Source organism: Anolis sagrei, chromosome 7 (assembly GCF_037176765.1).
Source record: "Anolis sagrei isolate rAnoSag1 chromosome 7, rAnoSag1.mat, whole genome shotgun sequence".
NCBI lineage: Eukaryota > Metazoa > Chordata > Lepidosauria > Squamata > Dactyloidae > Anolis > Anolis sagrei.
The window spans coordinates 42,783,030-42,923,492 of NC_090027.1; the positions used below are offsets into that span (position 1 = coordinate 42,783,030).

At 44.7% G+C, this 140,463-nt stretch overlaps 11 protein-coding genes across 11 annotated transcripts; 9 read left to right on the forward strand and 2 right to left on the reverse strand.

The window, feature by feature from the left end:
- The first annotated feature begins 943 nt into the window (after nt 1–943).
- LOC132782696 (nicotinamide N-methyltransferase-like) lies at nt 944–10,012 on the forward strand. Its single transcript, XM_060787579.2, has 3 exons — nt 944–1,177; nt 2,686–2,893; nt 9,099–10,012. Exons 1-3 carry the CDS (start codon nt 997–999, stop codon nt 9,526–9,528), a joined length of 819 nt encoding a protein of 272 aa, XP_060643562.2. The 5' UTR covers nt 944–996; the 3' UTR covers nt 9,529–10,012.
- A 6,381-nt stretch (nt 10,013–16,393) lies between these two features.
- Nucleotides 16,394–25,306, forward strand: LOC132782581 (indolethylamine N-methyltransferase-like). Its single transcript, XM_060787410.2, has 3 exons — nt 16,394–16,637; nt 19,364–19,571; nt 24,589–25,306. Exons 1-3 carry the CDS (start codon nt 16,481–16,483, stop codon nt 25,052–25,054), a joined length of 831 nt encoding a protein of 276 aa, XP_060643393.2. The 5' UTR covers nt 16,394–16,480; the 3' UTR covers nt 25,055–25,306.
- Nucleotides 25,307–28,021: 2,715 nt separating this feature from the next.
- Nucleotides 28,022–30,149, forward strand: LOC132782582 (nicotinamide N-methyltransferase-like). Its single transcript, XM_060787411.2, has 3 exons — nt 28,022–28,178; nt 28,603–28,810; nt 29,720–30,149. Exons 1-3 carry the CDS (start codon nt 28,022–28,024, stop codon nt 30,147–30,149), a joined length of 795 nt encoding a protein of 264 aa, XP_060643394.2.
- Nucleotides 30,150–33,177: 3,028 nt separating this feature from the next.
- LOC132782583 (nicotinamide N-methyltransferase-like) lies at nt 33,178–41,372 on the forward strand. Its single transcript, XM_067470610.1, has 3 exons — nt 33,178–33,322; nt 39,970–40,177; nt 40,940–41,372. The coding sequence occupies exons 1-3, from the start codon at nt 33,178–33,180 to the stop codon at nt 41,370–41,372; spliced, it is 786 nt and encodes a 261-aa protein (XP_067326711.1).
- Nucleotides 41,373–47,110: 5,738 nt separating this feature from the next.
- LOC132782743 (nicotinamide N-methyltransferase-like) lies at nt 47,111–49,791 on the forward strand. The gene is made up of 3 exons (XM_060787643.2): nt 47,111–47,234; nt 47,685–47,892; nt 49,338–49,791. Exons 1-3 carry the CDS (start codon nt 47,111–47,113, stop codon nt 49,768–49,770), a joined length of 765 nt encoding a protein of 254 aa, XP_060643626.2. The 3' UTR covers nt 49,771–49,791.
- A 5,379-nt stretch (nt 49,792–55,170) lies between these two features.
- On the forward strand, nt 55,171–57,791 carry LOC137097502 (nicotinamide N-methyltransferase-like). The gene is made up of 3 exons (XM_067470611.1): nt 55,171–55,294; nt 55,720–55,927; nt 57,359–57,791. Exons 1-3 carry the CDS (start codon nt 55,171–55,173, stop codon nt 57,789–57,791), a joined length of 765 nt encoding a protein of 254 aa, XP_067326712.1.
- A 5,402-nt stretch (nt 57,792–63,193) lies between these two features.
- On the forward strand, nt 63,194–65,878 carry LOC137097503 (nicotinamide N-methyltransferase-like). The gene is made up of 3 exons (XM_067470612.1): nt 63,194–63,317; nt 63,744–63,951; nt 65,446–65,878. The coding sequence occupies exons 1-3, from the start codon at nt 63,194–63,196 to the stop codon at nt 65,876–65,878; spliced, it is 765 nt and encodes a 254-aa protein (XP_067326713.1).
- Nucleotides 65,879–74,611: 8,733 nt separating this feature from the next.
- On the forward strand, nt 74,612–78,229 carry LOC132782584 (nicotinamide N-methyltransferase-like). The gene is made up of 3 exons (XM_067470613.1): nt 74,612–74,768; nt 77,258–77,465; nt 77,797–78,229. Exons 1-3 carry the CDS (start codon nt 74,612–74,614, stop codon nt 78,227–78,229), a joined length of 798 nt encoding a protein of 265 aa, XP_067326714.1.
- A 2,219-nt stretch (nt 78,230–80,448) lies between these two features.
- On the forward strand, nt 80,449–90,394 carry LOC132782585 (nicotinamide N-methyltransferase-like). Its single transcript, XM_067470872.1, has 4 exons — nt 80,449–80,512; nt 81,695–81,856; nt 86,189–86,396; nt 89,528–90,394. Exons 1-4 carry the CDS (start codon nt 80,449–80,451, stop codon nt 89,958–89,960), a joined length of 867 nt encoding a protein of 288 aa, XP_067326973.1. The 3' UTR covers nt 89,961–90,394.
- A 7,483-nt stretch (nt 90,395–97,877) lies between these two features.
- LOC137097520 (nicotinamide N-methyltransferase-like) lies at nt 97,878–100,958 on the reverse strand. Its single transcript, XM_067470818.1, has 3 exons — nt 100,817–100,958; nt 100,161–100,368; nt 97,878–98,704 (listed from the first exon to the last, which is right to left on the reverse strand). The coding sequence occupies exons 1-3, from the start codon at nt 100,938–100,940 to the stop codon at nt 98,272–98,274; spliced, it is 765 nt and encodes a 254-aa protein (XP_067326919.1). The 5' UTR covers nt 100,941–100,958; the 3' UTR covers nt 97,878–98,271.
- A 13,839-nt stretch (nt 100,959–114,797) lies between these two features.
- Nucleotides 114,798–122,279, reverse strand: LOC137097521 (synapse differentiation-inducing gene protein 1-like). The gene is made up of 2 exons (XM_067470819.1): nt 122,004–122,279; nt 114,798–115,171 (listed from the first exon to the last, which is right to left on the reverse strand). Exons 1-2 carry the CDS (start codon nt 122,250–122,252, stop codon nt 115,019–115,021), a joined length of 402 nt encoding a protein of 133 aa, XP_067326920.1. The 5' UTR covers nt 122,253–122,279; the 3' UTR covers nt 114,798–115,018.
- Nucleotides 122,280–140,463: the final 18,184 nt, after the last annotated feature.

The following is a 140,463-nucleotide window of genomic DNA, read 5'->3' on the forward strand; positions in this document are numbered from 1 at the left end:
GGCGTTGTCCATAGACACCTCCAAGGTCATGTGGCCAGCATGACTGCATGGAGCGCCGTTACCTTCCCACCGGAGTGGTACCTATTGATCTACTCACATTTGCATGTTTTCAAACTGCTAGATTGGCAGAAGCTAGTGCTGACAGCGGAAGCTCACGCCGCTCCCCGGAATCGAACCTGCGACCTTTCGGTCAACAAGTTCAGCAGCTCAGCGCTTTAACCCACTGCGCCACCGGGGGCACCATTCGATTAAGCAGTGTAATATAGGAACACGGAATAACGGATGATGAGATTGGATTCTGATTCTACTGATGAGACACTAATGATCTGTTATATTGATGTTTAATTGTTGATGATGCTATTGTTTTAACTGTCCCTTAATTATTTTATGATGTTTAGCATTGAATTTTGCTGTTGTTAACCGCTTTGAGTCACCTGAGGGCTGAGAAAAGTGGAATATAAATGAAGTAAATAAATAATAATAAATACATAAATAAATTATGTCACAGTAAAATATAAACCTCTACATCTGGCAACTGTAACTGTGTTCCCACAAACAAACAACATTTCAAGACATGTAAATTCCCCAAATGAAATCAAAAACACAAAGATCTTGTGGGCACAGCCTGGTCCAAAGGTGAGACATAATGTTCAAATGAGCATCCTCCGAGGTACATCTCCAAAGTAGGGTGTGCTTGTCAATGTTCTGAAGAGTCCTCCCATTGGCACATAATGTTCCCCATGACTGTTCGTCTCAACAAGAGTTTCCTTCTTCGCAAGACTGTCAGAAAAGGAAATACATTCATGGATTTCATGGCATAATTGATTAGATGTCCAGGCTCTGGGAAGGAACGTCCTTATGTAACCCTCACATGAAATAAGAAGGGTACATAAGAACACTCCTCCCAAGATATTGCCAAACAAAGTATATGGCAGCCAAAACTATAAAAGGATGAAAACATTAAAGTGGCAAACCCTATGAGCCAAAGTCCACTTGATGCTTTGCGGGCTCCAAGGCACCATGGAAGGGGATTTCACTGGGAAAGAAATGTACCATCTGAATTTCGATCCCAAAGGTTATTTCAGTATGTACAAGAACTTTGGCCTGGGAATCTCTCCAGGAAATGATGAGAGGATACGCTTCATTCTGGAGCATCTCCACAAGACATTTGCACATGGTGAGTGTGACTGGGCTTCTTCTTCCGTTGGAGTGAGATGCTCTCTGAGGTTATCTCAGTGTGGCATTTGCAATGGGGTGAGTGAGTACAAGAGGTGTTCTGGGCAGTTCAACTGGTGTAACTCAGCCTTGCCATCATCTTCACCCAGCAAAGGATGGTGCTGTGGAAGAGGAGGAGGAGAAACTTTGCATAATGTGTGAGTGAGGTTCAACAGTGGACTTGCTTCCCATCCTTATCCTTCTACAGCCTTCCATTGCACCCCAAAGAACTCCATAGGGTTTGCATCACACACATACACACCCCATGCCAGTCTATATGTATATCCCTCAGGTATAAAGAGTAGGATGTAAATAAAGCATACCCTTGGATCCTAGCTTCTATAAAGTACAGTTGGGATTGTCCTATAGAATTAATGACAACTGATCCTAGAGCCCTACTTCAGTAGAGCGTGTTTGGACATACAAGTAGGAAGCTTCTTGTTGGGTTTCATCCCTGAAACCCAACCCTCAATAAGTAGTTAGCCTAGATAGATTAGAATGAGGGATTCCTTCCCCACATTCCCTATGCATACCTATCTCAAGAAGGGACTTAGAAGGGGGGTTGTTGTACTCCTGCATGCCACTATCTCTTCTCCTTTTGAATACCTAGCAATGTGATAGGTGGTGCCAGAGCGCAGTCTGTTCAGCACCTTCCAGGTCACCCAGTCTTCTGTGTGCCCAGGGGGGAGTCTCTCATTTGGTATCAGCCATGGACTGAGGTTCTGGGTTTGAGCCTGCCACTTTTGGACTCTTGCTTGCTGGGGTGTTCCAGTGAGTGTCTCTATAGATCTTAGAAAACTATTTCTTGATTTAAGTCATTGATGAGCTGGCTGATACCCAGACAGGGGATGAGCTGGAGATGTTTCTGCATTGGTCCTTTCACTATTGGTTGCTACTTCCCGGTGGATGTCAGGTGGTGCAAGACTGGCTAAGCAGTGTAATTTCACCAGTGCTGTAGGGCGCAGACACCCCGTGATAATGCGGCATGTCTCCTTAAGAGCCACATCCACTGTTTGAGTGTGATGAGATGTGTTCCACACTGGGCATGCGTACTCAGCAGCAGAGTAGCATAGCGCAAGGGCAGATGTCTTCACTGTGTCTGGTTGTGATCCGTCTTCGTAGATGGCTGATTCTCTCACTTCAGAAGCAACCAGAAGTGACTTGAAGCATGCAAGCAAGCAAGCAAAACAACCAACGGACCTTTTCAGGACCAACAATGACAAAAAAAAAAACAGAAAGAGGGAAAATGGGGTGTTGAAAGTGAGCAGTGAATTGCTGGAGTTAGCTTCTGGGAAGAGCGCTGGCCATCATATTAAATAATCGGGGAGCTGCACATCAAAGCGATTGACTTGCTTGATTGCTCCAAAAGAGACCATCATCCAAACAGTGTGGGTCAGGGGTGGGAAAGTGGAGGAAGTGGAGAGTTAATCCAAAGACGCAGGGAATTCTCACAGTGTTTCTCAACCCCAGATGGCATCCGAGGAGACACCCTGATTGACATCGGCAGTGGTCCCTCCATCTACCAGCTCCTCTCCGCCTGTGAGTCCTTCAAGGAAATCATTGTCAGTGATTTAGTTGAGAAGAACCGGGAGGAGGTGCAGAAATGGCTGAGGAAGGATCCAAACGCATTCGACTGGACCCCCATAGTCAAATACGTCTGTCAGCTTGAGGGGAACAGGTACTGAGAGATAACTTCATTAATCAAAGGAAAAGGAAGCTTGTGGTTCTCCAGGTATTTTGGATTGCAGTTCCCAGCATGCCTCACCATTGGCAATCCTGCCTAGGATCAGCCAGATTGATGATGCCATTACCAAGGCATACCCAACCTTTCAGGCATAGGCAATCTAAGGCCTGGGCAGCAGATGCATCCCCTGGGCACTTACCTCAGGCCTTCCTAATTTTCCCTATCCACTTGGCATAAGGATACGGCACCTTCTGTGTCCTTATGCCAAAAAGACAGGGGAGGAAGGCACACCGCAGCCGAGAGCCCTCTCGGCCACCTCGTATCTCATCCTCCTCCTGGCATAAGGATGATGCGAGCGGCCCCATTGTTTTTATATATTTTAACTCTCTGGTTTTAATGTAATGTTTACCAACTGTATGTTTTTGAGGCATTGAATTGTTGTCAATATGTGAAGCCGCCCTAAGTCTCCCTCGGGGTTGAGAAGGGTGGGATACAAATGTCATAAATAAATAGCGCTGATCCAACTCTTGTAACCCAGACTGTCCACTCTGTTTTGAAAGAATAGTGACTTCTCATGTCACAACAGGACTGAACACCCAAAGCAAACTGGCTGAATGCAGAGTTATCACACTTTCTCTTTCTACAGGTATATCTTTTCCCCCTTTAGCTAAAAGATGCAAAATCTGGGATCTGTATCTGGACAAGTCTGCAATTTTTAGTTATCAGTTGGTTCACTAAAGAATGCTTCTATCTCACCTCAGGCTCTTTTAGCCAAAATGCATTTCATCTCCAATCTTTGTACAGTCTATAGGGAAAGATTTATTTATTTATTTATTTATTTATTTATTTATTTATTTATTTATTTGCAGCATTTATATTCCGCCCTTCTCACCCCACAGGGGACTCAGGGCGGATTACAATGTGAACATACATGGCAAACATTCAATGCCAATTTGACATACAAACATATACAGACAGACAGTCAGAGGCTATTTAACTTTTTCTGGCCGCCAGGGGAGCTGTCGCTTTCATCGTCCATCTGCGACGCTGATGAAGTACTTCCGCATTCCCCGCATGATTCCCCACTGGAATGCTTTGCTGGAGTCTTCTTTATGGCCTCATAAATTAGTTAATTTAGCTTCCCCACACTTTAAGGTGGAACCTAATTTTCCTACTTGACAGATGCAACTGTCTTTCGGGTTGCAAAGGTCGACAACAGGCTACACAATTGGTTGGAAGCCCGCTCCAACCCGGGCTGGCTTCGAACTCATGATCTTTTGGTCAGAGTGATCTTAATGCAGCTGACACTCAGCCAGCTGCGCCACAATCCCGAGATGCCTTGGTAGGTTTCCAACCCTTGGAGATTGTCTACCAGTTCTGCCACAGAGCCCAATGGCTCCTGTCAAAGCCCAGAGAAGTACTTCCAGGGTGGCTTCCTGGCGGAACTGTCTCAAAAATCCTAGTGTTGTCAAAAAATGTATGTATTTATTTATTTGCTACATTTATATACCGCCCCTCTCAGCCCAAGAGCGAGTTTGAGCGGTTAACAATAGGCAACAATTTGATGCTGGTGCAGTTACAATAAAATCAAAACAATCATAGATACTTTAAAATATAAACAGCAATATAAAACATAAAAATTTTACACTGCATTTAAAAACATTGTCAAAGCATCTCCATCTCAAAACATTGTCCGGTTGTGTGGTCAGTTGTCCATCATATCATATATCTATGCCATATTTGGGAAGGCCTGTTCGAAAAGCCAAGTTTTCACCATTCTTCGAAAGGACAGGAGGGAGGGGGTCAATCTTATCTCTCTAGGCAGGGCGTTCCACAGTCGAGGGGCCACCACTGAGAAGACCTGTCTCTTGTCCCCGCCAAATGCATCTGTGAGGAAGGCGGGAGTGAGAGCAGGGCCTTCCCAGAAGATCTTAGCATTCTGGATGGTTCATAAGGAGAGATATATTCGGATAGGTAAGTTGGACTGAATAATTGGCAGCAGTGGTTGGTTATTTATTTGTTGTGTCAGAGCAACCAGTCAATTATATTACATTTCTAACAGAACAAAACAAAAAAACAGACAAAATACAAAATTTGCGAGTTTGGTAGTGGATTAAATGTCCTTTGACCAGTATCTGGCCACTTGGAGTGCCTCTGGTGTTGCCGCAAGAATGTTCTCCATGGTGCATGTTGCAGGGCTCAGGTTGCATTGCAGCAGATGGTCAGTGGTTTGCTCTTCTCCACACTCACATGTCGAGGATTCCACTTTGTGGCCTCATTTCTTGAGATTGGCTCTGCATCTCGTGGTGCCAGAGCGCAGTCTGTTCAGCGCCTTCCAAGTCGCCCAGTCTTCTGCGTGCCCAGGAGGGAGTCTCTCATTGGGTATCAGCCATTGATTGAGGTTCTGGGTTTGAGCCTGCCACTTTTGGACTCTTGCTTGCTGAGGTGCTCCAGCGAGTGTCTCTGTAGATCTTAGAAAACTATTTCTTGACTTAAGTCATTGATGTGCTGGCTGATGCCCAAACAGAGGATGAGCTGGAGATGTCTCTGCCTTGGTCCTTTCACTATTGGCTGCTCCTTCCCGGCGGATGTCAGGTGGTGCAATACTGGCTAAGCAGTGTAATTTCTCCAGTGGTGTAGGGTGCAGACACCCCGTGATAATGCAGCATGTCTCATTAAGAGCCACATCTACTGTTTAGGTCAGTTGAGCACGCTTAACAAAGCTTCCCTCTATGTGATGAGGTGGACGGGGGGAGCTAGGGCAGTGCAGGGGATGGGACAACAGATTATGGAGCCAAGGTCACCGCAATCCATGGTAATACTGGATTATTCCAGTGGTGCGTGTGAAATCCCTAGTTTTAGCATGGTGAGCTGTCCTGGATCCTACATGGAGAGAGAGGAGGCATAGATATGGACTAGAATGGATAGATGCCAGAGTTGTCATATGCCTGGAATGGAATGAGATGGAATGGAATGGAATGATGCCAGAGTGGCCATATGATAGGGAAAACTACTCTAAAATATATAGCAGGGCATCCAAAAACAAACAGGATACAAAAAGCTGAGCTTCCTTGGGCCTACTATTTTCCAAGGCCTCTCTCAGCCTGACTGGTAGGGAATTCACTACACATGGATAGTGAGGACAATGTCCCTTTATTTTGATTTGCATTGTAAACTCATATTGAAGTCCACAAAAGCTTTACATCGTGGCCACTTTGTAGTTTTTGCTGCCCTGATTCAGTATTATTAAGGGCTAACCATAGGTATTTGTTAGTTGCAGGCAACATCCCTAGGATTGTAATAACCCCGTACCTTGGCCACGGTAGTCCACGCTCTAGTTACATCCCGTATAGACTACTGCAACGCTCTCTACTTGGGGTTGCCTTTGAAGACTGCCCAGAAGCTTCAACTAGTCCAACGATCGGCAGCCAGGTTGTTAACAGGAGCGGCGCTCAGGGAGCATACAACCCCCTTGTTGAACCAACTCCACTGGCTGCCAGTTTGCTACCAGGCACAATTCAAAGTGCTGGCTTTGGCCTATAAAGCCCTAAACGGTTCTGGCCCAACTTACCTGTCCAAACGTATCTCCCCTTACAAACCACTGAGGACTTTAAGATCATCTGGGGAGGCCCTGCTCTCACTCCCGCCTTCGTCACAAGCACGTCTGGCAGGGATGAGAGACAGGGTCTTCTCAGTGGTGGCCCCTTGACTATGGAATGCCCTCCCTAGGGAAATCAGATTTGCTCCCTCCCTCTTGACGTTTCAGAGGCAAGTTAAAACATGGCTATTTGAGCAAGCGTTTACAAATACAGAGTAGCTAATATAGGAAATTGAATGACCTGACAATGGAACTGGACAATGCTTGAGAATAATGAGATGCTGATGATGTTGCTTTTATTGTCTTTATGATGTCTTATACTGTTTAATGTTTTTATCTATGTTGTTGTTGTTGTTCATTCGTTCAGTCGTCTCCGACTCTTCGTGACCTCATGGACCAGCCTACGCCAGAGCTCCCTGTCGGCCGTTACCACCCCCAGCTCCCTCAAGGTCAGTCCAGTCACTTCAAGGATGCCATCCATCCATCTTGCCCTTGGTCGGCCCCTCTTCCTTTTGCCTTCCACTTTCCCCAGCATAATTGTCTTCTCTAGGCTTTCCTGTCTCCTCATGATGTGGCCAAAGTACTTCAGCTTTGTCTCTAGTATCTTTCCCTCCAGTGAGAGGTCTGGCTTTATTTCCTGGAGAATGGACTGGTTGGATCTTCTCGCAGTCCAGGGCACTCTCAGCACTTTCCTCCAACACCACAGCTCAAAAGCACCTCTCTTCCTTCGCTCAGCCTTCCCAAAGGTCCAGCTCTCACATCCGTAGGTGACTACAGGGAATACCATGGCTTTGACTAGGCGGATCTTTGTTGCCAGTCTGATGTCTCTACTCTTCACTATTTTATCGAGACTGGACATTGCTCTCCTCCCAAGAAGGAAGCGTCTTCTGATTTCCTGGCCACAGTCTGCATCTGCAGTCATCTTCTCACCTAGAAATACAAAGTCTGTCACGGCCTCCACGGTTTCTCCCTCTATTTTCCAGTTGTCAATCATTCTTGTTGCCATAATCTTGGTTTTTTTGACGTTTAGCTGCAACCCGGCTTTTGCGCTTTCTTCTTTCACCTTGATTAGAAGGCTCCTCAGCTCCTCCTCGTTTTCGGCCATCAGAGTGGTGTCATCTGCATATCTGAGGTTGTTAATGTTTCTTCCAGCCATTTTCACCCCAGCTTTGCATTCATCAAGCCCCGCACATCCTTGCATGATGTGTTCTGCATACACGTTAAAAAGGTTGGGTGAGAGGATGCAGCCTTGCCGTACGCCTTTCCCAGTCTTGAACCAGTCTCCTGTTCCGTGGTCAGTTCTGACTGTTGCTACTTGGTCCTTGTACAGATTCCTCAGGAGAGAGGGAAGGGGGCTTGGGATGCCCATCCCACCAAGAACTTGCCACAATTTATTATGATCCACACAGTCAAAGGCTTTAGAATAGTCAATGAAGCAGAAGTAGATGTTTTTCTGAAACTCCCTGCCTTTCTCCATTATCCAGCGGATATTGGCAATCTGGTCTCTCGTTCCTCTGCCTTTTCTAAACCCAGCTTGAACATCTGGCAACTCTCGCTCCATGTATTGCTGGAGTCTTCCTTGCAGGATCTTGAGCATTACCTTACTGGCATGAGAAATAAGGGCCACTGTATGGAAGTTGGAGCAGTCTTTCGCATTTCCCTCTTGCATTTATCTATATTATGTTTTATGTATACTGATTTGTTGGAAACCGCCTTGAGTCGCCGATTGGCTGAGAAAGGCGGTATACAAATACAGTAAATAAATAAATAAACAAATAAATAATGATTGCTTAAAACAGTGTTTCTCAACCTGGGGGTCGGGACCCCTGGGGGGGTCGTGAGAGGGTGTCTGAGGGGTCGCCAAAGACCATCAGAAAACACAGTAATTTCTGTTGATCATGGGAGTTCTGTGTGGGAAGTTTGGCCCAATTCTTATCATTGGTGGGGTTCAGGATGCTCTTTGATTGTATGTGAACTATAAATCCCAGCCACTACAACTCCAAAATGCCAAGATCTATTTCCCCCAAACTCCACCAGTGTTCATATTTGAGCATATTGAGTATCCGTGTCATGTTTGGTCCAGATCCATCATTATTTGAGTACACAGTGCTCTCTGGATGTGGGTGAACTACAACTCCAAAATTCAAGGTCAATGCCCACCCACGAAACCCTTCTAGTGTTTTCTGTTGGTCATGGGAGTTCTGTGTGCCAAGGTCGGTTCAACTCCATCCTTGGTGGAGTTCAGAATCCTCTTTGCTTGTAGGTGAACTTTAAATCCCAGGAATTACAACTCCAAAATGACAAAATGCACCCCCCCCCCCGAACCCACCAGTATTCAAATTTGGATGTAGCGGGTATTTGTCCAGTGAATTTGGTCCAGTGAATGAAGATACATCCTGCATATCAGATATTTACATTACAATTCATAACAGGAGCAAAATGACAGTTGTGAAGTAGCAACGAAAGTAATGTTATGGTTGGGGGTCACCACCACATGAGGAACTGGATTAAGGGGTCGTGGAATTAGGAAGGTTGAGAAACCCTGGCTTAAAACAAACTGTTTCAAGTTCTCTCCCAAATCCCCCCGTTTGTTCTTTGCAGGGAGACGTGGCTGGAAAAAGAAGAGAAGCTCAGGAGGACCATCAAGCAAGTCCTGAAATGCGACGTGACTTTGGCCAACCCTTTCGATCCTTTGGTGGTCCCTCCGGCCGATTGCGTCCTCTGCTCTTGCTGCCTGGAAGCAGCTTCCAAAGATGTTCCTGCTTATTGCTCAGCCATGAAGAATGTGACCTCCGTGGTCAAACCCGGAGGCCACTTTATCTTTGTGATACCAATTGGAGCCACCTACTACGTGGCTGGGCAAAGCAAGTTCACCAACCTTTGCGTGACTCCAGAGATGGTCAAAGTGGCTGTGAAAGAGGCCGGTTTTGAAATTGTACACTTTGAGAATCTCAGTGTGGATTTTCCAGTGGAGCTGAGTGATACCAAGAGTTTTGGTTTTCTGGTAGCCCGAAAGTGCAACAAAGCCTAGGTGGCCATTGGGAAAGTGAAGGAGTGACCCTTTGAGGAATCTTGAATGGATAAACAATGCTCTCACACTTCAAGGTGATGACAGCTAAATCTGACCCACACAATCAGAGAAAGTTTGTAAATGCCAGCTTTTGGGGAATGCCGCTCCCAGAATCCTCCCTCTCCCAAAGCTAGCATGGAAAGTTGGGATTCTGGGCCTTTATTTTGATTTGATTTACATCCCTTCTTATCCCCAAATGGGACCCAAAGCTGCTTGCAATACAAATTAAGATTTTATTTTATTGTTGTTGTTCTTGTAGCTTCTTAATATAGATCTGTGTCTTTGTGATTTCCTAATTTAAGACACATGAACACAGAGGAGGGACTGCTAAACAAGACTCAGATATATCAGGTATGGGCCAACTTAATCCCTTCAGGTGTTTTGGACTCCAACTCCCACAATTCCTAACAGCCTCAGGCCCCTTCCTTTTCCTTTTCCACTTAAGCAGCTGAGGGGGGGAAAGGAAGGGTCCTGAAGCGGTTAGGAATTGTGGGAATTGGAGTCCAAAACACCTGGATGGAGGGCCCAAGTTTGCCCATATATATTCTTTCATGTCTGCAAATACTTTTCAGCTGCCTTCCTTCAAACAAGGGATCAGGAATGTAGTCTTAGCTCCAGATACCAAGACTGGATGTTGCAATGCCTCCGAATCTGTTTTTTGTTGCAGGGTTAAAGGCTAGGTTATCTCACTTTTTAAATCTTTAAATAACCCTTTTTCATCTTTAGCTAAAAGATGCATGATCTGGGATGTTTATTTGGACAGGGCTGCAATTTCCAGTTATCGATTTGCTGGAGGATGCCTCTATCTTATCTCAAGCAGCCTTATCCCAAATGTGCTTCATCTCCAAACCGATGCAGACTCTGAAGATGTAGCACAAGCACCTGGTTGTCATGGTTTCTTTCCTAGAATTTTCTTTGTTTTTGGAGAAATGTGAATCTATCCATATTTCTTTATTCTTGATTTTTTTTTTATCATCCAATCTTTCTCTTTCGGTATCTCTTTCCTTTTCCATAATCTTGCATAGCATATCCTTGCTATGGTGGTTAGTAGAAATAATAGTTTGTCCTTATTTTGGTCTATTTTTTGTTTATGTATCCCCAGTAATAAGGTTTATGGATCTAATGGTCGCTAATATTTCCTGAATATTTTTTGTATCTTTTTCCAATATTGTTTTGCCTTGCTGCATATACACCACATGTGGAAGTATGATCCTTCTATTTCTCCACACTTCCCGCATTTCGTGTTTATGTTTTCATAACATTTCCCAAGTTTCTGTTGTGTTAAATGCCACCTGTGTGCCACCTTTATCCAATTTTCTTTCAGATTGTCAGGTTTTAATTGGTGAAACTCGAGGATGTGGACAAGATCCTTGGAGAGGCAAGGGCAACCACATGCATCTTAGACTCCTGCCCATCCTGGCTGATAAAGGAAACCAGAGTGGGTTTGGCAGAGTGGTGAAGGTAGTGGTTCATGTCTCTTTACGAGAAGGCAAGATTCCAGCAGGCCTAAAAGAGACCGTCATAAAACTGCTGATGAAATAAACATCACTTGATCCCACTCAACTGAACAACTTTGGGCCAGTTTCCAATCTCCCCTTTTGGGGCAAAGTCTTGGAACATGTGGTGACCTCACAACTTTCCTCCTTTTCCATCCACTTCTCCATACAGCAGACAAAACATTGGATTAGAACAATCATTACGAAATCCTTCTTTTCCAAAGTGTGGAAAGCATGTATCAAAACTAAGGCAGATATTAGGAGATGCAAGCATGATGGAGTAGGACAAAGGGGGAGAGCAACCTCATTCACAGCAGATTGGGTTCTCAGTTGTTCTGTTGTCTTCTATGCCTTAAGTGAGCAAGATCCCTTTGCTTTACAAAGGAAGTCGAAAGGGCCATGCAAACACACCAAAGAGCCAGCTTACTTTGAAGTAGAGAGGCTCTCTTTGGAAAGGTTCTTTTGAGGAGTCTCTAGGTCCGTGATGGTGAACCTATGGCATGCGTGTCAGCACTGACTTGCATGGCTATTTTTGATGGCACGTGGCCACATGTGGCTGCATACAGAGAAGTACACCTTATAAGAGCCAATCTAATTCCATCCTTAAATTTGTAAAAGGCTCTGCAAACTTAACATCTGCACGTTTGAGCATTGTTCACTCCATAACTCAGCATGGAATATACATTTTTCTTATTTAAACTATAAATATTGCAAAATTACGTGGTTTTTTTTTTCTTGAAGTTGACACCCCACCCAAGTTATGGCAGGTTTTTGGCAAATTTTGACACACTAAGCTCAAAAAGTTGTCCATCACTGCTCTAGGTAAAGGTAAAGGTTTCCCCTTGACATTAAGTCTGGTTGTGTCTGATTCTGGAGGTTGGTGCTCATCTCCATTTCTAAGCCAAAAAGCCAGCATTGTCCATAGACACCTCCAAGATCATGTTGCCACTAGCATGACTGCATGAAGCATTGTTACCTTCCCACCAGAGTGGTATCTATTGATCTACTCACATTTGCATGTTTTTGAACTGCCAGAGGAGTCTCTAAGTTCCATATTTAACACTCAAGCCATGGGTCTTCCACTTCCATTAGCAAGCTCAACATAATGCCTGGAGATCTTGAGGGGAATGTATGGACCTCACGTAGCCACCCAATTGGCCCCCACTCCTAGCCAAGATTAGAAGACTGGTCATAAGGATGGGTTTGGATGTCTACTATGGTCAACCCAGATGCACCCAAATACCCGGGAGTCACTCTGGACCGTGCTCTGACCTACAAGAAGCACTACAATATCAAGCAATACAATATCAAGCACTACAATATCAAGCAAAAAATGGGCACTAGAAACAATATCATATGAAATCTGACTGGCACAACCTGGGGATCACAACCAGACAGAGTGAAGACATCTGCCCTTGCGCTTTGCTACTCTGCTGCTGAGTATGCATGCCCAATGTAGAACACATCTCACCATGCTAAAACAGTGGATGTGGCTCTGAATGAGATATGCCGCATTATCATGGGCCTACACCACTGGAGAAATTACACTGTTTAGCTGGTATTGCACCACCTGACATCCGCTGGGAAGTAGCAACCAATAGTGAAAGGACCAAGGCAGAGACATATCCAGCTCATTCCCTGTCTAAGTATCAGCCAGCATGCCAACGACTTAAATCAAGAAATAGTTTTCTAAGATCTACAGAGATACTTCCTGGAACACCTCAGCAAGCAAGAGTCCAAAAGTGGCAGGCTCAAACCCAGAACCTCAACCAATGGCTGATACCAAATGTGAGGCTCCCCCCTGGGCACACAGAAAACTGGACGACTTGGAAGGTGCTGAACAGACTGCGCTCTGGCACCACGAGATGCAGAACCAACCTCAAGAAATGGGGCCACAAAGTGGAGTCCACAACAATGCTGTGATGCAACTGGAGCCCTGCCACATGCACAGTGGAGGACCTCCTTATAGCAACACCAGAGGCACTCCAAGTGGTCAGCTACTGGCCAAAGGACATCTAATCAACTGCCAAGCTTGCCAACTTTGTGGTTTGTTTGTTTGTTTGTTTGTTAAAAATGCAATACAACTGTTTGGTGTGCTCCTGACACGATAAATAAATAACCCAGATGTAGCACAACTCTGACATCCATCCATCCATCCATCCATCCATCCATCCATCCATCTATCTATCTATCTATCTATCTATCTATCTATCTATCTATCCATTCCCACCTCCCATCATTCCTATGCCACCTGTCTCTCCATCTGGGGCCATGTGGGGCCCACAATGCTAAAACTCAATCAGCCCAAAACACAAGAGCTTATTGACAACTAGTAAAGGCTGGAAACATGTCAAGGCATCAATTTGGAGAAGTATGTTTTGGACAAGAGAGATTGAAATAAGATAGAGGCGTTCTTTAGTGAACCAATGATAACCGAAAATTGCAGCCCTGTCCAAATAAATATCACATGTGTTTCATCTTCTAGCTCAAGGGGACAAGGATTTATCTAAAGAAAGACTATGTGAGATAATCCAGCATAAAGCCAGTTCTCTTTGGGCAAGTCACTACTCTTTCTCAACAGCCTGGAAAAGTCATTCTTCTGGGCTACAAGAGTCAGACCAACCAAACACAATTCCCTTTCATGTTATTAATGAATGGAAATGAAAAGTCCGCCATCTGAAGACAAAGTTTGCTTTGCGTACTTATCCCTCTCCAGCTGGCAGACATCTTCCACAATGGGTCTCTAGTCAAATGCTCCTGGAGACTTCTTCAGCCACTACTATATCTCCTCCCTCTTCTGCTCCACGAAATTCATGGCGATTACGAGTATCTCCCTGAAGGACTTGCAGGCAGAGAGGATCTGGTAGATGGAAGCTCCATTTCCAGTGTTGATGAGGGTATCTCCTCAGACGCCATCTATGTTTGAGAGACACTGTGAGATTCCCCTTTCCCCCTTCATCCTTCTTTTCTGCTTCCTTCTACTCAAACAGGAATCTCAATGCTCGTCCTGGGTGCCATCTCTTTTGAGAATTGAGGACCCCCTTTGTTTTGTATGTACTCAGCTGAGTCCATTGAAGCACTATCCTTGGTTGTCATTGCTGCAGTGACAAGTAGGACTAGTAGGATTCATTTTATAGGGCAACCCCAACTCTACTTTTAGACTTACTTACTTACTTAGGCGATCCCTCGTTGGACGAGTAAGATGGTCTTCCTTGATGACTATTTTTGTGGGTTTGTAGGTAGCTGTGGAGCCCTATTCTTGACCCGCATCTTCTCCCACAGTGAAGGCATTGATTTCCAGGTGGAAGGCGGTCCCGGTCGGGGTTGGCTTGACGCGCCTTCCTCCTGGCACGTTTCTCTCTTTCACCCTCCACTCGTGCCTCCTCGAATTCTGCAGCACTGCTGGTCACAGCTGACCTCCAGCTGGAGCGGTCAAGGGCCAGGGCTTCCCAGTTCTCAGTGTCTATGCCAGAGTTTTTAAGGTTGGCTTTGAGGCCATCTTTAAAACTCTTTTCCTGTCCACCAACATCCCGTTTTCCATTCTTAAGTTCAGAGTAAAGCAACTGCTTTGGGAGATGGTGGTCAGGCATCTGGACAACGTGGCCGGTCCAGCGGAGTTGATGGCAGAGGACCATTGCTTCAATGCTGGTGGTCTTTGCTTCTTCCAGCATGCTGATGTTTGTCCACTTGTCTTCCCAAGATATTTGCAGGATTTTCCGGAGGCAGCGCTGATGGAATTGTTCCAGGAGTTGCATGTGACGTCTGTAGACAGTCCATGTTTCACAGGCATAGAGCAGGGTTGGGAGGACAATAGCTTTATAGACAAGCACCTTAGTATCCCTACGGATGTCCCGACCCTCAAACATCCCTACGGATGTCCCAGTCCTCCTACTTTTAGAAGCCAGGATCCAAGGGTATGCTTTAGGTATGCCCTATTGTTTATGCCAGAGCCAGAGAGATGCACATCCAGGTGTGTCCTATAGTAAGAAGTGATGAAAACCCTATGGAGTTCTTTGGGGTGCCATGGAACGATGTAGAAGGATGGGAATGGGCACAAAGGTCCACTGTTGTATCTCAACCATAGCTTATGTGAAGTTCCTATAAAGCCAAGAGGGTCATCCTCCTTTAGCTGAAATACTGGGCTAAGACCAATGTAACCCCAATGACTACATGACTCAAATGGGATGTGTTAGTCAACACTCTGGCTTCAAAGGAATCTATTCAAGGATGAAGCTAAATCTGGAGTCAGCCCCACATCTTTATCCTCATCAACAGCACTAGAAGCCACAGTGGTAGTGAGTTGAACCCTTGTGTTGGCTGAACTGCTGACTTGAAGGTCGGTGGCTCAAATCCACAACACACGGTGAGCTCCTGTCTGTCAGCCCCAGCTTCTTATGCAGAGACATGAGAGAAGCCTCCCGCAGGATGATAACACATCCAGGCATCCCCTGGGCAACATCTCTGCAGATGGCCAATTATCTCACACCAGAAACAACTTGCAGTTTCTTGAGTTGCTTCTGACATGATAAAAAAATTAAAAAATTGTGTGTTGTGTTTTGGCATCGGATTGTTGCCGGTGTAAGCCGCCCTGAGTCCCCCCTCGGGGGTTGAGAAGGATGGGGTACAAATGTTTGAAATAAATGTTAAGCAGAGGCTGGCTGGCCATCTGTCAGGGGTGCTTTGAATGCAATTTTCCTGCTTCTTAGCAGAATGGGGTTGGACTGGATGGGCCACCAGGTCTCTTCCAACTCTATGAGTCTATGATTTGACTCCAAAAGTAAAGGTCTGCAAGGAAACCAAGGATTTTTGTGAAGTCTCCAAGTAGCCCAGAGTCCTGTCCAAAGCCCTTAAAGGTAAAGGTAAAGGTAGTCCCCTGACATTAAGTCCAGTCATGTCTGACTCTGGGGTGTGGTGCTCATCTCCATTTCTAAGCCGAAGAGCCAGCGTTGTCCATAGACACCTCCAAGGTCATGTGGCCGGCATGACTGCATGGAGCGCTGTCGCCAAAGCCCTTAGGTTCCACATAAAGAGTTCTGGAAGGGAATGTCCTTCTCACACAACTTGGCCTCTGCTTCCAGCTTGTGGTTCAAAACAATGCCATAAAACTCAATGGTTTTCTCCATTTGTGGTTCTCCATTTGACCTTGTTCTACATTGCAAGATTTCAGGGGAGATTTGCAACAAAAACCTGGTTCTGAGACATTGCAACATCAATTCTTGGTATCTGGGGCTATGACCACATTCGTGACCCTTTGAGTGAGGGAAGGCAGGGTTTACAAACACGAAAGAATATATACGATTCTTGTATACTGGCCCCTCCTCTCTCTTCATGTATCTTAAATTAGGCAATCGCGAAGAGGTAGGTATAAATTGAGAAGCAACCCGAGCAAAGGAACCCACCACAGACTCAGAGGCAACATGGCAGAAAAACGCTCTGGAAAAGATTATTACAGGAAGAACTTCTTTCCAAAGAATTATTTAAACATGTACCTGACTTTTGTGTCTGGTGAGTCTTCGCATTGCGGCACTGCACAAGCTCCCATCCTGGACAAGCTCCACAAGGCATTCGCAGAGGGTGAGTATTGGGGACTTTGGCATAGCCTCAACAGACCAGGTATTATTCCAGTCCAAGAGGAAGGGAAAGGTGGGGAAGAACCTTGAGGTGACTGTCAAGGGCCTAAAGGCTGGAAATGTGGAGCTGGCTTGGAAAGAGGGTCTTCCAGAGCAGGGTTCAAGGGAGGAATCCTTGAACCCTGCTACACTCCTCATAGAACAAGTCCTGGGCATGTTTAGCCTGTGGAAGAGAAGGCTGAGAGGAGACATGATAGCCATCTATATAAATTAAAATGTAATGTTCATTTGTGGGGTTAACATAACTCAAAAACCACTGGACAAATTGACACCAAATTTGGACACAATACAACTAACAACCCAATGTATGTCCTTCACTCAAAAAATTGATTTTGTCATTTGGGAGTTGTAGTTGCTGGGATTTATAGTTCACCTACAATCAAAGAGCATTCTGAACTCCACCAATGATGGAATTGAACCAATCTTGGGACACAGAACTCCCATGATCAACAGAAAACACTAGAAGAGTTTGGTGGGCATTGACCTTGAGATTGGGAGTTGTAGTTCACCATCCAGAGAGCAATTTGGACTCAAACAATGATGGATCTGGACCAAACTTGGTATGAATATTCCATACGCCCAAATATGAACACAGGTGGAGTTTGGGAGAAATAGACCTTGACATTTGAGAGTTGTAGTTACTGGGATTTATAGTTCACCTACAATCAAAGAGCATGCTGAACCCCACACAGAACTCCCATGACCAACAGAAAATACTTAAGGCCATTCAGTCCAACTCCCTTCACCAGGGCAAGAAAATCAAAGCCTTCCTGACGAAGAACCATCCACCCATAGATATAGATAGATAGATACGATTCACACACACACACAGATATAGTATCCTAGATTTGAAAAGGACCCCTAAAGAAGGACAATTATATGTTGCCTGTTCCAGAGTAGGCAAACCAGACAATCTCTACATCAACTCTGACAAAGAAACAGCAAGAAATACTGTTTACACACACACATAAAGAAATTATAAAAATTAGAAACCAACACTTTCACATTACTTTATTTTCCAGATCACCAGACTGGGCCACAGCAATGGATGGCAGGGGATGGCTAGTGTATAAATAAATATGTGAGGGGAAGTCATAGGGAGGAGGGAGCAAGCTTGTTTTCTGCTGCCCTGGAGACTAGGACTCGGAGCAATGGCTTCAAACTACAAGAGAGGAGATTCCACCTGAATGTTAGAAAGAACTTCCTGACTCTGAGAGCTGTTCAGTAGTGGAACTCTCTGCCCTGGAGTGTGGTGGAGGCTCCTTCTATGGAGGCTTTCAACCAGAGGCTGGATGGCCATCTGTTGGGGTGCTTTGAATGTGATTGTCCTGCTTCTTGGCAGAATGGGGTTGAACTGGATGGCCCACCATAGAGTCTCTTCCAACTCTATGATTCTATGAGGAGAACCCACCAATTCCATCAGAAAACATAAGATATAGCACTAGCACTGTGGCTTCTGCACAGTGTCATGGATGCTGGGACCTGTATCGGACTCTAACCTAGAAGTGGTGGGATGGGTCAGATTCAGAAGAGGGTGGTTATGTGCCTTCAAGTTGGATCTGATGCATGGTAACTCTCAGGGAGAAAATCATGGGGTTTGGGGGGCTGAGACTCTGTGACTCACCAAGGTGACCGATGGGTTTCTATGATGGTGGGAGATCCAACCCTGGTCCTTGGAGTCCTAGTCCTAAACTCAAAATATTACACCATGGTGGCTCTTAATTCCTTCACTCTGTGTAGATCAGTCATTCTCAACCTTCCTCATGCCACGACCCCTTAATGCAGTTCTTCATGTTGTGGTGACCCCCCAACCATAACATTATTTTCATTGCTACTTCATAACTATAGTTTTGCTACTATTATGAATCATAACATCAATATCTGATATGCAGGATGTGTTTTCATTCACTGGACCAAATTTGGTACAAATACCCCATATGCCCAAATTTGAATACTGGTGAGGTTGGAGCAGGATTGATGTTGTCATTTGGGAGTTGTAGTTGCTGGGATTTATAGTTCACCTACAATCAAAGTGCATTCTGAGCTCCACCAATGATGGAATTGTACCAAACTTGGCACACAAAACTCCCATGACCAACAGAAAATACTGGAAGACTTTGGTGGGCATTGACCTTTAGTTTTGGAGATGTAGTTCAGGTACATCCAGAGAGCCCTGTGGACTCAAACAATGATGGATCTGGACCACACTTGGCATGGATACTCAATTTGCCTAAATGTGAACACTGGTGGAGTTTGCGGAAAAATATACCTTGACATTTGGGAGTTGTAGTTGCAATCAAACAGCATTCTGAACCCCACCAACAATAGAATTGGGCCAAACTTACCACACAGAACCCCCTTGACCCACAGAATATACTGTGTTTTCTGATGGTCTTTGGTGATCCCTCTGACACTCACTCATGACCCCCCCCCCCCCCCCCCCCCCGCCCAGGAGTCCCAACCTCTAGGTTGAGAACCACTGGTGTAGATGGACTGAGAGGGAGAAAGGTTGATGGAGATTCAACAGGTGAAGGGAGAAGATAGGCTTAACACCCCCTGAATGATGCTCTCCTTCCAGATGGGATGGACATGCAGGAGAGAGGGAGGAGATGATGGAAGAAGGCCTCAGAGATAGGAGCCAGGAGTTTTCATGGTATCTTTGCAACACAGATGGCATCCATGGAGACACCCTGATAGACATTGGAAGCGGAGCCTCCATCCACCAGCTCCTCGCTGCCTGTGAGTCCTTCAAGGAGATCATCGTCACCGATTTCCTTGAGCAGAACCGGGAGGAGATGAAGCGGTGGCTAATGAAGGACCCAGAAGCATTTGACTGGACCCCGGTGCTGAAATACGCCTGCCAGCTGGAGGGGGACAGGTACCGTATAAGGAGAAAGGGGGGACATTTGATGGGTGCAGTTGTCATTTTAGCCACAGCCAAGAGTCTTGTGGCTCCTTAAAGACCAATGTGCCCTTTTTCATCATGAAGCTGTCATGGAGACCCAAGCTATGAATGGAGACCCAAGCTATGAATGAAGATTTCTGATAAGCCTTTCCCTTCTGAACTTGCAAATTATATAAGGAAAATACAAAATTGTGTTTCTGATTTAGCCCTTTGGTTAAGATGAGAATGGTGAGCTTTTGCTCCTCTTGTAACTCATGACAAAAACATAAATAACACAATATAAAAATTACACTTAACATTCTGAACTCCACAAAAACTTTGTGGCCTCAATATTATTTATTATTGGGAATCATAAGGTCCTTCCTGATATTTGCTTACACATTTTGGTATGTCATTATCTAAATCAGGCCTGGGCCAACTTGGGCCCTCCCTCTGCCATCAAAATGGAGTCGATCTGCCATCTCGCGGATATGGGGACCCGAGGGGTTTCCGTATCCGCGGTTTGGGGAAGCCTAGATTCGGCCTCCTCGGAACGCCAGGGAGGCATTCCGGGCAGACCTGCAGTCTCCTGTGGCCTGGAAAAGTTTAGTTTCGTGCATTTTGATAGTTTCAGGCAAGAAAGGGACACAAAGTATCAAGCTGGACAGTTCAAAGGTTGTAATTTGATTAGTCTTTATTTGGGAATTGGTTACATAGTTGGGACTAGTAAAGGAGTAAAAGGAGAGAGCACACGGCTGTAAAGAGTCCCTGGTTGAGGCTGCTGCTGGGGCACATTTCATCAGTTTGACCCAACTTGGCAATCAGGAACTGTGGAACTCCCTGCTGCTGGTCAGACCAGCTTGAAGGCAGGGGTCTGGGATGCCCTCGATGACACCTCCATGGGTTTTGGATTTCAACTCCCACAATTCCTACCAACAATTCAGGCCTTTTCCTTTTCCCCCTCAGCCTCTTCCATACCTCCAAAACAGATCCACAATTTTAATACCCATTGAGATGGCCAACACCTCAGGCACCCATTGTTTATCTGAACAGCCTGAGGCTGTTAGGAATTGTGGGAGTTGAAGTCCAAAACACCTGGAGGGCAAAGTGTGCCCATGCTTGGTCTAAACCAGTGGTTCTCAACCTGGGGTCCCCAGATGTTTTTGGCCTACAACTCCCAGAAAACCCAGCCAGTTTACCAGCTGCTAGGATTTCTGGGAGTTGAAGGCCAAAAACATCTGGGGACCCCAGGTTGAGAACCACTGGTCTAAACACTGTTTCTAAATGCCCAACAAAGATTGATTACAATTCAAGGCAGAACTGACATTTTACCTCCTTTCTTTTACCTACGCCTTTATTGCCAGTCTAAATTGGATTTTGGGGACAGCTGCCTGATACTGATAACTGTCCACATGTTTCAGGCCACCTTATCTCACTTCCTTGTTCTTTGAATAATATGATTGCTGGTTAAATGCAATCAAATCTGGGATCTTTATTTGGGTTGGTTAAGGGCTCTGGATAGTTTGCCGGCTCATCAAAAGCACATCGTGCAAACTGGCCCCTGAAGGCACCTGGTGTTCTCCCAGAAAGGGATGGCATGGTTCATTGCAGTTCTGCTGAGTCGATTGCAAAAGTCTCTCCATTTCCAACTGATGGCGATTAAAGGATGGCTACTCTACTTTGCAAGGGGCATATTTGCACCATCAGAGCTTGCTCCAAAGACTTTCAATCCAGGCAAGGCTCCACTTCCAGTAGGGAGGTGCCTCCATCTTGGGTTTCAGCCCAAACTCTAAGAAAGTAATCCAAGGTAGGGCTGGGCGGTTTCATTCGTTAATTTTGTAATTCGTCATTAATTCGTATTTAATTTAGCTTACGATCTGATATTGAACCATGCAGGAGTAATTAAAAATCGAAACGAATTTTTTCAATTTATTTCGTAATTGTTTCGAAATAGTTTCGTTATTGTTTTGTAACTATTTCCATATGTCTGGTGCAAGTTTTAGGGTTAAAAAATAAATTATCACACCAACAGTCAACAACAGAGGGAGAGGGAAGCTTCAGAAGTTCCCCCTGTCCCATTAGGAGGGTTTTTTAGCATAGTGCGCAATCGCGTCCGCCATTACGAATCGATTCGTAATTGGTTCGAATTCTATTCATAATTGGTTCGAAATCGATTCGTAATTGATTCGTAATTTTACGAAATTTCGTATATTTTGAACTTTTTTAAAGGAAAATTTCGGAATTCTTTTAAAAAACGAAACGCAAAAACCCCCTAAAAACAAATCGAGCTTAGAAACAAATTTTTCCGTGGTTGCCCAGCCCTAATCCAAGGTCCTGAACCCATAGAACAGGCCTGAGCAAACTTGAGCCCTCCAGATGTTTTGGACTTCACCTCCCACAATTCCTAACAGCCTCAGGCCCCTTCCTTTTCCCTTTCTTTTTCCACTTAAGCACTTGAGGGACCAAATTTTTCCATGGCTGCTGTAGAGGAACGCACAAAGTATTCTTTCAATATCATCCAAAATGACTGGCCTATAACTATCACAACAAAAGAAAATGGGTTCCCTTCCATAATAACCACATCCCCCCTTTTATAATAAAAGGGGGAAAGTACAACTATTATGCAATGAAATACAGTCATCATTAAGGTGACTGTGTGCATTTGTCCCATACTTGGTCACTGCACATTCAGAAGACCTACAAGCCACTCTAAATACCTTCGCAGAAGCATATGAGAAGCTCGACTTGTTATTAAACATAAAGAAAACCAAAGTGCTCTTCCAGCAGTTACTGGCCAATCCCTCTCCAATGTCAGAAATACAGTTTAATGGTGTAACATTAGAAAATGTTGACCATTTCTGCTCCCTTGGCAGCCACCTCTCCACAAAAGTCAACATTGACACTGAAATTCAACATCACCTGAGCTCTGCGAGTGCAGTATTTTTCCGAATGAAACAGAGAGTGTTTGAGGACTAGGACATCCATAGAGAGGTCAAGGGGCTTGTTTATAAAGCTATTGTCCTCCCAACCCTGCTATACACCCGTGAAACGTGGACTGTCTACAGACGTCACATGCAACTCCTGGAATGATTTCATCAGTGTTGCCTCTGAAAAATCCTGCAAATCTCTTGGGAAGACAGGCTGGAAGAAGTAAATACCACCAGCTTTGAAGCAATGGTCCTCCGCCATCAACTCCACTGGACTGGCCATGTTGTCCAGATGCCCGACCACGGCTCCCAAAGCAGTTGCTCTATTCCGAACTCAAGAATGGAAAACGGAATATTAGTGGGCAGGAAAAGATATTGAAAGATGGGCTCAAAGCCAACCTTAAAAACTCTGGCATAGACACTGAGAACTGGGAAGCCCTGGCCCTTGAGAGCTCCAGTTGGAGGTCAGCTGTGACCAGCAGTGCTGCAGAATTTGAAGAGGCACGAATGGAGGGCAAAAGAAAGAAATGTGCCAAGAGGAAGGTGCGTCAAGCCAACCCCGACCGAGACCGCCTTTCACCTGGAAACCGATGCCCTGACTGCGGGAGAACATGCAGAGCAAGAATAGGGCTCCACAGTCACCTATGGACCCACCCCCAGGATACTACACATGGAGGACCATCATCCTCGGACTACGAGGGATCGCCTAAGTAAGTAAAGTAAGTAAGTAAGGTCACTAGAAAAGTGCAGAAATGACTTTTCTGAAGGCAAGTTGGTTCTCTTGATGTTTTGTTTTACCAACGTAATGAATAACAGCAAGGGATTATCATTCACTGCTACTGCTCATCACCATATTTTAAAAAGTAACCCCTTTCAACTGCTTGCGATGCAACTCATTACTTATTCTGCCTTCTTCTGACAACAAAGAGGCATAGGAATTGAAAGTGTGTGGTGTAAAACATGGCACAGCTTGTGATGAAAAATGTTATCTGTCATACCAATGGGAAGAACTTTACTTCACTTTTGGAGCATGAATTTGTTGTTGTTTTTGTTGTGTACCTTCAAGTTACTTCTGACTTAGGGTGACCATATCACTGGGTTTTCATGGCAAGGTATCGTAAGAGACTAAGTGAGTGTAAGCTCCTGAGAGTCACCCAATTGTTTGTTAGCGCAAGCAGAAGTATTGTAAAAACTCAGAATAATGGACTCTGGAGTCACCGGTAAAAAGCAGGTTTCAGCTTTACTAGAGCAGTTCAGAAACACACCCAACAACATCAGCAAGCAGACGTGAAGTACACAGAACAAAGGAAATGGGAAACAAAAACAAAACTGCAGCTGGCTTGGGAGTTATCGGACACTCCATAATATTTCACACAGCTAGAGACTCAGGGTCACATTCTCACAGCCTTCGGAGTAAACATACATCCTGGCAATACAATCTTGTTGCAATCACATTTCTACTACATGAAATTACATTTAAACATACATCATACATGGAAATATACACTGACATTGTTTTGTATGGATTGGTGGGGATTTGAACTCTGACTTATGAGCACAATTACTAATAATAACAATAATAACCGTTTATTTGTACCCTGCTACCATCTCCCCAAGGGACTCGGTGCAGCTTACATGAGGCCAAGCCCAAATACAACAATACAAGCAATAATAACAACAATACAAGCAATTAAAATAAAACATGGACAATACAATAATGCAACATTAACAATAAGACCACATGATTAAAAACTATGGGAAGGCCAAATGTAAAATTAAAATTGAAAGTAATGCTGAATTCTTGAAAAGAATTCTCAAACCACTTCCAGAAACAGGTCGTCAAGAGGAGTGCCCGTGCCATTCTCTCAGTCTGAGACAGTGAGGCGGGTCCAGGTTTCCCCAGTGTGGCCTTCCAGGAAGATTTGAACCCTGGTCCCTCAGAGACCTTATATAACAAGACTTTTTTCCTAGGTTACAAATGTCATTTCCTAATTTGTTCTATCATAAAAACATGGGAAAAGTTTACCAAACTGCTTAAACTCCACGGTTGCTTTGTTCCCATCTCTCCTCTACATTCCCTGCAGTGAGAAGTGGAAGGAAAAGGAGGAGAAGCTCAGGAGGACCATCAAGCAAGTCCTGCCATGCGACGTGACCCTGGCCAATCCCTTGGATCCTTTGGTGCTCCCACCGGTCGACTGCGTCATCTCCACTTACTGCTTGGAATCGGCTTGTGATGATCTTCCTGCTTACGGTTCAGCTGTGAAGAACGTAGGCTCCTTGGTCAAACCTGGGGGCCACCTCATCTTTGCAGCAGTTATGGAGGAAACCTACTACATGGTTGGCCCACACAAGTTTGATTGCCTTTGGTTGACACCAGAAACGGTCAGAGATGCTGTGGAAGGGGCCGGCTTTGAAGTCCTGTGGTCTCAGAGCCTTGGGTTCACCTTTCCACTACAAATCTGCGACGCCAAAGACACAATTTTGATAGTGGCCAAGAAACCTAGTGAATCCCTAGTGAAAGAACCAAAGCCAGTTAAAGGAACACCATAAATGAAGCTCATTTTCCAGATCTTTGAGCTCCAGATTGGTAATGCACAAAAAAGTACCCATATTTACTGGAGTCTAATACACCATATTCAAAGCCCTGGAACTCAAAAAAGTATTGACATTACACAAATCTAATGTGCACCCTAATTTTGGGAAGGTAATTTGGTTAAAAAAAGGGGAGGGTGAGCTTTAGATTTGAGTAAGAATGGTATATTGCTCTAAGCCAAGATGGCTGATGGCTATTTCTGTAACTTAGTGAAGTTTTGCCTCAAGCTTAATGGAGTTGTCCCAGGTACTGAAATGGTCCCAGGACCTTGGAGAGCTCTTTTAAGACCAAACAAAACCTGGAAAAGATTCACTGCCCTCCTGACTTGGAAACCACCAGTCACTGTGTAGTAATTGCCATTTTGGAACTACAAATCCCACAACATGCCAGTGGCTGTGCATTCTTGTGCAGTCTGGATATTGGAATCTTTAGAAAAGTAACCCTGTCCCAAACACCACAAATAGATTATGACTTGGGGAAGAGCCAAAAAGAACTAATTTTTGTTTTGTATTACCAAGTACTGCTCTCCTTTTCCCCAGATGTTCTTGCTAAGCAATAAAACCTCCAGTTCTTTGAGCCCTATATTGGAAACACACAAAGAAGTGCCCATATTTGCACATATTTCAGAACCCTGAAATCCAAAAAAAGCATTTACCATATTACACAAATCTAATGTGCACCCTAATTTTGGGAAGGTAATTTGGTCAAAAAAGGTGAGCATTGGATTTGTGTATATGCCAAGATGGCTGATGGATCCTATCTCTGTAACTTAGTGAAGTTTTGCCTCAGGCTTAATGGAGTTGTCCTAGGTCTTTAAATGGCCCCAGGACCTTGGAGAGCTCTTTTAAGACCAGGCAAAACCTGGAAGGGATTCACTGCCCTCCTGACTTGGGAGCCAACAGTCACTCTGTAATAATTGCCATTTTGGAACTACAAATCCCAGAACATCCCAGTGACAGTGCATTATGGATATTGGAATCTTTAGAAAAGTAACCCTGTCCCAAACACTACAATTATGACTTGGGGAGGAGCCAACCAGAATTAACCTTTTCTTCGTATTTCCAAGTACTACTCTCCTTTTCCTCAGATGTTCCGGCTAAGCAATATAACCAGATGCGATTCTTAATTTGGGAGAAATGACCAGTAGTGCCAATTCTATAGAAACCATGATGCATCAGCTTACATTTCAGAACAAAGTTAGAGATGAGTGAAAATATAAAGGGCCATTCTTAGTGTTTGTTAAGACCTCTAGCATTCATATTCAAATGATTTTGTGTATTGTCAACTTTTTTCAATCAATGTATGGCAAGGCAGAGTGACTGCGTCATGATTGAGATGTGTAATATCTATATAGAGATGTACCTGCTTAGTTTTTTCATGCATGTGTTGTTAGAGATGTCTTCTTCATGTCTACCTTGTAATTGGTAAATTGTGGGTGGTGTTTCATGAAATGAATGAGAATGTTGGGTGCGGGATATTAAAACTGTGCCCGAAAGCATCATTTGTGGATGCAGAATTGAATGCATGCTTCCTAAACATCTCAGGAAGTGTTCAATGTTGATTAAACATACAATAGATACGTTTTGCATTGTGCTGGTCTTTCTGGTGCACGTGTCCATGTGCCTTCAATTTGCCTCTTACTATATGGAGACTCCATGTATTTTCTCAGGCGAGGGAGACTCAGAGGTTGTTTGGCCAATTCCCTCCTCTGAAAGAGAGCCTACAGAACTGTGGCCCATTGAAAAGCAGAATGCCGCTCCAGTTTGGGAAGAGACCAGAGATGATGATGATGATGATGATAATAATAATAATAATTATTATTATTATTATTTATTTATTTATTTATTTATACCCCACTCCATCTCCCCCAGGGGGACTCAGTGTGGCTTACATGAGGCCATGCCCATCAATACAGTACACACAATATAACACAATGGCATAACAAAACCAGAAAATAAAATACATAAAATGCAAAACCCTTGAAAGCAGCCCAGAAATTCCAACTGGTTCAACAAGCAGCAGCCAGGTTGTTAACTGGGGCTCCTTACAGGGAGTGGTCAACCCTCCTGTTCAAGGAGCTCCATTGGCTGCCATTCATTTACCAGACCCAATTCAAGGTGCAGGTGCTTACCTACAAAGCCTTGAACGGTTTGGGACGTGCCTACCTGCGTGACCACATCTCTGTATACAAACCCACACGATCTCTTCGATCATCTGGAGAGGCCCTGCTCACGATCCCACCTCCATCGCAAGCGCGATTGGTGGGGACGAGGGAGAGGGCCTTCTCTGTAGTGGCCCCTCGATTCTGGAACTCACTCCCCAGGGATATTAGACAAGCTCAAACTTGGCCCAGTTCTGAGTTCTTCTCTCCATGCGTGCCACCAATGGACATACACTTCTCCCATCTTTTGAAGCAACTGTAAACACCTTGCTTGTAGAAGTCAACAGGTTGCTCCAAGAACCATTCTCAGTTCTGAGTTGTAAATTGGCATGTAACCTATAGAGACTTCTATCATGACACATGTGCCGTTTCAGCATCCTGCGATAAATAGAAATGGGTCGGGGGAAATCCTTAATGAACTAAACTTTATTGAGTTTCTTCTGCACATATCCTTAACTAGTCTACAAGCTTAGGCCTACTTGTCTGGTTGAACGCAGTTACCAACATAAAATAACAGGCTATGCTTGGATTCCTGATGTTCGCTCGGATTGCAATAGATCTATGAAGATTAATCTGTGTGTCAACGGGTCATCCAACAAGTAATTCAATGGGTGTGCCCCATTAGGGAATAACCAGTACAACCGGGAGTGTTATCTCTATCTAAGGAGGTTTCCTATAAGACATTGAGCCCAGAGGCTGACAACCGTCAGGGTCGGGACTGGGAAAGAAAGACATCTAGGTGGTTTGCAAGCCTTGGACCAACATGGAGTGTGACTTCACGGGGAAAGAGGCTTACAGGCAGTATTTCAACCCCAAAGACTATCTGAACATGCACATGCAGTTTGAGTCTGAGAACATACCAGTGCACGAGGACCTCTTCTCTTTTGTCTTGGAGAATTTGCAGAAGGCGTTCCTTGTAGGTGAGTACTGCGGTCTTCTGTGGTCCACTGTGTGGTCTTCTCTGCACTTGTGATAGAGCAGATATACTGTGCATGATGCCACCAAGGGTTTTATGACCAGACTTTGCCCCATTCCACGTTCTAGGAGTATTATTCCTTCACTGAGAGTTCACTTGTGCACATCTTGGTCCACAGGTCCTATTGAAATCAAGGACTTGTAGACCAAGAGTTGCACTGGAGGACCTAGAAAATGCCTGTGGTTCCTTCCAATAGACCATTGGCATGAGCAGATGAACCCATGGCCATTGTGTGCCCAAGAGCTTTGATTCATTGCCAGGTGTAAATGAGAATGCAATTGAAATCACACCAGAAGAAAGACATTGATATGGAAGAGGGCATCACTGAAAGGAGAATGAGGACTCTCACTGGTTTCTTTGAAACACAGATGGCATCGGAGGAGACACCCTGATCGACATTGGAAGTGGTCCCTCCATCTACCAGCTCCTCTCGGCTTGCGAGGCTTTCAAAGAAATCATTGACACTGATTTCCTTGAGCAGAACCGCGAGGAGATGCAGAAATGGCTGAAGAAGGACCCAGAAGCATTTGACTGGACCTCAATGGTGAAATACGCCTGCCAATTGGAGGGGAACAGGTACGAGGAGATAGGTTTGGTATCTGGTGGATGCCTTTTACTTCCCATCTCTTAATAACTGGAATGGGAACCCATGAAACCCTCTTGATGCATTGAGACTTCAGTCCCAAGTCCTCCTTTCCATTGGGTATGGTTGCTGGAACTTCTTGGGAAGTAAGTCCCAGCGACCATACCCAATGGTGAGATATACTGAGAACGGAAATCCCAATGCATAGAGAGGGACTCATGGATTCCCATTCCATCTGAAGGGTATAATGGTTTATTTCTTTATTTATTTACATCATTTATATCCCGCCCATATCAGCCCGCAGGCAACTCAGGGTGGTCTCTACTGCCCATAAACATCAACCTGAAGTCTTGTAGGTGTTTTGAAGGCTAACAGGTTGCGGTTGAAGTCCATAAAATCCAATTGTGAAATACATCTACCAGGTGGAGGGAGAACAAGTAAGGATTAGTATGGTTGCCTTTTAATTTCTATCTCTTAGTAACTGGAATGGGAATCCATGAGACCATCTCAATGCATTCCAGTATGCCTTTCCATTCGCTACGTTGGGAGTAGAAGATATTTTGAACTTCTAAAAGCTACCAAAAATGACATTTAGCAGGTTCCTGATGCAATTAGCCTTTTGGATGGAAAGCTTGGGAGATTTCTTCTGGAAGGGCATTGCCCCCCATAATAACGATGGCTAATGATACTATGGCTCCAATTCAAGGACTTTCAGGAAGTCCCTTGAACTCCATTCCTAACCCTTAAAGAACAGGAATGTGTCTCAAGCAAGCAAATGAAGTAACTATTTCCTCTTTGTTCAGATATGAATTAGTGAGGCCTTAGGGGGAAAACATATTGCTCTTGAGCTTTGAGGGCAAAGTGACTGTTCTGTGCCATTTTTGCCCTTGTGTTCCCCTTAGGGAGAATTGGATGGAGAAGGAAGAGAAGCTCAGGAAGGCCATCAAGCGAGTCCTGAAATGTGATGTGACTTTGGCCAACCCCCTTGACCCGTTGGTGCTCAAACCGGCCGACTGCGTCCTCTCCACTTTCTGCCTGGAATCGGCCTGCAAAGACCTTCCCACGTACCGTTCCGCCATGAGGAACGTGGGTTCCTTGGTCAAACCAAGGGGCCACCTCATCTTTGCGGCGGTCACTCAGGAGACCTTCTACATGGTTGGCCCACACCGCTTCTCCTCCCTTTACCTGACACCAGAGGTGGTCAGAGATGCCGTGAAAGAGGCTGGGTTTCAAATTCTGTGGTCCAAGATGAGCAGTCTGCATTGGTCACCAGAGATCACGGATGCTCATGATGTGATCTTTATGGTCGCCCAGAAACTCAAAGGAGCATGAGTGGCTAGCAAAGGAGGAACACATGGGGAGGAGCTAAGCACATGGCCATCACCATTGTATTGAGGGATCTCAGTTGAGATAGAGAACACACTGCTTCTTGGTCATGAGAAGACAAAGGGAAAGGGCAACCAAGACACCAAAGGGCAACAAAGCTCATTTCTAGGGTCAAGCAACTTTTCAGAAACAGCCTCTCCCTTGACTCCTTTTTAATGATTACTAGAAAGTTGTTGTTCAACGGTTAAGATGCTTAAGCAATATTTAAACTAGTGAAACATTAGGGTTATCTTTTTTTGCTATAGTACTGACATTCCTCTTTCCCAGGCTTGATTTCTATTAAATATAGAACTTGGAAACAAGAGCTGGCAGCAGTCATTTCAGCTAATTCTGGAGGAATACAGAAAGAGATCAATTTGGGTTGATTTGAGTTTTCCAAGTTGTTTTCCAGGATGCTTCCTAAACATCTCCTGATATTTCACCCACATCTATGGCAGGCATCCTCAGAGGTTGCAAGATCTGTTGGAAACTAGGCAAGTGATGTCCAGGGCAGGGGAAAGAACTTTTGTCTGGATTGTTGTAGGTTTTTTCGGACTACATGGCCATGGTCTAGAGGCATTCTCTCCTGACGTTTTGCCTGCATCTATGGCAAGCATCTTCAGAGGTAGTCAGGTCTGTTGGAACTAGTTCCAACAGACCTCACTACCTCTGAGGATACTTGCTACAGATGCAGGCGAAACGTCAGGAGGGAATGCCTCTAGACCATGGCCATATAGCCTGAAAAAACCTACAACAACCCAGTGATTCTGGCCATGAAAGCCTTTGACAATACATAGCCTTTGATAATACATTGTCTGCTTGAGGGAAGTGTGAATGTTGCAACCAGATCAGAGTTCTTTCACCCTGGACATTCCACAGATATATAAACCTCACTTGCCTAGTTTTCAACAATGCTCACAACCTCTGAGGATGCCTGCCATAGATGTGGGTGAAACGTCAGGAGAGAATGCTTCTGGAACATGGACACACAGCCTGAAAAACTCACAGAAACCCAGTAATTCCAGCTATGCAAGTCTTTGTCAACACTGAGATAGATTTCTTTTAGGTGAGAGTACATTGCATTTTGGAAACTACTGGGTTACCTTGTTCTGCATCGCTTCGCATCTTCTTTTTAAAATAACAGGAACATGAACGATAACTACCTTGCATTCAGCGAATTGTGTGTAGTGTTTCGTGAAATGAACAAGAATGTTGGGTGTGGGATTTTTAAAAACATGCCCCATCGCAGTATTTGTGATTGCAGAATCGAGCACATGCTTCCTAAACATCTCAGGAAGTGTTCAATGTTGATTAAACATACAATAGCTATGTCTTGTGTCATGGTGGTTTTTCTGGTGTGTGTGTCCATGTGCCTTCAAATTGCCTCTTAACATATGGAGATTCTATGTAATTCTATAGGTTTTCTCAAGCAAGGAAGACCCATAAGTGGTTTGGCCAATTCCCTCCTCTGAAAGAGAGCCTACAGAACTATTTATTTGTCATGTCAGGGCAACCAGTCAATTATACTACATTTCTAACAGAACAAAGCAAACAAACAGACATAATGATGGGAGGTGGGAATGGATAGTAGATAGATAGATAGATAGATAGATAGATAGATAGATAGATAGATAGATAGATAAATAGATAGATAGATAGATAGGGTTGTGCTACATCTGGGTTATTTATTTATCATGTCAGGAGCACAACGAACAGTTGTATTGCATTTTTAACAAACAAACAAACAAAGCACAAAGTTTGCAAGCTTGGTAGCTGATTAAATGTCCTTTGACCAGTATCTGACCACTTGGAGTGCTTCTGGTGTTGCTGCAAAAAGGTCCTCCCTTGTGCATGTGGCAGGGCTCAGGTTGCATTGCAGCAGGTGGTCAGTGGGTGGCTCTTCTCCACACTCGCATTTCGTGGGTTCCACTTTGTAGCCCCATTCTTGAGGTTGGCTCTGCATCTCGTGGGGCCAGAGTGCAGTCTGTTCAACGCCTTCTAAGTCGCCCCTTCTTCTGTGTGCCCAGGGGAGAGTCTCTCATTTGGTATCAGCCATTGGTTGAGGTTCTGGGTTTGAGCCTGCCACTTTTGGACTCTCGCTTGCTGAGGTGTTCCAGCGAGTGTCTCTATAGATCTTAGAAAACTATTTCTAGATTTAAGTCGTTGACGTGCTGGCTGATACCCAAACAGGGCATGAGCTGGAGATGTCACTGCCTTTGTCCTTTCACTATTGCCTGCTACTTCCCGACGGATATTAGGTGGTGTGATACCGGCTAAGCAGTGTGATTTCTGCAGTGGTGTAGGGCGCAGACACCCCGTGATAATGCGGCATGTCTCATGAAGAGCCACATCCACTGTTTTAGCGTGGTGAGATGTGTTCCATACTGGGCATGCGTACTCAGCAGCAGAATAGCACAGCGCAAGGGCAGATGTCTTCACTGTGTCTGGTTGTGATCCCCAAGTTGTGCCAGTCAGCTACAGAACTGTAGCCCTTTGAAAAACAGGATGCAGCTCCAGTTTGGGAAAGAGAATGCTAAGATGGTGAGCCTGCTTTCCTGCAGAATCATCATCCTATTTGTGTGAGGTGGGTTATTATTTGAAGGAATGCAGCTAAAGAATGCTTAATGGGCCTCCCAAGTTAGCAAACCATGTCTCAGGGGGATTTAAGTGGGAAAGTCAAGGGGCCAAAGTCACTCAGGTCTCTCTACTTATTTACAAAGGTGTGAATGTGTGGTGTTGCAAGAAATAATTCCAAACGAACAAGCCAGCTTTTTTGTGGGTTGGCCAACAAAATATGGCCTTGGAGCACGGCACTGTCTTATCAGAGTGCCCAGAGGATGATTATTGGAAGGCATGCGACTGGAACAAATTTTCTACAGGATAAGGAAGAACACTTAATGGGCCTCCCAAGGTTAACAAGCCACACCTTGGGGTCTTTAAATTGGGAAGCCAAAGGAGTTGAGGTCACTTTGGTGTTTCCTTGATTGCAGGCAGCATGGAAGGGGTCTTCACTGGAAAAGAGGCATACAGGCAGCACTTTGATCCAAAGGGTTTTTTCAATTCCCACATGTCTTGTGGGTCCGTTTGCCATCCAATGTTTGCGGTCATCCAGGAAATGTTCCACAAGACCTTCTTTGTGGGTGAGTGTCTCTTTTTGTCTCAGAGCAGAGAAGCCAAGAGGCCCAGTTACTCCACACGTCAAGGAACGTGGATCCATTGCCTTTAGCAGAAGAGAACATGACGGAAACAGGAAAGGAAATGTGGAGGAGCATCAGAGGGCGCTTCCAAGCAGTGCCAAAACACGGGATTAATTTGCGAGATAGATTTATTTATTTATTTATTTATTCATGACATTTATATGCCGCCTTTCTCACCCTGAAGGGGACTCAGAGTGGCTTACAAGTAAGAAGTAAATACAATATATTATATTATTACCATTTCACAATATTAATATTATATATTAGGTAAAGGTAGTCCCCTGACATTAAGTCCAGTCATGTCTGACTCTGGGGTGTGGTGCTCATCTCCATTTCTAAGCCGAAGAGCCAGCGTTGTCCATAGACACCTCCAAGGTCATGTGGCCACTGGCATGACTGCATGGAGCGCCGTTACCTTCCCGCTGGAGCGGTACCTATTAATCTACTCACATTTGTATGTTTTCGAACTGCTAGGTTGGCAGAAGCTAGGGCTGATAGCGGAAGCTCACACCGCTCCCCGGAATCAAACCTGCGACCTTTCGATCAACAAGCTCAGCAGCTCAGTGCTTTAACCCGCTGCGCCACCGAAGGCTCCCCGGTATTATATATTACATTGTACTATATCATTGTACTGTAATATTATTAGTAATATTACATTTAATATAAAATATATAATTATAATATCATTTTATTAGTAGTAGTAATATATTACATTACATTATAATATTATCAATATTATATGTATATATATTATATTATATTATATTATTTATTTATTTATTTATTTATTTACAGTTCTTATATTCCGCCCTTCCCACCCCGCAGGAGACTCAGGGCGGATTACAGTCAACACATATATGGCAACCATTCAATGCCAGTTTGACAAACAACGTTTAACACACAAATACACCAAGGCTATTTAACTTTTTTCTGGCCGCCAGGGGAGCTGCTGCTTTTCATCATCCATCAGCGACACCGATGAAGTTCTTCCGCATTCCACATTCCCCGGAGTCTTTTTTCCTTATGGCCTCATAAATTAGTTAAATTTAGCCTCCCACACAAGGTGGTGCCTTATTTTCCTACTTGACAGATGCAACTGTCTTTCGGGTTGCAAAGGTCGACAACGGGCTACACAATGGCTGGACACCCACTCCAGCCCGGGCTGGCTTCGAACTCATGACCTTTTGGTCAGAGTGATCTTAATGCAGCTGACACTCAGCCAGCTGCGCCACAATCCCGGTGCCACATTATATTATATATAAGCACAGTGCAGGAGACAAGATGGAACTGCCTTCCTGGCCCCTCGCTTCATTCCGATCTCAGAGCAGTGGTTGGTGCTGAGGACAAACCTGGGACCTCAGGGCGCTTCCAGACAGCGCCAAAACGCGGGGTTAAAAAGAGGGGCAAATAACTGGTGCTCCTTACAGGAACGGTCAACCCTCCTGTTTAAGGAGCTCCACTGGCTGCCGTTCATTTTCCGGTCCCAATTCAAGGTGCAGGTTCTTACCTACAAAGTCCTGAGCAGTTTGGGACCCGCCTACCTGCATGACACCATTTCTGTGTATGAACCCACACGATCTCTTCAATCATCTGGAGAGGCCCTGCTCATGCTCCTGCCTCTTTCGCAGGTGCGTTTGGTGGGGACGAGGGAGAGGGCCTTCTCGTTGGTGGCCCCCCTGACTCTGGAACTCACTTTCCAGAGACATCAGACATGCCCCAACGTTGGCAGTCTTTAGGAGGAGCTTGAAAACATGATTGTTCCAGTGTGCCTTCCCAGAATAAGGAAAACTCTCAGCATTATGTCCTCAAAATGCACTTTATTACTACTTTAGGATTGACTGCATTCCCTCATTCTCTCTAAAAATCCTATCCCAATTATATCCTACCTGCTTCACATCAGCACTATTTTTTAATTTTAATCTATCACATTTGGCCCGGCCTTTGGTTTTAGATGTTTATATGTTACTGTTGATTGCTTATTGTCTATTTTGTTTATGTGATTATGATTTATATTGCTTGTTGTTGTTCATTCGTTCAGTCGTCTCTGACTCTTCGTAACCTCATGGACCATCCCACGCCAGAGCTCCCTGTCAGCCGTCACCACCCCCAGCTCCTTCAAGGTCAGTCCAGTCACTTGAAGGATGCCATCCATCCATCTTGCCCTAGGTCGGCCCCTCTTCCTTTTGCCTTCCACTTTCCCCAGCATAATTGTCTTCTCTAGGCTTTGCTGTCTCCTCATGATATGGCCAAAGTACTTCAACTTTGTCTCTAGTATCCTTCCTTCCAGTGTACTGGTCCATTTAGTTTTCTTGGCAAGGATACTGGAGTGGTTTGCCATTGCCTTCCCCAGGGATCACGCTTGGTCTGACCTCTCTGCCACGACCGTCCCGTCTTGGGTGGCCCTTCACGGTTTCGCTCATGACATCATTGAGGTGCTCAAGCTCCAGCGCCACAACAAGGCGGTGACCCTTTGCTGGAGGATTTATATTGCATTGATTGTTTATTGATGTTTTATTTTATTGATGTTTGTTTATTGACGTATGTAAGCCGCACCAAGTCCCTTGGGGAGATGGTAGCGGGGTACAAATAAAGTATTATTATCATTATTATTATTATTAAACCTGGGACCTAAGAGCCTATCCCTACATAGACTTGCCGCTCCCAGGCTTTCTTCCCTCACCATCCACACAGCCCTTCTATGTCTCGGGATAAAATGGAGGGTGGACGGGGAACATCTGCCGGAAGATGTTTATATGTGTACACGCGAATATCCTTTTTTTAAAAAAAATTGTATGTTTCTAAGTATAATACTTAGAAACATACAATCTTCAAAATTAGCAGTCAAAATACCAGTATTTTCCCCAATCCCACCACCACCACAACCCCATGCTCATCCTCCCCCCCCCCCCACCCCACCCAGGAACAGTTAACTACTTTTACTGTGGGTTGCCTCCAGAACATGGCCATATAGCCCAGAAAAACCTACAACAACCCAGTGATTCCAGCCATGAAAGCCTTCGACAATACTTTTACTGTGCTTATTACAATTGTTCAACTTTCCCTTTTGCTGATAATATAATATAATATAATATAATAATGTATTTCACAGATATATAAACCCATTTTCCTATTTCCAACCGACCTCACTACCTCTGAGGATGCTTGCCATAGATGCAGGCGAAATGTCAGGAGAGAATGCCTCTAGAACATGGCCATATAGCCCGGAAAAACCTACAACAACCCAGTGATTCCGGCCATGAAAGCCTTTGACAATACTTTTACTGTGCTTATTACAATTGTTCAACTTTCCCTTTTGCTGATATATAATATAATATAATATAATATAATGTATTCCACAGATATATAAACCCATTTTCCTACTTCCAACAGACCTCACTACCTCTGAGAATGCTTGCCATAGATGCAGGCGAAACGTCAGGGGAGAATGCCTCTAGAACATGGCCATATAGCCCCAAAAAACCTACAACAACACATTATTATTATTATTATTATTATTATTATTATTATTATTATTAAGCTAACCAGTTGACAGGCTTCATAGTAATTCTGCAAATATCCTAATACAAAATGGAGCGATTCCTAAGTGTGTATATAAGGAGCAGCCCCTAACAGAGAGATTGTTTTTAATGTCGTTGGATTTCCCTCTTTCCCCAGTTGCTTATTCATGATCTGTTTAATATTATAAAGTTTAAAATATACACTTTCAGAGAACTCTAATGGCTCTCTGCTTCTCCTCTCTTGAAAGCAGCTGGAAACTTTACATGACTGCAGGACCACACAGTTAGGGGAAAATACTCTTTTTTCTCCTGGAACTGGGATAAAACAAGACCTTTTTGTATCAGGTTTTCCTTATGTTGCTGAGATTGAGTGTGCATTTAGCACATGCGTCATTTGGCCACCCCCACCCCCCTTTTAAACCAATTCACTCCAGAATTATAGATACTGTCTGGAACAGGGGTCCTCAAACTAAGGCCCGAGGGCCAGATACAGCCCTCCAAGGTCATTTACCCGGCCCTCTCTCAGGGTCAACCTAAGTCTGAAACGACTTGAAAGCACACAGCAACAACAGCAACAATCCTATCTCATCACCCAAAAGGAGTGATGAGGAGTATTCCCACTGAAATACTATTAAGATATGTGCAGTGTGCATAGGAATTCATGTTTGTTTGTTTTTTCAAATTATAATCCAGCCCTCCAACAGTTTGACAGACTGTGACCTGGCCCTCTGTTTAAAACATTTGAGGACCCCTGGTCTGGAAGCTCCCAAAGATAGAAGAAACAGGATGTCACAGGTGGTAAAGGAGGGGGGCACACTCAAAAGGCAAGTGCCCTCCATGTCAAAGAGATGGAATGGAGAGCTTTGTGTAAAATGGGACACTCGCAAAAAAAAAAAAAAGAACACTAGCTGAAGGAAGGAGGGAGGGAGGACATGTAGAGAAAAGAAACCATCAAGGACAGCAGACTCGGGTATATTTAATGCTCCGGTCCAGCGTACCTGTCAGAACATATCTCCTTCTACGTCCCACCTCAGAGTTTAAGATCTTCTGGGGAGGCCCTGCTCTCGACCCCGCCTCTGTCATAAACATAGTTGGCGGGGACGAGGGACAGGGCCTTCTCGGTGGTGGACCCCCGCCTGTGGAATTCACTTCCCGGGGGAATTAGGTCATCATCATCCCTCCTCACCTTTTGAAAGAAGGTAAAAACGTGGATTTGGGACCAAGCCTTCGGCCAAATAGGTTAAAGGACAATTGATAATGTTTGACTATGGCTTGGAAGTGGATTTGGATAAGTTAAGCAAAGTACTCAATAGTATAGGTATAGGTTGTCCCCTGACATTAAGTCCAGTCATTAGGCCTGTTTGATCAAGAAAAAATTTGTTTCTAAAATCGATTTGTAATTGGGGTGTTTTTTTGTTTCGATATTTAAAATATTTACAAAGCTTTCCAAAAAAATGTTTTGTTATTTACGAAATTTCGTAAATATTTACAAAACATTTTAGAAACAAATTTTTTCTTGATCAAACAGGCCTAGATATATATATACACAAACAAGTCCCCCTGGCCTAGTTTCCCGGGGACCCCTCAAGCTCTGAGGAGGCCTGCCTGCCATAGTTGTGGGCGAAACGTCAGGAGAGAATGCTGCTGGGGGCGTTTCCTGGCAGCCCGGAAAACGCACAGCAACCCGTTGATATATGATTGGCGTGACTAAAGCCATAACACATATACTCTAATATATAAGCTCACATGGTAATCATAATAATGAATATTGAAGGCAGCCGGCGCCGCGAAGCCTGCCTGCGAGGCAAAGGGGGCAAAGGGGGGCCAGAGCGGCGAGGGAAGGAAGGCCCCCCAAAGGCAGGCGGGCAGGCGGGCAGGTGGGGCCCCCACCCAAACACCTGCAGCGCCCTTCCTCACCTCCACCTCCACCTTCTCTTCCTTCTCCTTCTCCTTCTCCTTCTTCCTGAAACATGGACAGGGTCTGGCTGCGGGGTCTCCGAGCTCGGCAGCAAGGGCGCGCTGACGTCACTGCGCTGGCCTGGCCCGCGGAAGAGGAGGGGGAGGGGGAGGAGGGGGAGGGGGAGGGCGCAGCAGCCGGAGCCGATTGGATGGCACGCGCGCTCCTGCGCCCTCCTCCTCCTCCTCCTCCTCCCAGCTGTGTTGCAGGAAGTGCCAGGAGGAGGAGGAGGAGGAGGAGGGCGCAGGAGCGCGCGCACCATCCGATCGGCTCCGGCTGCTGCGCCCTCCTCCTCCTCCTCCTGACACTTCCTGCAACACAGCTGGGAGGAGGAGGGCGCAGCAGCCGGAGCCGATTGGATGGTGCGCGCGCTCCTGCGCCCTCCTCCCAGCTGTGTTGCTCGCGCCGCCCCTTCGCCCCGCCCGCCCCATTTACTGCTGGGGTGCTTGGGAGCGCCGGATTGGCTCCCAGGCACCAGCAGCACAGCAGCCTCCATCCCATTAACGAGACGAGCTGAAGCTCGTAAAAAAAATGGGGCTGCTGTTTCGATATTTTTAAACCCTTCCGGGTTTGAAAATATGTTTTGAAATCGCGTCGGATATGGTAAAAATAACGATTAAATTACGAAATAACAAATTAACGAACTAAAACCGACAGGCCTACCAGTCATGTCTGACTCTGGGGTGTGGTGCTCATCTCAATTTCTAAGCCGAAGAGCCAGCGTTGTCCGTAGACACCTCCAAGGTCATGTGGCCGGCATGACTGCATGGAGCGCCATTACCTTCCCGCCAGAGCGGTACCTATTGTGTACCTACTTACATTTGCATGTTTTCAAACTGCTAGATTGGCAGAAGCTGGGGCTGACAGCGGATAGTATATGGCTAGATAAATAGCCACCAGACTGGTAATATCTCAATGGACTGTAAGCATACTGTTTTAATTTTTATGTCTTAATGCTTAGTTTTTAAGTGTTATAATTGCTATTTTGTATTTTATGATCAAATTTGGCATCAAATTGTTGCCAATTGGAAACTGCCCTGAGTCCCCCTACAGGTTGAGAAGGGCGGGATAAAAATGTTCTAAATAAATAAATAAATAAATTCTTTGAAACACAGATGGCATCCAAGGAGACACCCTGATTGACATCGGCAGCGGTCCCTCCATCTATCAACTGTTCTCTGCATGTGAGTCCTTCAAGGAGATCATTGCCACAGATTTAGTTGAGCAGAACCGGGCAGAGTTGCAGAAGTGGCTGAAGAAGGACCCAGAAGCCCTCGACTGGACAACCATGGTGAAATATACCTGCCAGCTGGAGGGGGACAGGTACAGATTTGTATCTGATGGTTGGCTATGTTTCCGTTTCCATCCATTAATAAGAAGAAAAGGGGATCCGTGAGCCCTTCGCAATGTATCGGAACTTCAGTTCGCATTGGCTATGGTTTATGGGACTTTGGGTCCAAAAACATCTGGAGGGTGCCATGGTTCCTAAACCCATAAGTATTGACAGAAAGGGTTTTGAGTGTTTTGGAGGTCAATAGAATGTGGTTGAGGTCCATAAATGTCTAACAATTTCTTAGACTGAAAGATGACACAACACTCTGCAGGCTCTGCCACCAGCTCTGAGCATTTACCCACAAATTGCTACTTTACATTTGCCTCACTAGTGAACATTCAAGCTAGTGTGCATCTGCACTTTGGTGATCCCTAAGGCTTATCTTTCACCTGGCCTTTGGATGTGTTGTTCCCAACCTTTCCCAAGGATTTTCCAATGTAGGTCCTGTGCCAATCTCACCTTTTCACGCCTGCTCTGCTTGTTCCATCACTTTTGGGGTATGGGATATTGTTATCTGTTTAGAATGGCTGTGGATAGAGAGACCCAAGCCATTGTGGGTTACCTGGTGAGAAAGAGAAGCCAGTATTCCAGAATAAATCTCTGCTTGTTCCATCGCTTTCGGGGTATGAGATATTAAGTGTGCTTACCTAATGTATTGCAAACAGCCACTTCATTTTAACTTGATGCTTCCAAAAGGAAAGAGATTCTTCGATGGTTGTTTATGGTCATTCTCCCCCTTTCGTTCCTTGTAGGGAGAAGTGGAAGGAAAAGGAGGAGAAGCTCAGGAGGACCATCAAGCAGGTCCTGCCGTGTGACGTGACCCTTGCCAATCCCTTGGATCCTTTGGTGCTCCCGCCAGTCGACTGCGTCATCTCCACTTTCTGCCTCGAAGCGGCTTGCGATGATCTTCCCACTTACTGTTCAACTATGAAGAATGTGGGTTCCTTGGTCAAACCTGGGGGCCACCTCATCTTTGCAGCAGTTATGGAGGAAACCTACTACATAGTTGGCCCACATAAGTTCAGTTCCCTTTATCTAACACCAGAAATGGTCAAAGATTCTGTGAAAGGGGCCGGCTTTGAAGTCCTGTGGTCTCAGGGCCTTGGCATGACCTCTCCCGTGCCGAAGAGTGATGCCAATGGCATGTTTTTCCTAGTAGCCAAGAAACCTAGTGAATCCCAGTGAGTGAATGGGAAAAGAACGAAAGCCAACCAAAGGAACACCATAAATGAAGCTCATTCTCCAGATCTTTGAGCTCTAGATCAGAAACGCACAAAGAAGGACTGATATTAACTTGAGTCTAATGCACAATTTTCAGAACACAAACCCCTAAAAAGGATTGAAACATTACACAAATCTAATGCGCACCCTAATTTGGGGAGGTAATTTGGTCCAAAAAGGTGAGCATTAGATTCGAGTAAATACAGTATGTCGCTCAATGCTAAGATGGCTAATGGCTCCCATCTCTGTAAATCTCTGTAAAGTAGTGAAGTTTTGCCTCAGGCTTAATGGAGTTGTCCCAGGTGCTGAAATAGTTCCAAGACCTTGGAGAGCTCTTCTAAAACCTGGAAGGGATTCGCTGCCCTTCTGACTTGGGAGCAACCAGTCACTGTGTAGTAATTGCCATTTTGGATCTACAAATCCCAGAACATGCCAGTGACCATGCATTGTGGATATTGGAATCTTTAGAAAAGTAACCCTGTCCCAAACACTACAAATAGATTATGACTTGGGGAAGAGCCAACCAGAATTATTATTATTATTATTATTATTTTGTATTACCAAATACCGCTCTCCTTTTCCCCAGATGTTCTTGCTAAGCAGTATAACCAGATGTGATACTTAATTTGGGAGAAATGACCACTGATACCGATTCTATACAAACCATGATGTATCAGCTTACATTTCAGAATGAATTTATACATGACTGAAAATGAAAAGGGCAGTTCTTAGTGTTTGTTAATACCTTTAGTATTCATATACAAATGACTGTGTGTGTGTGTGTGTGCGTGCATGTGGATTGTCAACTTTTTTCACTCAATGTATGACAAGGCAGAGTGACTGTGTTATGTTTTAGATGTGTAATATCTATATATACCTGCTTAGTTTTTGCATGCATGTGATATTAGAGATGCCTTCTTCATGTCTACCCTGTATTTGGTGGTGTTTCATGAAATGGATGAGAATGTTGGGTGCGGGATATTAAAAATGTGCCCCGAAGCATCATTTGTGGATGCAGAATTGAGTGCATGCTTCCTAAACATCTCAGGAAGTTTTCAATGTTGATTAAACATGCAATAGATACATATTGTGTCATGGTGGTCTTTCTGGTGCTCATGTCCATGTGCCTTCAAGTTGCCTCTTAACGTATGGGGACTCCATGTATTTTCTCAGGCAAGGGATCCTCTTACTTACTTACTTACTTACTTACTTAGGCGATCCCTCGTTGGATGAGTAAGATGGTCTTCCTTGATGACTATTTTTGTGGGTTTGTAGGTGGCTGTGGAGCCCTATTCTTGACCCGCATCTTCTCCCACAGTGAAGGCATTGGTTTCCAGGTGGAAGGCGGTCCTGGTCGGGGTTGGCTTGATGCGCCTTCCTCCTGGCACATTTCTCTCTTTCACCCTCCACTCATGCCTCCTCAAATTCTGCAGCACTGCTGGTCACAGCTGACCTCCAGTTCTGAGTCCTTCTCTCCATGTGTGCCACCTGGGAACACACACTTCTCCCACTTTTTTAAGCAACTGTAAACACCTCACTTGCAGAAGTTGACAAATGGCTCCAAAATCCACTTTGTGACTTTGGAAATCGGAGTCTCATCACTTGAGAAATGCTTGGCCTTCAAACCTAACTTCCTTGTTGGAAAGAGGTGGGAGTCCAATGGCACAAGGTTGAGTAAATCAGGGGGATGTGGTAGTATAGTATAGGAATGTAGTATAGGAATGATTAAGAGAAATACATTTCCAATTATTACAAGTCCCAGAATCCCTGTCTATAGAGAAAACATTGTTTGCCAAGGGCTGCTGCTGATAGAGAAAGAATAATTATTCTCTGTGTTCCTTGTTCAGTCAGACACAAGCAGATGCACTCCCACACTCCCTTACTCCCTAAAAATTCTTTCAGTCATGGATAATCAACTTGCAGAGAGATAAGCCACAGCGCATGCTGTGATGTTACAAACAGAACAACCTATCAGAAGCGGCTTATGTGTTGTTTTTACCAGTTTGATAGAAAAACTTGTTAAGTGCGCCACAAAGTGTGAATAGTTCTTTGTTCCTTGACCGGGAGAACAAGCCCTATGAGGAGCGGCTTAGGGAACTGGGTATGTTTAGCCTGAAGAAGAGAAGGCTGAGAGGAGATATGATAGCCATGTATAAATATGTGAGAGGAAGCCACAGGGAGGAGGGAGCAAGCTTGTTTTCTGCTGCCCTGGAGACTAGGACGCAATGGAACAATGGCTTCAAACTACAAGAGAGGAGATTCCATCTGAACATGAGGAAGAACTTCCTGACTGTGAGAGCCGTTCAGCAGTGGAACTCTCTGCCCTGGAGTGTGGTGGAGGCTCCTTCTTTGGAAGCTTTTAAGCAGAGGCTGGATGGCCATCTGTCAGGGGTGATTTGAATGCAATATTCCTGCTTCTTGGCAGAATGGGGTTGGACTGGATGGCCCATGAGGTCTCTTCCAACTCTTTGATTCTATGATTCTATGATTCTATGAAAAGCTATTCATCTCATGTTGATCAACTTGAAATAAAAGCCTTGTTGAAAAACCTCATCGGAATCTCATCTCCTCCCTGCCCTCTGGGCCTGTCACCCTAAATTCCCAGTCTCTAACAGTAGAATTTCAATGCCACCAGAGCATGCTTCTTTCATTTGGGCAACAGGTGAGTTGTGAAATGGTGCATTGTCTTGCAAAGGGCAGAGGACACCTTTGGTGAGCATGCCACGTTGTCTCTTGGTTTTGATGGCCTCCCGCAATTTCTGCAGCAGTGAAGCCTAGTCTGCCCCAGTGATCCTGGTTCCCTTTGCTAGGAAATCTATCAATTCTACTCCATGCTGGTCCCAAAATACTGTGAGCATGACCTTGCCTGCCAAGAGTTGGGCATGTGCCTTCTTTGGAGGCAGTGTGTCAGGATGCTTCCATTGCATTGACTGGACTTGAGTCTCAGGATCAGAGTGATGGACCCAGCTTTCACCCTGTGGGATCAGTCTGTTCAAAAAGTCCTCCTGGTTTCCATGGCACATCATTGTCAAGAGAGCCTGAGAGCATTTGACTCATTCCTGCTTCTGGAAAAGTGTGAGCAGACGAGGGGCCCAGCGAGGGGATACCTTATGCATGTGAAGATGCTCTTGGGTGCCTTTTCCCATGGACCCCACACTCATCTTGACATTTCGGGCTACATGGTAAATGGTTACATGGCGATTTTCCAAAATGGGAACCTCCACTTGCTGGATGGTGGGTCTGTCAGTAGCAAGGTGGGGTCGTCCTGGGATTTGAGCTGTTTCCACTAAAATGTGACCACATTAGAATGGGCGATGCCAGTTCTTGACTCCATCTTCCGATGGGGAATCCTCACCAGAAACATTTTATTTATACTCCACTCTATCTCCCCGAAGGGACTTCTTTCCTTTTCTCCTTCCCTCCTTCTTTCCCTCTTTCTCTCCCTCCTTCTCTCCTTCCTTCCGTCTCTACCCTTCTTTCTTTCCTTCTTTTTCTCCTTCCCTCCTTTTCCCCCTTCTTCTTTCCCTTTCTTTCTCTCTTTCTTTCCCTCCTTCTCTCCTTCCTTCCTTCTCTACCCTTCTTTCTTTCCTTCTTTCTCTCCTTCCCTCCTTCTTTCCCTTCTTCTTTCCCTCTTTCTCTCTCTCTTTCTCTCCCTCCTTCTCTCCTTCCTTCATTCCCTACCCTTCTTTCTTTCCTTCCCTCCTTCTTTCCCTTTTTCTTTCCCTCTTTCTTTCTCTCCTTCCTTCTCTACCGTTCTTTCATTCCTTCTTTCTCTCCTTCCACCTTCTTTCTTTTCCTCTTTACCTCTTTATTTCTCTCTTTCTCTCCCTCCTTCTCTCCTTCCTTCATTCTCTACCCTTCTTTTTTTCCTTCCCTCCTTCTTCCCTTCTTCTTTTTCTCTTTATTTCCCTCCTTTCTTCCTTCCTTCTCTACCTTTCTTTCTTTCCTTCTTTCTCTCCTTCTCCCTTCTTTCCCTCTTTCTTTCTCTTTCTCTCCCTCCTTCTCTCCTTCCTTCTCTACCCTTCTTTCTTTCCTTCTTTCTCTCCTTCCCTCCTTCTTTCCCTCCTTCTCTCTTTCCTTCCTTATTTCCCCCTTTCTGTGTATGTGTTTTGTGTATGTATATACATAGATGTGTGTGTTTGTGTATATATATATATATGTGGTTTTGCGCATGCATTGTAATGTATTTTTTAGGGGGAGGTTGCTTTTTAAGTCTCTTCCACAGTGTTTTTCAGTGTTTTTATGAGTGATGGTCACTCGTTGGCCTGATAAGTGTCTTGTGTCCAAATCTGGTGTCAATTCGTCCAGTGGTTTTTGAGTTATGTTAATCCCACAAATGAACATTACATTTTTATTTATATAGATTTTTCAAATTATAATCCGGCCCTCCAACAGTTTGAGAGACTGTGACCCGGTCCTCTGTTTAAAAAGTTTGAGGACCCCTGGTCTAAGGCATTGAATGTTTGCCTGTGTATGTACATTGTAATCCGCCCACAGTCCCCTGCGGGGTGAGAAGGGCGGAATATAAATACTATAAATAAATACATACCCCAGCCTCAAATAAATGAGATGAGATCACTTTATTGCAGCTGGATTTATAGAATAAACAAAAATAAAGACTCGCTATTTTGGAGTAGTTATAAAGGAGTAAACATGGGCAGTAGGCCTGGGTAACAACGGAAAATTTTGTTTCTAAAATCGATTCGTTTTTTGGGGGTTTTTGCATTTCAATATTTAAAAGAATTCCAAATTTTTTTCTTTAAAAAAGTTCGATATTTACGAAATTTCGTAAATGTAAAAAAAATTACGAAACATTAACGAAACAAATACGAAACAATAACGAATCGATTCGTTAATGGCGGACACGACCGCGCAATACGCTAAAAAACCTCCAAATGGGACAGGGAGAACTTCTGAAGCTTCCCTCTCCCTCTGTTGTTGACTGTTGGTGTGATATTATAATTTTTTTTCACTAATTAAACAAAAAACAACTATAAAACTTGCCCCCCCAGACATGCGGAAATAATAACGAAACGACCTCAAACCGATAACGAAACGAATACATAACGAATCCGAAGCATTTACGAAACGAATTTAAAAATTCGTTTCGTTTTTAAGTTGCTCCAGAATGGTTCGTTATCGCTTCGTTATCAAAAAAATAACGAATTTTTAACGAATTACGAATTAACGAAATGAAACCGCCCAGCCCTAATGGGCAGCAATGTCAGGAGAGAATGCTAAGATGGTGAGCCTGCTCTCCCGCAGATTCATCAATCCATCTGGATGCCGGCGGGTTATTATTTGAAGGAATGCAGCTGAAGAATGCTTAATGGGCCTCCCAAGTTAGCAAACCATGTCTCAGGGGGATTCAAGTGGGTAAGTCAAGAGTCCAAAGTCACTCAGGTCTCTCTACTTATTTACAAAGGTGTGAATGTGTGGTGTGGCAAGAAATAATACCAAACTTACAAGCCAGCTTTTTTGTGGGTTGGGCTACTAAATATGGCCTTGGAGCACGGCATTGTCCTATCATGGTGCCCAGAGGATGATTATTGGAAGGCATGCGGCTGGAACACGTTTTCTATAGGATAAGAAGGAACACTTAATGGGCCTCTCAAGGTTAACAAGCCACACCTTTGGGGTCTTTAAATTGGGAAGCCAAGGGAGCCAAAGTCACTTGGGTGTTTCTCTCAATCGCAGGCAGCATGGAAGGTTTCTTCACTGGAAAAGAGGCATACAGGCAACATTTTGATCCAAAGGAATATTTCAATCTCTACAAGTCATTCTGTGCGGGCATCCAGGAAATGTTCCACAAGGCCTTCTTTGTTGGTGAGTGTCTCTTCTTGTCTCAGAGCGGAGAAGCCAAGAGGCCCAGTGTCTCCACATGTCAAGGAACATGGATCCATAGCCTTGGGCAGAAGAGAAAATGACCAAAACAGGGAAGGCAATGTGGGGGAGCATCAGAGGGAGCTGCCAGACAGTGCCAAAACGTGGGATTAATATGCGAGATAAACAAACCTGGGACCTCAGGGATGCTTCCAGACAGCGCCAAAATGCGGGGTTAAAAAGAGGGACAAATAAACCTGGGACCTCAAAGCATATTCCCACATAGACTTGCCACTCCTGGGCTTTCTTCTCCTGCTGTCCTCAAAGCCCTTCTGTGTCTCTACGATAAAATGGAGGGTGGGTGGGGGCTATCTGACGGAAGATGCTTATATGTGTACATGCGAATATCCTAATAAAAATACAGGGGGATTTCATGTTTTCTTTCAAACACAGACGGCATCCGAGGAGACACCCTGATTGACATCGGCAGCGGTCCCTGCATCTATCAACTGCTCTCTGCATGTGAGTCCTTCAGGGAGATCATTGCCACTGATTTCCTTGAGCAGAACCGGGCGGAGATACAGAAGTGGCTAAAGAAGGACCCGGAAGCCCTCAACTGGACCCCTCTGGTGAAATACGTCTGCCAGCTGGAGGGGGACAGGTACAGATTGGTATCTGATGGTTGGCTATGTTTCCATTTCCATCCATTAATAAGAAGAGAAGGGGATCTGTGAGCCCTTCGCAATGTATCAGGGCTATGGTTTCTGGGACTTTCTGTCCAACAATGTCTGGAGGGTGCCATGTTTCCTAAGCCCATAAGTATTGACTGAAAGAGTTTTGATTGTTTTGAAGATCAGTAGGATGTGGTTGAAGTCCATAAATGTCTAACAATTTCTTAGACAGAAAGATGACACAAGACTTGATTTCCCTGCAGACTCTGCCTCCAGCTCTGAGCATTTACCCACAACTTGCTACTTTACATTTAACTCACTGTGTTGTTTATTCATTCAGTCACTTCCAACTCTTTGTGACCTCATGGACCAGCCCATGCCAGAGCTCCCTGTCGACCGTCACCACCCCCAGCTCCTTCAAGGTCAAGCCAGTCACTTCAAGGGTACCATTCACCCACCTTGTCCTTGGTCGGCCCCTCTTCCTTTTTCCTTCCATTTTCCCACCATCATTGTCTTCTCTAAGCTTTCTTGTCTTCTTATTATGTGGCCAAAATGTTTCATAAAGGGCCCTGTCTCTCATCCCCACCAAACGCAACTGTGGGCGCGACTCTAGTATCCTTCCCTCCAATGAGCAGTTGGGCTTTATTTCCTGAAGTATGGACTGGTTGGATCTTCTGGCAGTACAAGGCACTCTCAGAACTTTTCTCCAGCACCACAGTTCCAAAGCATCTATCTTCCTTCACTCGGCCTTCCTTATGGTCCTGCTCTCACATCCGTAGGTTACTACGGGGAATACCATTGTTTGACTATGCGGATCTTCGTTGCCAGTGTGTGGTCTCTACTCTACACTATTTTGTCGAGATGGGTCCTTGCTCTCTTCCCAAGAAGTAAGCATCTTCTGATTTCCTGGCTGCACTCTGCAGTAATCTTTGCACCTAGAAATACAAAGTCTGTCCCTGCCTCCACGTTTTCTCCCTCTATTTGTCAGGTATCAATCAGTCTGGTTGCCATGATCTTGATTTTTTTTATGTTTAACTGCAACCCAGCTTTTGCACTTTCTTCTTTCAGCTTGATTAGAAGGCTCCTCAGTTCCTCCTTGCTTTCGGCCACCAAAGTGGTATCATCTGCATATCTAAGGTTTAACTCACTAGTGAACATTTAAGCTCGTGTGCATCTGCACTCTAGCCGATCCCTAAGGCTTGTCTTTCAGCTGGGCATTTGATGTGTTCCTTCCAACCTTTCCCAAAGATTTCCCAATGTAGGTCCTGTGCCAATTTCACCTTTTCACGCCTGCTCTGCTTGTTGAGGTATGAGATATTAAGCGTGCTTACCTAATGTATTGCAAACAGCCACTTCATTTTAACTTGATGCTTCCAAGAGGAAAGAGATGCCTCCATGATTGTTTATGGTCATTCTCCCTTTTTGTTCCTTGTAGGGAGAAGTGGAAGGAAAAGGAAGAGAAGCTCAGGAGGACCATCAAGCAAGTCCTGCCGTGCGACGTGACCCTGGCCAATCCCTTGAATCCTTTGGTGCTCCAGCCAGTCGACTGCCTCATCTCTTCGTTCTGCCTGGATTCAGTTTGCAAAGATCTTCCTGCTTACTGTTCAGCTGTGAAGAATGTGGGCTCCTTGGTCAAACCTGGGGGCCACCTCATCTTTGTGGTGAATGTGGAGATAACCTACTACATGGTTGGCCCACATAAGTTCAGTTGCCTTTGCCTGACGCCAGAAATGATCAGAGATGCTGTGAAAGGGGCCGGCTTTGAAATCCTGTGGTCTCAAAGCCTTGGGTTGCTCACTCCTGTGTCGGTGTGTGATGCCAAAGATACAATTTTCCTAGTGGCCAAGAAACCTAGCGAATCCCAGTGAGTTAGTGGGGAAAGAACCAAAGCCGACCAAAGGAACACCCTAAATGAAGCTCATTCTCCAGACCTTTGAGCTCTAGATCGGAAACGCACAAAGTAGACCCCATATTTACTCAAGTCTAATGTGCCATTTTCAGAACCCTGAAACCCAAAAAAGCATTTATCATATTACACAAATCTAATGTGCACCCTAATTTGGGGAAGGTAATTTGGTCAACGAAGGTGAGCATTAGATTTGAATAAATACAGTATATTGTTCTATGCCAAGATGGCTGATAGATCATATTTCTGTAACTTAGTGAAGTTTTGCCTCAGGCTTAATGGAGTTGTCCCAGGTGCTGAAATGGCCCCAGGACCTTGGAGAGCTCTTTTAAGACCAGGCAAAACCTGGAAGGGATGCCCTGGCCTCCTGACTTGGGAACCACCAGTCACTGTGTAGTAATTGCCATTTTGGAACTACAAATCCCACAACATGCCAGTGGCTGTGCATTCTTGTGCAGTCTGGATATTGGAATCTTTAGAAAAGTAACCCTGTCCCAAGCACTACAAATAGATTTTGACTTGGCAAAGAGCCAAAAACGAACTAAGTTTTGCTTTGTATTACCAAGTACAGTTCTCCTTTTCCCAAGATGTTCTTGCTAAGCCATAAAACCAGATGTGATTCTAATAATATCAGCTTACATTTCAGAACAAAGATAATGACTGAAAATATAAAGGGCCATTTTTAGTGTTTGTCAAGACCTCTAGCATTTATATTCAAATGATTGTGTGTGTGTGTGTGTGTGTGTGTGTCTTGTCAACTTTTTTCAATTCATGTATGACAAGGCAGTGCAACTGCATCATGACTGAGATGTGTGATATCTATATAGAGATATACCTGCTTAGTTTTGTATGCATGTGATGTTAGAGATGTCTTCTTCATGTCTACCTTGTATTTGGTGAATTGTGGGTGGTGTTTCATGGAATCGATGAGAAAGTTGGGTGCTGGATATTAAAAATGTGCCCCGAAGCATCATTTGTGGATGCAGAATCAAGCACATGCTGCCTAAACATCTCGGGAAGCGTTCAATGTTGATTAAACATACAATAGATACGTCTTGTGTCGTGGTGGTCTTTCTGGTGCTCATGTCCATGTGCCTTCAAGTCATCTCTTAACATATGGAGACTCCATGCATTTCAATGAGTTTTCTCAGGCAAGGGATCCTCAGAGGTGGTTTGGCCAATTCCCTCCTCTGAAAGAGAGCTTACAGAACTGTTGCCCATTGAAAAGCATAATGCTGCTCCAGTTTGGGAAGGGACCAGAAGTCACCCAAGCCTCAAATCAATGAGCTGACATCATGTTATTGCAGCTGGATTTATAGAATAAGCTAAAAACATGAATCGATATTTCGGACTGTATTTATAAAGGGGTATACATGGGCAGCAACGTCAGGAAAGGATGTGAAGTTGGTGAGCCTGCTTTCCTGTGGGTTCATCATCCCATCCAGGAGCTGGAAGATTATTTTTGGAAGGAATGTGGCTAAAGTAAGTCTTCTATACATCAAAACAGGGGTGCTTAATGGATCTCCGAAGTTAGCTAATCATGCCTCAGGGGCCTTTAAGTGGGGAAGCAAAGGGGCCAAAGTCACTTGGATGTTTCTACTCACAAGGAGTGCTCATTAAAAATTTCCCTGACCCACTTCCTGTGTACTGGGAGCAATGAAACCTGCCCTAGTTCTGAGTACTTCTCTCCATGGGTCCCACCTGGGAACACACACTTCTCCCACCTTTTTAAGCAATTTAAACACCTCACTTGCAGAAGTCGACAGGTTGCTCCAAAATCCACTTTGTGACTTTGGAAATCATAGTCTCATCACCTGAGAAATGCTTGGCCTTCAAAGCTAACTTCCTTGTTGGAAAGAGGTGGGAGTCCAATGGCGCAAGGTTGGGTAAATCAGGGGGAATGCGGTAGAATTTCAAAGCCACCAGACATGCTTCTTCCATTTGGGCAACAGGTGAGTTGTGAAATGGTGCATTGTCTTGCAAAGGGCAGAAGACACCTTTGGTGAGCATGCCACATTGTCTCTTGGTTTTGAAGGCCTCCCACAGTTTCCACAGCAGTGCCCCAGTGATCGTGGTCCCCTTTGCTAGGGAATCTATCAATTCTACTCCGTGCTGGTCCCAAAATATTGTGAGCATGACCTTGCCTGCCGAGAGTTGGGCCTTCTTTGGAAGCGGTGAGTCAGGATGCTTCCATTACATCGACTGGACTTGAGTCTCAGGATCTCTTGGAAACTAGGCAAGTGGGGTGTATGTATCTGTGGCATGATGTCCAGGGTGGGAGAAAGAACTCTTATCTGCTTGAGGTAGGTGTGAATTTTGCAAGCTGACAAGAATTTTTTCTCCCACCCTGGACATTTCACAGATATATAAACCTCACTTGCCAAGTTTCCAACAGACCTCTCAACCTCTGAGGATGCCTGCCATGGATGCAGGTGAAACAGCAGGAGAGAATGCTTCAGGAACATGGCCAGGCAGCGTGGAAAACTCACAGCAACCCAGTGATTCCTGCCATGAAAACCTTTGACAACACAGAAATATATTTCTTGTATTGTCAAAGGCTTTCATGGCTGGAATCACTAGGTTGTTGGAGGTTTTTTTGAGCTATATGAGCATGTTCTAGATGTATTCCCTCCTGACGTTTCGCCTGCATCTATGGCAAGCATCCTCAGAACCTCTGAGACCTCACAACCTCTGAGGATGCTTGCCATAGATGCAGGCGAAACATCAGGAGAAAATGCCTCTAGAACATGGCCATAAGATCACTACTGATCAAAAGGTCATGAGTTTGAAACCAGCCCAGGTCAGAGTGAGCTTCCGACCAAATTTAGGTAGCTTGTTGTCGACCTTTGCAGCCCGAAAGACAGTTGCATCTGTCAAGTAGGATATTTAGGTACCACTTTGTGGGGAGGCTAATTTAACTAATTTATGAGGCCATAAAGATCAGTGAGCATGCAGAGAATGAGGAAGTACTTCATCAGTGTCACAGATGGACAGTGAAGCAACAGCTCTCCTGGTGGCTAGAAAAAGTTGGAATGTTAAATAGCCTCTGACTCTCTGTCTATATGTGTTGTGTGTCTAAGGCAGCAGTTGTCAACCTGGGGGTCGCGACCCTCCGGGGGGTCGTTTGGCCATTTTGGAGGGGTTGAGAGGCCGCCTCCTTAGGCCCCGCCCACAAGGCCGCAAGGCAGCCGGGGGCTCCTTTGCATGCCAAAACTCAAGGTCAATGGCCACCAAACCCTTCCAGTATTTTCTGTTGGTCAAGGGATATCTGTGTGCCAAGTTTGTTTCAATTACATCGTTGGTGGAGTTCAAAACGCTCTTTGATTCTAGGTTAACGATAAATCCCAACAACATTTACTGCTGAGCTGCTGAGCTTGTTGACTGAAAGGGCGCATGTTCAAATCCAGGAAGCGGCATGAGCTTCCACTGTCAGCCCCAGTTCTGCCAACTTAGCAGTTCAAAAACATGCAAATGTGAGTAGATCAATAGGTACTGCTCTGGTGGGAAGGTAACGGTGCTCCCTGCAGTTATGCTGGCCACATGACCTTGGAGGTGTCTATGGACAACGCTGGCTCTTCGGCTTAGACATGGAGATGAGCACTGTGAAGATCCCTTACCTTGCCAGCCAGGGTGGCAGGGCCTAGAAGAGACAGGCTAGGTAGTTTCAGCTTAGAAGGCCTGGCAGAGGGCAGCAGGAGCCATCTTAGTTTAGGGAAGACTCCAGTTCAGAGAGGGGGAGTGGCCTAGGCCTGAGCCAGCCCAGCAACAGCCAGGATTGGTTTGTTAAAGGGGGGCGGAGTTAGACTGTTGGAGGGAAAGTAAGAAGCTGTTTTTAGGGAGTTCAGTTCAGTTCTGGTTGATGTTAGAGCAAGATTATAGAAGGCTTTTAGGAGTTCCTGTTAGGAAAAGGCAGCTTGCCTGAAGTTTGCACAGCAAAATAGGCTGTGGCAGACTGGTTACAGCTATTTTTAGAGAAGAAATAGCTGGGTTTTGTATAGGAACTGTAACAAAGAATAGAACCATTCTCTCATGCAACCGTTACGCTTCTAAGAACAAGAACACTTTAATTGTAACAGCCAAGCTTATGAACCTGCATTCACTTTTATTCTGTAACCTCTATTCAATAAACGTTTCTTGTTATTTTTATAACCTTAAGCCTGAGTCTCGTGCCATTTGTGGATTTAATCCCTCTTTCTTTTTTAAATCAACCTCGCCTGTTTCCCTTCAAAGAAGCCTTTTAAAAGACAGTACTTGGTGGTGTTTTAAACAACCTTTTTAACATCTTAAATAACTAGAGGGTTCCTGGTCATTTATTCTTATGGTGGCAGCGAAGGTTTAAATAGAGAGATATCTCCTTAAGTGCTATGTTAGTGGTGTATTCTTTATTAAAGGAAGGACAGTTTGTGGGATCTGTTTGCCCCCTGTCCAGTCATATTGTTTGGCCAAAAAGCCTGCCTTTATAATTGGGGTTAGATGGTGGGATTGATCGGTTTGCCATCTGCCTAGTTATTATAATTGGTGGGGCAGTGGTGGGTTTGTTTTACCCCTTGCCCGGACGGCCATTGAAGAGAGTTATTATAAGCACCACACCCAAGTCAGACATGACTGGACATAATGTCAGGGGAAAACCTTTACCTACAACTCCCAAATGACAAAACCAATCCCCCTCAACCCCACCAGTATTCAAATTTGGGTGTATCGGATAATTGTGCCAAATTTGGTTGGGGGGTCACCACAACATGAAGAACTGCATTAAGGGGTCACGGCATTAGGAAGGTTGGGAACTACTGGTCTAAGGCATTGAATGTTTGCCTGTATATGTACATTGTAATCAGCCCAGAGTCCCCTGCGGGGTGGGAAGGGTGGAATATAAATACTATAAATAAATAAGTAAATACTATAAATAAATAAATAAATGCCCCAGCCTCAAATAAAATGAGATGGGATCACTTTATTGCAGCTGGATTTATAGAATAAACAAAAATAAAGACTCACTATGTTGGAGTAGTTAGAAATGTCTCAGGGGGATCTAAGTGGGGAAGTCAAGGGGCCAAAGTCCCTTGGGTGTCTCTCCTTCTTTACAAAAGGGTGAATGTGTGGTGTTGCAAGAAATAATACCAAACTAACAAGCCAGCTTTTTTGTGGGTTGGGCAACTAAATATGGCCTTGGAGCACGGCACTGTCTTATCAGAGTGCCCAGAGGATGATTATTGGAAGGCATGTGTCTGAAACAAGTTTTCTATAGGATAAGAAGGAACACTTAATGGGCCTCCCAAGGTTAACAAGTCACACCTTGGGATCTTTAAATTGGGAAGCCAAGGGAGCCAAAGTCACCTGGGTGTTTCTCTCAGTCGCAGGCAGCATGGAAGGGGTCTTCACTGGAAAAGAGGCATACAGGCAACATTTTGATCCAAAGGGTTTTTTCAATGTCTACCCGCCATTGTGTGCAGTCATCCAGGAAATGTTCCACAAGACCTTCTTTGTGGGTGAGTGTCTCTTCTTGTCTCAGAGGAGAGAAGCCAAGAGGCCCAGTGCCTCCCCATGTCAAGGAACCTAGATCCATTGCCTAGGGCAGAAGGAAATGTGGGGGAGCATCAGAGGGAGCTGCCAGACAGTGCCAAAACGTGGGATTAATATGTGAGATAAACAAACCCGGGACCTCAGGGACGCTTCCAGACAGCGCCAAAATGCGGGGTTAAAAAGAGTGGTAAATATACCTGGGGCGTGAGAGCCTATCCCCACATAGGCTTGCCGCTCCTGGGCTTTCTTCCCCCGGCGTCCTCAAAGCCTTCTGTATCTCAGGATAAAAGGGAGGGTGGATGGGGGCCATCTGACAGAAGATGCTTATATGCGTACATGCGAATATCCTAATACAAATACAGGGGGATTTCATGTTTTCTATGACACACAGATGGCATTCGAGGCGACACCCTGATTGACATCGGGAGCGGCCCCTCCATCTACCAACTGCTCTCTCCATGTGAGTTCTTCAGGGAGATCATTGCCACGGATTTACTTGAGCAGAACCGGGCAGAGATACAGAAGTGGCTGAAAAAGGACCCGGAAGCGCTCAACTGGACCCCCATGGTGAAATACGTCTGCCAGCTGGAGGGGGACAGGTACAGATTGGTATCTAATGGTTGGCTATGTTTCCATTTCCATCCATTAATAAGAAGAGAAGGGGATCTGTGAGCCCTTTGCAATGTATCAGAACTTCATTTTGCATTGGCTATGGTTTCTGGGACTTTCTGTCCAACAATGTCTGGAGGGTGCCATGTTTCCTAAGCTCATAAGTATTGACTGAAAGAGTTTTGATTGTTTTGAAGATCAGTAGGATGTGGTTGAAGTCCATAAATGTCTAACAATTTCTTAGACAGAAAGATGACACAAGACTTGATTTCCCTGCAGACTCTGCCTCCAGCTCTGAGCATTTACCCACAACTTGCTACTTTACATTTAACTCACTGTGTTGTTTATTCATTCAGTCACTTCCAACTCTTTGTGACCTCATGGACCAGCCCATGCCAGAGCTCCCTGTCGACCGTCACCACCCCCAGCTCCTTCAAGGTCAAGCCAGTCACTTCAAGGGTACCATTCACCCACCTTGTCCTTGGTCGGCCCCTCTTCCTTTTTCCTTCCATTTTCCCACCATCATTGTCTTCTCTAAGCTTTCTTGTCTTCTTATTATGTGGCCAAAATGTTTCATAAAGGGCCCTGTCTCTCGTCCCCACCAAACGCAACTGTGGGCGTGACTCTAGTATCCTTCCCTCCAATGAGCAGTCGGGCTTTATTTCCTGGTTGGATCTTCTGGCAGTACAAGGCACTCTCAGAACTTTTCTCCAGCACCACAGTTCCAAAGCATCCATCTTCTTTCACTCGGCCTTCCTTATGGTCCTGCTCTCACATCCGTAGGTTACTACAGGGAATACCATTGTTTGACTATGCAGATCTTCGTTGCCAGTGTGATGTCTCCACTCTTCACTATTTTGTCAAGAAGTAAGGATCTTCTGATTTCCTGGCCACAATCTGCATCTGCAGTCATCTTTGCACCTAGAAATACAAAGTCTATCACGGCCTCCACGTTTTCTCCCTCTATTTGTCAGGTATCAATCAGTCTGGTTACCATGATCTTGGCCTATTTATGTTTAACTGCAACCCAGCTTTTGCACTTTCTTCTTTCAGCTTGATTTGCAGGCTCCTCAGCTCCTCCTTGCTTTCGGCCACCAAAGTGGTATCATCTGCATATCTAAAGTTTAACTCACTAGTGAACATTTTAGCTAGTGTGCACCTGCACTCTAGCCGATCCGTAAGGCTTGTCTTTTAGTTGGGCTTTTGATGTGTTCCTTCCAGCCTTTCCCAAGGATTTCCCAATGTAGGTCCTGGGCCAATTTCGCCTTTTCATGCCTGCTCTGCTTGTTGAGGTATGGGATATTAAGTGTGCTTACCTAATGTATTGCAAACAGCCACTTCATTTTAACTTGATGCTTCCAAGAGGAAAGAGATGCCTCCATGGTTGTTTATTGTGATTCTGCCCCTTTCGTTCCTTATAGGGAGAAGTGGAAGGAAAAGGAAGAGAAGCTCAGGAGGACCATCAAGCAGGTCCTGCCGTGCGATGTGACCCTGGCCAATCCCTTGGATCCTTTGGTGCTCCAGCCAGTCGACTGCCTCATCTCTTCTTTCTGCCTGGATTCAGTTTGCAAAGATCTTCCTGCTTACTGTTCAGCTGTGAAGAATGTGGGCTCCTTGGTCAAACCTGGGGGCCACCTCATCTTTGTGGTGAATGTGGAGATAACCTACTACATGGTTGGCCCACATAAGTTCAGTTGCCTTTGCCTGACGCCAGAAATGATCAGAGATGCTGTGAAAGGGGCCGGCTTTGAAATCCTGTGGTCTCAAAGCCTTGGGTTGCTCACTCCTGTGTCGGTGTGTGATGCCAAAGACACAATTTTCCTAGTAGCCAAGAAACCTAGCGAAACCCAGTGAGTTAATGGGGAAAGAACCAGAGCCGACCAGAGGAACAGCATAAATGATGCTCATTCTCCAGACCATTGAGTTCTAGATCGGAAACGCACAAAGAAGACCCCATATTTACTCAAGTCTAATGTGCCATTTTCAGAACCCTGAAACCCAAAAAAGCATTTATCATATTACACAAATCTAATGTGCACCCTAATTTGGGGAAGGTAATTTGGTCAAAGAAGGTGAGCATTAGATTTGAATAAATACAGTATATTGTTCTATGCCAAGATGGCTGATAGATCATATTTCTGTAACTTAGTGAAGTTTTGCCTCAGACTTAATGGAGTTGTCCCAGGTGCTGAAAATGGCCCCAGGACCTTGGAGAGCTCTTTTAAGACCAGGCAAAACCTGGAAGGGATGCCCTGGCCTCCTGACTTGGGAACCTCCAGTCACTGTGTAGTAATTGCCATTGTGGAACTACAAATCCCACAACATGCCAGTGGCTGTGCATTCTGGTGCAGTCTGGATATTGGAATCTTTAGAAAAGTAACCCTGTCCCAAGCACTGCAAATAGATTTTGACTTGGCCAAGAGCCAAAAACGAACTAAGTTTTGCTTTGTATTACCAAGTACAGTTCTCCTTTTCCCAAGGTGTTCTTGGTAAGCCATAAAACCAGATGTGATTCTAATAATATCAGCTTACATTTCAGTACAAAGATAATGACTGAAAATATAAAGGGCCATTTTTAGTGTTTGTCAAGACCTCTAGCATTTATATTCAAATGATTGTGTGTGTGTGTGTGTGTGTGTGTGTCTTGTCAACTTTTTTCAATTCATGTATGACAAGGCAGTGCAACTGCATCATGATTGAGATGTGTGATATCTATATAGAGATATACCTGCTTAGTTTTGCATGCATGTGATGTTCGAGATGTCTTCTTCATGTCTACCTTGTATTCAGTAAATTGTGGGTGGTGTTTCATGAAATGAATGACAATGTTGGGTGTGGAATATTAAAAATGTGCCCCGAAGCATCATTTGTGGATGCAGAATCAAGCACATGCTGCCTAAACATCCCTGGAAGTTTTCAATGTTGATTAAACATACAATAGATACATCTTGTGTCGTGATGGTCTTTCTGGTGCTCATGTCCATGTGCCTTCAAGTCATCTCTTAACATATGGAGACTCCATGCATTTCAATGAGTTTTCCCAGGGAAGGGATCCTCAGAGGTGGTTTGGCCAATTCCCTCCTCTGAAAGAGAGCCTACAGAACTGTTGCCCATTGAAAAGCAGAATGCTGGTCCAGTTTGGGAAGGGACCAGGAGTCACCTCAGCCTCAAATCAATGAGCTGAGATCACTTTATTGCAGCTGGATTTATAGAATAAGCTAAAAACATGACTCAATATTTAGGACTGTATGTATAAAGCGGTATACATAGGCAGCAACGTCAGGAAAGGATGTGAAGTTGGTGAGCCTGCTTTCCTGTGGGTTCATCATCCCATCCAGGAGCTGGAAGATTATTTTTGGAAGGAATGTGGCTAAAGTAAGTTTTCTATACATCAAAACAGGGGTGCTTAATGGATCTCCCAAGTTAGCTAATCATGCCTCAGGGGCCTTTAAGTGGGGAAGCAAAGGGGCCAAAGTCACTTGGATGTTTCTACTCACGAGGAGTGCTCATTAAAAATTGTCCCCGACCCACTTCCTGTGTACTGGGAGTAATGAAACCTGGCCCAGTTCTGAGTCCTTCTTTCCGTGGGTGCCACCTGGGAACACACACTTCTCCCACCTTTTTAAGCAACTGTAAACACCTCACTTGCAGAAGTTGACAGGTTGCTCCAAAATCCACTTTGTGACTTTGGAAATCGGAGTCTCATCACCTATGAAATGCTTGGCCTTCAAACCTAACTTCCTTGTTGGAAAGAGGTAGGAGTCCAATGGCGCAAGGTCGGGTAAATCAGGGGGATGTGTTAGAATTTCAAAGCCACCAGAGCATGCTTCTTCCATTTGGGCAACAGGTAAGTTGTGAAATGGTGCATTGTCTTGCAAAGGGCAGAAGACACCTTTGGTGAGCATGCCACATTGTCTCTTGGTTTTGAAGGCCTCCCACAGTTTCCACAGCAGTGCCCCAGTGATCGTGGTCCCCTTTGCTAGGGAATCTATCAATTCTACTCCGTGCTGGTCCCAAAATATTGTGAGCATGACCTTGCCTGCCGAGAGTTGGGCCTTCTTTGGAAGCGGTGAGTCATGATGCTTCCATTACATCGACTGGACTTGAGTCTCAGGATCTCTTGGAAACTAGGCAAGTGGGGTGTATGTATCTGTGGCATGATGTCCAGGGTGGGAGAAAGAACTCTTATCTGCTTGAGGTAGGTGTGAATTTTGCAAGCTGACAAGAATTTTTTCTCCCACCCTGGACATTTCACAGATATATAAACCTCACTTGCCAAGTTTCCAACAGACCTCTCAACCTCTGAGGATGCCTGCCATGGATGCAGGTGAAACAGCAGGAGAGAATGCTTCAGGAACATGGCCAGGCAGCGTGGAAACCTCACAGCAACCCAGTGATTCCTGCCATGAAAACCTTTGACAACACAGAAATATATTTCTTGTATTGTCAAAGGCTTTCATGGCTGGAATCACTAGGTTGTTGGAGGGTTTTTTGAGCTATATGAGCATGTTCTAGACACATTCCCTCCCGACGTTTCGCCTGCATCTATGGCAAGCATCCTCAGAACCTCTGAGACCTCACAACCTCTGAGGATGCTTGCCATAGATGCAGGCGAAACATCAGGAGAGAATGCCTCTAGAACATGGCCATAAGACCACTACTGCTCGAAAAGTCCTGAGTTTGAAGCCAGCCCAGGTCAGAGTGAGCTTCCGACCAAATTTAGGTAGCTTGTTGTCGACATTTGCAGCCCGAAAGACAGTTGTTATCTGTCAAGTAGGATATTTAGGTACCACTTTGTGGGGGGGCTAATTTAACTAATTTATGAGGCCATAAAGATCAGTGAGCATGCAGAGAATGAGGAAGTACTTCATCAGTGTCACAGATGGACAGTGAAGCAACAGCTCTCCTGTTGGCTAGAAAAAATTGGAATGTTAAATAGCCTCTGACTGTCTGTCTAATGTGTTGTGTGTCTAAGGCAGCAGTTCTCAACCTGGGGGTCGCGACCCTCCGGGGGGTCGTTTGGCCATTTCGGAGGGGTTGCGAGGCCGCCTCCTTAGGCCCCGCCCACAAGGACGCAAGGCAGCCGGGGGCTCCTTTGCGTGCCAAAACTCAAGGTCAATGGCCACCAAACCCTTCCAGTATTTTCTGTTGGTCAAAGGATATCTGTGTGCCAAGTTTGTTCCAATTACATCGTTGGTGGAGTTCAAAACGCTCTTTGATTCTAGGTTAACGATAAATCCCAACAACATTTACTGCTGAGCTGCTGAGCTTGTTGACCAAAAGGGTGCAGGTTCAAATCCAGGAAGCGGCATGAGCTTCCACTGTCAGCCCCAGTTCTGCCAACTTAGCAGTTCAAAAACATGCAAATGTGAGTAGATCAATAGGTACTGCTCTGGTGGGAAGGTAACGGTGCTCCCTGCAGTTATGCTGGCCACATGACCTTGGAGGTGTCTATGGACAACGCTGGCTCTTCGGCTTAGACATGGAGATGAGCACTGTGAAGATCCCTTACCTTGCCAGCCAGGGTGGCAGGGCCTAGAAGAGACAGGCTAGGTAGTTTCAGCTTAGAAGGCCTGGCAGAGGGCAGCAGGAGCCATCTTAGTTTAGGGAAGACTCCAGTTCAGAGAGGGGGAGTGGCCTAGGCCTGAGCCAGCCCAGCAACAGCCAGGATTGGTTTGTTAAAGGGGGGCGGAGTTAGACTGTTGGAGGGAAAGTAAGAAGCTGTTTTTAGGGAGTTCAGTTCAGTTCTGGTTGATGTTAGAGCAAGATTATAGAAGGCTTTTAGGAGTTCCTGTTAGGAAAAGGCAGCTTGCCTGAAGTTTGCACAGCAAAATAGGCTGTGGCAGACTGGTTACAGCTATTTTTAGAGAAGAAATAGCTGGGTTTTGTATAGGAACTGTAACAAAGAATAGAACCATTCTCTCATGCAACCGTTACGCTTCTAAGAACAAGAACACTTTAATTGTAACAGCCAAGCTTATGAACCTGCATTCACTTTTATTCTGTAACCTCTATTCAATAAACGTTTCTTGTTATTTTTATAACCTTAAGCCTGAGTCTCGTGCCATTTGTGGATTTAATCCCTCTTTCTTTTTTAAATCAACCTCGCCTGTTTCCCTTCAAAGAAGCCTTTTAAAAGACAGTACTTGGTGGTGTTTTAAACAACCTTTTTAACATCTTAAATAACTAGAGGGTTCCTGGTCATTTATTCTTATGGTGGCAGCGAAGGTTTAAATAGAGAGATATCTCCTTAAGTGCTATGTTAGTGGTGTATTCTTTATTAAAGGAAGGACAGTTTGTGGGATCTGTTTGCCCCCTGTCCAGTCATATTGTTTGGCCAAAAAGCCTGCCTTTATAATTGGGGTTAGATGGTGGGATTGATCGGTTTGCCATCTGCCTAGTTATTATAATTGGTGGGGCAGTGGTGGGTTTGTTTTACCCCTTGCCCGGACGGCCATTGAAGAGAGTTATTATAAGCACCACACCCAAGTCAGACATGACTGGACATAATGTCAGGGGAAAACCTTTACCTACAACTCCCAAATGACAAAACCAATCCCCCTCAACCCCACCAGTATTCAAATTTGGGTGTATCGGATAATTGTGCCAAATTTGGTTGGGGGGTCACCACAACATGAAGAACTGCATTAAGGGGTCACGGCATTAGGAAGGTTGGGAACTACTGGTCTAAGGCATTGAATGTTTGCCTGTATATGTACATTGTAATCAGCCCAGAGTCCCCTGCGGGGTGGGAAGGGTGGAATATAAATACTATAAATAAATAAGTAAATACTATAAATAAATAAATAAATGCCCCAGCCTCAAATAAAATGAGATGGGATCACTTTATTGCAGCTGGATTTATAGAATAAACAAAAATAAAGACTCACTATGTTGGAGTAGTTAGAAATGTCTCAGGGGGATCTAAGTGGGGAAGTCAAGGGGCCAAAGTCCCTTGGGTGTCTCTCCTTCTTTACAAAAGGGTGAATGTGTGGTGTTGCAAGAAATAATACCAAACTAACAAGCCAGCTTTTTTGTGGGTTGGGCAACTAAATATGGCCTTGGAGCACGGCACTGTCTTATCAGAGTGCCCAGAGGATGATTATTGGAAGGCATGTGTCTGAAACAAGTTTTCTATAGGATAAGAAAGAACACTTAATGGGCCTCCCAAGGTAACAAGTCACACCTTGGGATCTTTAAATTGGGAAGCCAAGGGAGCCAAAGTCACCTGGGTGTTTCTCTCAATCGCAGGCAGCATGGAAGGGGTCTTCACTGGAAAAGAGGCATACAGGCAACATTTTGATCCAAAGGGTTTTTTCAATGTCTACATGCCATTGAATGCGGTCATCCAGGAAATGTTCCACAAGACCTTCTTTGTGGGTGAGTGTCTCTTCTGGTCTCAGAGCAGAGAAGCCAAGAGGCCCAGTGCCTCCCCATGGCAAGGAACCTAGATCCATTGCCTAGGGCAGAAGGAAATGTGGGGGAGCATCAGAGGGAGCTGCCAGACAGTGCCAAAACGTGGGATTAATATGTGAGATAAACAAACCCGGGACCTCAGGGACGCTTCCAGACAACGCCAAAATGCGGGGTTAAAAAGAGGGGCAAATAAACCTGGGACCTGAGAGCCTATCCCCACATAGACTTGCCGCTCCTGGGATTTCTTCCCCCGCCGTCCTCAAAGCCCTTCTGTGTCTCAGGATAAAAGGGAGGGTGGGTGGGGGCAATCTGACAGAAGATGCTTATATGTGTACATGCAAATATCCTAAGACAAATACAGGGACATTTCATGTTTTCTTTGAAACACAGATGGCATCCGAGGAGACACCCTGATTGACATGGGCAGTGGTCCCTCCATCTACCAACTGCTCTCTCCATGTGAGTTCTTCAGGGAGATCATCGTCACTGATTTACTTGAGCAGAACCGGGTGGAGATCCAGAAGTGGCTGAAGAAGGACCCAGAAGCCCTCGACTGGACCCCCATGGTGAAATACGTCTGCCAGCTAGAGGGGGACAGGTACAGATTGGTATCTAATGGTTGGCTGTGTTTCCATTTCCATCCATTAATAAGAAGAGAATGGGATCTGTGAGCCCTCTGCAATGTATCAGAACTTCATTTCGCATTGGCTATGGTTTCTGGGACTTTCTGTCCAACAATGTCTGGAGGGTGCCATGGTTCCTAAGCCCATAAGTATTGACTGAAAGAGTTTTGAGTGTTCTGAAGGTCAATAGGATGTGGTTGAAGTCCATAAATGTCTAACAATTTCTTAGACCGAAAGATGACACAAGACTTGCCGGATTTCCTTGCAGCTTCTGCCACCAGCTCTGAGCATTTACCCACAACTTGCTACTTTACATTTAACTCACTGTGTTGTTTATTCATTCAGTCACTTCCGACTCTTTGTGACCTCATTGACCAGCCCATGCCGGAGCTCCCTGTCGACCATCACCACCCCACAGCTCCTTCAAGGTCAAGCCAGTCACTTCAAGGGTACCATCCATCCACCTTGTCCTTGGTCGGCCCCTCTTCCTTTTTCCTTCCATTTTCCTCAGCATTATTATCTTCTCTAAGCTTTCTTGTCTTCTCATTATGTGGCCAAAATGCTTCAGAAAAGTCCCTGTCTCTCGTCCCCACCAAACGCAACTGTGGATGTGACTGTAATATCCTTCCCTCCAATGAGCAGTCGGGCTTTATTTCCAAGTATGGACTGGTTGGATCTTCTCGCGGTCCAAGATACTCTCAGAACTTTCCTCCAGCACCGCAGTTCCAAAGCATCTCTCTTCCTTTGCTCAGCCTTCCTTATGGTCCTGCTCTCACATCCGTTAGTGACTACGGGGAATACCATTGTTTGACTATGCAGATCTTCGTTGCTAGTGTGATGTCTCTACTCTTCACTATTTTGTTAAGATGGGTCCTTGCTCTCCTCCCAAGAAGTAAGCATCTTCTGATTTCCTGCAGTCTGCAGTCATCTTTGCATCGAGAAATACAAAGTCTGTCCCTGCCTCCACGTTTTCTCCGTCTATGGTTACCATGATCTTAATTTTTTAATGTTTAACTGCAACCCTGCTTTTCCACTTTCTTCTTTCAGCTTGATTTGCAGGCTCCTCAACTCCTCCTTGCTTTTGGCCATCAATGCGGTATCATCTGCATATCTAACATATATGCAGATGATACCATCTGCATAACTCACTAGTGAACATTTCGGCCATCTGCATAACTCACTAGTGAACATTTAAGCTCGTGTGCATCTGCACTCTAGCCGATCCCTAAGTTTTGTCTTTCAGCTGGGCTTTTGATGTGTTGCTTCCAACCTTTCCCGAGGATTTTCCAATGTAGGTCCTGTGCCTATTTCACCTTTTCACATCTGCTCTGCTTGTTGAGATATGAGATATAAAGCGTGCTTACCTAATGTATTGCAAACAGCCACTTCATTTTAACTTGATGCTTCCAAGAGGAAAGAGATGCCTCCATGATTGTTTATGGTCATTCTCCCCTGTTCGTTCCTTGTAGGGAGAAGTGGAAGGAAAAGGAAGAGAAGCTCAGGAGGACCATCAAGCAGGTTCTGCCGTGCGACGTGACCTTGGCCAATCCCTTGGATCCTTTGGTGCTAAAGCCAGTCGACTGCGTCATCTCCTCTTACTGCCTGGAATCGGCTTGCAATGATCTTCCTGCTTACTGTTCAGCTATGAAGAATGTGGGCTCCTTGGTCAAACCTGGGGGCCACCTCATCTTTGTGGTGGCTGTGGAGGGAACCTACTACGTAGTTGGCCCACATAAGTTCAGTTGCCTTTACCTGACGCCAGAAATGATCAGAGAAGCTGTGAAAGGGGCTGGTTTTGAAGTCCTGTGGTCTCAGGGTCTTGAGTTGACCTCTCGCCCGTCGATGTGTGATGCCAAAGACACACTTTTCCTAGTAGCCAAGAAACCTAGCGAATCCCAGTGAGTTAATGGGGAAAGAACCAAAGCCGACCAAAGGAACACCCTAAATGAAGCTCATTATCCAAATCATTGAGCCCTAAATTGGAAATGCACAAAGAAGTCCCCATATTTACTCGAGTCTAATGCACCATGAACCCTGAAATCCAAAAAAGCATTTACCATATTACACAAATCTAATGCGCACCCTAATTTTGGGAAGGTAATTTGGTCAAAGAAGGTGAGCATTAGATTTGAGGAAATACAGTATATATTGTTCTATGCCAAGATGGCTGTTAGATCATATTTCTGTAACTTAGTGGAGTTTTGCCTCAGGCTTAATGGAGTTGTCCCAGGTGCTGAAATGGCATCAGGACCTTGGAGAGCCCTTTTAAGACCAGGCAAAACCTGGTCTTAAAAGTCACTCTGCAGTAATTGCCATTGTGGAACTACAAATCCCAGAACTTGCCAGTGGCTGTGCATTCTTGTGCAGTCTGGATATTGAAATCTTTAGAAAAATAACCCTGTCCCAAGCACTACAAATAGATTATGACTTGGGCAAGAGCCAAAAACGAACTAATTTTTGCTTTGTATTACCAAGTACAGTTCTCCTTTTCCCAAGATGTTCTTGGTAAGCCATAAAACCAGATGTGATTCTAATATACCAGCTTACATTTCAGAACAAAGATATAGATGACTGAAAATATAAAGGGCCATTTTAGTGTTTGTCAAGACCTCTAGCATTCATATACAAATGATTGTGTGTGTGTGTGTGTTGTCAACATTTTTCAATCCTGAGAACCTCTGAGACCTCACAACCTCTGAGGATGCTTGCCATAGATGCAGGCGAAACATCAGGAGAGAATGCCTCTAGAACATGACCATAAGACCACTACTGCTCGAAAGGTCATGAGTTTGAAGCCAGCCCAGGTCAGAGTGAGCTTCCGACCAAATTTAGGTAGCTTGTTGTCGACCTTTGCAGCCCGAAAGACAGTTGCATCTGTCAAGTAGGATATTTAGGTACCAATTTGATTCATCTTTGTGGTGAATGTGGAGATAACCTACTACATGGTTGGCCCACATAAGTTCAGTTGCCTTTACCTGACGCCAGAAATGATCAGAGAAGCTGTGAAAGGGGCCGGCTTTGAAATCCTGTGGTCTCAAAGCCTTGGCTTGCTCACTCCTGTGTCGGTGTGTGATGCCAAAGACACAATTTTCCTAGTGGCCAAGAAACCTAGCGAATCCCAGTGAGTTAATGGGGAAAGAACCAGAGCTGACTAAAGGAACACCATAAATGAATCTCATTCTCCAGACCTTTGAGTTCTAGATTGGAAACACATAAAGAAGTCCCCATATTTGCTCGAGTCTAATGTGCCATTTTCAGAACCCTGAAACCCCCAAAAAAGTATTTATCATATTACACAAATCTAATGTGCACCCTAATTTTGGGAAGGTAATTTGGTCAAAGAAGGTGAGCATTAGATTTGAGTAAATACGGTATATTTCTGATATTTCTGTAACTTAGTGAAGTTCTACCTCAGGCTTAATGGAGTTGTCCCAGGTGCTGAAATGGCCCCAGGACATTGGAGAGCTCTTTTAAGACCAGGCACAACCTGGAAGGGATGACCTGGCCTCCTGACTTGGGAACCACCAGTCACTCTGCAGTAATTGCCATTGTGGAACTACAAATACCACAGCATGCCAGTGGCTGTGCATTCTTGTGAAGTCTGGATATTGGAATCTTTAGAAAAATAACCCTGTGCCAAGCACTACAAATAGATTATGACTTGGGGAAGAGCCAAAAATGAACTAAGTTTTGCTTTGTATTACCAAGTACTGCATTTCTGTCTTTGGGTGTATCCACAACCTAGAATTAAAGTTATTCAACAGCAATAACACATTGCTGTCAAAGTTCTATAAATACATTTTGGAGCTACAAATCCCAATACTTGCCAGTGGCTGTGCATTCTTGTGCAGTCTGGATATTGGAATCTTTTTTAAAACGTAATCCTGTCCCAAACATTACAAATAGATTATGACCTGGGGAAGAGCCAACCAGAATTATTATTTTTGTATTACCAAATACAGCTCTCGTTTTCTCCAGATGTTCCTACTAAGCAATATAACCAGATGACCACTGATACTGATTCTCTGCAAACCATGATATATCAGCTTACATTTCAGAACAAAGTTCGAGATGACTGGAAATATAAAGGGCCATCCTTAGTTTTGTTAAGACCTCTACCATTCATATACAAATAATTGTGTGTGTGTGTGTGTATTGTCAACTTTTTCCAATCCATGTATGACAAGGCAGAATGACTGCGTCATGTTTGAGATGTGTAATATCTATATAGAGATATACCTGCTTCATTTTGGCCTGCATGTTAGAGATGTCTTCTTCGTGTCTACCTTGTATTTGGTGAGTTGTGGGTGGTGTTTCATGAAATGAACGAGAATGCCAATGTATTGGGTGTGGGATATTTAAAATGTGCCCCATCACAGCATTTGTGGATACAAAATCAAGTGCATTCTTCTTAAACATCTCAGGAAGTGTTCAGTATTGATTAAACATACAATAGATACGTCTTGTGTTGTGTTGGTCTTTCTGGGGCACGTGTCTTTGTGCCTTCAAATTGCCTCTTACTATATGGAGACTCCATGTATTTTCTCAGGCAAGGGATCCTCAGAGGTGGTTTGGCCCATTCCCTCCTCTGAAAGAGAGCCTACAGAACTATGGCCCATTGAAAAGCAGAATGCCGCTCCAGTTTAGGAAAGATCAGAGGTCACCCCGGCTTCAAATCAATGAGTTGAGATCACTTTATTAGAGCTGGATTTATAGAATAAGCTAAAAACATGACTCAATATTTAGGACTGTATTTCTAAAGGGGTATACATGGGCAGCAACGTCAGGTGAGAATGCTGAGATTGTGAGCCTGCTTTCCTATGGGATCATCATCCCATCCAGGATCCAGAGGGTTATGATTTGAAAGAATGTGGTTAAAGTAAATTTTCTATACATCAAAACAGTAGGCCTGGGAGGTTTCGTTCGTTAATTTTGTAATTAGTTAAATATTCGTTAATTTTAGCAATTACAAAACGATTACAAAACTTATTTTTAAACCCGGAAGTGTTTTTAAATATCGAAACGGCATGCGCCAAAATTTTTTGTATTTCCGTCCATTTCGGAAATACGTAAGATGGCTTGGCTAGATGCTTGCTGGGAGCTCTCCTCTCTCTCCTCTCCTTAGCCAGTCAGAGGCAGAGCCTGAAAGAGGAGGAGGAGGAGGAGAGGGCGGGGAAGGCGCCGGCTGAGCAAGCGAGCGAGAGGGCGAGCAACCCTCAGCGGGAAGGTGGCCCGTCCCTCCTTCCTCACCTTTGCGGTGGGTGTGCTTTGTTCTCCCAATTCCTTAGTGGAGGGCTGGGCTAGATGGCCTTTGGGGAGCCCTTCTCCCAATTTCGCATTGCTTCGGAGGAGCCGGGCCCGACTCGGCGGCAGCGCTTGAGGGCCCGCCAGAGTGAGTGCCTGCCTTCCCTCCTTAATAATAATTTCTCCTCCCTATTCTACTAAATTAATAATTAAATTTAAAAAATATTGAAAAAATATTGAAAAAATATTGAAAAAATATTGAAAAAATATTGAAAAAATATTGAAAAAATATTGAAAAAATATTGAAAAAATATTGAAAAAATATTGAAAAAATATTGAAAAAATATTGAAAAAAAGGGCGCCATCTTTACAAAATGTTTTGTAAATATTAACGAAATTTCGTAAATACCGAACTTTTTTAAGGGAAAATTTTGTAATTATTTTAAATATCGAAACAAAAAAAAAACCCCAAATACAAATCGATTTTAGAAACAAATTTTTGCGTTGTTACCCAGGCCTACAAAACAGGGGTGCTTAATGGATCTCCCAAGTTAGCAAACCATGCCTCAGGCGCCCTTAAGTGTGGAAGCAAAGGGGCCAAAGTCACTTGGGTGTTTCTACTCACGAGGGGTGCTCATTAAAGATTTCCCCCGACCCACTTCCTCTGTACTGGGAGTAATGAAACATGGCCCAGTTCTGAGTCCTTCTCTCCATGGGTACCACCAAGGGACACACAATGTATCGTCGAAGGCTTCCATGGCTTTCTCCTGACATTTCGCCTGCATCTATGGCAAGCATCCTCAGAGGTAGTGAGGTCTGTTGGAACTAGGAAAAAAGGTTTATATATCTGTGGAATGACCAGGGTGGGACAAAGGACTCTTGTCTGTCTTTCCACAGATATATAAACCCTTTTTTTCCTAGTTCAAACAGACTTCACAACCTCTGAGGATGCCTGCCATAGATGCAGGTGAAACATCAGGAGAAAATGGCTCTAGAACATGGCCATATAGCCTGAAAAAACCTACAACAACCCAGAGGGACACACACTTCCCCCTTCTTTTTAAGCAACTGTAAACACCTCATTTGCAGAAATCAGCAAGTTTCTCCAAAAGCCACTTCATGATTTTGGAAACCAGAGTCTCATCGCCTGAGAAATGCTTGGCCTTCAAACCTAACTTCCTTGTTGGAAAGAGGTGGGAGTCCAATGGCACAAGGTAGGGTAAATCAGGGGGATGCGGTAGAATTTCAAAGTCACCGAAACATGCTTCTTCCATTTGGGCAACAGGTGAGTTGTGAAATGGTGCATTGTCTTGCGGAAGGCTGAAAACACCTTTGGTGAGCATGCCACATTGTCTCTTGGTTTTGAAGGCCTCCCACAATTTCCACAGCAGTGAAGCCATCCATCCATCCTACTCCGTGCTGGTCCCAAAATACTGTGAGCTTGACCTTGCCTGCTGAGAGCAGGATACGTGCCTTCTTTGGAGGTGGTGAATCATGATATCCCATTGCATTGACTGGACTCGAGTCTCAGGATCAGTGATTGACCCAGCTTTCCACCTGTGTGACCAGTCTGTTGAAAAAGTCCTCCTGGTTTCCATAGCACAACATTGTCAAGAGAGCCTGAGAGCATTCGACTCATTCTTGCTTCTGGAAAGGTGTGAGCAGTCAGGGAACCCAGTGAGAGGATACCTTATGCATGGGAAGATGGTCTTGGGTGATTTTCTCCATGGACCCCACACTCATCTTGACATTTTGGGCTCGGTGGCAAATGGTTATGTGGTGATTTTCCAAAATGGTGGCCTCCACTTGCTGGATGGTATGTTCATCAATTGCAGAGTGGGGTCACCTGGAATGGGCACTGTTTACACCTAATCCGACCACATTGGAATGGACGATGCCAGTTCTTGACTCCATCATATGATGGGGAATCCTCACCATCAACCTCTTTCACCTCATCAAACATCTCCTTTGGTGTGCAGCCTCTCAAGGAAAGGAACTTGAGACCTGCTCTAGATTCCACTGAGTCCATTCTCAAACCTCACTCCACTTCCGCACCTGTAACATCAAGACCGTTCTCAGTTCAGAGTTGTAAATTGGCACAAAACCTATAGAGACTTCTATCATTACACATAATAATAATAATAATAATAATAATAATAATAATAATAATAGTTTATTTATATCCCGCCACCATCTCCCCAAAGGGACTCGAGGCGGCTTACATGAGGTCAAGTCCAACAACACATAAAACAATAAAACAACAATCAGTAAGCAAATAAAACAATACAATTAATATAACTCACATATAGGCAATAACACACACAAAATTAAAACCTATGGCCGGGCCAGATGGAATAGATTAAAATTTTAAAATAAATACTGGGCGTGAACAGAGGTAGGATGTATCTAAGCAGGAGGGTTTTAAAGGATAGCGTAGGGAGATCAACCGAATGTGTAACGTGCTTCTGAGGACATTTTGCAGGCAATTGGTCAGAGCAGGGGATTGTTTCCTTTATTCAGGGAAGGCACACTGGAACAGCCACGGCTTCAGGCTCCTCCTAAAGACTGCCAATGTGGAGGCTTGTCTGATATCCTTAGGGAGTGAGTTCCAGAGTCAGGGGGCCACCACAGAGAAGTCCCTTGTAACCCCCAATCGTATGCGCAATTTCAGCGTCCAGTGATAAATAGAAATGGGTCAGGTTGTCATGAATGACTTTTCAATGATTTTAAAGCATAGGTTCTTTTTATTGCAATTTCCAGTGTGAGAAGGTATATAAGATTACAGAAAAACATTCAGACAAAGAATGACATTGGACATACAGACATACAGATTCTATGCAACTACATTGGATTCACAATTACATTGGTTAACAAACAAACATAGGGGAATTACATTTTCACTCAACATTCACACACATGTACACGCATTCATCCACATGCATCCAACTATTATCATATCCTTTCTCCCTCCTTGGAGAAGCACCTGTTAGGCCAGACCCTGCTTTCCTGCAGCCTGCCAATGCATAGTTCCATAACTTCCATAACACCAAAACTTCAAAACGCTGAGATGCCAAAACTTCTTTCCCTAAGCACAATGCCAAGGACCAGATCTCTGTTTTCCATACAGCAGAACCTGATTCCCTGCACAAAATCCAAGACTCCAAAAGCGCACTTCTTCCTCTTCCCTTGAGAAAGAAGCCCCAAAGTGTCCAGAATCATGCTTTCCCATAGCATATCTGACACTCTCTGAATACACCACCTCTGTCCTTCCCATGGAGCAGAGCATGGTGGGTGGAACAGACTCCTCGGTCTGCCACCATTTGAGCATTATTAGCCTGAGTCTTTTATAGGCATATTCTGTTGATGTAGTCCCAAAGTTGTAAATTAATGGTAGACGTCTTCCATCCTGGATCCATCCCAGTTTCCTGGCCAGTTTTTGATTTCTTGATTGGTGTTGATCTTCTGTTGACTTCCTTCTTAACATAAGGAATGTTGCAAACATTTCCTTTATCACTGTCCCAGTTCTTATCAGGGTTTCTCATTAGCAAGTCCAGAGAGCAGGCAGTTAGTCACTGCAGGCCTTAATATTATACTGGTGTTTCCAAAACTATTAACTCCAACCACACATCTTTCCATTCTTCCATTCATTCACACACATCATTTTAAATTCACATTTATCAAATTTGCACATTGAATTTCTTGTGACAAGGTGAAATCCTTAATGAACGCCCCTCGTATTTACAAAGGAAGGAATGTGGCTGTAATATGTGGCATAGCATGAAATAATACCACATTTAGGAGCCAGCTTTTCCGTGGGTTGGGCAATACAATGTGGCCTTGGAGCACTGTATTGTCCTATCATGGTGCCCGGAGGGTGATTATTGGAAGGAATGAGGCTGTAACAGGTTTTCGATAGGATAAGAAAGAATATTTAATGGGCTTCCCAGGGTAGCAAGCCATGCCTTGAGGCCTTTAAATTGGGAAGCCAAGAGGGCCAAAGTCATTTGGATGTTTCTCTCAGTTGGAGGCTGCATGGGAGGGGGTTTCACTGGAAAAGAGGATTACAAGTGTCATTTCAAGCCAAAGGTTTAATTCAATGTCCACATGCCTTGTGGCTCCATCATTCTCCAGATCTTTGAGCTCTAGATCAGAAACGCACAAAGAAGGACCCATATTTACTCAAGTCTTATGTGCCATTTTCAAAACCCTAAAACCCAAAAAACTATTTACCATATTACATGATGCTTAATTCACACTCTAATCTTGTTGAGGATTGCTGGGAGTTGCAGTCCAGAAATAGGAAATTGGAAATATGCAGGGATTGGGATGCTCGCGAAGAAATCCAAGGAGAAGAAACCTTGCATCTTGGAAGCAGTGCATTTGGATCCTCCTCCTCTCCTAAAGGGCCTGCTCTAGGGAATTCTGGGAGCTGTAGTCCAAAAGGGAGTGTGGATATGCTATTGTGTGTTTGTTTGCCAGGGGGAGTTGTTTTTGCTCATGTGCTGTAGCATCTTTTTGGGGGGCTTTTGGCTTTTGAAGTCCCTTTCGTTGTGTTTTCAGTGTTTTTATAAGTGAGGGTCACTCGTTGGTCTGTTAGGTGTCTTGTGTCCAAATTTTGTGTCAATTCATCCAGTGGTTTTTGAGTTATGTTACTCCCACAAACGAGCATTACATATTTTTATATGTATGTATGTATGTGTGTATATATATATATATATATATATATATATATATATACAGGGTAAGTCAAAATGAATAGGCCAATTCGGCTACAATTTCCTATTCATTTTGGCCTATTCATTTTGACTAACCCTGTATATGTGGTCAACTCTTTTCAGTCAAAGGCAGAATGAGTACATCACATTTAAGAGAGCCTACAGAACTGTAGCCCATTGAAAAACAGGATGCCCCTCCAGTTTGGGAAAGCGAATGCTAAGATGGCGAGCCTGCTTTCCTGCAGGATCATCATCCCATTTGTATGTGGTGGGTTATTATTTGAAGGAATGCTGCTAAAGAACGCTTAATGAGCCTCCCAAGTTGTCTCGGGGGGGGGGGGATTTAAGTGGGGAAGTCATGGGGTCAAAGTCCCTTGAGTGTCTCTCCTTATTTACAAAGGGGTGAACGTGTGGTGTCGCAAGAAATAATACCAAACCTACAATCCAGCTTTTTTGTGGGTTGAGCAACAAAAATTTTGCCTCAGAGCACTACATTGCCCTATCATAGTGTCCGGAGGATAATTATTGGAAGGAATGGAGCTGTAACAAGTTTATTATAGGATAAGAAAAAATACTTAATGGGCCTCCCAAGGTTAACAAGCCACACCTTGAGGCCTTTAAATTGTTAAGCCAAGAGGGCCAAAGTCACTTCGCTGTTTCCTTGATCGCAGGCAGCATGGAAGGGGGCATCACTGGAAAAGAGGCTTACAGGCAGCATTTTGATCCAAAGAGTTATTTCGATATGTACATGTCTTGTGGGTCTGTCAACTCTTCCGTTTGTGATCCAGTGTGTGCGTTCTTCCAGGAAAAGCTCCACAAGACCTTCTTTGTTGGTGAGTGTCTCTTCTTGTCTCAGAACAGAGAAGCCAAGAGGGCCAGTGTCAAGGAACATGCATTCATTGCCTTGGTCAGAAGAGAACATGTCCGAAACAGGGAAGGAAATTGGAGGAGCATCAGGGGGCGCTTCCAGGCAGTGCCAAAACATGGGATTAATATGTGGGATGAACAAACCCGGGACCTTGGGGCGCTTCCAGACAGTGCCAAAATGCGGGATTAAAAAGAGGGGCAAATAAACCTGGGACCTGAGAGCATGTCTCCGCATAGACTTGCCGCTCCTGGCCTTTCTTCCCCTGCTGTCCTAAAAGCCCTTCTGTATCTCTGGAAAAAATGGGGGATACATAGGTAGGTGCCATCTCCCAGAAGATGCTTATATGCATATATGCAAATACCCTAATACAAATATGGAGAGATTCCTATATATGTAAACAAGGATCAGCACATAACAGGGACTGTTTTTAATGGTTTCCCTCTTTCCCTAGTTGATTATTCTTTATCTATTCAATATTATGAAGTTTAAATAAACACTTTCTGCTTCTCTCTGCTTCTTCTCTCTTGAAACCAGGTGGAAACCAGATGGGAGCCCAAGCAGCTGATCAGCTGTTCCCAGCTTTTTCAAACTAGCACGGGCTGGGAATTTATTTATTTATTTATTTGGGGTTCTTGTACCCCGCCCTTCTCACCCCGGAGGGGACCCAGGGCGGCTTACAGCTGCAAGGCGCATTTAGACGCCTGCCACACAAAACAATCATCACAAAAGTACAACAATACAAATTCCCACAATTCAGCCATTATCCCAGTAAAATCAATAAAATGATAAAATGATAAAATCAATAAAACAATACAAACCTAGTTCTTCCTCCTACTCATCAGTGTACACTAACTCAAGGATCTGTTTTTGATTCCACTTCGACAATCCTGCTGATCTTACACATCTGATTGTCTTATTTAGTTGTCTAATCTAATTGCCTGGTTGCCCAAAGGCCTGGTTCCACAGCCATGTCTTCACCCTCCTCCTGAAGGAGAAGAGGGTTGGTGATGTTCTGATTTCCCCCGGGAGTGAGTTCCACAGGTGGGGGGCCACCACTGAGAAGGCCCTGCTTCTCGTCCCCACCAGCCCCACTTGTGAGAGTGGTGGGGTCGAGAGCAGGGCCTCCCCAGATGATCTCAAGCTCCGAGGTGGGACGTAAAGGGAGATACGTTTGGACAGATACACTGGACCAGAACCGTATAGGGAAGCGCTCTTTGCACTGTAAAGGGAGCAAAGAGGGAAGTCCTGAACTTTACATGCTGCAGGGCCACACAGTTATGGGAAAATACACTTTTTTTCCCCTGAGACCGGGATAAAAGAAAACCTTTTTGAATCGGGTTTTATTTATTTATTTATCTATTCACTTTACTTTACTTTACTTTACTTTACTTCTATACCGCTGTTCTCAGCCCGGAGGCGACACACAGCAGTTCACAGGACACAAGACACAGCAGAATTCAATATACCAATATAAAACAATTAATAACCAATCTAATACACAGTTAGTATACAATTACTATAATAACCATTCACTAGCGTCTCTTCACTAAAAACATGATCCAGATTCGTCATCCATTGTTCTATTCCTATGTCATTGCCAGTCATTGCAGTAATTATTCGAACGCCTGCACAAATAACCAGGTCTTTACTTTTTTGCGGAATACCATTAGAGATGGTGCTAATCTAATGTCTGTGGGAAGGGCGTTCCACAGCCGGGGAGCCACCACCGAGAATGCCCTATCTCTCGTCCCCGCCAGCTGTGCTTGTGATGCTGGTGGGACCGAGAGCAGGGCCTCCCCAGAAGATCTCAAAGTCCTGGTGGGTTCATAGGCCGAGATGCGGTCGGATAGGTAGCTTGGGCCGGAACCGTTTAGGGCTTTAAAGGTCAACACCAGCACTTTGAATTGAGCCCGGTAGCAAATCGGTAGCCAGTGGAGTTGGCGAAACAGGGGGGTTGTATGCTCCCTGCGCTCCGCTCCTGTTAGAATCATGGCTGCCAAGCGTTGGACTAGTTGAAGCTTCCGAGCTGTCTTCAAAGGCAACCCCATGTAGAGAGCATTGTAGTAATCTAGGCGGGATGTAACTAGAGCGTGGACTACTATGGCCAAGTCACACTGGGTTTTCCCTCTGTTGCTGTGATTAAGTGTGCATTTAGCACATATGTCATTTGGCCACCCACCCACCCTGTTTTAAACCCATTTCCCCCCAATTATAGATACTGTCTGGAAGCTCCCAAAGATAGAAGAAACAAGATGCCACAGGTGGTAAAGGAGGGGGACACACTCAAAGCCCAGTGCCATCCATGTCGAAGAGCTGGAATAGAGAGCTCTGTGTAAAATGGGACACATGCACACACAAAAAACAGCTGAAGGAAGGAGGGAGGTAGGACATGTAGAGAGAAGGGACCGTCAGGGACAGCAGATTGGGGTATTCCATGTTTTCTTTGAAACACAGATGGCATCCAAGGAGACACCCTGATTGACATCGGCAGCGGTCCCTCCATCCAACAATTACTCTCTGCATGTGAGTCCTTCAGGGAGATCATTGCCACCGATTTACTTGAGCAGAACCGGGTGGAGATACAGAAGTGGCTGAAGAAGGACCCGGAAGCCCTTGACTGGACCCCCATGGTGAAATACGTCTGCCAGCTGGAGGGGGACAGGTACAGACTGGTATCTGATGGTTGGCCATGTTTCCATTTCCATCCATTAATAAGAAGAGAAGGGGATCTGTGAGCCCTTCGCAATGTATCAGGACTTCAGTTCTCATTGGCTGTGGTTTCTGGGACTTTGGGTCCAAAATCATCTGGAGGGTGCCACGGTTCCTAAGCCCATAAGTATTGACTGAAAGGGTTTTCAGCATTTTGAAGGTCAATAGGATGTGGTTAACTAATGTATTGCAAATAGCCACTTCATTTTAACTTGATGCTTCCAAGAGGAAAGAGATGCCTCCATGGTTATTTATGGTCATTCTCCCCCATTCATTCCTTGTAGGGAGAAGTGGAAGGAAAAGGAAGAGAAGCTCAGGAGGACCATCAAGCAAGTCCTGCCATGCGACGTGACCCTGGCCAATCCCTTGGATCCTTTGGTGCTCCAGCCAGTCGACTGCGTCATCTCCACTTTCTGCCTGGAATCAGCTTGCGATGATCTTCCTGCTTACTGTTCAGCTGTGAAGAATGTGGCCTCCTTGGTCAAACCTGGAGGCCACCTCATCTTTGCAGCAGTTATGGAGGAAACCTACTACATGGTTGGCTCACATAAGTTCGGTTGCCTTTACCTGACGCCAGAAATGGTCAGAGATGCTGTGAAAGGGGCCAGCTTTGAAGTTCTGTGGTCTCAGGGCCTTGGGATGACCTGTCCTCCATCAATGTGTGATGCCAAAGGCATGTTTTTCCTAGTGGCCAAGAAACTTAGCAAATCCCAGTGAGTTAAGGGGGAAAGAACCAAAGCCGACCAATGGTGCACTATAAATGAAGCTCATTCCCCAGAGCCCTAGATTGGAAATGCACAAAGAAGTCCCCATATTTACTCGAGTCTAATGCACCGTTTTCAGAACCCCGAAACCGAAAAAAGCATTTAAAATATTACACAAATCTAATGCATGCCCTAATTTTGGGAAAGTAATTTGGTCCAAAAAGGTGAGCATTAGATATGAGTAAATGCCAAGATGTCTGATAGATCCTATCTCTTTAAGTTAGGGAAGATTTGCCTCAGGCTTTATGGAATTGTCCCAGGTGCTGAAATGGCCACAGGACCTTGGAAAGCTCCTTTAAGACCAGGCAAAACCTGGGATTCGCTGCCCTCCTGACTTGGGAGCCACCAGTCACTCTGTAGTAATTGCCATTTTGGATCTACAAATCCCAAAACATGCCAGTGACCATGAATTGTGGATACTGTACTCTTTAGAAAAGTAACCCTGTCCCAAACACTACAAATATATTATGACTTGGGGAAGAGTCAACCAGAATTATTTTTTTCTTTGTGTTACGGAGTACCACTCTCCTTTTCCTCAGATGTTCTTGCTAAGCAATAAAACCAGATGTGATTCTTAATTTTGGACAAATGACCACTGATACCAATTATATACAAACCCATCTTTTTAGGGCTGGGTAACAACAGAAAAAATTGTTTCTAAACTCGTTTCGTTTTTAGGGGGTCCATTGCGTTTCGTTTTTTAAAAGAATTCCGATTTTTTCTTTAAAAAAAATTCGTTATTTACGAAATTTCGTAAATTTCAAATTGATTTGTTAATGGCGGACGCGATTGCGCAATATGCTAAAAAAACACCTCCAAATGGGACAGGGGAAACTTCTGAAGCTTCCCTCTCCCTCTGTTGTTGACTGTTGGTGTGATAATTATATTTTTTTTTCACTGATAAAACAAACAACAACTATAAAACCAGACATATGGAAATAATAACGAAACAATTTCGAAACGTTTTCGAAATGATTTCGAAACAATTACAAAATAAATTGAAAAATTCGTTTCGATTTTTCGTTGCTCCTGCATGGCTCAATATCGGATCGTAAACTAATTTAAATACGAATCAATAACAAATTACGAAATTAACGAACGAAACCGCCCAGCCCTGCTATCGATATATAGGACCATTCTTAGTATTTGTCAAGACCTCTAACATTCATATACAAATTATTGTGTGTGTGTACGGTCAACTTTTTTCACTCAATGTATGACAAGGCAGAGTGACTGTGTTATGTTTGAGATGTGTAATATCTATATAGAGATATACCTGCTTAGTTATTGCATGCATGTGATGTTTGAGTTGCCTTCTTCATGTCTACCATGTATTCGGTGAATTGTGGGTGGTGTTTCATTAAAAGAATGAGAATGTTGGGTGCTGGATATTAAAAATGTGCCCCGAAGCATCATGTGTGGATGCAGAATCAAGTGCATGCTTCCTAAACATCTCAGGAAGTGTTCAATGTTGATTATACATACAATATTTATTTATTTATTTATTTATTTAGAATATTTGTACTCCACCCTTCTCAACCCCCTGGGGGGGGGGGGACTCAGGGCGGCTTCTAATCAGCAGAATTTGATGCCTCAATATATACATAATAAAAACAAACACTCAATAATTATAGTTAAGACATCAAAACAATACAATTAAAATCTACTAAGAATTACCACTCTGGTGGCCATTATTAGCCAAAAACTGTGGTTGGATGCTCCATCAAACTTATCCATAATCCATTTCCAAGCTATTGTTATTTTCATTGACTGCTTAATTACCCAAAGGCCTGGTCCCACATCCACATTTTTAACTTTTTTTCTAATGGTGAGAAGGGATGAAGATGGCCTAATTTTCCCAGGAAGTGAGTTCCACAGGCATGGGGATGCCACCAAGAAGGCCCTGTCCCTCATCCCCGCCAAGCATGTTTGAGACAGAGGCGGGGTGGAGAGCAAGTCTTCCCCAGAAGATCTTAAACTCCGAGTTGGGATGTAGAAGGAGATATGTTCGGACAGGTATGCTCGACTGGAGCCATATAGGGTTTTATAGGTCAAAATAGATATGTCTCTTCCCCAGAAGATCTTAAACTCCGAGGTGGGACGTAGAAGGAGATATGTTCGGACAGGTATGCTGGACCAGAGCCATATAGGGTTTTATAGGTCAAAATAGATATGTCTCTTCCCCAGAAGATCTTAAACTCCGAGGTGGGACGTAGAAGGAGATATGTTCGGACAGGTATGCTGGACCGGAGCCATATAGGGTTTTATAGGTCAAAATAGATATGTCTCTTCCCCAGAAGATCTTAAACTCCAAGGTGGGATGTAGAAGGAGATATGTTCGGACAGGTATGCTGGACCGGAGCCATATAGGGTTTTATAGGTCAAAATAGATATGTCTCTTCCCCAGAAGATCTTAAACTCCAAGGTGGGACGTAGAAGGAGATATGTTCGGACAGGTATGCTGGACCGGAGCCATATAGGGTTTTATAGGTCAAAATAGATATGTCTCTTCCCCAGAAGATCTTAAACTCCAAGGTGGGACGTAGAAGGAGATATGTTCGGACAGGTATGCTGGACCGGAGCCATATAGGGTTTTATAGGTCAAAATAGATATGTCTCTTCCCCAGAAGATCTTAAACTCCAAGGTGGGACGTAGAAGGAGATATGTTCGGACAGGTATGCTGGACCGGAGCCATATAGGGTTTTATAGGTCAAAATAGATATGTCTCTTCCCCAGAAGATCTTAAACTCCAAGGTGGGACGTAGAAGGAGATATGTTCGGACAGGTATGCTGGACCGGAGCCGTATACGGTTTTATAGGTCAAAATAGATACGTCTTGTGTCTTGGTGGCCTTTCTGGTGCACATGTCCAGTCGCCTGTTAATGTATGGGAACTCCATGTATATTCTCAGGCAAGGGAGACTCAGAGGTGGTTTGGCCAATTCCCTCCTCTGAAAGAGAGCCTAAGATGGTGAGCCTGCATTCCTACGGGATCATCATCCCATTTGTGTGTGGCGGGTTATTATTTGAAGGAATGCTGCTAAAGAATGCTTAATGGGTCTCCAAGTTACCAAACCATGTCTCAGGGGGATTTAAGTGGGGAAGTCAAGGGGTCAAAGTCCCTTGGGTGTCTCTCCTTATTTACAAAGGGGTAAACGTGCAGTGTTGCAAGAAATAATACCAAACTTACAAGCCAGCTTTTTTGTGGGTTGAGCAACCAAACATGGCCTCGGAGCATTACATTGCCCTATCATAGTGCCCGGAGGATAATTATTGGAAGAAATGGGGCTGTACCAGTTTTCTATAGGATAAGAAAGAACACTTAATGGGCCTCCCAAGGTTAACAAGCTACACCTTGAGACCTTTAAATTGTTAAGCCAAGAGGGCCAAAGTCACTTCGCTGTTTCCTTGATCGCAGGCAGCATGGAAGGGGTCTTCAGTGGAAAAGAGGCTTACAGGCAGCATTTTGATCCAAAGGGTTTTTTCAATGTCTACATGTTATGTGGGTCCATGAACTCTTCCGATTGTGATCCAATATATGCGTTCCTCCAGGAAATGCTCCACAAGACCTTCCTTGTTGGTGAGTGTCTCTTCTTGTCTCAGAGCAGAGAAGCCAAGAGGCCCAGTGTCAAGGAACATGGATTCATTGCCTTGGTCAGAAGAGAACATGTCCAAAACAGGGAAGGAAATTGGAGGAGCTCAGGGGGCGCTTCCAGGCAGTGCCAAAACATGGGATTAATATGTGGGATGAACAAACCCGGGACCTTTGGGCGCTTCCAGACAGTGCCAAAATGCGGGATTAAAAAGAGGGGCAAATAAACCTGGGACCTGAGAGCGTGTCCTCACATAGATTTGCTTCTCCCAGTGTCCTCATAGAATCATAGAATCAAAGAGTTGGAAGAGACCTCATGGGCCATCCAGTCCAACCCCATTCTGCTAAGAAGCAGGAATATTGCACTCAAATCATCCCTAACAGATGGCCATTCAGCCTCTGTTTAAAAGCTTCCAAAAAAGGAGCCTCCACAACACTCCTCACAGCCCTTCTGTGTCTCGGAATAAAATGGAGGGTGGATGGGGGCCATCTGAGATTCCTATGTATGTATATAAGGATCAGTGCATAACAGAGGGACTGTTTTTAAAGATTTCCCTCTTTCCCTAAATTCTTATTCAGGATCTATTTAATATTATAAAGTTTAAAATAAACAATGTATTCAGTTCTTGTGGGTTTTTTCGGGCTATAGGGCCATGTTCTAGAGGCATTTCTCCTGACGTTTCGCCTGCATCTGTGGCAAGCATCTTCAGAGGTAGTGAGGTCTGTTGGAAGGCACTGGCAAGCCATAGATGCAGGCAAGATGTCAGGAGAAATGCCTCTAGAACATGGCCAAATAGCCCCAAAAAATCCACAAGAACTGAGTGATTCCAGCCATGAAAGCCTTCGACAATACAACAAACAATGTATTGTTGAAGGCTTTCATGGCCGGAATCACTGGGTTGTTGTAGGTTTTTTCAAGCTGTATGGCCATGGTCTAGAGTCATTCTCTCCTGACGTTTCGCCTGCATCTATGGCAAGCATCCTCAGAGGTAGTGAGGTCTGTTGGAACTAAGAAAAGGGGTTTATATACCTGTGGAATGACCAGGGTGATACAAAGGACTCTTGTCTGCTGGAGCTAGGTGTGAATGTTTCAACTGACCACCTTGATTAGCATACAATGGACTGACTGTGCCTGGAGCAGTCTTTTGTTGAGAAGTGATTAGATGTCCTTGTTTGTTTCCTCTCTGTTGTTGTGCTGTTGCAATTTTAGAGTTTTTTTTAATACTGGTAGCCAGATTTAGGGTTCATTTTCATGGTTTCCTCCTTTCTGTTGAAGTTGTCCACATGCTTGTGGATTTCAATGGCTTCTCTGTGTAGTCTGACATGGTGGTTGTTGGAGTGGTCCAGCATTTCTGTGTTCTCAGATAGTATGCTGTGTCCAAGTTGGTTCATCAGGTGCTCTGCTATTGCTGATTTCTCTGGTTGAAGGAGTCTGCAGTGCCTTTCATGTTCCTTGATTCTTGTTTGGGCAACGCTGCGTTTGGTGGTCCCTATGGAGACTTGTCCACAGCTGCATGGTACACTTTCAGAGACCTCTAATAGCTCTCTGCTTCTCCTCTTTTGAAACAACCTGGAAGCCCGAGCAGCTGATCAGCAGTTCCCAGCTTTTTCAAATTAGCACCGGCCGGGAAGCTTTCTTTGCACTCCACAGGGTGCAAAGAGGGAAGTCCTGAACTTTACATGACTATAGGGCCACACAGTTATGGGAAACTACACTTTTTTCTCCTGGGACCGGGATAAAAAACGACCTTTTTCAATCAGGTTTTCCCTCCATTGCTATGATTGAGTGTGCATATAGATAGATAGATTTTATTTTGGTCCAGAGACCCTTATTACACTGTAGCGTACAAGTTGTATAGGTAATGAGATTAAGAACATCCAGTGGATCAAATTGCTTAAAATTCATGTTGGCTAAAAACAAGGATAAAAAGCTATAAGAAGTGCCGCCGTGTTTCAGCTTATTTATTATTTATTTATTATTTATTTATTTATTCAACTTGTATTGAATAAATAATACTCCCAATTTGGCTCGGAGCAGTTTACAGAAACAGATTAAAACAATACAATTAGCTTTAAAATGACCATAACAATAACAATAGGCAGCGAGAACAGGCATCGCCCAGATTGTTCACCCATCAAAAGCTTGTCGGAAGAGAAAAGTTTTACAGGCTTTCCGAAAAGCAGGTAGGTCTCGGATGGTTCGAGTTTCAACTGGCAAGGCATTCCATAAATAAGGGGCCACGATCGAGAAGGCTCTATGCCTAGTAGAGGACAAATGATAGGTCTGGATGTTAGGGACTGCAAGCAGGTTTTGGTCTTCAGACCAGAGTAATCTCTGGGGTTGGTAGGGGGATAAGCGGGCTCTCAGGTACACCGGCCCCAGACCATATAAGGCCTTTTTTAAAAAAAAAATTATTAGAAAGGTTTTCAAAATACAAAATACAGCTGTAGGGGGGTTTATTAGTTATACAAAACAGCTTAAAAACTGTGTAGGGGGGTGGGAAAAATAAGGTAAAGTAAGGGGAGGTGTTCCCTATCAGGTGTTTACCTAGGGGGCTAGATGGGATCTAGAAAGGGGAGGGACGACAAAGGGGAAGGGGGGGTGGGAGGGGTGGGGTCTTGAGGGATTGACTTCCAACTCTATCTTCTCCACGTTCACGGTTTCAATTCTTCTGTTCAGCTTTGATTTATGGCTTATCCCTTGTAGTTTTATTCTGACTCTTGTTTTTTGATCCACTCTTATTTTCCTGGAGTTGCATTTCTCTCCATGTATTCTTTTAATGGGTTCCAGTCTGTTCTTTTGAGCGGGCGTCCGTATGTGTCTTTTAATGCATAGGTTAGCATATCCATTTCTTTTATTTCTAGGACTTTCTGTAACCATTCTTCTTCCGTTGGTATTTCTTTTGTTTTCCATTTCCTCGCGTAGACTACTCTTGCTGCTGTTGTAAGATAGGTGAACAGTATATCGTCGTTTGTGCTTAAATCCCATTCTTCTTCGAATATTCCGAGTAGGTAGTATTCAGCTTTTTCTCGTATCTTATGTTTTAAGATTTTCCCGCATATTTCGTTCACTTTTTTCCAATATTTCTGAGCAGCGAGGCATGACCACCATTGATGGAAAAAAGTTCCGGTCTGGTTGTTGCATTTCCAGCATTTAGTAGAGTTGTGTTTGTACATTTGTCCCAGTTTCTGCAGCGTCATGTACCATCGGTACAGCATTTTGTACCAATTCTCTTTTAGTGCTGAGGAATATGTGTATTTGATCTTTCTAGACCATACTTGTTCCCACTCTCTGCCAATGTTCTTTGCCCATTTTGTCATACAGTCTTTAATTAATTCTGGTTCGGTTGCCCATTTTAGTATTGTGTTATATATTGTTGTTATATTTTTCTTATCTTTACATAAGATTTTTTCCAGAAGTCGTCCTTCTCCATGAAGCCCTTTTTTTGATCTTTAGTAAAGTGTTCTCTAAGTTGGAAATAGTGTAACCATGAGCCTTAAAGGCTAGTACCAGCACCTTGAAAGTGATCTGGTCCTCAATCGGTAGCCAGTGCAGCTGTTGGAGAATTGGGGTAATATGACACCTCGCCGGCACCCCGGCAAGAAGACGAGCCAGCGCATTTTGCACCAGCTTCGGTTTCCGGATCACTGACAAAGGAAGGCCAATGTAGAGGGCGTTACAGTAGTCAAGCCTCGAGATGACCGTCGCCTGGATCACCGTAGCCAGGTCATTCCTAGATAGGGTATAGCTTCAAGGTATACAGGCAATGAGAAATAAGAAGAAAGAACAACCACTTGGGCACACAGATGGGTAAAATTAACAACAGTTACAAATTGCTTAAAACACAAGTTGGCTAAATACTTGTGTCTAAAATTCAGAATTGTCTAATCCAGGGTACCTCAGAAAGAAACTTGGCAACTGCCAAGGTCACGTGGGGAGGGTTGTCACTAAGTAGAAACTTCACATAAAGTTTCACTGAACTTGCTGGTAAATTCATTAGTAGGGGGTTGAGTGTGCATTTAGCACATACGTCTGGCCACCCCACCCCCTTTTAAACCCATTTTCTCCCAAATTATAGTTACTATCTGGAAGCTCCCAAAGATAGAAGAAACAAGATGCCACAGGTGGCAAAGGAGGGGGGCACACTCCAAAGCCCAGTGCCCTCCATGTCAAAGAGATGGAATGGAGAGCTTTGTGTAAAATGGGATACATGCAAAATAAAAACACCAGCTGAAGGAAGGAGGGAGGGAGGACATGTAGAGAAAAGAGACCTTCAGGGACAGCAGACTGGGGTATTTCATGTTTTCTTTGACACACAGACGGCATCCAAGGAGACACCCTGATTGACATCGGCAGCGGTCCCTCCATCTACCAACTGCTCTCTGCATGTGAGTCCTTCAAGGAGATCATTGCCACAGATTTACTTGAGCAGAACCGGGCAGAGTTGCGGAAGTGGCTGAAGAAGGACCCGGAAGCCCTCGACTGGACCCCCATGGTGAAATATACCTGCCAGCTGGAGGGCAACAGGTATAGATTGGTATCTAATTGTTGGCTATGTTTCCATTTCCATCCATTAATAAGAAGGGAAGGGGATCTGTAAGCCCTTCGCAATGTATAAGGACTTCAGTTCACATTGGCTATGGTTTCTGGGACTTTCTGTCCAACAATGTCTGGAGGGTGCCATGGTTCCTAAGCCCATAAGTATCGACAGAAAGAGTTCTGAGTGTTTTGAAGGGCAATAGGATGTGGTTGAGGTCCATAAATGTCTAACAATTTCTTAGACCGAAAGATGACACAAGACTCTGCAGGCTCTGCCACCGGCTCTGAGCATTTACCCACAAATTGCTACTTTACATTTGACTCACTAGTGAACATTTAAGCTCGTGTGCATCTGCACTCTAGCTGATCCCAAAGGCTTGTCTTTCAGCTGTTGCTTCCAACCTTTCCCAATGATTTCCCAATGTAGGTCCTGTGCCAATCTATAATAATAATAATAATAATAATAATAATAATAATAATAATAATAACACTTTATTTGTACCCCGCTACCATCTCCCCAAGGGACTCAGTGCGGCTTACATGAGGCCGAGCCCAAATACAACAATACAAGTAATAATAACAACAATACAAGCAATTAAAATAAAAACATAGACAATAAAAAATGCAACAATTAACAATAAGACAACACACAGTTTAAAACTGTGGGTAGGCCAAATGTAAAGTTAAAATTGGAAGTAATGCCAGGGCATGGGCGAAAAGGTGAAAGTGGAGTTTGTGGAAAACATACAAGCAGACCTCATATGTAAAGTGCTTTGGAGGACAAAGTGCTATGGAAACATTATTCTGGGAAGGCACACTGGAACAACCACATCCTCAAGCTCCTCCTAAAGACTGCCAGAGTTGGGGCCTGCCTGATGTCCTTAGGGAGTGAGTTCCAGAGTCGAGGGGCCACCACCGAAAAGACCCTGTCCCTCATCCCCACCAATCGTGCCTGCGATGCAGGTGGGATCGAGAGCAGGGCCTCTCCAGATGATCAAAGAGATCATGTGGGTTCGTATACAGAGATGCGGTCACGTAGGTAGGCGGGTCCCAAAATCTCATGCCTGCTCTGCTTGTTCCATCACTTTTGGAGTATGAGATATTGTTGTGTGTGGATGAGCGACACTCCTCCCACCAGCAGAACCAGAGATGACGCTGACATGTAGGTGGAGTAAAAAATGGCCACAACTTATTTTATTGATTACAGGAACAAGGGGTTGGCTGACTGGCATGGGTCCTGGATCAAGATCGATCAGCCTGCTTCTGACCGATACCTGATGAGACCATCTGGGGGCCCACCAGCACAATACCAGGCAACGAAACACAGTACCCCTGGGAACCATCGTATGTTTTCTCCCCAGTCAGTAGGGGAGGGGAAGAAACCAGATCCAGGGCCCATGCCACATGCCAACCCTGGTAGCCTGCTACCAATAATCCTAGCCACCAGCACGCCAAGAGACAAGGTGTCTAGCCAATGCTATTGGATTCCACAGTTCTGAGTTCTGAGCCTTCAGGTCACTCAACACTCAGCTTGACTCCTGGGTGCCTTCTTGTCAACTTTGTCCTAGAGGCCCATTGCCTGGCTGGCGCCGCTCTGCTTCCTTTCGGATCTCCTTCCACTGCCTCTCTTCCTCTCACCTGAAGCAGCAGTCCTGCGGGAATGAGAAACAGGGCAGCCAGCAGTCCCAGGCCCTTCAAGGAGGAGGCCCAGCCTGCTGGAAAGGATGACGATGGCAGTAGCCTGGCAAAAAAATCCACATGCCCACTGGGCAAAAAGATACAATATTTATAGCCTTCAGATTCAAAAGTTCTCATGCCCACCCCTCTGAGCTGGCTTTGTTGTGATTGGCTGTGACATCAGCAAGCCAGCAGGAGAGCCAATGGTGGCCTGAGCCCTGCTTTGGCCTCTCAGACAATGAGGTGGACGGGAAGCAGGAAACTCGGAAAACAATGAAGAAATGTCTAATTGTCAAGATTAAGGTGACCAATGTTTGCCTAGTGATTCAGCGATAGCTTAGCTCTCAAGCCAGAACCTGAGTTATTGTTTTAATCTTTTGCATCATCATCTCTGTCTAGCCCCCAAGGAGCTAGATCCTTTGTTTCATAGTCATCTGATACGGGATTCATGGATGAAGCTGAAGTTGGTTTCTACTGGTTGGGATTGACACAATGGAAAGGCTGTGGTGAAATTCCTGTTTCCATACAGTTAGGAAGACGCCCTTTGTGTTGATCAGTTTAAATGTCCATGACTCGTGTCATCCCAGATGGTCTGGCTTTTTGCCCTCCAAAGTCTGATCTGATAAGAGCTATTATTCTTATTGTCCATGTAAGTGGGCATGGTGAAACCTTTTGTTAAGGGATTACCAGATCTGGAGTCGTGAAGGGACTTCCTGGGCCATGAGAGTTGCTGGTTTCATGAAACAGTGGCTTTTTCCTTCATATTTTCATATAAACATACATACACATAGAGCAGTGGTTCTCAACCTGGGGTCCCCAGATGTTTTTGACCTACAACTCCCAGAAATCCCAGCCAGTTTACCATCTGTTAGGATTTCCGGGAGTTGTAGGCAAAAAACATCCGGGGACCCCAAGTTGAGAACCACTGACATAGAGGATGTGGAATGGGGCAAGGGAACATACAAGGAATTCATAGGAAGAGAGGGGGAATCATGCAGGGTTTAAGGGAAAGTTACGTCAGCCCCCCCCCCCGCCCAATTTCATAAACGTTCATAAAGTTTGGCAAGAGTTTATAAAAGTTCCTATAAAGTTCATGAAATTTCACAGAAAGTCCATAAGAGGTGGGCCATAGGGCCATGGAAAAAGCCTTAGGTTCCCACATGGGGGAGAGATAGGGGATTATGGGATCATTCCAGCCTGGTGTCCTTAGCAAAACTATGAATTCCCTGATTTTGAACTATCTTTTACAGAGTCTCAATATAAAACATGATTACCTAATCTGAGTCGCCTGCGGGATGAGAAGGGCGGTATATAAATATAGCTAATTAATTAATTAATTAATTAATTAATCTGTTGCACTTCATTTTAACTTGATGCTTCCAAGCGGAAATAGATGCCTCCATGTTTGTTTATGGTCATTTTCCCCCTTTCGTTCCTTGTAGGGAGAAGTGGAAGGAAAAGGAGGAGAAGCTCAGGAGGACCATCAAGCAGGTCCTGCCATGTGACGTGACCCTGGCCAATCCCTTGGATCCTTTGGTGCTCCAGCCAGTCGACGCCGTCATCTCCACTTTCTGCCTGGAATCGGCTTGTGATGATCTTCCCACTTACTGTTCAGCTATGAAGAATGTGGGCTCCTTGGTCAAACCTGGGGGCCACCTCATCTTTGCAGCAATTATGGAGGAAAACTACTACATGGTTGGCTCACATAAGTTCGGTTGCCTTTACCTGATGCCAGAAATGGTCAGAGATGCTGTGAAAGGGGCCGGCTTTGAAATCCTGTGGTCTCAGGGCTTTGGGTTGACCTCTCTCCCATCGAATTGTGATGCCAAAGGCACGTTTTTCCTAGTGGCCAAAAAACCTAGTGAATCCCAGTGAGTTAGTGGGGAAAGAATCAAAGTCGACCAAAGGAACACCATAAATGAAGCTCATTCTCAAGATCTTTGAGCCCAAGGTTGGAAACGCACAAAGAAGTCCCCATATTTACTCGAGTCTAATGCACCATTTTCAGAACCCTGAAACCCAAAAAAGCATTTAACATGTTACATAAATCTAATGTGTACCCTAATTTTGGGAAAGTAATTTGGTCAAAAAAGGTGAGCATTAGATTTGAGTAAATACAGTATATTGTTCTATGTCAAGATGGCTGACGGATCTTGTCTCTATAACTTAGTGAAGTTTTGCCTCAGACTCAATGGAGTTGTCCCAGGTGCTGAAATAGTCCCAGGACCTCCTTTAAAAGTAGGCAAAACCAGGACAGACCTCTAATATTAGGAAGGCAAATGGTAAGAAAAGGTGAGCATTAGATTCGAGTAAATATGGTATATTGCTCTATACCAAGATGGCTGATGGATCTCATCTCTGTAACTTAGTGAAGTTTTGCCTCAGGCTTAATGGAGTTGTCCCAGGTGCTGAAATGGCCCCAGGACATCCTTTAAAAGCAGTCAAAACCAGGAATGGTTTCACTGACCTCCTGACTTGGAAGCCACCAGTCACTCTGTAGTAATTGCCATTTTGGAGCCCTAGGATAGGAAAGAATGAGAAGTAATTATACTTGGACAGATTCCTTAAGGGAGTCATAGCATTTTCATACTCCAAGGTGTTGACAGTAGAGATGGATAGGTTCATTTGGATATGGCGGAACTCATAATAAAACTGGAAATTTTAGCTTTCTGAAGGGACTTCTGGCACTTTGTTTGAAGCCAGAAGTCCCTTATAGATTTGAACCACGTTGCGTTCTTTTGCTTCGGAATGAGTTGGAAGAATGATGAAGTGTTTTTCTTCAATCAAGCCTGCTGGGAGGCGAAGCCTAAGATGTTTGCTCCCAGCCAATCAGGGGATACATTTTGGGGAGGGGAGGGGTTTCGGCAGCCATCTATATAAATAAAAATGTAATGTTCGTTTGTGGGATTAACAGAACTCAAAAACCACTGGACGAATTGACGCCAAATTTGGACACAAGACACCTAACAACCCAATGTATGTCCTTCACTCAAAAAAAAATGATTTTGTCATTTGGGAGTTGTACTTGCTGGGATTATAGTTTGCCTGCAATCAAAGAGCATTCTGAACCCCACCAATGATGGAATTGAACCAAGCTTGGCACACGGTTCTCCCATGACCAACAGAAAATACTGGAAGGGTTTGGTGGGCAGTGTTCTTTGGTTTTGGAGTTGTAGTTCACCTACATCCAGAGATCACTGTGGACTCAAACAATGATGGATCTGCACCAAACTTGGCACGAATACACATTATGCCCAAATATAAACACAGATGGAGTTTGGGGGAAATAGACCTTGACATTTGGGAGTTATAGTCCCTGGTATTTATAGTTCACCTACAGTCAAGGAGCATTCTGAACCTACGGACGGAATTGGGCCAAACTTCCCACGCAGAACCCTCATGACCAATAGAAAATACTGGGTTTTCTGATGGTCTTTGGTGACCCTTCTGACACCCCCTCGCAACCCCCCCCCCCAGGTTCCCAACCCCCAGGTTGAGAAATGCTGCCTAAAGGCCATCCAGTCCACCTCCCTTCACCAGGGCAAGAAAACATAATCAAAGCCCTCCTGACAAAGGGCCATCTAGATACAGATATAGGTAGATATATATGATTCACACACACACACACGTTTATGACAGATATAGTACCATAGATTTGAAAGGGACCCTTAAAGAAGGACAATGATATGTTGCATGTTCCAGCGTGGGCAAATCAGACAATCTCCACAACAATGGCAAAGAAACAACAAGAAATACTGTTTACCCACAAGCATAAAGAAATTACGTATATTAGAAACCAACACTTTCTCATTACTTTATTTTCCAGATCACCAGACTGGGCCACAGCAACGCCTGGCAGGGGACCGCTACTTGCTCTATATCAGTGTTTCTCAACCTGGGGGTCGGGACCCCTGGAGGGGTCGCGAGGGGGTGTCAGAGGGGTCACCAAAGACCATCAGAAAACACAGTATTTTCTATATTGTCGAAGGCTTTCATGGCCGGAATCCATGGGTTGTTGTAGGTTTTTCCGGGCTATATGGCCATTTTCTGGAGGCAATTTTTCTCCTGATCAGCTGTAACATTCACAGCTAGCCCCAACAAACAAAAGTCCTTTGTCTCACCCTGGTCATTCCACAGATATATAAACCAATTTTTCCTAGTTCCAACAGACCTCATTACCTCTGAGGATGCTTGCCATAGATGCAGGCAAAACGTCAGGAGAAAAATTGCCTCCAGAACATGGCCATATAGCCCGGAAAAACCTACAACAACCCACAGTATTTTCTGTTGGTCATGGAGGTTCTGTGTGGGAAGTTTGGCCCAATTCAATCCTTGGTAGGGTTCGAATGCTCTTTGATTGTAGGTGAACAATAAATCCCAGCAACTACAACTCCCAAATGTCAATTACAATGCCCACCAAACCCTTCCAGTATTTTCTACTTGGTCATGGGAGTTCTGTGTGCCAAGTTTGGTTTAATTCCATCATTGGTGGAGTTCTGAATGCTCTTTGAGTGTAGGTGAACTATAAATCCCAGCAACTACAACTCCCAAATGTCAAGGTCTATTTCCCCCAAACTCTACTAGTGTTTACATTTGGGTATACTGAGAATTCGTGCCAAGTTTAGTCCAGACCCATCATTGTTTGAGTCTACAGTTCTCTCTGGATGTAGGTAAACTACAATTCCCAAAACTCAAGGTCAGTGCCCACCAAACCCTTCCAGTATTTTCTGTTGGTCATGGGAATTCTGTGTGCCAAGTTTGATTCAGTTCCATCATTGGTGGAGTTCAGAATGCTCTGTGATTCTAGGTGAACTATAAATCCCAGCAATTACAACTCCCCCAGGACAAAATCAATACCCTCCCCAAATCTGTTACTATTCAGAACAGCAGCAAAATGAGTTATGAAGTAGCAATGAAACTAATTTTATGTTTGGGGGTCACCATAACATGAGGAAGCGTATTAAGGGGTCACGGCATTAGGAAGGTTGAGAACCACTGCTCTATATAAAGGGAAGCACGTGGCTGGGAGGCTCATTGCAAGCTCGGAAAGGGAGAAGGGAGGTTGTGTGTGGCGGAGCTGTTGCCTTGGCACTGTTGGGTGTGTGGGCCTGGGGAGGACGAAGGATTGCAGGGCAGAAGAAGAACAAGACGGGCTGGGAGAAGGAAAAGTTTTGGGAGAGGGGCTGTCGCGTGCCTTGCTTCTTCTTGTATGTTGTTGTTGGGGTTAGGGTGGGTTGCGTGGGTCTTGGGGTGTGTGGGTGCATTTATTTATTTATTTATTTATTTAGTACACTTGTATACCGCTAATATCTCAGCCTAAAACGGCGACTCATTGCGGTTTACAACATTTAAAAACAACAATAATTCCGATTAAAAATATAAAACACAAACATATACAATACACAGTATTGGGCCACCAATACAGACCAATGCATCTCTTAATTAAAATCATAATCCAATTTCGTTGTCTATGATTGCCAGTCCTTGATCAAAAACTTCATCGCATCGGATTAGCCGAATGCTTGCTCAAACATCCATGTTTTCAGTTTTTTCCGAAATGCCATCAGCGAGGTGGCTGATCTTATCTCTATAGGGAGGGCATTCCAAAGCCGGGGGACCACCACAGAAAAGGTCCTGTCTCTCGTTCCCGCGAGCCGCACCTGTGAAGCAGGCGGGATGGAGAGAAGGGCCTCTCCCGAAGATCTTAGGGTCCTGGTGGGCTGATAGGCCGAGATACGTTCGGATAGATATGTAGGGCCACAACCGTTTAGGGCTTTAAAGGCCAAAGCCAGCACTTTGAATTGGGCCCGGTAGCTAATCAGTAGCCAGTGGAGCTGGTACAGCAGAGGAGTTGTATGCTCCCTGCGCCCTGCTCCTGTTAATACCATGGCTGCCGCCCGTTGGACTAGTTGGAGCTTCCGAGCCATCTTCAAAGGCAACCCCACGTAGAGAGCGTTGCAGTAGTCTAAACGGGATGTAACCAGAGCGTGGACTACCGTGGCCAAGTCAGACTTCCCAAGGTACGGTCGCAGTTGGCGCACGAGTCTTAACTGTGCGAATGCTCCCCTGGTCACCGCCGAAACCTGGGGATCCAGGCTCAGCGATGAGTCCAGGATCACACCCAAACTGCGAACCTGTGTCTTCAGGGGGAGTGCGACCCCGTCTAACACAGGCTGTAACCCTATACCCTGTTCGGCCCTGCGACTGACCAGGAGGACCTCTGTCTTGTCTGGATTCAATTTCAATTTGTTCGCCCCCATCCAGACCGTCACAGCGGCCAAGCACCGGTTCAGGACCTCGACAGCCTCCTTAGTAGCAGGTGGGAAGGAGTGACAGAGTTGGACATCATCTGCGTACAGATGACACCGCACCCCGAAACTCCGGATGATCTCGCCCAGCGGTTTCATGTAGATGCATGGCATGAGTGGAAGGAGCTCGGAGGAAGGGAAGGGGAAAGGGTTGTATTGTTATTTGTTTGGCACCACGAGCCAGGGGAGAGAAATATCATGTGTGTAATTGTGTGTGTGTATATGTGTGTTGGTTTGTGTGTTTGTATTTTGCCACCAAATGACTTTGGCCCCTTTGCTTCCCCACTTAAAGGCCCCTGAGGCATGGTTTGCTAACTTGAGAGATCCATTAAGCACCCCTGTTTTGATGTATAGAAGACTTACTTTAGCCACATTCCTTCCAAAAATAATCTTCCGGCACCTGGATGGGATGATGAATCCACAGGAAACCAGGCTCACCATCTTCACATTCTCTCCTGACGTTGCTGCCCATGTATACCAAGGAGGCTGTTGAGGTCCTGAACCGGTGCTTGGCCGCTGTGACGGTCTGGATGAGGGTGAACAAATTGAAACTGAATCCAGACAAAACAGAGGTACTCCTGGTCAGTCGCAAGGCCGAACAGGGTATAGGGTTACAGCCTGTGTTGGATGGGGTCGCACTTCCCCTGAAGACGCAGGTTCGCAGCTTGGGTGTGATCCTGGACTCATCGCCAGGTTTCAGTGGTGACCAGGGGAGCATTTGCACAGTTAAAGCTTGTGCGCCAGCTGCGCCCATACCTTGGGAAGTCTGACTTGGCCACGGTAGTCCACGCTCTGGTTACATCCCATATAGACTACTGCAACGCTGTCTACGTGGGGTTGCCTTTGAAGACGGCCCGGAAGCTCCAATTAGTCCAACGCTCGGCAGCCATGATACTAACAGGAGCGGAGCGCAGGGAGCATACAACCCCCCTGTTACGCCAACTCCACTGGCTGCTGATTTGCTACCGGGCTCAATTCAAAGTGCTGGCATTGGCCTATAAAGCCCTAAACGGTTCAGGCCCAAGCTACCTATCCGAACGTATCTCTGCCTATGAACCCACCAGGACTCTAAGATCTTTTGGGGAGGCCCTGCTCTCGATCCCACCTGCATCACAGGCACGGCTGGTGGGGACGAGGGACAGGGCCTTCTCTGTGGTGGCCCCCCGGCTGTGGAACGCCCTTCCCATGGATATTAGATCAGCCCCTTCATTAATGGTGTTTCGAAGAAAACTAAAAACCTGGCTGTTTGAACAGGCGTTCGGATAAACAGTGCAATGATTACGATGAATATAGGAAAATGGAATTACGGATGACGAATTGAATCACGATTCTAGTTATGAGACGTTAATGTGTTGTTTATTGATGTGTCATTACTTTGTATATTATGCTGTTAATGGTTTTTAAAATATTGTATGTTGTTAGGATTGACTTTTTGCTCTTGTTGTGAACCGCGTTGAGTCGCCTACGGGCTGAGAAACTGCGGTATACAAGCAAAGTAAATAAATAAATAAATAAATAAAATATACCCCTTTAGAAATACAGTCCTAAATATTGAGTCATGTTTTTAGCTTAGTCTATAAATCCAACTGCAATAAAGTGATCTCAGCTCATTGATTTGAGGCTTGGGTGACCTCTGGTCCCTTCCCAAACTGGACCAGCATTCTGCTTTTCAATGGGCAACAGTTCTGTAGGCACTCTTTCAGAGGAGGGAATTGGCCAAACCACCTCTGAGTCTCCCTTGCCTGAGAAAACTCATTGAAATACATGGAGTCTCCATATGTTAAGAGGCGACTTGAAGGCACATGGACATGAGCACCAGAAAGACCACCATGACACAAGATGTATCTATTGTATGTTTAATCAACACTGAACGCTTCCCGAGATGTTTAGGCAGCATGTGCTTGATTCTGCATCCACAAATGATGCTTTGGGCACATTTTTAATATCCCGCACCCAACATTCTCATCCATTCCATGAAACACCACCCACAATTCACCATATACAAGGTAGACATGAAGAAGGCGTCTCTAACATCACATGCATACAAAACTAAACAGGTATATCTCTATATAGATATTACACATCTCAAATATAACACAGTTGCACTGCCTTGTCATACATGGATTGAAAAAAGTTGACAACACACACACACACACACAATTATTTGTATATGAATGCTAGAGGTCTTGACAAACACTAAGAATGGCCCTTTATATTTCCAGTCATCTCTAACTTTGTTCTGAGATGTAAGCTGATATATAGCTGGGGTGGTCCATGCCTTGGTCACCTCTAGATTGGATTACTGTAATGCACTCTACGTGGGGCTGCCCTTGAAAATGGCTCGGAAATTCCAACTGGTCCAACGGGCGGCGGCCAGGATGTTAACTGGCACTCCTTACAGATAGAGGTCAACCCTTCTGTTTAAGGAGCTCCATTGGCTGCCGTTTACCTACCAAACCCAATTCAAGGTGCAGATGCTTACCTACAAAGCCCTAAACGGTTTGGGACCTGCCTACCTGCGTGACCACATCTCCATGTATGAACCCACGCGATCCCTTCGTTCATCCGGAGAGGCCCTGCTTGCGATCCCACCTGCATCACAGGTGCGTTTGGTGGCGACGAGGGACAGGGCTTTCTCTGTGGTTGCCCCCCGACTCTGGAACACCCTCCCCAAAGACATTAGACTAGCACCCACGTTGGCAGTCTTCAGGAAGAATCTGAAGACCTGGCTATTCCGATGTGCCTTTCTGGAATAGGATAATCTCCAGCACTACGTCCCAGAAGCACTTTATTAGAGTTTAAGACTCTCTGCACATTGCACTTGCCCGGAAATCCAACATACCTCCTGCCACACCCAGCACTTTTTAACCTGTACCCATCACTGGCCCGGCCCTGGTTTTTATTGCATAATTGATGTATTGTTTTGTTATTGCTTATGTTTTAATTTGCTTTAAATTGTATTGTTACTGTTCTGCTGTTGTTGTGTTGAGGCCTTGGCCTTTGTAAGCCGCATCGAGTCCTGAAGGAGATGCTAGCGGGGTACAAATAAAGTTTAATAATAATAATAATAATAATAATAATAATAATAGAATCACATCTGGTTTTATTGCTTAGCAAGAACATCTTGGGAAAAGGAGAGCAGTGCTTGGTAATACAAAGCAAAACTTAGTTCGTTTTTGGCTCTTGCCCAAGTCAAAATCTATCTGTAGTGCTTGGGACAGGGTCACTTTTCTAAAGATTCCAGTATCCAGACAACACAAGAATGCACAGCCACTGGCATGCTGTGGGATTTGCCATTTAAGGAGCTCCATTGGCTGCCGTTTACCTACCGAACCCAATTCAAGGTGCAGGTGCTTACCTACAAAGCCCTAAACGGTTTGGGACCTGCCTACCTGCGTGACCGCATCTCCATGTATGAACCCCATGTATGAAAATGGCAATTACTACACAGTGACTGGTGGTTCCCAAGTCAGGAGGGCAGTGAATCCCTTCCAGGTTTTGCCTGGTCTTAAAAGAGCTCTCCAAGGTCCTGGGGCCATTTCAGCACCTGGGACAACTCCATTAAGTCTGAGGCAAAACTTCACTAAGTTACAGAAATATGATCTATCAGCCGTCTTGGCATAGAACAATATACTGTATTTACTCAAATATAATGCTCACCTTCTTTGACCAAATTACCTTCCCCAAATTAGGGTGCACATTAGATTTGTGTAATATGATAAATGCTTTTTTGGGTTTCAGGGTTCTGAAAATGGTGCATTAGACTCAAGTAAATATGGGGACTTCTTTGTGTGTTTCCAATCTAGAGCTCAAAGTTCTGGAGAATGAGCTTCATTTATGGTGTTCCTTTGGTCGGCTTTGTTTTTTTCCCCATTAACTCACTGGGATTCACTGGGTTTCTTGGCCACTAGGAAAAGCATGTCTTTGGCATCACACATTGGCATGGGATTGATCAACCCAAGGCCCTGAGACCACAGGACTTCAAAGCCGGCCCCTTTCACAGCATCTCTGACCATTTCTGGTGTCAGGTAAAGGCAACTGAACTTATGTGGGGCAACTACGTAGTAGGTTTCCTCCACAGCCACCACAAAGATGAGGTGCCCCCCAGGTTTGACCAAGGAGCCCACATTCTTCACAGCTGAACAGTAAGCGGGAAGATCACTGCAAGCAGATTCCAGGCAGAAAGAGGAGATGACGCAGTCGACTGGCTGGAGCACCAAAGGATCCAAGGGATTGGCCAGGGTCACGTCGCACGGCAGGACTTGCTTGATGGTCCTCCTGAGCTTCTCCTCCTTTTCCTTCCACTTCTCCCTACAAGGAACGAAAAGGGGAGAATGACCATAAACAATCATGGAGGCATCTCTTTCCTCTTGGAAGCATCAAGTTAAAAGGAAGTGGCTGTTTGCACTACATTAGGTAAGCACGCTTAATATCTCATACCTCAACAAGCAGAGCAGGCGTGAAAAGGTGAAATTGGCACAGGACCTACATTGGAAAATCCTTGGGAAAGGTTGGAAGCAACACATCAAAAGCCCAGCTGTAAGAAAAGCCTTAGGGATCAGCTAGAGTGCAGATGCACATGAGCTTAAATGTTCACTAGTGAGTTAAACCTTAGATATGCAGATGATACCACTTTGGTGGCCGAAAGCAAGGAGGAGCTGAGGAGCCTTCTAATCAAGCTGAAAGAAGAAAGTGCAAAAGCTGGGTGGCAGTTAAACATAAAAAACCAAGATCATGGCAACCAGACTGATTGATACTAGAGGGAGAAAACGTGGAGGCAGGGACAGACTTTGTATTTCTAGGTGCCAAGATGACTGCAGACTGCAGCCAGGAAATCAGAAGACGCTTACTTCTTGGGAGGGGAGCAAGGACCAATCTCAGTAAAATAGTGAAGACTAGAGACATCACACTGGCAACAAAGTTCTGCATAGAAAAAGCAATGGTATTCCCCATAGTAACCTACTGATGTGAGTGCTGGACCATAAGGAAGGCTGAGCGAAGGAAGAGAGATGCTTTGGAACTGTGGTGCTGGAGGAAAGTTTTGAGAGTATATTGGACCACGAGAAAATCCAACCAGTCCATACTTCAGGAAATAAGCCCGACTGCTCATTGGAGGGAAGGATATTAGAGTCGCGTCCACAGTTGTGTTTAGTGGGGATGAGAGACAGGGCCTTCTCTGAAGCATATTGGCCACATTATGAGAAGACAAGAAAGCTTAGAGAAGACAATAATGCTTGGGAAAATGAAAGGAAAAAGGAAGAGGGGCCGACCAAGGACAAGATAGGTGGATGGTACCCTTGAAGTGACTGGCTTGACCTTGAAGGAGCTGGGGGTGGTGACGGCTGACAAGGAGCTCTGGTGTGGGCTGGTCCATGAGGTCACAAAGAGTCGGAAGTGACTTAAAGGATAAACAACACAGTGAGTTAAATGTAAAGTAGCAAGTTGTGGGTAAATGCTCAGAGCTGGAGGCAGAGTCTGCGGGGAAATCCAGCAAGAGTCTTGTGTCATCTTTCGGTCTAAGAAATTGTTAGACATTTATGGACTTCAACCACATCCTATTGACTTTCAAAACACTCAAAACTCTTTCTGTCAATACTTATGGGCTTAGGAAACATGGCACCCTCCAGACATTGTTGGACAGAAAGTCCCAGAAACCATAGCCAATGCGAAATGAAGTTCTGATACATTGCAAAGGGCTCACAGATCCCCTTCTCTTATTAATGGATGGAAATGGAAACATAGCCAACCATTAGATACCAATGTGTACCTGTCCCCCTCCAGCTGGCAGACGTATTTCACCATGGTTGTCCAGTCGAGCGCTTCCGGGTCCTTCTTCAGCCACTTCTGGATCTCCGCCCGGTTCTGCTCAAGTAAATCAGTGACAATGATCTCCTTGAAGGACTCACATGGAGAGAGCAGTTGGTAGATGGAGGGACCACTGCCCATGTCAATCAGGGTGTCGCCTCGAATGCCATCTGTGTGTCATAGAAAACATGAAATCCCCCTGTATTTGTATTAGGATATTCGCATGTACGCATATAAGCATCTTCTGTCAGATGGCCCCCACCCATCCTCCCTTTTATCCTGAGACACAGAAGGCTTTGAGAACGCCGGGGGAAGAAAGCCCAGGAGCGGCAAGCCTATGTGGGAATATGCTCTCAGGCCCCAGATATATTTACCACTCTTTTTAACCCCACATTTTGGCACTGTCTGGAAGCGTCCCTGAGGTCCCGAGTTTGTTTATCTCGCATGTTAACCCCATGTTTTGGCACTGTCTGGCAGCTCCCTCTGATGCTCCCCCACATTTCCTTCCCTGTTTTGGCCTTTTTCTCTTCTGCCCTAGGCATTGGATCCATGTTCCCTGACATGGGGAGGCACTGGACCTCTTGGTTTCTCTGCTCTGAGACAAGAAGAGACACTCACCCACAAAGAAGGCCTTGTGGAGCTTTTCCTGGATGACCGCATTCAATGGCATGTAGTCATTGACAAAACCCTTTGGATCGAAATGCTGCCTGTATTCCTCTTTTCCAGTGAAGACCCCTTCCATGCTGCCTGCGATTGAGAGAAACACCCAAGTGACTTTGGCTCCCTTGGCTTCCCAATTTAAAGACCCCAAGGTGTGGCTTGTTAACCTTGAGAGGCCCATTAAGTGTTCCTTCTTATCCTATAGAAAACTTGTTCCAGCCACATGCCTTCCAATAATCATCCTCTGGGCACCATGATAGGACAATGCCGTGCTCCGAGGCCATATTTAGTTGCCCAACCCACAAAAAAGCTGGCTTGTAAGTTTGGTATTATTTCTTGCGACACCGCACGTTTACTCCTTTGTAAATAAGGAGAGACACCCAAGGGACTTTGGCCCCTTGACTTCCCCACTTAGATCCCCCTGAGACATGGTTTGCTAACTTGGGAGAGCCATTAAGCATTCTTCAGCTGCATTCCTTCAAATAATAACCTGCCGGCACCCAGATAGGATGATGATTCTGCAGGAGAGCAGGCTCACCATCTTAGCATTCTCTCCTGACATTGTTGCCCATGTATACTCCTTGATAATTACTCCGAAATAGCAAGTCTTTATTTTTGTTTATTCTATAAATCCAGCTGCAATAAAGTGGTCCCATCTCATTTATTTGAGGCTAGAGAATTTATTTATTTATAGTATTTATATTCCGCCCTTCTCACCACACAGGGGACTCTGGGCGGATTACAATGTACATACACAGGGTTCCACAGGGTTCCATACTGTCCCCCATGCTGTTTAATATCTACATGAAGCCGCTGGGTGAGATCATCCGGAGTTTCGGGGTGCGGTGTCATCTGTACGCAGATGATGTCCAACTCTGTCACTCCTTCCCACCTGCTACTAAGGAGGCTGTCGAGGTCCTGAACCGGTGCCTGGCCGCTGTAACGGTCTGGATGAGGGCGAACAAACTGAAATTAAATCCAGACAAGACAGGGGTACTCCTGGTCAGTCGCAAGGCCGAACTGGGTATAGGGTTACAGCCTGTGCTGGACGGGGTCACACTCCCCTTGAAGGCGCAGGTTCGCAGCTTGGGTGTGATCCTGGATTCATCGTTGAGCCTGGATCCCCAGGTTTCAGCGGTGACCAGGGGAGCATTTGCACAGCTTAGGCTCGTGCGCCAGCTGCGCCCGTACCTCAGGAAGTCTGACTTGGCCACGGTGGTACACGCTCTGGTCACATCCCGCCTTGACTACTGCAACACACTCTACGTGGGGCTGCCTTGAAGACGGCCCGGAAGCTCCAGCTAGTCCAGCGCGCGGCAGCCATGTTACTAACAGGAGCAGGACGCAGGGAGCATACAACGCCCTTGCTGTTCCAGCTCCACTGGCTGCCGATTTGCTACCGGGCCCAATTTAAGGTGCTGGTGTTATCCTACAAAGCCCTAAACGGTTCCGGCCCAAAATACCTTGCGGACCGCATCTCGGCCTATGAGCCCACGAGGGCCTTGAGATCGTCTGGGGAGGCCCTTCTCTCGATCCCGCTTGCTTCACAGGCACGTCTGGCGGGGACGAGAGAGAGGGCCTTCTCGGTGGTGGCCCCCCGGCTGTGGAACGCCCTCCCTGTTGACATCAGACAAGCGCCCTCCCTTATGTCTTTCCGTAAGAGCCTGAAGACATGGCTATTCGAGAAGGCATTTAACTGAGTGCTACATTAACTGGTAACGACAACTGGAACGGAATATGGTTTACGAGATTGGTTATGATTCTACGATAAGACGGAGCGGATCATTTAGTGTAATTATATTATTGTGTATTAGTGATATTGCTTTATTGTAAATTGTTTTTATATGTTGTACACCGCCGTGAGTCGCCCTAGGGCTGAGAACGGCAGTCAACAAATGCAGCAAATAAATAAATAAATAAATAAATAAATAAATAAATATACAGGCAGACATTCAATGCCTTAGACACACAACACATTTAGGCAGACAGTCAGAGGCTATTTAACATTCCAACTTTTTCTGGCCACCAGGGGAGCTGTTGCTCCACCGTCCATCTGCAACACTGATAAAGTACTTCCTCATTCTCTGCATGCTTGCTGATCTTTTTGGCTTGGAAATTAGTTAAGTTAGCCTCCCCACAATGTGGTACCTAAATTTCCTACTTGACAGATGCAACTGTCTTTCGGGCTGTAAAGGTCGACAACAAGCTACACAAATTTGGTCGGACGCTCACTCTGACCTGGGCTGGCTTCGAACTCATGACCTTTCGGTCAGTAGTGATCTTATGGCCATGTTCTAGAGGCATTCTCTCCTGATGTTTCGCCTGCATCTATGACAAGCATTCCTATGCTGTTATACATTGTTACTCACCTTACTAAACCACTTTATCCTTTAACCAGTTCACGTAGTGGTTTTCCTCCCCCCCCCCCTCCAAAATTAGTCTGTTGTTATTGTTGTTGCTATTATTGTTATGTTGTTTTACGCTGCTTTATGCTGTCTTAATTGTTATTGCTTTGTTTTTAATTGTATTCTGCCCGGGCTTGGGCCCCATGTAAGCCACCCCGAGTCCCTTTGGGGAGATGGAGGCGGGGCAGAAAAATAAACTTCTTCTTCTTCTTCTTCTTCTTCTTCTTCTTCTTCTTCTTCTTCAGTTCTGAGGATGCTTCCCATAGATGCAGGTGAAATGTCAGGAGAAAATGCCTCTAGAACATGCCCATATAGACCGAAAAAACTACAACAACCCAGTGATTCCAGCCATGAAAACCTTCAACAATACAAGAAATATATGTCTGTGTTGTCGCAGGTTTTCATGGCAGGAATCACTGGGCTGCTGTGAGTTTTCCACGCTGCCTGGCCATGTTCCTGAAGCATTCTCTCCTGATGTTTCACCTGCATCTCTGGCAGGCATCCTCAGAGGTTGAGAGGTCTGTTGGAAACTTGGCAAGTGAGGTTTATATATCTGTGAAATGTCCAGAGTGGGAGAAAAAAGTCTTGTCAGCTTGCAGCATTCACACTTACCTCAAGCAGACAAGAGTTCTTTCTCCCACCCTGGACATCATGCCACAGATACATACACCCCACTTGCCTAGTTTCCAAGAGACCTCACAACCTCTGAGGATGCCTGCCAGAGATGGAGTGAAACACCAGGAGGAAAGGCCTCTGGAAGATGTCCATACAGCTTGGAAAACTCAACTTGTTCTAAGTTTAATAGAACTCAAACACTGGAAAGAGGAATGGCAGTACTACAGAAAAAAGGTAACCCTAATGTTTCACTAGTTGAATATTGCTTAAACATCTTAACCACTGAACAGTAACTCTATAGTAATCATTAAAAAGGGGTCAATGGAAAGGCTGTTTCTGAAAAGTTGTCTGACCCTAGAAATGAGCTTGGTTGCCCTTTGAGGTCTTGGTTGCCCTTTCCCTTTGTCTTCTCATGACCAACAAGCAGCATGTTCTCTACCTCGACTGAGATCCCTCAATACAATGGCAATGGCCATGTGCTTAGCTCCTCTCCATGTGTTCCTCCATTGCTAGCCACTCATGCTCCACTGAGTTTCTGGGCAACCATAAAGATCACATCATGAGCATCTGTGATCTCCGATGACCAATGCAGACTGCTCATCTTGGACCACATGGCATCTCTGACCATTTCTGGTGTCAGGTAAAGTGAGGAGAAGTGGCATGGGCCAACCATGTAGAAGGTCATTTGAGTGACCGCCGCAAAGATGACTTTTTTTAACTTGAGGGGAGACTTGGTTTCTAATCAAAGGGACCACAGTAGCACAACAGGTTAAACCTCTAGCTGCAGAAAATCTTGCTGACCAGAAGGTTGGCAGTCAGTAGCCATGGGTTGGGGTAAGCTCCTGCTGTCAGCCCTAGCTTCTGCCAACTTAGCAGTTTGAAAACATGTAATGTGAGTAGATTAATAGGTAATGCCTCGGTGGGAAGGTAAAGGGCACCCATGCAGCCATGCTGGCAACCTGACCAGGAGGGTCTACAGACAACAGGCTCCTCAGCATGGAAAACTGGGACAAGAGCACCTCTTCATGGCTAGAGTTGAGCATCACCTCGAAGCGCTGGAGATGGAAAGGGAAACCTTTGCCTTTGTTTGTATTGTATGTCATTGTTCACTGTGTAAAAGCCATTGAATGTTTGCCTACATATGTGAATGTTGTAATCCGCTCTGAGTCCCCTCAGGGAGATAGAGTGGAATATAAATAAAATGTTTATCAACATGGATTTATCAAAAACAAGTCATGCCAGACTAATCTGATTTCTTTTCTCGATAGAGCTACAAGCTGGATAGATGCGGGGAATGATGCCGTGGATGGAGCGTACCTGGATTTCAGGAAGGCCTTCTTTGACAAGGTCCCCCATGACCTTCTGGCAAGGAAACTAGTCCAATGTGGGCTAGGCAAAACTACGGTGAGGTGGATCTGGAATTGGTGAAATGGACGAACCCAGAGGGTGATTCTCCCCAAGGCTTCCTCTTCATCCTGGAAAGAAGTGACGAGTGGAGTGCCACAAGCAGGGTTCCCCCCTGGGCCCGGTCCTGTTCAGGATCTTTATTAATGACTTAGATCAGTGTTTCTCAACCTACCTAATGCTGCGACCCCTTAATCCAGTCCCTCATGTTGTGGCGACCCCCAACCATAACATTATTTTCCTCCCTACTTCATAACTGTAATTTTGCTCCTGTTATGAACCATAATGTAAATATCAGATATCCAGGATGCATTTTCATTCACTGGACCAAATTCGGCACAAATACCCAATACGCCCAAATTGGAATACTGGTGGGGTTTCGGTAGGGGTTGATTTTGTCATTTGGGAGTTGTAGTTGCTGGGATTTATAGTTCACCTACAATCAAAGAGCACTCTGAACTCCACCAATGATGGAACTGAACCATACTTGGCACACAGAACTTGCATAACCAACAGAAATTGCTGGAAGGGTTTGGTGGGCATTGACCTTGAGTTTGGGAGTTGTAGTTCACCTACATCCAGAGAGCACTGGGGATTCAAACAATGACGATCTGGACCAAACTTGGCATGAATACTCAATATGCCCAAATGTGAATACTGGTGGAGTTTGGAGAAATAGTCTTTGACATTTCGAAGTTGTAGCTGCTGGGATTTATAGTTCACCTGCAATCAAAGAGCATTCTGAACTCCACCAATGATGGAACTGAACCATACATGGCACACAGAACTCCCACGATGAACAGAAATTACTGACAGGGTTTGGTGGGCATTGACTTTGAGTTTGGGAGTTGTAGTTCACCTACATCCAGAGAGCGCTGTGGACTAAAGCAATGATGGATCTGGACCAAACTTGGCATGAATACTCAATATGCCCAAATGTGAATACTGGTGGAGTTTGGGGAAATAGTCTTTGACATTTGAAAGTTGTAGCTGCTGGGATTTATAGTTCACCTACAATCAAAGAGCATTCTGAACCCCACTAATGATAGAATTGAGCCAAACTTCCCACACAGAACTCCCATGATCAACAGAAAATATTGTATTTTCTGATGGTCTTCGGCGACCCCTCAGACACCCCCTCGCGACCCCCACAGGGGTCCCGACCCCCAGGTTGAGAAACACTGACTTAGATGAAGGACTAGAAGGCAGGATCATCAAGTTTGCAGATGACACCAAATTGGGAGGGATAGCCAAGACTCCAGAGGACAGGAGCAGGATTCCAAACGATCTTGACAGATTAGAAAGATGATGGGCCCAAACTAACAAATGAAGTTCAACAGTGACAAATGCAAGAGACTCCACTTTGGCAGGAAAAACGAAATGCAAAGCCTAGCTCGAGAGCAGGACGTGTGAAAAAGGTCTTGGAGTCCTCGTGGACAACAAGTTAAACATGAGCCAACAATGTGATGTGGCGGCAAAAGAAGCCAATGGGATTTTGGCCTGCATCAAGAGGAGCATAGTGTCTAGATCTAGAGAAGTCCTGCTCCCCATGCTCTATTCCACTTTGGTTAGACCACACCTGGAATATTGTGTCCAATTCTGGGCACCACAATTCAAGAGAGATATTGACTCTAAGCTGGAATGTGTCCAGAGGAGGGCGACTAAAATGATCAAGGGTCTGGAGAACAAGCCCTATGAGGAGCGGCTTAAGGAGCTGGGCATGTTTAGCCTGAAGAAGAGAAGGCGGGGAGGAGATATGATAGCCATGTATAAATATGTGAGAGGAAGCCACAGGGAGGAGGAGGGAGCAAGCTTGTTTACTGCTTCCCTGGAGACTAGGACGCAATGGAACAATGGCTTCAAACTACAAGAGAGGAGATTCCATCTGAACATGAGGAAGAACTTCCTGACTGTGAGAGCCGTTCAGCAGTGGAACTCTCTGCCCCGGAATGTGGTGGAGGCTCCTTCTTTGGAAGCTTTGAAGCAGAGGCTGGATGGCCATCTGTCAGGGGTGATTTGAATGCAATATTCCTGCTTCTTGGCAGAATGGGGTTGGACTGGATGGCCCAGGAGGTCTCTTCCAACTCTTTGACTCTATGATTCTATGATGCAGAGCCAACCTTATGAAATGGGGCCACAAAGTGGAATCCTCGACATGCGAGTGCGGACAAGAGCAAACCACTGACCACTGGCTGCAATGCAACCTGAGCCCTGCCACATGCACAAGGGAGGATCTCCTTGCGGCAACACCAGAGGCACTCCAAGGGGCCAGATACTGGTCAAAGGTAGTGATAAATCCACTACCAAGCTTGCAAACTTTGTGTTTTGTCTGTCTGTCTGTTTGTTTGTTTGTTTATTTTGTTCTGTTAGAAATGTAATATAATTGTCTGGTTGCCCCTGACACGATAAATAAATAAATAAATAAATGTGTGTTTTTAATACATGTTATTTAAAAAAGAAATCCAAATAGATAGATGCAGTGGATGGGAAAGGAGGAGAAGCTCAGGAAAACCAACAAGCAAATCCTTCTGCGTGACGTGACCTTGGCCGACCCTTTGCTTCCTCTGCGGCTCCATCCAGCCGACGCTGTCCTCTCCGCTTCCTGCCGGGAAGTGGAACTGATAAGACCCTGATAAGACCCTCCCGCCTATTGTTCTGCTGTCAAGATTGTGGGCGCTTCATCCAAACCGGAGGCCACTCCATCGTATTGGGTAGTGGGGACGACATGCCTTTGTTTCAATTGAATGGGGACGATAGCCCATCTCTCTCACCAAAGTGGCTTCCAATACAGATGGAAATGAAACAGCTGCAATGGTTGGAGTTGGTTGGCCAACACAAGGTCTCCATCCTTTATCTCAGGCATGGGCAAACTTGGGCCTTTCCCTCCAGGTGTTTTGTACTCCAACTCCCACCATTCCTCACAGCCTCAGGCTCCTTCCTGTTGACTGTTTGTGGAGTGTGGTCTCTGGCCTCATGGGTCACCTGGATTGGATTTAGAGAAAGAATGGGCCAACTTGGGCCTTTCTCGCCATGTGTTTTGGACTTCAACTCCCACCATTCCTAACACCATCAGGCCCCTTCCTTGTTGACTGTTTATGGAGTGTGGTCTCTGGCCTCATGGGTCGCCTGGATTGGGTTGACAGCAGGAATGGGCAAACTTGGGCCTTTCCCTCCATGTGTTTTGGACTCCAACTCCCACCATTCCTCACAACCTCAGGCCCCTTCCTGTTGACTGTTTGTGGAGTGTGGCCACTGGCCTCATGGATCCCCTGGATTGGGTTTACACCAGGTATGGGCCAACATGGGCCTTTCCCTCCAAGTGTTTAGGACTCCAACTCCCACCATTCCTCACAGCCTCAGGCTCCTTTCTGTTGACTGTTTGTGGAGTGTGGCCACTGGCCTCATGGGTCCCCTGGATTGGGTTTACAGCAGGTATGGGCCAACTTGGGCCTTTCCCGCCAGGTGTTTTGGACTCCAACTCCCACCATTCCTCACAGCCTCAGGCCTCCTCCTATGGACTGTTTGTGAAGTGTGGCCTCTAGATTGGGTTTACAGCAGTATGGGCAAATTTGGGTCTTTCCCTCCAGGTGTTTTGCACTCCAACTCCCATCATTCCTAACAGCCTCAGGCTCCTTTCTGTTGACTGTTTGTGGAGTGTGTCCTCTGGCCTCATGGGTCCCCTGGATTGGGTTTACTCCCGGTATGGGCCAACTTGGGCCTTTCCTTCCAGGTGTTTTGGACTCCAACTCCCATCATTCCTAACAGCCTCAGGCTCCTTTCTGTTGACTGTTTGTGGAGTGTGGCCACTGGCCTCATGGGTCCCCTGGATTGGGTTTACTCCCGGTATGGGCCAACTTGGGCCTTTCCTTCCAGGTGTTTTGGACTCCAACTCCCATCATTCCTAACACCCTCAGGCCCCTTCCTGTTGACTGTTTGTGGAGTGTGGCCTCTGGCCTCATGGGTTCCCTAGATTGGTTTTACAGTAGGAACGGGCAAACTTGGGCCTTTCTCTCCATGTGTTTTGGACTTCAACTCCCACCATTCCTAACACCCTCAGGGCCCTTCCTGTAGACTGTTTGTGGAGTGTGGCCTCTGGCCTCATTGGGTTTACAGCAGGTATGGGCTAACCTGGGCCTTTCCCTCCAAGTGTTTTGGACTCTAACTCCCATCATTCTTAACATCCTCAGGCCCCTTCCTGTTAACTGTTTGTGGAGTGTGTCTTCTGGCCTCACGAGTCACCTGGATTGGGTTTACAGCAGGTATGGGCAAACTTGAGCCCTTCCCTCCAGGTGTTTTGGACTCCAACTCCCACCATTCCTCACAGCCTCAGGCTCCTTTCTGTTGACTGTTTGTGGAGTGTGTCCTCTGGCCTCGTGGGACCCTGGATTGGGTTTACAGCAGGTATGGGCCAATTTGGGCTTTTCCTTCCAGGTGTTTTGGACTCCAACTCCCATCATTCCTAACACCCTCAGGCCCCTTCCTGTTGACTGTTTGTGGAGTGTGGCCTCAGGCCTCATGGGTTCCCTAGATTGGTTTTACAGTAGGAACGGGCAAACTTGGGCCTTTCTCTCCATGTGTTTTGGACTTCAACTCCCACCATTCCTAACACCCTCAGGGCCCTTCCTGTAGACCGTTTGTGGAGTGTGGCCTCTGGCCTCATTAGGTTTACAGCAGGTATGGGCTAACCTGGGCCTTTCCCTCCAAGTGTTTTGGACTCTAACTCCCATCATTCTTAACATCCTCAGGCCCCTTCCTGTTAACTGTTTGTGGAGTGTGTCTTCTGGCCTCACGAGTCACCTGGATTGGGTTTACAGCAGGTATGGGCAAACGTGAGCCTTTCCCTCCAGGTGTTTTGGACTCCAACTCCCACCATTCCTAACAGCCTCAGTCCCTTTCCTTTTCCCCTTCAGCTGCTTAATCCAGCTGACCTGAAAGCCTAAATCCAGTGTTTTGGCTCCCAGGTGCTAGTAATTATAAATATTTACCAACAGGTTGAAAGTCCATACAAGCAAAAACTAGATGTCATTATATACATTTCACATTCCAAATTATGACTTCAACAACTCTTTGATTGTAGGTGAACTATAAATCCCAGCAAGTACAACTTCCAAATGACAAAATCAATTCTTCTGCAACTCCACCAGTATTCAAATTTGGGCATATTGGGTATATGTGCCAAATTTGGTCCAGTGAATGAAAATACATCCTGCATACAGAATATTTACATGATGATTCATAACTGTAGCATAATTACAGTGAGGAAGTAGCAAGGAAAATAACGTTATGGTTGGGGGTCACCACAACATGAGGAACTGGATTAACGGGTCACGGCATTAGCCCTTCTGGGGTGCCTCACGGGGATGGGTCTTGGAGGGACTGTTCTGCAGTGGCTCCACTCCTTCCTGGAGGGTCGCACCCAGAAGGTGTTGCCGGGGGACTCCTGCTCGGCCCCACAGCCATTGTCCTGTGGGGTCCTGCAGGGCTCAGTATTGTCCCCCATGTTGTTTAACGTCTACATGAAGCTGCTGGGTGAAATCATCCAGAGTTTTGGAGTTCGATGCCATCTGTATGCAGATTAGAGAGATGGGCCAAAACTAACAAAATGAAGTTCAACAGTGACAAATGCAAGATACTCCACTTTGGCAGAAAAAATGAAATGCAAAGATACAGAATGGGGGACGATGCCTGGCTCGAGAGCAGTACGTGTGAAAAAGATCTTGGAGTCCTCGTGGACAACAAGTTAAACATGAGCCAACAATGTGATGTGGCGGCAAAAAAAGCCAATGGGATTTTGGCCTGCATCAAGAGGAGCCTAGTGTCTAGATCTAAGGAAGTAATGCTACCCCTCTATTCTGCTTTGGTTAGACCACTTTACCTGGAATATTGTGTCCAATTCTGGGCACCACAATTCAAGAGAGATATTGACAAGCTGGAATGTGTCCAGAGGAGGGCGACTAAAATGATCAAGGGTCTGGAGAACAAGCCCTATGAGGAGCGGCTTAGGGAACTGGGCATGTTTAGCCTGAAGAAGAGAAGGCTGAGAGGAGATATGATAGCCATGTATAAATATGTGAGAGGAAGCCACAGGGAGGAGGAGGGAGCAAGCTTGTTTTCTGCTTCCTTGGAGACTAGGACGCAATGGAACAATGGCTTCAAACTACAAGAGAGGAGATTCCATCTGAACATTAGGAAGAACTTCCTGACTGTGAGAGCCGTTCAGCAGTGGAACTCTCTGCCCCGGAGTGTGGTGGAGGCTCCTTCTTTGGAAGCTTTTAAGCAGAGGCTGGATGGCCATTTGTCAGGGGTGATTTGAATGCAATATTCCTGCTTCTTGGCAGAATGGGTTTGGACTGGATGGCCCAGGAGGTCTCTTCCAACTCTTTGATTCTATGATTCTATGATTCTATCACTCATTTACACCAGATGCTAAGGAGGCTGTCCAAGTCCTGAACCGATGCCTGGCTGCGGTGATAGTCTGGATGAGAACGAACAAATTGAAGTTGAATCCAGACAAGACAGTGGTCCTCCTGGTCAGTCACAAGGCCAAACAGGGTATAGGGTCACAGCCTGTGGATGTGGATGGGGTCACACTCCCCTTGAAGGCCCAGGTTCGCAACTTGGAAGTTCTCCTGGACTCATCTCTGAGCCTGGAATCCCAGGTTACAGCAGTGGCTAGGGGAGCGTCCGCACAATTAAAACTTGTGCACCAGCTGTGCCCATACCATGGGAAGTCAGACTTGGCCACGGTGGCCCATGCTCTCCTTACATCTAGGATAGTTTGTTGAGACACTAGAGTTTTCTGGTATTCCTTGTGGGATTACTGATACTAGTATTCAATTGGATAGAGATATAGTTAAAAGTAGTGTAAAATCTTGTAACTGTATAGCGTGAAAGACAGATATAGCATTGAACCATGGAAGTTATAGTGGTGTGGAGACACCTGGAAGATGGCGGAGAGTGAAACACCCTGATAACGTCACTACGTGGGTTTCTTACTAAGAACTTCTAAAAACTAAAACTAAAGTTAAGAAACCTAAACAGACTGAAGGTCTGGCATGCTAACAAGATAATTTGCTGACAATTTATCTAAGCTAATTTAAAACCCTGAAGAACTCTTTTATCAGAAGACTCGGCGTTTCTCTTGAGTTGTTTTTCTATGGATATCTATTGCAAGGTAAAGGCTTCCCCCCCCCCCCTTCTTTACTGGATGGTCCTTTGCTTCTACATCTAGGATAGACTACTGCAATGCACTCTACATGGGGTTGCCTTTGAAGACTGCTCAGAAGCTTCAAATAGTCCAACGAGAGGCAGCCAGGTTAATATCTGGGGTGGCATACAGGGAGAATACAACTCCCATGTTACGCCAGCTCCAATGGCTGCCAGTTTGCTACCGGGCACAATTCAAAGTGCTGGCTTTGGCCTATCAAGCTCTAAACGACCCCAGCTCAATTTACCTGTCCGAACACATTTCCCCCTATGAACCGTCACAGATATTAAGATCCTCCAGGGAGGCCCTGCTTTCCGTCCCGCCATTGTCACAGGCATGTTTGGTGGGGACGAGAGACAGGGCCTTCTCAGTGATTGCTCCCCAGCTATGGAACTCCCTTCCTGGTCAGATCAGGTCAGCCCCCTCCCTCCTGTCCTTCAGAAGGATGGTCAAAACTTGGCTGTGGGACGAAGTTTTCGGGACAGGGCAATAAACTGGCAATAGGAAAGATGACCAGACTAATTAGATTTGACACGGATGACTAGGATGGTTTTAAATGGTATATTTTAATATTTTGATAAATGGTTTTTAATGTTTATGTATTGTATGTGAATTTGTGTCCCGGCATCGAATGTTTGCCGTGTATATGCTGTACTCCGCCCTGCGTCCCCTTCGGGGTGAGAAGGGCAAAATATACATGTGTTAAATGAATAAATAAACTAGAAACATATGACTCATTCACCCAACTGGGTTGATTTAGGAGAGGCATGGGCAAACTTCAGCCTTCCCTCCAGGTGTTTTGGACTTCAACTCCCACAATTCCTGCTCTCGGGCCCTTTCCTTTTCCCCTCAGCCACTTTCACGGGGTAGTTGAGCCTTCTCTGCAAGAAGAAAAGGGTAAACTACACATCCCAGGATTCCATAGCATTGAGTCATGGAACAAAAAGTGGTATCAAACTATATTAATCTATAGCGGTAATCCTCTTTATGCTGTGGTTTGATGAAGCACCAGCATCCTTTGGCTGAAGAGGCTCAAGACCTCGTTGGACTATAACTCCCAGGATCCTATGGCATTGAGCCATGGCAGTCAAAGTAGTGTCAAACTGCATTCATTCTGCCATATAGATCTTTTCTATGCTATGGATTGATGAGGCACCAGCATCCTTTGGCTGACGAGGCTCAAGACCTTGTCAAACTACAACTCCCAGGGTCCTATAGCATTGAGACATGGCAGTTGAAGTGGTGTCAAACTACATTAATTATATCGTATAGATCTTCTTTATGCTATGGATTGATGAGGCACCAGTGGCTGAGGAGGCTCAAGACCTTCTCAAACTACAACTCATGGAGTCCTATAGCATTGAACCATGGCAATTGAACTGGTGACAAAACTGCATTAATTCTACTGTAAAGATCTTGTCTATGCTATAGTTTGATGAGGCATCAGTATCCTTTGGCTGACAAGGCTCAAGAACTTATCAAACTACAACTCCCAGGGTCCAATACCACTGAGCCATGACATTTGAAGTGGTGTCAAACTACATTAATTATACCATATAGATCTTCACTATGCTATGGTTTGATGAAGCACCAGTGGCTGAGGAGGCTCAAGACCTTGTCAAACTATAACTCCCGGGGTCCAATAGCATTGAGCCATGGCATTTGAAGTGGTGTTAAACTACATTAATTATACCATATAGAGCTTCGCTATGCTATGGTTTGATGAGGCACCAGTGGCTGAGGAGGCTCAAGACCTCATCAAACTACAACTCCCAGGATCCTATAGCATTCAGCCATGGCAATTGAAGTGGTGTCAAAACTGCATTAATTATTCCATTTAGATCTTGTCTATGCTATGGTTTGATGAGGCACCAAGTGGCCAAGGAGGCTCAAGACCTCGTCAAACTACAACTCCCGGGGTCCTATAGCATTCAGCCATGGCAATTGAAGTGGTGTCAAAACTGCATTAATTCTTCCATTTAGATCTTGTCTATGCTCTGGTTTGATGAGGCACCAGTGGCTGAGGAGGCTCAAGACCTCATCGAACTACAACTCCCGGGGTCCTATAGCATTGAGCCATGGCAGGTGAAGTGGTGTCAAAACTGCATTAATTCTACCGTACAGATCTTCACTCTGCTATGCTTTGATGAGGTCCCAGAATCCTTTGGCTGAGTAGGCTCAAGACCTTGTCAAACTACAACTCCCAGGGTCCAATAGCATTGAGTCATGGCAGTGGAAGTGGCGTCAAGCTGTCTCCATGGACCTGGGGTCAACTTTGGAAAAGAAGATGCACCAAAACACATTGGAGTTTTATTACAAAGCATTTGGAGCTTTATTGGCTTACAGCTTTGAGAATTGCTCCAAAGGCATTAAAGGCAGGCAAAGCATTAAAGCACCGAGACAGGGAGAGGGAGAATACCAGGAACAAAGGCTCTTTTCCTCTGTCTTCCTTCTTCATCTCCCATTAATGGAGAGATCTTGGGTTGTTCCTCCAAGCCGGATGGATGTGGTGCCTCCCCAACAGCACTTTCAGTGTGCCTTCTTTGCCACAACCACGAAAAACACGATGCCGGCAATAATAGCGATCACTCCGAGGACGATCCCAACAATGTTGAGAGTGCGGGCCGTGCGGGACGCTTTGGCAGCCATGTTGCTGTTCCCCACGGCATTGGCATTGTTCACCTGAAGGAAGGAAGGAAGGAAGGAAGGAAGGAAGGAAGGAAGGAAGGAAGGACGTCAGAACCCAAAATCTTTCACGGAACCAACAACATCATAGAATCAACACATCCTAGATCTGGAAGAGATCCCCAAAAAACACCCAGTCCAACTCCCTTCTGCCAGCAACAAAGGCACCATCCAAGCCCTCCTTCCAGATGATCATCCAACCTCTGTGTCAGAAACTCCAGAGAAGGAAATTCCACCAGAAATGCCAAACTACAGCTCCTATGATCCTATGCCAGTTAGGGGCAAACCCAGGCCCGCGGGCCAGATATGGCCCCTTGGGCTCTTTTCTCAGGTCCTGCTCTCTCACACCATCCTATCTTTCCTTCCTTCTCTCTTTCCTTCCTCCTTCCCTCTCTCTTTCTCCTTTCCTTCCACCCTTTCATTCTTCCTTCCTTCTCTCTTTCCTTCCTCCTTCCCTTCCTTCCTTCCTTCCCCCCCTTCCACCCTTTTGTCCTTCTCCTTCCCTCCCTTATGTCTTTCTTTCTTTCCTCCTTACCTTCCTTCCTTCCCTCTCTCTTTCTCCTTCCATTCTTCCCTTCCTTCCCTCTTTCCTCCCTCTCTCCCTCTTTCTCCTTCTTTCCCTTTTGTCTTACTTTCCTTTTCTCTATCCTTTCCTTCCTTCCATCCTTCTCTTCATCCCTTTCTTCCTTCCTTCTCTTTTTCCTTCCCCCTTCCATTCGTTACTTCCATCCATCCTTCCTTTCCACTGTTTCTTCCTTCTTTCCTTCCTTCCTTCCTTCCTTCCTTCCTTCCTTCCTTCCTCTCTTCCTTCCCTTTGTTCTTCCTTCCTTCCATCCTTCCCTTCCACTGTTCCACCCTTCCTTCTTTCCCTTTCATTTGCTTTCTTTCTCTCTTTCCTTCCTCCTTCCCTTCCTTCCTTCCATCCTTCCACTGTTCCTTCCTTCCTTCTTTCTTTTCTTCCTCCTTCCCTTCCTTCATTCCTTCCTTCCCTTTTGTCCTTCCTTCCTTCTCTTTTTTCTTCCTCCTTCTCTTCCTTCCTTCCATCCTTTCCTTCCACTGTTTCTTCCTTCCTTCCTTCCCTTTTTGTCCTTCCTTCCTTCTCTTTTCTTTCTCCTTTCCTTCCTTACATCCTTCCCTTCCACTGTTCCTTCCTTCCCTTCTCTTCCACTGTTCCTTCCTTCTTTCCTTCCATCCTTCCCTTCCACTGTTCCTTCCTTCCTTCCCTTTTAGTTTTTCCTTCCTTTTCTCTTTCCTTCCTCCTTCCCTTCCTTCCATCCTTCCTTTCCACTGTTTCTTCCTTCCTTCCTTCCTTCCCTCCCTCCCTTTCATTCTTCCTTCCTTCGCTCTTTCCTTCCTCCTTCACTTCCTTCCTTCCCTTTAGGTCTTCCTTTCTTCCTTCCTTCCCTTTTGTCCTTCCTTCCTTCTCTTTCTTCCTCCTTTCTTTCCTTCCATCCTTCCCTTCCACTGTTCCTTCCCTTCCCTTCCCTTCCACTGTTCCTTCTTTCCTTCCACCCTTCCATCCTTCCCTTCCACTGTTCCTTCCATCCTTCCATCCTTCCATCTTTCCATCTTTCCCTTCCACTCTTCCTTCCTTCCCTTTAGTTTTTCCTTCCTTCTCTCTTTCCTTCCTCCTTTTCCTTCTTTCATTCCTTCCTTCCCTTTTGTCCTTCCTTCTCTCTTTTCTTCCTTCCTTCCCTCCTTCCTTTCTTTCTTCCTTCCTTCCCTTCCACTGTTCCACTATTTCTTCCTTCTTTCCTTCTTTCTTTCTTTCTTTCTTTCTTTCTTTCATTCCTTCCTTCCCTCCTTCCCTCCCTTTCATTCTTCCTTCCTCCTTCCCTTCCTTCATTCCTTCCATCGCCAGCCAGCCTGTCCTCCCAGCAGGGAGTGCTAGCACGCAACCACCAAAGAAAGGAAGTTTGCCCAGCCCTGTCCTATACCATTGTTCAAGTGTTGGGTCAAGATACGCAATAACACTATGTTACATGAATCAGGGTGGGAATTCTGTTCCTGCTTTGAAAGTGTCCTTTCCTGTTTAATTGTTTGGTCCTGGCTTTGGAAGTCGTTGTTATCCCCTAGAAACTTTGTTTTTGTGACTGCCACAAACTGGGTCGAATTGATTGAGACTGAGTGAGACACTCATTGAAAAATTATAGCAAAACGTGCTCAGTAAAAACAAAACATTTTGCAATTTAATAAACTTTTTTTTCATGTCTTTATGATAGAAACAATTAGGAAATGGCATTAATAAGCCAGGAACAAAAATTGTGTTGCATAGTGTGATTGCTTCTTTTTCTAGCTTCCAAACGGAGCATTCCAAAAGGTTGGAGTAGTGAAAAAATGCTATAGTTCTCAACAGCATTATTTATTCCCCATCCAAAGGTTTCCACTATTATTGTTATTGTCAGTAATGGTACTATATTGGGCTCGCTCTTTCTCTCTCTCTCATTCTCTGTCTCAATACTCTCATGAAAAAGAGAATTCAATAACATTTTGCAATCAAGGAAAGGCAGCATTCCAAGCTGATACGATCATGGAAACAAGAAGAGGAGGGGAGAGGAGTTCAGAAAAGATGCAAACTTGGCCAAAATAGGGTGGGAAAGAGAGAAAGTTTGCGTGCAGAGGGAGGGGCTTCACCCACAAAAACAAGGCTCTAAAATCATGGGTGCATCTACACTGTCAAGTTAACGCAGTTTGGCACCACTTTCACTGCACTGGTTTGGAGACAGAAAGAGTTGGGATGTTTGTTGAATTTGGCACATACATGCATAATACATCCCAAGAATATATGTCTCCAAATTTGTACTTTTCCTCTCTGTTAGAGAGAGAAAGAAAGAAAGAAATCTTATAGAGAGGGAAAGAACTGGGATGCTTCTTTATGTTTCCTTCTCTCCTTCCTTCTTTTCCTCTTTCTCTCCTTTCTTCCTTCTCTACCTCTTTCCTTCCTTCATTTGCTTTTTGCTTCCACCCTTCCTTCTGTCTTTCCTTCCCTCCCTCTTTCTTTCCCTTCTTCCTTCGCTCCCTCTTTCCTTCCTTCCTTCCTTTCTTTCTTTCTTTCTCTCCTTCCTTCTTTCTCTACCTCTTTCTTTCCTTTCCCCTTTTTCTTTTCCTCTTTCTCTCCTTTCTTCCTTCTCTGCCTCTTTTCTTCCTTCATTTGCTTTTTGCTTCCACCCTTCCTTCTGTCTTTCCTTCCCTCCCTCTTTCTTTCCCTTCTTCCTTCGCTCCCTCTTTCCTTCCTTCCTTTCTTTCTTTCTTTCTTTCTTTCTTTCTTTCTTTCTCTCCTTCCTTCTTTCTCTACCTCTTTCTTTCCTTTTCCCCTTTTTCTTTTCCTCTTTCTCTCCTTTCTTCCTTCTCTGCCTCTTTCCTTCCTTTGCTTTTTGCTTCCATCCTTCCTTCTGTCTTTCCTTCTTCCTTCTCTCTTTCTCTCATTTCTTCCTTCTCTACCTCTTTCCCTCCTTCAATCGCTCCCTTTCCTGCTCTCACTCTTTCCTTCTCTACCTTTCTTTCTTTCCCCCTTTCTTTTCCTCTTTCTCTCCTTTCTTCCTTCTCTGCCTCTTTCCTTCCTTCATTTGCTTTTTGCTTCCACCCTTCCTTCTGTCTTTCCTTCCCTCCCTCTTTCTTTCCCTTCTTCCTTCGCTCCCTCTTTCCTTCCTTCCTTCCTTTCTTTCTTTCTTTCTCTCCTTCCTTCTTTCTCTACCTCTTTCTTTCCTTTCCCCTTTTTCTTTTCCTCTTTCTCTCCTTTCTTCCTTCTCTGCCTCTTTTCTTCCTTCATTTGCTTTTTGCTTCCACCCTTCCTTCTGTCTTTCCTTCCCTCCCTCTTTCTTTCCCTTCTTCCTTCGCTCCCTCTTTCCTTCCTTCCTTTCTTTCTTTCTTTCTTTCTTTCTTTCTTTCTTTCTTTCTTTCTTTCTCTCCTTCCTTCTTTCTCTACCTCTTTCTTTCCTTTTCCCCTTTTTCTTTTCCTCTTTCTCTCCTTTCTTCCTTCTCTGCCTCTTTCCTTCCTTTGCTTTTTGCTTCCATCCTTCCTTCTGTCTTTCCTTCTTCCTTCTCTCTTTCTCTCATTTCTTCCTTCTCTACCTCTTTCCCTCCTTCAATCGCTCCCTTTCCTGCTCTCACTCTTTCCTTCTCTACCTTTCTTTCTTTCCCCCTTTCTTTTCCTCTTTCTCTCCTTTCTTCCTTCTCTGCCTCTTTCCTTCCTTCATTTGCTTTTTGCTTCCACCCTTCCTTCTGTCTTTCCTTCCCTCCCTCTTTCTTTCCCTTCTTCCTTCGCTCCCTCTTTCCTTCCTTTCTTTTTTTCTTTCTTTTTTCTCTCCTTCCTTCTTTCTCTACCTCTTTCTTTCCTTTTCCCCTTTTTCTTTTCCTCTTTCTCTCCTTTCTTCTTTCTCTACCTCTTTTCTTCCTTTGCTTTTTGCTTCCATTCTTCCTTCTGTCTTTCCTTCTTCCCTCTCTCTTTCTCTCCTTTTTTCCTTCTCTACCTCTTTCCCTCCTTCAATCGCTCCCTTTCATGCTCTCACTCTTTCCTTCTCTACCTTTCTTTTCTTTCCATTTTCTTTTCCTCTTTCTCTCTTTTCTTCCTTCTCTACCTCTTTTCCTTCCTTCATTTGCTTTTTGCTTCCACCCTTCCTTTTGTCTTTCCTTCCCTCCCTCTTTCTTTCCCTTCTCCCTTTGCTCCCTCTTTCCTTCCTTTCCTTTTTTTCTTTCCTTCTCGCCTTCCTTCCTTCTCTACCCCTTTCTTTCCTTTCCCCTTTTTCTTTTCCTCTTTCTCTCCTTTCTTCCTTCTCTACCTCTTTCCTTCCTTCGCTCTTTGCTTCCATGCTTCCTTCTTTTTTCTTTCTTTCTTTCTTTCTTTCTCCCCTTCTTTTCCGCTCTTTCCTTCCTTTTTTTCTGTATTGTCATTTAGCTTTTCGTTATTTAGCTTTTGGGGGATTGTAAGTCCTTCCCACTGTGTTTTTCAGTGTTTTTATGAGTGATGGGTCACTCGTTGGCCTGAGAGGTCTCTTGTGTCCAAATTTGGTGTCAAATCACCCAGTGGTTTTTGAGTTATGTTAATTGCACAAACGAACATTACATTTTTATTTATATAGATACACACACACACACACATACAATACATCCCAAGAATTTACATCTCCAAATCTGTACTTTTCCTCTCTCTTAGAGAAAGAAAGAAAGATGATAAACGATAAACAGATAAGCTTAGAAAGAGGAAAATACTTTTTTGTATACGTTTAGGGATATGAAGAATGGGGTAGTTCTTAATGTAATTATATATATCTATATTCCTCACAATATCCCAAAGGTTTATATCTCTAAAACCTGTACATAAAGTTTTTTCCTCTCTTAGAGATAGATATTTACACCCCGTCCTTCTCAACCCCGAAGGGGACTCAAGCAAGATTTACACATTGGGAACTATTCAATGCCTTGAAAACAACATACAGTTAACATAAACATTTAAATTAAGATGAAAATTAAGGCACATTAAAGCAGTTAAGAACATTACATCCATTATCTATCAATTGATTGATTGAGATAGATAGATGTATTGTTGAAGGCTTTCATGGCCAGAATCACTAGGTTGTAGGTTTTTCCGGGCTGTATGGCCATGTTCCAGAAGCATTCTCTCCTGACATTTCACCTGTTGTGAGGTCTCAGACCTCTGAGGATGCCTGCCATAGATGCAGGCGAAATGTCAGGAGATAATGCTTTTGGAACATGACCATATAGCCCGAAAAACCTACAACAATCCGATAGATAGCTAGAGAGAGAGAAAAATAGATAGATAGATAGATAGATAGATAGATAGATAGACAGACAGACAGATAGAGGAAGAGAGAGAGAGAGAGAGAGAGAGAGATAGACCGAAAGACAGACAGACAGACAGACAGACAGATAGATAGATAGATAGATAGATAGATAGATAGATAGAGGTAGACAGACAGAAATAAAGAACAAAAAGAAAGAAAATAGAGAAAGACAGACAGACAGACAAATAGAAAGAAAGAAAGAAAGAAAGAAAGAAAGAAAGAAAGAAAGATGATAGAGAGAGAGAGAGATAGACAGAAGGATGGGTGGGTGGGTGGATGGATGGATGGATGGATGGATGGATGGAAGAAGGAAGGAAGGAAGGAAGGAAGGAAGGAAGGAAGGAGGGAGGGAGGGAGGGAGGGAGGGAGGGAGGGAGGAAGGAAGGAAGGAAGGAAGGAAGGAAGGAAAGAAAGAAAAAAAGAAAGAAAGAAAGATGACAGATAGATAGATAGATAGATAGATAGATAGATAGATAGATAGAGATAGACAGACAGACAGACAGAGATAGACAGAAGGATGGGTGGGTGGGTGGATGGATGGAAGAAGGAAAGAAAGAAAGAAAGAAAGAAAGAAAGAAAGAACAGAAAGAAAAAAAGAAAGAAAGAAAAAAAGAAAGAAAGAAAGAAAGAAAGAAAGACAAATAGAATCTAGCCAGCTATTTAAGAGAAATGAAAATACTTTATGTAATGGTTTAAAGATATAAACTCCTGGGGAATGTGTTAATGTAACAACCAGGCAAAGTCTCTCACTTGTTGGATTCATGACAAAAGGAACAATATTAAACTACAGAGAAGCCAACCAAATGGAAGCGGAGAATCCTCTGCTAAAAAGTAATTTTGGTACATATGTGTGTATTTTAGACAGTTAGAGATGTCTCCTGCAGGGACAAATTGTGTTGTTACACAACTGGATCAGCAAAGCACTTTGAAACTGCAGTATAGACACATACAATACAGTTTGAAGTGTGTGTGTGTTTGTTTTCTATTAAACATTCAAAGAATACCTTAAAAGGCAAGGATGGGCTCACCTGGCAAGAGTAGATGACGGCGGCGATGCCGATGGGAAAGCAGCAACAGATGAGATTGAAGATGGAAAGCGCAAGATACGAAGGATAATTGCTCTGCGGAGAAGGCATTTTCAGAGGCTTTTCGGAGGGTCCTTCTTTGCTGCCAAAAGTCTGAACTGAGCTTGTCTTGGGAGTGAATGCCTGCCTTGTTATTCCCAGCTCAACAATCAACGCGCAGGACCTTCGAGTTGCTTCCAACAAAGAATTCATGCATCTCTCAGCGATTGTGCAAGACCAAACAAGTGGGAGGGGAGAGAGGACCACGGAGACGCCCAGGTTTCCAGGAAAAATAACTGTAACATCCTAGAATTATTTTGATAGCGGCTTCCTCAGGCTTGAACCCTTACAAAGTTTATCTTTCCAGCCCCAGAATAGGAAGCATTGGGCATTGCAAACCATTTGCTAAAGTGTGCGTCCCCAAGATAAAAGTGTATGAGAGTGCTAATGTTCGGCCCATCATAGGACTATTTAAAGTTAAAGTTGAAATTGCAGTGACTCACGACTGCTTACAGACAATGGCTGTTTGTGTGATATTTTATGTGCTGTATTTAATAATGTTTAATATTTTATCCAGCAATACATGGAGAGAGTTGCCAGATGTTCAGGCTGGGTTTAGAAAAGGTAGAGGAACGAGAGACCAGATTGCCCATATCCGCTGGATAATGGAGAAAGGCAGGGAGTTTCAGAAAAACATCTACTTCTGCTTCATTGACTACTCTAAAGCCTTTGACTGTGTGGATCATAATAAATTGTGGCAAATTCTTGGTGGGATGGGCATCCCAAGCCACCTTGTCTCTCTCCTGAGGAATCTGTACAAGGACCAAGGAGCAACAGTCAGAACTGACCACGGAACAGGAGACTGGTTCAAGATTGGGAAAGGCGTACTATGGCAAGGCTGCATACTCTCACCCAACCTTTTTAACTTGTATGCAGAACACATCATGCGATGTGCAGGGCTTGATGAATGCAAAGCTGGGGTGGAAATGGCTGGAAGAAACATTCACAACCTCAGATATGCAGATGACACCACTCTGATGGCCGAAAGCGAGGAGGAGCTGAGGAGCCTTCTAATCAAGATGAAAGAAGAAAGTGCAAAAGCCGGGTTGCAGCTAAACGTCAAAAAAACCAAGATTATGGCAACAAGAATGATTGACAACTGGGAAATAGAGGGAGAAACCGTGGAGGCCGTGACAGACTTTGTATTTCTAGGAGCAAAGATCACTGCAGATGCAGACTGTGGCCAGGACATCAGAAGACGCTTCCTTCTTGGGAGGAGAGCAATGTCCAGTCTCAATAAAATAGTCAACAGTAGAGACATCAGACTGGCAACAAAGATCCATTGCCTAGTCCAAGCCATGGTATTCCCTGTAGTCACCTACGGATGCGAGAGCTGGACCTTCGGGAAGGCTGAGCCAAGGAAGAGAGATGCTTTTGAGCTGTGGTGTTGGAGGAAAGTGCTGAGAGTGCCTTGGACTGCGAGAAGATCCAACCAGTCCATCCTCTAGGAAAGAAAGCCCGGCTGCTCACTGGAGGGAAGGAGACTAGAGACAAAGCGGAAGTCCTTTGGCCACATCATGAGGAGACAGCAAAGCCTAGAGAAGACAATGATGCTGGGGAAAGTGGAAGGCAAAAGGAAGAGGGGCCGACCAAGGGCAAGATGGATGGATGGCATCCTTGAAGTGACTGGACTGACCTTGAAGGAGCTGGGGGTGGTGACGGCCGACAGGGAGCTCTGGCATGGGCTGGTCCATGAGGTCACAAAGAGTCGGAAACGACTGAACGAATGAACAACAACAAATATTTTATCCAGCAGTCACCAGCCAATCCCTCTCCAATGCCAGAAATAAAGCTTAATGGTGTAACGTTAGAAAATGTGGACCATTTCCGCTACCTCGGCAGCCACTGCTCCACAAAAGTCAACATTGACACTGAAATACAACACCCCCTGAGCTCTGCAAGTGCAGCATTCTTCCAAATGAAGCAGAGAGTGTTTGATAATCGGGACATCCGTAGGGATACCAAAGCAGGCATGTAGCTGGGGGGGGGGGGGGGGGCTTGAGGGGCTTCAGCCCCCCCCCCCCCGAAATTCTCATGTTGGTTCGCAAAAAGGCCTGACTGGTGCATTATTTAAACTGTTATGTTTATTCATATCACGATCTGATCACCCATACTCAATCTATCCCATATGCATGGGGGTATTGGGATAATGATACAAAAGGTTTGCTAGGCTAGACTCTCTTTCACTCAGACTCAGCCCCCCCCCCAAAACTCAGCCCCCCCCCAAAAAAAAACCCCTCCTGAAAAAAATTCAGCCCCCCCCCCCCCCCGAAACGAAATCCTGGCTACGGGCCTGTACCAAAGGGCTTGTTTATAAAACCACTGTCATCCCAACCCTGCTATACACTTACGAGACGTGGACTGTCTACAGAAGTCACATGCAACTCAGCAGCCACCGCTCCACAAAAGTCAACATTGACACTGAAATACAACACCCCCTGAGCTCTGCAAGTGCAGCATTCTTCCAAATGAAGCAGAGAGTGTTTGATGACCAGGACACCCGTAGGGATACCAAGGTGCTTGTTTATAAAACCTCTGTCATCCCAACCCTGCTATACACTTATGAGATGTGGACTGTCTACAGAAGTCACATGCAACTCGGCAGCCACCTTTCCACAAAAGTCAACACTGACACTGAAATACAACACCCCCTGAGCTCTGCGAGTGCAGCATTCTTCCAAATGAAGCAGAGAATGTTTGATAACCGGGATATCCGTAGGGATACCAAGGTGCTTGTTTATAAAACCACTGTCATCCCAACCTAAGGGCTGAGAATAGCGGTATACAAGTGAAGTAAATAAATAAATAAATAAATAAATAAATAAATAAACCCTGCTATACACTTGTGAGACGTGGACTGTCTACAGACATTACATGCAACTCCTGGAACGATTCCATCAGCACTGCCTCCATAAAATCCTGCAGATCTCTTGGGAAGACAGGCGGACAAACATCAGCGTGCTGGAAGAAGCAAAGACCACCAGCACTGAAGCGATGGTCCTCTGCCATCAACTCCACTGGACCGGCCATGTTGTCTGAATGCCCAAAGATCACCATCTCCCAAAGCAGTTGCTCTACTCTGAACTCAAAAATGGAAAACAGAATGTTGGAGGACAGGAAAAGAGATTTAAAGATGGGCTCAAAGCCAACCTTTAAAATTGTGGCATAGACACTGAGAACTGGGAAGCTCTGGCCCTTGAGTGCTCTAACTGGATGGAGCTGTAGTTGCTGGGATTTATAGTTCACCTTCAATCAAAGAGCATTCGGAACCCCACCAACGATAGAATTGGACCAAACTTCCCAATTTTCTGATGATCTTTGGTGACCCCTCTGCAGGCATGTAGCCGGGGGGGGGGGGGGGGCTTGAGGGGCTTCACCCCCCCCCCCCCGAAATTCTCATGGTGGTTCGCGAAAAGGCCTTACTGGTGCATTATTTAAACTGTTATGTTTATTCATATCATGATCTGATCACCATACTCAATATATCCCATATGCATGGGGGCATTATTGGGGTAACGATACAAAAGGTTTGCTAGGGTAGACCCTCTTTCACTCAGACTCAGCCCCCCCCCCCCGAAATTCAGCCCCCCCCCTCGAAACCCCCCCTGAAATGTTTTTTAGCCCCCCCCCCCCCCCGAAACGAAATCCTGGCTACGGGCCTGCCCCTCTGACAACCCCTCACAACCCCCCCCCCCCATGGGTCCCGACCCCCAGGTTGAGAAACGCTGTTACAGAGATTGGCCAAAACCCAGCCCTTATTATATCATTCCAGCCTGGTGTCCTTGGCAAAAGTATGAATTCCCTGATTATAAACTATCTTTTATTGTGGGGGGGGGGGGAGGCCCGTAGCCAGGATTTCGATTCGGGGGGGGGCTGAGTTTCGGGGGGGCTGAGTCTGAGTGAAAGAGGGTCTACCCTAGCAAACCTTTAGTATCATTACCCCAATACCCCCATGCATATGGGATATATTGAGTATGGTGATCAGATCATGATATGAATAAACATAACAGTTTAAATAATGCACCAGTAAGGCCTTTTCGTGAACCACCATGAGAATTTCGGGGGGGGGGGTGAAGCCCCTCAAGCCCCCCCTCCCCCCGGCTACATGCCTGGGGGGGGGGTCATATTCGACAACCACACAACACTGGAAGAGGGTTGTTTTGAAGAGTAGCAAGTCTCTTAAATGGGCACGATCTACTTTTGATTTTACTGATGGCCATCCAGAGTCAGTGCACAGAAGTGCAGCAGGAGTTCCAGCTGGAAGCGGATAAAGTTTTCGGAGGAACTTCTTCTGCCAAATTTCCAAGGTTTTGCAAAAGTTGGTATCTGAACCCCAGGCTTCTGTGCCATAACGTGCTTGTGCCAGCGCATGGCTACTGAACGGTTTGAGGGTGGATTCTACCAAGTAGCTGCCTTGTTTGTAGAAGAATTTCATTAGTGCGCTGATTGTTTTCTCGGCTTTCAGTTAGTAATCAACGATAAGCCATGGGCGGACTTCTCGGTCAATGTGGTTTTGATTTTTCTGTGTTTCTTTAAGTGCATTCTCGGATCTCTACTGCCAAACGCTTCTCCTTCCCACATCTGCAGATAAGCAAACACGCCTGGAACATGCCTGGAAAACTGACAACAAACCAGGCCTGGAACATGCCTGGAATGCCAACACATCTGGCCCTGCCCTGGGGAGTATCACACCACGGAGGAACTATCAAGTTTGTAGAGCCCCCCCAGAGGTCATTCTTTTCCAGGAAGTGTTGCATTCCTGGATGGTGAGGCACTCGTAGAAGCGGTAGCATTTTCCTTGTAGTTCTTCCTTCCCTCCCCCCACTTTCCCTTATATATCTTCCCCTTTCTTTCTTTCTTTCTTTCTTTCTTTCTTTCCTCATCCTCTTCCCATTTTTTCTCTCTTCTCTATCCTTCTCTTTTCTCTTCTTTCTCTTTCTTTTCTCTTCTCCCTTCATTCCTTTTTCCTCTATTCCTTCCTTCCCTTCTTTTTCTTTCTCCCCCTTCTCTTTCTTCTTCCCCCCTTTCTTTTTCTCTTCCCTCTGTTCCCTTCATACACCACCACCCTCTCTCTTTTCTTTCTTAACTTCCTCCCTTTCTTTCCCTCATATATGTCATCGAGCAGCAACCAAACCACTTCATTGCCTTTCTTTCTTTCTTCATCCTCTTCCCTTCCTTCTCTTTTCTCTTCTTTCTCTTTCTTTCCTCTTCTCCCTTCATTCCTTTTCCTTTATTCTCTATTCCTTCCTTCCTTCTTTTTCTTTCTCCCCCTTCTCTTTCTTCTTCCTCCCTTTCTTTTCTCTTTCCTCTGTTCCCACCCTCTCTCTTTTCTTTCTTAACTTCTTCCCTTTCTTTCCCTCATACACCTCCCACATTTCTCTCTTTCCTTTCTCTCCCTTCCTTTCTCTTTGTTTCATTCCCTCTCATACTTTCCCCCTTTTCTTTCTCTTCCTTCCTTTGCTCTTTTTTCTTTCTCTGCCTCCCTCCTTTCTCCTTTCTTTTTCTTTCTTCCCTTCTTCTTTTGCTTTCTCTCATACACCTTCCACCGTCTTCTTTATTTCTTTTCTTTCTCTTCCTTTTTTCTCTTTCTTTCCTGCTCTCTTCTCATACCTTTTCCCCTTCCTCCTCTTCCTTTCCTTCTGTTTCTTCCTTCCCCTCATATATGTCATTGAGCAGCAGCCAAACCACTTCATTGCCTTTCTTTCTTTCTTTCTTTCTTTCTTTCTTTCTTTCTTTCTTCATCCTCTTCCCTTTCTTCTCTTTTCTCTTCTTTCTCTTTCTTTCCTCTTCTCCCTTCATTCCTTTTCCTTTTTCCTCTATTTCTTCTTTCCCTTCTTTTTCTTTCTCCCCCTTCTCTTTCTTCTTCCTCCCCTTCTTTTTCTCTTCCCTCTGTTTCCTTCATATACCACCACCCTCTCTCTTTTTTTCTTAACTTTCCCCCTTTTCTTTCTCTTCCTTCCATCACTCTTTTTTCTTTCTCTGCATCCCTCCCTTCCTTCGCCTTTCTTTTTCTTTCTTCCCTTCTTCTCTTGCTTTTCCTCATACACCTTCCACCGTCTTCTTTATTTCTTTACTTTCTCTTCCCTTTTTTCTCTTTCTTTCCTGCTCTCTTCTCATATCTTTTCCCCTTCCTTCCTTTCCTTCCTTTCCTTCTGTTTCTTCCTTCCCCTCATATTTTTCTTTCTCCCCCTTCTCTTTCTTCTTCCTCCCTTTCTTTTTCTCTTCCCTCTGTTTCCTTCATATACCACCACCCTCTCTCTTTTTTCTTAACTTCTTCCCTTTCTTTCCCTCATACACCTCCCACCTTTCTCTCTTTCCTTTCTCTTCCTTCCTTTTTGTTTCATTCCCTCTCATACTTTCCCCCCTTTCTTTCTCTTCCTTCCTTCACTCTTTTTTCTTTCTCTGCCTCCCTCCCTTCCTTCGCCTTTCTTTTTCTTTCTTCCCTTTTTCTCTTGCTTTCTCTCATACACCTTCCACCGTCTTCTTTATTTCTTTCCTTTCTCTTCCCTTTTTTCTCTTTCTTTCCTGCTCTCTTTTCATATTTTCCTTCCCCTCATATATGTTATCGAGCAGCAACCAAACTGCTTCATTGCCTTTCTTTCTTTCCTCATCCTCTTCCCTTCCTTCTCTTTTCTCTTCTTTCTCTTTCTTTCCTCTTCTCCCTTCATTCATTTTCCTTTTTCCTCTATTTCTTCCTTCCCTTCTTTTTCTTTCTCCCCCTTCTCTTTCTTCTTCCTCCCTTTCTTTTCTCTTTCTTCTGTTCCCACCCTCTCTCTTTTCTTTATTAACTTCTTCCTTTCTTTCCCTCATACACCTCCCACCTTTCTCTCTTTCCTTTCTCTTCCTTCCTTCCTCTTTGTTTCATTCCCTCTCATACTTTCCCCCTTTTCTTTCTCTTCCTTCCTTCACTCTTTTTTCTTTCTCTGCCTCCCTCCCTTCTTTCTTTCTTTCTTCTCTTGCTTTCCCTCATACACCTTCCACCATCTTCTTTTTTTCTTTCCTTTCTCTTCCCCTTTTTCTCTTTCTTTCCTGCTCTCTTCTCATACCTTTTCCCCTTCCTTCCTTTCTTTCCTTCCTTTCCTTCTGTTTCTTCCTTCCCCTCATATGTCATTGAGCAGCAACCAAACTGCTTCATTGCCTTTCTTTCTTTCTTTCTTTCTTTCTTTCCTCATCCTCTTCCCTTTCTTCTCTTTTCTCTTCTTTCTCTTTCTTTTCTCTTCTCCCTTCATTCCTTTTTCCTCTATTCCTTCCTTCCCTTCTTTTTCTTTCTCCCCCTTCTCTTTCTTCTTCCTCCCTTTCTTTTTCTCTTCCCTCTGTTCCCTTCATACACCACCACCCTCTCTCTTTTCTTTCTTAACTTCCTCCCTTTCTTTCCCTCATACACCTCCCACCTTTCTCTTTTTCCTTTCTCTTCCTTCCTTTCTCTTTGTTTCATTCATAGAATCATAGAATCAAAGACTTGGAAGAGACCTCTTGGGCCATCCAGTCCAACCCCATTCTGCCAAGACACAGGAATATTGCATTCAAATCACCTCTGACAGATGGCCATCAGCCTCTGTTTAAAAGCTTCCAAAGAAGGAGCCTCCACCACACAGAGAGTTCCACTGCTGAACGGCTCTCACAGTTTCCCCCTCTCATACTTTGAACCTTTTCTTTCTCTTCCTTCCTTCACTCTTTTTTCTTTCTCTGCCTCCCTCCCTTCTTTCTCCTTTTTCTTTCTTCCCTTCTTCTCTTGCTTTTCCTCATACACCTCATCCACTATCTTCTTTTTTTCTTTCCTTTCTCTTCCCCTTTTTCTCTTTCTTTCCTGCTCTTTTCTCATATCTTTTCCCCTTCCTTCCTTTCCTTACTTTCCTTCTGTTTCTTCCTTTCCCTCATATATGTCATCGAGCAGCAACCAAAATCCTTCATTGCCTTTCTTTCTTTCCTCATTCTCTTCCCTTCCTTCTTTTCTCTTCTTTTCTTTCTTTCCTCTTCTCCCTTCATTCCTATTCCTTTTTCCTCTATTCCTTCTTTCCCTTCTTTTTCTTTCTTCCCCTTCTCTTTCTTCTTCCTCCCTTTCTTTTTCTCTTCCCTCTGTTCCCTTCATACACCACTACCCTCTTTCTTTTCTTTCTTCTTACCATTCTTTCCCTCATACACCTCCCACATTTCTCTCTTTCCTTTCTCTTCCTTCCTTTCTCTTTGTTTCATTCCCTCTCATACTTTCCCCCTTTTCTTTCTCTTCCTTCCTTCGCTCGTTTTTCTTTCTCTGCCTCCCTCCCTTCTTTCTCCTTTTTCTTTCTTCCCTTCTTCTTTTGCTTTCCCTCATACACCTTCCACCATCTTTTTTTCTTTCCTTTCTCTTCCCTTTTTTCTTTCTTTCCTGCTCTCTTCTCGTACCTTTTCTCCTTCCTTCCCTTCCTTCCCTTCCTTTCCTTCTGTTTCTTCCTTCCGCTTATATATGTCATCGAGCAGCAACCAAATTGCTTCATTGCCTTTCTTTCTTTCCTCATCCTCTTCCCTTTCTTCTCTTTTCTCTTCTTTCTCTTTCTTTCCTCTTCTCTCTTCATTCCTTTTCCTTTTTCCTCTATTACTTCCTTCCCTTCTTTTTCTTTCTCCCCTTCTCTTTCTTCTTCCTCCCTTTCTTTTTCTCTTTCCTCTGTTCTCTTCATACACCACTACACTTTCTTTTCTTTCTTAACTTCTTACCATTCTTTCCCTCATACACCTCCCACATTTCTCTCTTTCCTTTCTCTTCCTTCCTTTCTATTTGTTTCATTCCCTCTCATACGTTTCCCCCTTTCTCTCTTCCTTCCTTTCCCTGCCTCACTTCCTTCTTTCTCCTTTCTTTTTCTTTCTTTCTTTCCTTCTTCTCTTGCTTTCCCTCATACACCTTCCACCGTCTTCTTTCTTTCCTTCCTTTCTCTTCCCCCTTTTCTCTTTATTTCCTGCTCTCTTCTCATATCTTTCCCCTTCCTTCGTTTCCTTCCTTTCGTTCTGTTTCTTCCTTCCCCTCATATATGTCATCTAGCATCAACCAAGTTGCTTCATTGCCTTTCTTGCCCAGTGACCTCACAGAGGGACACTTCACATAGCAACAGGTGTTTGTTCCTTTTCTTTCCTTCAATTATTTTAAGTTGGCTAATGAAGGGGTCCGCCTAGTCAAAGCCATGGTCTTCCCTGGAGTCACCTACGGATGTGAGAGCTGGACCTTCGGGAAGGCTGAGCCAAGGAAGAGAGAGGCTTTTGAACTGTGGTGTTGGAGGAAAGTTCTGAGAGTGCCTTGGACTGCGAGAAGATCCAACCAGTCCATCCTCCAGGAAAGAAAGCCCGACTGCTCACTGGAGGGAAGGATATTAGAGACAAAGTGGAAGTCCTTTGGCCACATCATGAGGAGACAGCAAAGCCTAGAGAAGGGAATGATGGTGGGGAAAGTGGAAGGCAAAAGGAAGAGGGGCTGACCAAGGGCAAGATGGATGGATGGTATCCTTGAAGTGACTGGACTGACCTTGAAGGAGCTGGGGGTGGTGGCGGCCGACAGGGAGCTCTGGCATGGGCTGGTCCATGAGGTCACAAAGAGTCGGACACGACTGAACGAATGAACAACAATGAAGGGGTAGCTATCTAATCCTTTCTATCTATATACTGCCTTCTTGTGGTTGCCTCTGGGCATGCATGCATCCCTCTCTATACCAGGGGTCCTCAAACTAAGGCCCGGGGGCCAGATATGGCCCTCCTAGGTTATTTACCTGGCCCTCGCTCAGGGTCAACCTAAGTCTGAAATGACTTAAAAGCACACAACAACAACAACAATCCTATCTCATCAACCAAAAGCAGGTCCATACTTCCCATTAAAATGCTAATAAGTTTATATTTGTTAAAATTGTTCTTTAGTTTAATTATTGTATTGTTTTTAAGGGTTTTTTTGCACAACAAATAAGATATGTGCAATGTGCATAGGAAATCATTCATATTTTTTTATGAATATAATCCGGCCCTCCAACAGTTTGAGGGACTGTGACCTGGCCATCTGTTTAACAAGTTTGAAGACCCTGCTCTATACATTAACTAATTCTTTCTGTCTATATACTGCCCTCTTGTGGTTGCCTCTGGGCACTGCATAAATGTATGCCTCTCTATACACAAACGAATCCTTTCTATTTACTTGTATTAACTTAATATTTTAATTATTTATAATTACTGTTTGTTGTGTATTTTATTGGGTTTAATTGTAGGCATCAAATATGTGCTGGCTGGAAGCCACCCTGAGTCCCCCCTAGGGGGTTGAGAAGGACGGGGTAAAAATACCCGAAATAAAATAATAAATAAAATAATAAAATAATCTATATACTGCCCTCTTGTGCTTGTCTGTGGGCACTGCATACATGCAACCCTCTCTATATACAAGTTAATCCTTTCTATTTACAGCCCTCTTGTGGTTGCATCTGAACACTGCATACATGCATCCTTCTCTATCTACAAACTAATCCTTTCTATCTATATACTGCCTTCTTGTGGTTTCCTCTGGGCACTGCATGCATGCATCCCTCGCCATATACAAGTTAATCCTGTCTATTAGGGCTGGGCGGTTTCGTTTCGTAATATCGTAATTCATTAAAAATTCGTTATTTTTTTTTTATAACGAAGCGATATTGAACCATTCAGGAGCAACTAAAAAACGAAACAAATTTTTCCAATTCGTTTCGTAATTGTTTCGGAATTGATTCATTATTGATTCGTTATTGATTCGTTATTGATTCGTAAATGTTTCGTTATTATTTACGCATGTCTGGTGCAAGTTTTAGTGTTGCTGTTTGTTTTCTCAGTGAAAAAAAAATATAATTATCACACCAACAGTCAACAACAGAGGGAGAGGGAAGCTACAGAAGTTTTTTTAGCGTATTGCGCGATTGCGGCCGCCATCAACGAATCGATTCATAATCGATTCGTAATCGTTTTGTAATTGTTTTATGATTTCCGAAATTTCGTAAATATCGAACTTTTTTTTAAGGAAAATTTCGGAATTCTTTTAAATAACGAAACGCAAAAAACCCCTAAAAACGAATCGAGTTTAGAAACAAATTTTTTCATGTTTGGACAGCCCTACTGTCTATCTATATATTACCCTCTTGTGGTTGCATCTGACCACTGCATACATGCATCCCTCTCTATATACAAGTTAATCCTTTCTATCTACATACTGCCCTCTTGTGGTTGCATCTGAAGACTGCATGCATGCATGCATCCCTCTCTATCCACAAACTAATCCGTTCTATCTACATACTGCCCTCTTGTGGTTGCATCTGGGCACTGCCTACACACATCCCATATTATGCTATATAAAATCGTATTTTAATATTTATATTTTGCCGGTTTCAAAATAATAATAATAATAATAATAATAATAATAATAAATCAGTTACCATTTAAATGTATTTATTCTATTTATTCGTAACAATTTAAATAATAAATTGGAATTTATTATACATTAAAATTGTGTAGTTTTTAAGGCTCTCTTTGGGTTCCTAATCTCAAATAAATATAGCAACAACAACAAAAACTTGATCTAATGGTTTTTAGCTGGGAGATTTAAATACTATTTATTTTGAATCCTGTTGTAATGTTGGTATATTGGTATATTTTAAGGAGCTATGCGGATGCTTTTTCCCCCAATGCCAGATTCCCCCAATGCCAGAGATACAGCTTAATGGTGTAACAATAGAAAATGTTGACCATTTCCGCTCCCTTGGCAGCCACCTCTCCACCAAAGTCAACATCGACACCAAAATTCAACACCGCCTGAGCTCTGCGAGTGCAGCATTTTCCCAAATGAAGCAGAGAGTGTTTGAGGACCGGGACATCTGTAGGGATACCAAGGTGCTTATCTATAAAGCCATTGCCCTCCCAACCCTGCTATACGCCTGCGAAACGTGGACTGTCTATAGACGTCACATGCAACTCCCGGAACGATTCCATCAGCGCTGCCTCCGGAAAATCCTGCAAATCTCTTGGGAAGACAAGCGGACAAACATCAGCGTGCTGGAAGAAGCAAAGACCACCAGCATTGAAGCGATGCTCCTCTGCCATCAACTCCGCTGGATCAGCCACATTGTCCAGATGCCTGACCACCGTCTCCCAAAGCAGTTGCTCTACTCTGAACTTAAGAATGGAAAGCGGAATGTTGGTGGGCAGGAAAAGAGATTGAAAGATGGCCTCAAAGCCAACCTTAAAAACTCTGGCATAGACACTGAGAACTGGGAAGCCCTGGCCCTTGAGCGCTCCAGATGGAGGTCAGCTGTGACCAGCAGTGCTGCAGAATTCAAGGAGGCACGAGTGGAGGGTGAAAGAGAGAAACGTGCCAAGAGGAAGGCGCGTCAAGCCAACCCCAACTGGGACCGCCTTCCACCTGGAAACCAATGCCTTCACTACGGGAGAAGATGCGGGTCAAGAAGAGGGCTCCACAGCCACCTACGAATCCACAAAAATAGTCATCAAGGAAAACCATCTTACCTGTCCAACGAGGGATCACCTAAGTAAGTAAGTAGGTATATTTTAAAGGGCTATGCTGATGCTTTTATGTTAAGCCACTTTGAGTCCCCTTCAAGGGAGATAAAGCAGGGTATAAATAAATATTATAATAATAATAACAATAACAATTATTATTATCATTAAATTTTTATTAATCATGATTAAATTATTATTTAATCACTAGTGAATGGTTATTATAGTAATTGTGTACTAACTGTGTATTAGATTAGGCTGTTAACTGTTTTTTATATTGATGCATTGAATTTTGCTGTTTCCGTGTGCTGTGAACCGCTGTGAGTTGCCTCCGGGCTGAGAACAGCGGTATAGAAGTAAAGTAAATAAATAAAATAAAATAAATTATTATTAAATTATTAAATTATTATTATCATTAAATTATTATTCCATTATTATTCCGTTATTATTCCATTATTACTATTTAACAATAACAACAATGTAAAGCAACCACAATTGCATGTTCAGTTGGAATATATTTATTTATGTATTTACTTTGCTTCTATACCGCTGTATCTCAAGCCCGAAGGCGACTCACAGCAGTTCACAAACAGTAAAAACAGTAGAAACAGCAGTGGTTCCATACAACATATAACAATTGACTTTACACATTATCCATAAATTACCAATAAGCAATTACAATGCACAATTATTACAAAAAACAACCGTACCCAATCTTCTCATCACCCAAGCGTAGTCCAGGTTCGTCGTCCATTGTTCCATTCCTAGGTTCCATTACCAGATTGCACTAAATTACTCAAACGCCTGCACAAACATCCAGGTCTTCAACTTTCTTCGGAATGCCATGAGAGATGGTGCCAGCCTAATGTCTGTAGGAAGGGCGTTCCACAGCCGAGGAGCCACCACCGAGAAGGCCCTACCTCTCGTCCCCGCCAACCGTGCTTGAGAAGCCGGCGGAATCGAGAGCAGGGCCTTCCTGGAAGATCTCAAAGTCCTGGTGGGTTCATAGGCAGAGATGCGGTCGGATAGGTAGCTTGGGCCGGAAGCAAGATATATATTCAGATATATTCAGATCGTTATATAGGGTTGGCTTTTAAACAGCACCATTTTTAATGTTGTGAGCCTCTTTGGATGATGATGATGATAATGATGGACCGTGCTCTTACCTACAAGAAGCACTGCCTGAACATCAAGCAAAAAGTGGGTGCTAGAAACAATATCATACGAAAGCTGACTGGCACAACCTGGGGATCACAACCAGACACAGTGAAGACATCTGCCCTTGCGCTATGCTACTCTTCTGCTGAGTATGCATGCCAAGTGTGGAACACATCTCACCACGCTAAAACAGTGGATGTGGCTCTGAATGAGACATGCCGCATTATCATGGGGTGTCTGCGCCCTACACCACTGGAAAAATTACACTGCTTAGCCGGGATTGCACCACCTGACATCCGCCGGGAAGTAGCAGCCAATAGTGAAAGGACCAAGGCAGAGACATCTCCAGCTCATCCCTTGTTTGGGTATCAGCCAGCATGTCAATGACTTAAATCAAGAAATAGTTTTCTATGATCTACAGAGACACTCGCTGGAACACCTCAGCAAGCGAGAGTCCAAAAGTGGCAGGCTCAAACCCAGAACCTCAATCAAAGGCTGATACCAAATGAGAGACTCCCCCCTGGGCACACAGAAGACTGGGCGACTTGGAAGGCGCTGAACAGACTGCGCTCTGGCACCACGAGATGCAGAGACAACCTTCAGAAATGGGGCCACAAAGTGGAATCCTCGACATGCGAGTGCGGAGAAGAGCCAACCACTGACCACCTGCTGCGATGCAACCTGAGCCCGGCCACATGCACAAGGGAGAACCTTCTTGCGACAACATCGGAAGCACTCCAAGTGGCCAGATACTGGTCAAAGGACATTTAACCAGCTACCAAACTCACAAGTTGTGTATTTTTCTGTTTGTTTGCTTTGTTCTATTAGAAATGTAATATAATGGACTGGCTGCCCTGACACGACAAATAATAAAAAAAAATGATGATGATGATGATGATGATGATGATGATGATGATGATGATGATGATGATGATGTATCAATCATAAGGCTAGGAGACCCCACTCCTGCTCCTTTGAGAAAGTGAGGGCAAAGAAGCCATCCAGAGCGACTTGGGGGGGCGCTTGCGCAGTAAAACCTTCGGCGTCAAAGGAAGGGCGGAAGAAGCAGGTGGCTGCGCATGCGCACAGCTAGCGAGCGACAGACAGGCGGCTTCCAGTTGTTTCAGCGCTCTGGAGAGGGGAGAGGAGCGCCTTGCCCGTCGGCGCATGCGTAATTGCCACCGAGGAGCTGCCCGATTCAGCACCTTGGACAGCACCTTCAGCGCCACAGCCAACGAAGAGTCACTCAAACTTTGGGCGAAATCTATATAAATAAAAATGTAATGTTCGTTTGTGGGATTAACAGAACTCAAAAACCACTGGTCCAATTGACACCAAATTTGGACAGCATACACCTGACAACCCAATGTATGTCCTTCACTCAAATTTTTTTGATTTTATCATTTGGGAGTTGTAGTTGCTGGGATTTATACTTCACCTACAATCAGAGCATTCTGAACCCCACCAACGATGGAATTGAACCAAACTTGGCACACAGTTCTCCCATGACCAACAGAAAATACTGGAAGGGTTCGGTGCGCAGTGTCCTTTGGTTTTGGAGTTGTAGTTCACCTACATCCAGAGAGCACTGTGGACTCAAACAATGATGAATCTGGACCAAACTCGACACGAATACTCAGTATGTCCAAATGTGAACACTAGTGGAGATTGGGGAAAATAGAATCTTGACATTTGGGAGTTGTAGTTGCTGGGATTTATAATTCACCTACAATCACAGAGCTTTCTGAACCCAACTAACGATAGAATCGGGCCAAACCTCCCACACAAAACCCCCATGTGGGCCACAGCAATGCGTGGCAGGGGATGACTAGTTTATAATAATATAGCACAATATTATTATATATAATAATATAATAAGTGTACATTATATATTATAGTATAGTGGTATAGAACAGTATAATAATATATAATACTAAGTTTGTGTTATGCTAATAATACAATCTATTGTATATACATATTGACATTAAGATTATAATATAACGCAATATAATAATAATAATAATAATAATAATAATAATACAACAATTTTTATTGATTAGCCAGTTGGCCTTATCAAAAACAGACAGTGCAAACACAACATACAACATATGTTATTGGGATTTTAGGTGAACTATAAATCCCAATAACTACACCTCCCAAATGACAAAATCAACCCTCCACCTCACCAGTACTCAAATTTGGGCGTATCAGGTATTTGTGCCAAATTTGGTCCAGTGAATGAAAACAATCCTGCGTATCAGATATTTACATTACGATTCATAACAGTAGCAAAATTACAGTTATGAAGTAGCAACAAAAACAATGTTATGGTTGGGGGTCACCACAACATTAGGAACTGTATTAAGGGGTTGCGGCATTACGAAGGTTGAGAAACACTGAACTATCATAAGGATGGGAACCACTGGTCTCCAGTCTTTCCTTCCGAGTATCATTATGTCTTCCCTTTGCAAATTACTTTTTCATCCTCTCATCCAAGGTAAGCAGCAGGTGGAGGTAGAGAGCTGCGGCTGGAACACTTTGGAGCCATCTCTGACCCTAAGAGAGGCTGGGATTGGATGCAATGTATTGTAGTTTGTTGTAAGACTTTGCCTTGGGAGGAAAGGGGCAGGAAAGCATCCTGTTCATTTGCAGGCTCACAGGTCTGACCAGGAAGCAAAGCTGGAACCAGAATATTCTTGATTGGGCTTCTTCTTTGATGGACAGATGTTGCTGTTTGGGTGGTCAGAAGCAGAAGAGGACAGTCGCTTTGAACCACCTTTGGGAGCCCTTTGGCATAAAAGGAAATTTCAGCACAAAAAGCCGGGCTGGTTGAAGTTTCTCGCTTAAAGATACAGCAGGGCTTTTCTTCCCTCCTTCTTCTTTTGCATGAGTTAAGAGCAGGTTGGTCTACTTGCTGCTGGTGTCACAGAGACCTTGATGGGAGGAAGGAAGGAAAGGATTTCCTCGCCAGGACTTTTGGAAGGGAAGCTGCAACATAGAATCATAGAATCAAAGAGTTGGAAGAGACCTCCTGGGCCATCCAGTCCAACCCCATTCTGCCAAGAAGCAGGAATATTGCATTCCAAACACCTCTGACAGATGGCCATCCAGCCTCTGTTTAAAAGCTTCCAAAGAAGGAGCCTCCACCACACTCCAGGGCAGAGAGTTCCACTGCTGAACGGCTCTCACAGTCAGGAAGTTCTTCCTCATGTTCAGATGGAATCTCCTCTCTTGTAGTTTGAAGCCATTGTTCCATGTCATAGTCTCCAAGGAAGCAGAAAACAAGCTTGCTCCCTCCTCCTCCCTGTGGCTTCCTCTCACATATTTATACATGGCTATCATATCTCCTCTCAGCCTTGTCTTCTTCAGGCTAAACATGCCCAGCTCCTTAAGCCACTCCTCATAGGGCTTGTTCTCCAGACCCTTGATCATTTGAGTCGCCCTCCTCTGGACACATTCCAGCTTGTCAATATCTCTCTTGAATTGTGGTGCCCAGAATTGGACACAATATTCCAGGTGTGGTCTAACCAAGGCGGAATACAGCATGGAGAGCATGACTTCCCTAGATCTAGACACTATGCTCCTATTGATGCAGGCCAAAATCCCATTGGCTTTTTTTGCCGCCACATGACATTGTTGGCTCATGTTTAACTTCCTGTCCACGAGGACTCCAAGATCTTCTTCAGACGTACTGCTCTCAAGCCAGGCATTTTCCCCCATTCTATATCTTTGCATTTCATTTTTCCTGCCAAAGTGGAGTGTCTTGCATTTGTCACTGTTGAACTTCATTTTCTTAGTTTGAGCCCATCTTTCTAATCTGTCAAGAAGGGCAACAACAATAACAGAAAAGCTGGTACGAAGTATTGATCAATGTGATGGATAGACAGCAAAGTGCCAGTACTTGGGCCGTGTCCAAAGGAACAGCCTGTCCATTTCCCCAAAATGTACTGTCCAGCTTTTCCAAGTGATGCTTCAATCACTTGTGCGCTGACATAATGAGATGCTAGATAGCAGAGTACTTGGGCCGTGTCCAAAGGGACAGCCTGTCCGTTTCCCCCGAAATGGACTGCCCAGCTTTCCTCATTGCCTTGATCTCTTAAAGCCAATCATCGTGGAATCAATCCACATTAATTTTGCAGATGGTTCCGATCACTTGTGCGCTGACATAATGAGATGCTAATAGGAACTGATGGGAAAGTGTCAGGAAAGCTCTGCGGACGAATCTACGTCCTGCTAAAACAATGGGAAAACAATGAGTTTCCATGTTGCAACAATGTTGCAATAATTAAAACCTTTTGTTCATTAATAAGTGCTGAAAATCAAATGCAACATCAATTACATGAGTGGGGTGGGTGGGTTTTATATAAAACTCAGATGGCTTAAAGCAGTGTTTCTCAACCTTCCTAATGCTGTGACCCCTTAATACAGTTCCTTATGTTCTGGTGACCCACAACCATAAAATTATTTTCGTTGCTGCTTCATAACTGTAATTTTGCTACTGTTATGAATCATAATGTATATATATGCAGGATGTATTTTCATTCACTGGACCAAATTTTTCACAAATACCTGATCCACCCAAATTTGAATACTGGTAGGGTTGGGGGGGATTGATTTTGTCATTTGGGAGTTGTAGTTGCTGGAATTTATAGTTCACTTACAATCAAAGAGCATGCTGAAGTCCAGTAATGATGGAATTGAACCATCTTGGCACACAGAACTT

Coding starts and splice junctions, on each gene's coding strand:
- LOC132782584 (XM_067470613.1), top strand. CDS start 74,612: ATGGAAGGGGGCATCACTGGAAAAGAGGCTTACAGGCAGCATTTTGAT. Junction 74,769..77,257: donor CCACAAGACCTTCTTTGTTG/GTGAGTGTCTCT, acceptor TTTGAAACACAG/ATGGCATCCAAGGAGACACC. Junction 77,466..77,796: donor TGCCAGCTGGAGGGGGACAG/GTACAGACTGGT, acceptor CATTCCTTGTAG/GGAGAAGTGGAAGGAAAAGG.
- LOC132782582 (XM_060787411.2), top strand. CDS start 28,022: ATGGAGTGTGACTTCACGGGGAAAGAGGCTTACAGGCAGTATTTCAAC. Junction 28,179..28,602: donor GCAGAAGGCGTTCCTTGTAG/GTGAGTACTGCG, acceptor TTTGAAACACAG/ATGGCATCGGAGGAGACACC. Junction 28,811..29,719: donor TGCCAATTGGAGGGGAACAG/GTACGAGGAGAT, acceptor TGTTCCCCTTAG/GGAGAATTGGATGGAGAAGG.
- LOC132782581 (XM_060787410.2), top strand. CDS start 16,481: ATGGCAGAAAAACGCTCTGGAAAAGATTATTACAGGAAGAACTTCTTT. Junction 16,638..19,363: donor CCACAAGGCATTCGCAGAGG/GTGAGTATTGGG, acceptor TTTGCAACACAG/ATGGCATCCATGGAGACACC. Junction 19,572..24,588: donor TGCCAGCTGGAGGGGGACAG/GTACCGTATAAG, acceptor CATTCCCTGCAG/TGAGAAGTGGAAGGAAAAGG.
- LOC132782696 (XM_060787579.2), top strand. CDS start 997: ATGCTTTGCGGGCTCCAAGGCACCATGGAAGGGGATTTCACTGGGAAA. Junction 1,178..2,685: donor CCACAAGACATTTGCACATG/GTGAGTGTGACT, acceptor TCTCAACCCCAG/ATGGCATCCGAGGAGACACC. Junction 2,894..9,098: donor TGTCAGCTTGAGGGGAACAG/GTACTGAGAGAT, acceptor TGTTCTTTGCAG/GGAGACGTGGCTGGAAAAAG.
- LOC137097503 (XM_067470612.1), top strand. CDS start 63,194: ATGGAAGGGGTCTTCACTGGAAAAGAGGCATACAGGCAACATTTTGAT. Junction 63,318..63,743: donor CCACAAGACCTTCTTTGTGG/GTGAGTGTCTCT, acceptor TTTGAAACACAG/ATGGCATCCGAGGAGACACC. Junction 63,952..65,445: donor TGCCAGCTAGAGGGGGACAG/GTACAGATTGGT, acceptor CGTTCCTTGTAG/GGAGAAGTGGAAGGAAAAGG.
- LOC132782583 (XM_067470610.1), top strand. CDS start 33,178: ATGGAAGGGGTCTTCACTGGAAAAGAGGCATACAGGCAGCACTTTGAT. Junction 33,323..39,969: donor CCACAAGACCTTCTTTGTGG/GTGAGTGTCTCT, acceptor TTTGAAACACAG/ATGGCATCCAAGGAGACACC. Junction 40,178..40,939: donor TGCCAGCTGGAGGGGGACAG/GTACAGATTTGT, acceptor CGTTCCTTGTAG/GGAGAAGTGGAAGGAAAAGG.
- LOC132782585 (XM_067470872.1), top strand. CDS start 80,449: ATGTCTCTTCCCCAGAAGATCTTAAACTCCGAGGTGGGACGTAGAAGG. Junction 80,513..81,694: donor AAGGAGATATGTTCGGACAG/GTATGCTGGACC, acceptor CCTTGATCGCAG/GCAGCATGGAAGGGGTCTTC. Junction 86,397..89,527: donor TGCCAGCTGGAGGGCAACAG/GTATAGATTGGT, acceptor CGTTCCTTGTAG/GGAGAAGTGGAAGGAAAAGG.
- LOC137097520 (XM_067470818.1), bottom strand. CDS start 100,940: ATGGAAGGGGTCTTCACTGGAAAAGAGGAATACAGGCAGCATTTCGAT. Junction 100,369..100,816: donor CCACAAGGCCTTCTTTGTGG/GTGAGTGTCTCT, acceptor TATGACACACAG/ATGGCATTCGAGGCGACACC. Junction 98,705..100,160: donor TGCCAGCTGGAGGGGGACAG/GTACACATTGGT, acceptor CGTTCCTTGTAG/GGAGAAGTGGAAGGAAAAGG.
- LOC132782743 (XM_060787643.2), top strand. CDS start 47,111: ATGGAAGGTTTCTTCACTGGAAAAGAGGCATACAGGCAACATTTTGAT. Junction 47,235..47,684: donor CCACAAGGCCTTCTTTGTTG/GTGAGTGTCTCT, acceptor TTTCAAACACAG/ACGGCATCCGAGGAGACACC. Junction 47,893..49,337: donor TGCCAGCTGGAGGGGGACAG/GTACAGATTGGT, acceptor TGTTCCTTGTAG/GGAGAAGTGGAAGGAAAAGG.
- LOC137097502 (XM_067470611.1), top strand. CDS start 55,171: ATGGAAGGGGTCTTCACTGGAAAAGAGGCATACAGGCAACATTTTGAT. Junction 55,295..55,719: donor CCACAAGACCTTCTTTGTGG/GTGAGTGTCTCT, acceptor TATGACACACAG/ATGGCATTCGAGGCGACACC. Junction 55,928..57,358: donor TGCCAGCTGGAGGGGGACAG/GTACAGATTGGT, acceptor CGTTCCTTATAG/GGAGAAGTGGAAGGAAAAGG.
- LOC137097521 (XM_067470819.1), bottom strand. CDS start 122,252: ATGAATTCTTTGTTGGAAGCAACTCGAAGGTCCTGCGCGTTGATTGTT. Junction 115,172..122,003: donor CCGTCATCTACTCTTGCCAG/GTGAGCCCATCC, acceptor TCCTTCCTTCAG/GTGAACAATGCCAATGCCGT.